Source organism: Trachypithecus francoisi, unplaced genomic scaffold (genome assembly GCF_009764315.1).
Source record: "Trachypithecus francoisi isolate TF-2019V2 unplaced genomic scaffold, Tfra_2.0 Lachesis_group7, whole genome shotgun sequence".
In the NCBI taxonomy this organism is placed as follows: Eukaryota; Metazoa; Chordata; class Mammalia; order Primates; family Cercopithecidae; genus Trachypithecus; species Trachypithecus francoisi.
In genome coordinates, this window is record NW_022681472.1 from 28338821 (window position 1) to 28482999 (window position 144179).

A 144179-nucleotide genomic window follows, 5' to 3' on the forward strand; every position below is an offset into this window, starting at 1 on the left:
TTGTCTTAAATTATTATAGTGTATTGTTAAGTAATGGGCTGAGCGCCTGTGGGAAAAAAGCTTAGTTTTTATGGAATTTCAGTATGATTCTCTGTTTATTCTAATGTCCTGAGTGCTTGGGTTGTTACAGTAATATGCATCCCATAAGTACTTACACATATTTTCATTAATAAAAAAATGGGTTAATGTTCATGCTATGAGGCCATTCATCATATGGCCCTAGCAGAGAAGTTGGCAGGGGTACCCGGATTTTTTTTTAATGTGCATATTTTATTACAGCAGTTCTCCTAATCTCATAGGATTTTGTTTGAGAAAGGACAGATTTGCCGCTGCAGGGTTTCAGTGTTTATCCAATTTTAAAACCCTGGACATGTTACAAAACAGCACATGGGCTTCCATCTGTTTGCTCTTTCTATGGATCTGTTTTTTTGAAAGGATTGAAAAGATTTATTATGCTAAAAATATATTCTATTCTATAGTTTTCAAACCAAGCTAAGATAATTCATTTTTCAAGCTATCTAAGAATGAGGATGCTATGGCCAGGCACGGTGGCTCACGCCTGTAATCCCAGCACTTTGGGAGGCTGAGGTAGGCGGATCACGAGGTAAGGAGATCGAGATCATCCTGGCTAACACGGTGAAATCCCATCTCTACTAAAAATACAAAAAATTAGCCAGGCGTGGTGGCAGGCGCCTGTAGTCCCAGCTACTTGGGAGGCTGAGGCAGGAGAATGGCGTGAACCCGGGAGGCAGAGCTTGCAGTGAGCCAAGATCGCGCCACTGCACTTCAGCCTAGGAGACAGAGCAAGACTCCGTCTCAAAAAAAAAAAAAAGAATGAGGATGCTATAATCACACGTTCTTTAATTCTGTAAACCTAGAAAGTCCTTTCTACTACTTAACTAAAAGTCCCAAAGTAAAACACACACTAGTAGTAAGACTAGTGCATTTCCCTTCTAGCACTCAAAGAAAGCTTAACACTTTTGACAGTTTGCAAATACCACCTTGTATTTCTTACTCAGCCTTATTCCAACTATCATAATAAAATATTATTAAACTCACATTGACCTGCATGCATTTATCATCTCCAGGGTAATGTTAGGCTTCTCTGCTGGGCCCTAACTTGGAGGTGCTTTTTGGATCCCTCCTCCTGTGATTCATTGTAATTTCATTTCCATTGTCATGGCTCTGACCAGAGAAGATTCTAAATATGTGCCCCCAAAGCCAAAATTTTATCTGTTGAAAAATGAAATGAAGAGTTGAGTCCGTAATTTATTTTAGATATTACTGCCTAAAACAATTCCCTAAAATTTATGGATGTTGGAGGCCTGAATTATCATTCCTGAAGACACTGTCTTACAGGACTTATGTACATGAAATACGCCACATTTAACTGAATTCAGTCATCATCCAACTTGCCACATCACTCTAGAAAAGCAGCCTAGATTACTGAAACTACTTTATCATTAAGTGGTAGATACACTGGACCCAACTGAAATCTTCAGAATGAATAGAAATCTACTAATATTGTCAGAAGGTTGTTCTTTGACACAGTGATAAGACAGCTTCCGTATAAAGCGTAGATGGGATAATAATGGGGAGGAATTAATATTTGCACAGCTGTTCATAGTTCCCAAAGAATTTTTTTAAAATATTTTCTCATAAATTATGACCACAGCTGTATAAGGAGGATCCTGTTTTTACTACCTCATAGATGGGGAAAGTGAAAATTGCAGAAATGAGGTGATATTGCTTCAGGTCACATTACTACTAAATGATGGATTGGAACTGCAGCCTGGGTTTGGTGCTCTAAATTGCACTTTTCTTTTTACCATGGTACATTCTAATATTACCCTTTAACATATTTCTCCATTTGGCTTTGTCAGCCCATTTCTAGGACTTGATCATTTGAAATTAGCCCAAAAAAAAGTGTCTGCAATTATAATGTCTTACTGATTCTTTTTATGATATGCTCGGCCTTCATAACCATCAATATATGAATACTGGGAGACAAAGTGAAAAATCGTATCCAAAATTATTATTGTCTGTGAAAATAAAAGGGTAGTAAGAAGGGGAAAAAAATGGAGGAAAAAAAAGCTGCTGCTTCAAAAAAAAAAAAAAGCCAACTAGGTATTCCATAATTGGTCGCTAAAAATTGCTACTATTTGTCAACTGAGAATATCCAGTCTTCTTCAAAATCGTATTTCTTCTGCTCTTCACTATGCCTTCAGCTTTTAGTGTAACACAGCCCACTTCATCATAATCTCCTTGCCTTCAAATGACATACTCCCACATATGTTGCTGTAACAGCAGAAATTCTTGGAGCTGAAAAATGTCTTCGTATTTTCAGAAAAAAGGGGGGGGGGGGCAGGGAGGAAGGGGAAAATAGAGTGAGAGGAGAGAAGGAGACCTCAACTTTTCTATCCAGATGGCAACCACAGCATAGGTTATCCTCATCTGTGGAAATGTGCTCACTCACCTACAGGTCCTGCTCAACCAAGAAGGACCCATTCAAAGATTCAGGGCTATTCAAAACCCATCCTGGTGCTAATTCACACTTAAAGAAGGAAACCTTGAACATCATATACTAAATAGAACAAGTCAACCACTCCTTATTCGTGTAAGAACTGCTTGTCGGGTTCTCATTACTACCCATCCCAGAAGTAACCTGTTTCATGTTTCATTTACCCTCCTAACCATAGTGCATGGTAACTTTCCATCTTTCATGATTTATGGAATGCTTTTCAGTCCATCTGTGTACTTGATCAGGCTTCTGGCTCATCAGCAGGCAGACATGCATGCCTGTCCTTCCATAGGCACACCAGAACTAATAACCAACACCTGGTATCTTGGTTTTGAATGCCATTTTAACCTCACCCAGGTAACATCTTTTATCTCTGCTTTGTGGCACTGGGTGAAAGAAAGCAATAAAACTTTGAGTGACCTGCAACTCATGCCGTTTGGAATGAGGAGGAGATTGAAATATTCTGTGGCTTCACATAAAATCCCGGGTTTACCAAAGCTTTAGCTTAAGTCTTGAGCCACTTATGTTTGAATTTTGAGCAATTTCTGTTTTGTTATCCTGCTGATATACCAATGCCATAAAATAGGAATTAATTTTAAGTACATTAGAAGCCCTCTTAACCTTCTGCTTTAACAACTCTTCAGATTGGCTTTGCGCCTCATGCCCTGGGTAGTCATGCTGACTGGGCCTCCTCCCAAACCAAAAGCTTAGGCTGCGGGCTACCCCAGGATGGTCTTGCACTTACACCCCCACAGAAAGAGCTCTGTGCTCACCAAAATCCCATTACATTCATTTACCTCACTTATACTTGTGTTATAATTATGCTATTTAAGTAAATAGTACATCTGCCAATAAAATATGAATGCCCAAAGAGAAAGAGTTGTTTCTATTGAAACTAAAATGAATGCCTTAGAAAGACATAATCGGCCGGGCGCGGTGGCTCAAGCCTGTAATCCCAGCACTTTGGGAGGCCGAGACGGGCGGATCACAAGGTCAGGAGATCGAGACCATCCTGGCGAACACGGTGAAACCCCGTTTCTACTAAAAAAATACAAAAAAAAAAAAAAACTAGCCGGGCGAGGTGGCGGGCGCCTGTAGTCCCAGCCACTCGGGAGGCTGAGGCAGGAGAATGGCGTAAACCCAGGAGGCAGAGCTTGCAGTGAGCTGAGATCCGGCCACTGCACTCCAGCCTGGGCAACAGAGCGAGACTCCGTCTCAAAAAAAAAAAAAAAAAAAAGAAAGACATAATCAAAGCAAGTTTCAAAAATCACCACCAAACCAGATATGGGTTATAAAAGATTAAGAAAAGACAATATAAACTTCTAGAAGGAATTTAGATTGTTTGCAAAGTTTTAAGCCACTTTAGGGAAAGTTAAATGGGACACTGAAGATTACACTTTATGGGTGTGATTCAATCAAACAGTGGATATGAAACATGAATTGGCAGGCATACATGCATATTTAAGAGGCCTTTGCCTATATCAAAAGGTTATCAAATGAATGTACATTTATATGTTTTCAATTAAAATAAAACATTGCAAATATGTTCATGTCAACTTTTTTGCTTTCCCAGGTTGCCAAACCAATTTTTGGCCCCAGCTATGTGGAAATACTTCATAACAAAGATATGAAATGAGAGTTCAATGCTTTGAGAAAAGGTGCAAGGAATTACACCTTATGTATTACATGACGTATTCGAAGAGACTATCCTTTATACAATCAGATCATATTATACTTAATCTTTGCCAAAAGGCTAAGAAGCAATCAGATTATATTATAAGTGGTCATTTTAGAATATTATTTTCAGTCTTTTAAGAGTCAGATTTTGAAACTATCTTCTAGTAGTACCATAAAGGCTAGGGAAAAGAATTGGGGAAAGCTTCAAACAGAAAAAGTATTCGGCTGATCCTTAAAGGCTTAAGAGAGATAGGAAAGACAGAATTTGAATCAGAAGAACTAACATGAAAATGTATTTTTTACAGGAATGTATAATATATGCTGTAGGATTGAAGGATATAATCCAAGAAAATGGTATACATGTGAGAGAAACTTGGAAGATAACATTATAAAAGGATGGCCTAGAATGTCAGCCTAAACTGGACTTTATTCCGCAAAAAAAAATGAGTTATCAAAGCATCCTAACAGGATATAATATGATCAGGGTTATATTTTCACATAATGAGGACCAATAAAAGATAATTCCCTGAATTTAGCAATTAGAAAATTACTGTTGACTCTTGGGGAATAGTTTTAGAAGGATTGGAGGCAAAAGTCTAGTTCAAGGTAATAATGAGTACATAGTAAGGGAAATTTGAGAAACAGCATAGATGTTACTTTTGAGAAGTTGCACAGTGGATGCCAGGGAAAATAGAACTAAAATTAAAGCAGTACCAGAGCCGAGGGAAGATTCTTTAAGGGTTTAGAGACCTACATTATTTGTGTCAAGAACTTTAAAGAGTCTGAGACTTAACCGGCTTCCACGCTATCAAGTTAGCATGCCGCAGTTCCACGGATGCTAGCAGAAGACGGAGCCCCTGAGTCAGAGACAAGGGACTTTATTACTGCAATAGCATTAACCAGAGGATAAGTGTTTTTCTCATGCTATTTCCCTCATGTCACCGTCCCACAGGGCAACAGAGAGAAGGCCAAGTGACACCTACATACACAGTGGGTTTCTTTATAGGAGAGAAATGCTAGATTTAGAGATCCCAAATCTTTTATGATGGACAGTAAGTGAGACAGAGAGCGAGATACTCTCTGTCTTCCAAGGCTATTTGCTATGTAAACATCCTTGGGATACTAGTCCAGAACAAAGGCAGTCATGCCTCTGCTCAAAGACAGAAAGATACGTAGGAGACCTATGGAGAACTGTTTCCCAACAGTAAGTAAAAGAAATTTGGAAGGGGAAATATTGAAGATCATAAAATATTATCAGATAATTTAATGCATAAGGTTTGACAAGGAGTTAAAAGAGCTAGAATCAAGAGCATTGAAGGTGACGTTGGTTTTGGAAAGTAGAAGGAACTGTTTCTATCTAGAAAAGGAGAGATCAAGAAAGTAATGAGTATGTTACTATATATATATATATATATATATATATTTTTTTTTTTTTTTTTTTTTTTTTTTTTGAGACGGAGTCTTGCTCTGCCACCCAGGCTGGAGTGCAGTGGCCGGGTCTCAGCTCACTGCAAGCTCCGCCTCCCGGGTTTACACCATTCTCCTGCCTCAGCCTCCCAAGTAACTGGGACTACAGGCGCCCACCACCTCGCCCGGCTAGTTTTTTGTATTTTTAAGTAGAGACAGGGTTTCACCGTATTAGCCAGGATGGTCTCGATCTCCTGACCTTGTGATCCGCCTGTCTCGGCCTCCCAAAGTGCTGGGATTACAGGCTTGAGCCACCGCGCCCGGCCCCTACAATATATTTTTAAAGAAGAAAAATAGGAAGCTTCAGGAACTTTGATCAGCATGAAGAGATGAGATCAACTGTGAAGATCTACCAGGATGGTTCAGGGCTGGGAGCTGGGAAAGGTAAGATGGAGAAGACATGAAAAATTTCCTAAAGTTTTAGATACCTACTATGAAAAATGTGACACAATGTCAAAAAGGAACAGATAAAAAGACTGCAGGAAATAGTGAGGTTCTAGCATAGGAGAGGTAGATTGTGTGACTTCATAATCAGACAGATCAGACCAGTTTTGTGACTTTGACCAGTAACTCTCTGCTCTATGAAAATTGAAAGGGGGGAATCAAATGATAGGAATGATTTAGGGTGGGAGATAGCAGAAGGCCTAGGGGGTGAGAATTCTAAACTAATAGCATCTTTAGGTGTAAAAAGAAAGTTAATCACTAAATCAAGAAGTGTGGAAAGCAAGGAGCTGTCCAGCAGAAGTGTGGCTGATAGCTGGGAGGTACAGATGTTACGGTTGCAGAGAGAGAATGCAGTTCCACAGAAGAGCAGTTCTAAATGAAAAAGGGCTACTCACCATCTTTGAATATAATTTAGAAAGTCATGTCTGAAATGTGTATAGTATTGCCTTCTTGTTTTTTTGTCACTCTGTGTGGAGCCAGGCAAATAAGGCAAATGATTTCTCCAAATAGTGCCAGTGCTAATGAATGGGGAAACGGTGGGAGGAAGGGGATAGGGTGAGTCCTTTAGTGAATATTCCTTTAGTGAGGCTCATTCCTCCTGTTCCAACAACAATTTTACCTTTGTAGAGTAACTCAGCCTATACATTGCTGAGGGGGTGGAAATTAAGCAAATGAAGCATGCATGTGGGACAGAAGCTAATCAGGACAAATTCTGACCAAAACCACTTTGTCAGAGTATTTCAGATCCTGAGGATGTTCCTGAGATTTCACATTAATGCAGAATGTAGTTGTGTTTTCAAGCATTTTAATTTCATCTACAAATAATGATGTTTATTTTAGAAAGAAATAGTATATCTCACCACCCTCAAAATTAAACTAAAACCAGCTGTAGTTTTATGGGATATGGTCTTTGCCTTATCAGAAAAGAGAAAGCAATAGATGACAGGAAGGTAACAAGCTAAGCATAAGCTCCAAGATGCCGAATGAAAGACGGAGAGTTCCCAAGGCAGAGAGTTCTGGGAATCTGTTTTCTTTATTACAACTCTGGCAGGATAACCTATAAATGAATCACCTCTATCTTTTAAGGTTGGCACTGAGAGCTATGGGAACTGGACTTGACAATAGTTACTGTACTTCAAAGTAAAAATCTGCACTTATTCTGAAGTTTTGTGTGCCAAAAGCTCCCAGATGTGTAATTTGCAAGGACCCCAGGGGTGTAAGCAAACTAGAAAGTACAAATCACACATGGCACAAGTTGAAAATTCACAATTATCTGATTAATGGGATAGTATGGAGAGCCAAACTGAGTAAATCAGATCGAAACCCTACCTCTTTCCCTTACCATTGCAAATTCACTTACAGAAAATATTCATTCATTCACACTCCCATTCACTCCTTCTGCAATCCTACTGATGCTCACTCAGGTGCTGTGCTAGCTGTGAACCTGAACAGACTTCAGAGTACACAGGCCTCAACATTCAACTTTCCCAACGTATGTCAGTCTTGCCCTTGCTGCCTTTTTCCTTGTCTTTTTGTAATAATTCATATTTACCATTTTATCCTTTACTAATTTTGGAATATAACAGCAAAATTTTCAATTAGGATGTTTTGCTCAAAGAATTCTCTAGATTTTAAGTTAAAATGTCAATGCCACATCTATTCCACTTCTGTTCACCTGCCATTGTTTCTCTTTTCTTGAATTTGCCAAGTGCCTATCACAGGATTAACAGAAACCAGTGTTTAGTAAAAGGTTCACTGCAGAGATATTACTCAAAATGTTCTCATCACAGCTATAACTTTGCCTTTGTTTTAAACTGGCTACAATTTACAAAGTAAATTTCTTTTCCAACAAGGCCATTTTCTCATCAACTTATGGTAAATGAAACAATAATTAAAATGAAAAGTCAGATACGTTTCTTTGAAAAAAGTCTCCAATAGACTGAATAGAAAATGGAAGTATTTTTCAAGACCTGTGACATGCCTTTACTGGCAACAGCAGACAGATGCTTGTTGCTAAGTCATGATGCCAGCCTGAGTTGACTCTTCTTGGAGTTTTAATGGTTTCCTAGAAATTTAACAAGATAGTGTGTTCCTTTAACAAATGGCTACCCCGTGCCAAGGAGTATGAAGTTGCTCCATATTACTTTTTATCATTGTATCTTCTTCTTCTACTTTCATTACCCAAAACGTTGTCAACAGGCTGGGCACAGTGGCTCACACTTGTAATCCCAGCCCTTTGGGAGGCAGAAGCAGGTAGATTGCCTGAGCTCAGGAGTTCGAGACCAGCCTCGGCAACATGGTGAGACCCTATCTCTACAAAAAATACAAAAAATAGCTGGGCATGGTGGCACATACCTGTAGTCCCAGCTACTTAGTGGGATGAGGCAGGAGAATCCTGGAACCCAGGAGGTCGAGACTGCAGTAAGCCATGTTCGTGCCACTACACTCCAGCCTGGGTGAAAGAGTGGGAACTTGTCTCAAAATAACAAACAAACAAAATATTATCAACAGCTTTCTCCTGTTGTGCAGGTACTTCAAATTCAAGGTGGACTTCAATAAAACACTTCCCAGTGGGTACCACCACTGAAGGTCTGAACATTTCTCCAGGTGATGGCATCTAATTCTATAAAAATGAGTTCAAGCCTACTTTTTCAATTCAATATATTTAGAATTAGACGTACTGTTCTTAGAACAAGAGAAATCTTTACTGATAACTACTATCTTGGATACTGTCTAGTGTTCTTATAATTGCCCTTTATTCATGATCAAAAGGACCACACTATGTTTGTGGGTCCTTCTCAGAGCAGCCACATCCTTCACACAACCTGGAGGTCTCCAGAGGCGCCACCTACAGTTAGAAGCTCTTGTGTCTCTGTTCATTGACTGAACTCCCATTATGTCCATGATGGCTGCTGCAGGAATTTGGGCCTTCTTGCTCTCCAGAGATTCTTCTTAGAAACCTGGATTTTTAACAATTACCAACAACTTTTCACATTAGAACCCTCTGATCCTTTACAAGTTCTTAAATTAGATAGACAGGTACCATCCTTAGATGTGCCCTGACATTTTCATTGGTCAGATTACTTCTCAATCCTCTCTGGGCTTAGGTTATTTGAGCAAAAGCTATTAATTACATACAGTGAAATCTGTTTACTTCAAAATCCCACCAATTAGGAATCCATGGTTTTTAGGAAATAAAGAAAATAAGCTTAAAATTTATTGCCTCATTAGTCAATAAAATATTGTTGAGCCAATTAATAGCATAGCAAGATCTGTTAATCCCATAATAATCAACCCCATAGCAATGAATCCATAGCAACGGGAAATGTTACAGACTTTTAAAATGAATTTTTCAGGTACTTTAAAGTACTTCCTATGCTTCCTTTTTTTAAAAAGAAAATTATTTACTAACTAATTTATTAACCAACAAAGTCTGTGAAATATGTTAGCAAAACTTAGACCTGCATGTGTATTTAAACAACACAGATACATTTCTAGAGAATTATTTATGGAGTTTTATTTACATATTCATACTGGTATTACCTTTTTATATTAATTAGGTTTTGTGCCATTAATATTATTTTTAGGAAAGTACTCATCCTTCATATTCTCTTAAAATATTCATTAACAAAATATTTTAGAGTAAATTCTATAGGTATTATAACTATTTTCTTTTTTTTTTTAATTATACTTTAAGTTCTAGGCTACACGTGAACAATGTGCAGGTTTGTTACATAGGTATACATGTGCCATGTTGGTTTGCTGCACCTATCAACTCGTCATTTCCATTAGTTATTTCTCCTAATGCTATCCTTCCCCCAGCCCCCGCCCACCAACAGGCCCCTGTGTGTGATGTTCACCTCCCTGTGTCCATGTGTTCTCATTGTTCAACTCACACCTATGAGTGAGAACATATGGTGCTTGGTTTTCTGTCCTTGTGATAGTTTGCTTAGAATGATGGTTTCCAGCTCCATCCATGTGCCTGCAAAGGACATGAACTCATCCTTTTTTTGGCTGCATAGTATTCCATGGTATATACGTGCCACATTTTCTTTATCCAGCCTATCACTGATGGGCATTTGGGTTGGTTCCAAGTCTTTGCTATTGTGAGTAGTGCTGCAATAAACATATGTGTGCATGTGTCTTCATAGTAGCATGATTTATAATCCTTTGGGTATATACCCAGTAATGGGATTGCTGCGTCAAATGGTATTTCTAGTTCTAGATCTTGATATGGTAGGTTCACATTACAATTACTGGATCTGAATTGTAACATATACAGGTCTATGTGTGCAATAAAATGGATAACATGTAAAATAAAGAAAATTTTATACACGTAGTTTTTCTGAAATTTTGGTTAAAGAATATAAAAATCCTTGATTCATATGAAATTTCTAGGTGTTTGAAGCCAATAAGTATTTGGGGTATTGAATGAGCAAGACAATCCTCTCCCCACTTTTTAATTTACTTATTGTAACTTCTTTTCTAAAATAACATTAGCCACAAATAATTTTCAAGGTAATTGAACTTATTTTCTGTGTTATTTTAGAAATTTTTACAATTTTAATTCAAAAGGTAATCTAACGTACACTATTTTAAACAATTATAATAGTAAAAATCACCCCATTAGAATAAGATGCTCATTATCAAAATACAATTATTTTCCATTTTACAATTTATTCTGCTTTTCTCATTACCAAACGTGTACCTTTTCTAGTTAAATCACGATGATGCACGTAATATTTTATGTTCTTTTCTCTGAATTCTGTAATAAATATTTTCTCTGTTTCTACATAGGCTTATTTTTAATATTAAATGATTAGTCATTATTTAAGTGGCAAAGAAGAACACAGATTTACAAGAGGCATATCTTCTGTTTTTTAGAAAATCTCAGATTCAACTTCCATTCAGCCAATATCTTTTGAACACCAATTGTATGCCTTGCCATGTAACATCACAATAAAAAGATGAATAAGACATCGTATCATCCCTGATGAAAGTATAGTTTAATAACGAAAAAGCAAAACCACACACAAAATATGTTCAATAATTCCTACAGGTACTATAGAATATGTATTTCACTCCAGGGGAGAAGGCTAGAAAAAGTAAAGAGGAGTGCCCCTTCAGCTAAACTTTGAAAGGCTTCTATTGTTTTTGTTGTTGTTGTTGAGACGGAGTCTGGCTCTGTCGCCGAGGCTGGAGTGCAGTGGCCTGATCTCGGCTCACTGCAAGCTCCGCCTTCCAGGTTCACGCCCTTCTCCTGCCTCAGCCTCCCAAGTAGCTGGGACTACAGCCGCCTGCCACCATGCCCGGCTATTTTTTTCTATTTTTTAGTAGAGATGGGGTTTCACCTTGTTAGCCAGGATGGTCTCGATCTGCCTTGGCCTCCCAAAGTGCTGGGATTACAGGCATGAGCCACTGTGCCCAATCTTTTTTTTTTTTTTTCTTTTTTTAATACTTTAAGTTCTGGGATACATGTGCAGAACGTGAAGGTCTGTTACATAGTTATATACGTGCCATGATTGTTTACTGCACTCATCAACCCGTCATCTACATTAGGTATTTCTCCTAATGGTATCCTTCCCCTAGCCCCTCACCCCGCAACAGGCACCAGTGTGTGATATTCCCCTCCCTGTATCCATGTGTTCTCATTGTTTAACTCCCACTTATGAATCAGAACATGCCATGTTTGGTTTTCTGTTCCTGTGTTACTTTGCTGAGAATGATGGTTTCCAGCTTCATCCATGTCCCTGCAAAGGACAGGAACTCATCCTTTTTTGTGGTTGCATAGTATTCCATAGTGTGTATGTGCCACATTTTCTTTATCCAGTCTATCATTGATGGGCATTTGGGTTGGTTCCAAGTCTTTGCTATTGTGAATAGTGCTGCAATAAACGTACATGTGCGTGTGTCTTTATAGTAGAATGATTTATAATCCTTCAGGTATCAATGGTATTTCTGGTTCTAGATCCTTGAGGAATCGCCACACTGTCTTCCACAATGGTTGAACTAATTTACACTCCCACTAACAGTGTAAAAGCGTTCCTATTTCTCCACATCCTCTCCAGCATCTGTTGTTTCCTGACTTTTTAATGATCGTCATTCTAACTGGCGTGAGATGGTATCTCATTGTGGTTTTAATTTGCATTTCTTTAATGACCAGTGATGATGAGCTTTTTTTCATATGTTTGTTGGCCACATAAATGTCTTCTTTTGAGAAGTGTCTGTTCATATCCTTTGCCCACTTTTTGATGGGTTTTTTTTTTTTTTCTTGTAAATTTGTTTAAGTTCCTTGTAGATTCTGGCTATTCACCCTTTCTCAGATGGATAGATTGCAAAAATTTTCTCCCATTCTGTAGGTTGCCTATTCACTCTGATGATACTTTCTTTTGCTGTACGGAAGCTCTTTAGTTTAATTAGGTCCCATTTGTCAATTTTGGTTTTTGTTGCCATTGCTTTTGGTGTTTTAGTCATGAAGTCCTTGCCCATGCCTATGTCCTGAATGGTGTTGCCTAGGTTTTCTTCTAGGGTTTATATGGTTTTAGGTCTTACGTGTAAGTCTTTAATTCATCTTGAGCTAATTTTTGTATAAGGTGTAAGGAAGGGGTCCAGTTTCTGTTTTCTGCATATGGCTATCCAGTTTTCCCAACCCCATTTATTAAATAGGGAATCTTTTCCCCATTGCTTGTTTGTGTCAGGTTTGTCAAAGATCAGATGGTTATAGATGTGTTGTGTTATTTATGAGCTCTGTTCTGTTCCATTGGTTTGTATATCTGTTTTGGTACCAATACCATGCTGTTTTGGTTACTGTAGCCCTGTAGTATAGTTTGAAGTCAGGTAGCATGATGCCTCCAGCTTTGATCTTTTTTTGGGGGGGGGGGGGGCTTAGGATTGTCTTGGCAATGCAGGCTCTGTTTTGAAATTTAAAGTAGTTTTTTTCCAATTCTATGAAGAAAGTCAATGGTAGCTTGATGAGGATAGCATTGAATCTATAAATTACTTCAGACAGCATGGCCATTTTCACAATATTGATTCTTCCTATCCATGAGCATGGAATGTTTTTCCATTTGTTTGTGTCCTCTGTTATTTCCTTGGGCAGTGGTTTGTAGTTCTCCTTGAAGAGGTCCCTCACATCCCTTATAAGTTGTATTCCTAGGTATTTTATTCTCTTTGTAGCAATTGTGAATGGGAATTCACTCATGATTTGGCTCTCTGTTTGTCTATTATTGGTGTATAGGAATACTTGTGATTTCTGCACATTGATTTTGTATCCTGAGACTTTGCTGAAGTTGCTTATCAGCTTAAGGAGATTTTGGGCTGAGACAGTGGGGTTTTCTCAATATACAATCATGTCATCTGCAAACAGAGACGATATGACTTCCTGTCTTCCTATTTGAATACCCTTTATTTCTTTGACTTGCCTGATTGCCCTAGCCAGAACTGCCAACACTATGCTGAACAGAAGTGGTGAGAGAGGGCATCCTTGTCTTGTGCCGGTTTTCAAAGGGAATGCTTCTAGCTTTTGCCCATTCAGTATGATATTAGCTGTAGGTTTATCACAAATAGCTCTTATTATTTTGAGATATGTTTCATCAATACCTAGTTTATTGAGAGTTTTTAGCATGAAAGGGTATTGAATTTTGTCAAAGGCCTTTTCTGTGTCTATTGAGATAATCATGTGGTTTTTGTCATTTGTTCTGTTTTTGTGATGGATTACATTTCTTGATTTGTGTATGTTGAACCAGGCTTGCATCCCTGGTATGAAGCCATCTTGAACATGGTGGATAAGCTTTTTGATGTGCTGTTTGATTCAGTTTGCCAATATTTTATTGAGGGTTTTCACATCAATGTTCATCAGGGATATTGCCCTGAAATTTTCTTTTTTTGTTGTGTCTTTACCAGGTTTTGGTATCAGGATGATGCCGGCCTCATAAAATGAGTTAAGGAGGATTCCCTCTTTTTCTATTGTTTATAATAGTTTCAGAAGGAATGATACCAGCTCCTCTTTGTACCTGTAGTAGAATTCAGCTGTGAATCTGCCTGGTCCTGGCCTTTGTTTGGTTGGTAGGCTATTAATTAATGCCTCAATTTCAGAGCTTGTTATTGGTCTACTCAGAGATTTGACTTCTTCCTGGCTTGGTATTGGGAGGGTGCATCTGTCCAGGAATTTATCCATTTCTTCTAGATTTTCTAGTTTATTTGTGTAGAGGTGTTTATAGTATTCTCTCATGGTAGTTTGTATTTCTGTGGGATCAGTGATGATATCCCCCTTTATCATTTTTTATTGTGTCTATTTGATTTGACTCTCTTTTCTTCTTTATTAGTCTGACTAGTGGTCTATCTATTTTGTTGATCTTTTCAAAAAGCCAGCTCCTGGATTCGTTGATTTTTTTGAAGTGATTTTTGTTTTTCTATCTCTATCAGTTCTTCTCTGATCTTAGTTTTTTTTTTTTTTTTTTTTTTTTTTTGAGACGGAGTCTCGCTCTGTCACCCAGGCTGGAGTGCAGTGGCTGGATCTCAGCTCACTGCTAGCTCCGCCTCCTGGGTTTACGCCATTCTCCTGCCTTAGCCTCCCGAGTAGCTGGGACTACAGGCGCCCAGCTAGTTTTTTTGTTTTGTTTTGTTTTGTTTTGTTTTGTTTTTTAGTAGAGATGGGGTTTCACCATGTTAGCTAGGATGGTCTCGATCTCCTGACCTCGTGATCCGCCCGTCTCGGCCTCCCAAAGTGCTGGGATTACAGGCTTGAGCCACCGCGCCCAGCCCCCGCGCCCAGCCCTTAGTTATTTCTTGACTTCTGCTAGCTTTTGAATTTATTTGCTCTTGCTTCTCTAGTTCTTTTAATTGTGATGTTAGGGTGTCAATTTTAGATCTTTCCCTCTTTCTCCTGTGGGCATTTAGTGCTATAAATTTTCCTCTAAACACTGCTTTAGCTGTGTCCCAGAGATTCCAATACATTTTGTCTTTGTTCTCATTGGTTTCAAAGAACTTATTTATTTCTGCCTTAATTTCATTAATTACGCAGTAATCATTCAGGAGCAGATTGTTCAGTTTCCATGTAATTGTGAGGTTTTGAGTGAGTTTCATAATCCTGAGTTCTAATTTGATTGCACTGTGGTCTGAGAGACTATTTATTATGATTTCCATTCTTTTGCATTTGCTGAGGAGTGTTTTACTTCCAATTATGTGATCAATTTTCGAATAAGTGTGATGGTGCTGCGAAGAATGTATATTCTGTTGAATTGGGGTGGAGACTTCTGTAGATGTCTGTTAGGTCTGCTTGGTCCAGAGCTGAGTTCAAGTACTGAATATCCTTGTTAATTTTCTGTCTCATTGATCTAATATTGACAGTAGGGTGTTAAAATCTCCCACTTTTATTGTGTGTGTCTAAGTCTCTTTGTAGGTCTCTAAGAACTTGCTTTATGAATCTGGGTGCTCCTGTATTGGATGCGTATATATTTAGGATAGTTAGCTTTTCTTGTTGCATTGATCCCTTTACCATTATATAATGCCCTTCTTCATCTTTCTGGATCTTTGTTGGTTTAATGTCTGTTTTATCAGAGACTAGGATTGCAACCCCTGCTTTTTTTTTTTTTTTTTTTTCTTGCTTTCCATTTGCTTGGTAAATATTCCTCCATCCCTTTATTTTGAGCCTATGTGTGTCTTTGAACGTGAGATGGAGGGTCTCCTGAATACAGCACACTGATGGGTCTTGACTCTTTATCCACTTTGCCACTCTGTGTCTTTTAATTGGGGCATTTAGCCCATTTACATTTAAGGTTAATATTGTTATGTGTGCATTTGATCTTGTCATTATGATGCTAGTTGGTTATTTTGCCCATTAGTTGATGCGGTTTCTTCATAGTGTCGATGGTCTTTACAATTTGGTATGTTTTTGCAGTGACTTGTACTGGTTTATCCTTTCCATATTTAGTGCTTCCTTCAGGAGCTCTTCTAAGGCAGGCCTGATGGTGCTAAAAATCTCTCAGCATTTGCTTGTCTGTAAAGGACTTTATTTCTCCTTCGCTTATGAAGCTTAGTTTGGCTGGATATGAAATTCTGGGTTGAAAATTCTTTTCTTTAAGAATGTTGAATATTGGCCCCCACTCTCTTCTGGCTTGTGAGGTTTCTGCCAAGAGATATCCTGTTAGTCTGATGGGCTTCCCTTTGTGGGTAATCCGACCTTTCTCTCTGGCTGCCCTTAACATTTTTTCCTTCATTTCAACCTTGGTGAATCTGATGATTATGTGTCTTGGGGTTTCTCTTCTCTAGGAGTATCTTTGTAGTGTTCTCTACATTTCCTGAATTTGAATGTTGGCCTGTCTTGCTAGGTTGGGCAAGTTCTCCTAGATAATATCCTGAAGAGTGTTTTCCAACTTGGTTCTATTCTCCCCATCACTTTCAGGTACACCAAATGTAGGTTTGGTCTTTTCACATAATCCCATACTTCTTGGAGGCTTTCTTCATTCCTTTTCATTTTTTTCTCTAATCTTGTCTTCATGCTTTATTTCATTAAGTTGATCTTCAATGTCTGATATCCTTTCTTCCACTTGATGGATTTGGCTATTTATACTTGTGTATGCTTCACGAAGTTCTTGCACTGTGTTTTTCAGCTCCATCAGGTCATTTATGTTCTTCTCTAAACTGGTTATTCTAGTTAGCAATTTCTCTAACCTTTTTTAAGGTTCTTAGCTTCCTTGCATTGGGTTAGAACATGCTCCGTCAGCTCAAAGGAGTTTATTATTACCCACCTTCTGAAGCCTACTTCTGTCAACTCGTCAAACTCATTCTCCATCCAGTTTTGTTCCTTGATGGCATGGAGTTGTGATCTTTTGAAGGAAAAGGGGTATTCTTTTTTGGGGGATTTTCAGCCTTTTTGTGCTGGTTTTTCCTCATCTTCTTGGATTTATCTGCCTTTGGTCTTTGATGCTGGTGACCTTTGGATGGGGTTTTTATGTGGATGTCCTTTTAGTTGATGTTGATGCTATTCCTTTCTGTTAGTTTTCCTTCTAACTGTCAGGCCCCTCTGCTGTAGGTCTGCTGGAGTTTACCAGAGATCCACTCCAGACCCCGTTTGCCTGGGTATCACCAGCAGAGGCTGCAGAACAGCAAAGATTGCTGCCTGTTCCAGCCTCCAGAAGCTTCATCCCAGGGGGGTACCCGCCAGATGCCAGCTGGAGCTCTCCTGTATGAAGTGTCTGTCAACCCCTGCTGGGAGGTGTCTCTCAGTCAGGCAGCATGGGGGTCAGGGACCCATGTGAGGAGGCAGTCTGATCCTTAGCAGAGCTAGAGCACTGTGCTGGGACATCTGCTGCTGTCTTCAGAGCTGGCAGGCAGGAATATTTAAGTCGGCTGAAGTTGTGCCCACAGCTGCCCCTTCCCCCAGGTGCTCTGTCCCAGGGAGATGGGTGTTTTATCTATAAGCCCCTGACTGGGGCTGCTGCTTTTCTTTCAGAGATGCCCTACCCAGAGAGGAGGAATCTAGAGAGGCAGTCCGGCTATAGCAGCTTTGCCAAGCTACAGGGGGCTTCGCCCAGTTCAAACTTCCAGGTGGCTTTGATTACACCATGGGGGAAAATCGCCTACTCAAGCCTCAGTAATGGCAGATGCCCCTCCCCCCACCAAGCTCAGCATCCCAGGTAGACTTCAGACTGCTGTGCTGGCAGCGAGAATCTCAAGCCAGTAGATCTTAGCTTGCTGAACTCCGTGGGGGTAGGATCCACTGGGCTGGACCACTTGGCTCCCTGACTTCAGCCACCTTTCCAGAGGAGTGAACAGTTCTGTCTTTCTGGCATTCCGGGTGCCACTGGGGTTTGAAAAAAAAAAACTCCTGCAGCTAGCTCCATGTCTGCCCAATCAGCCATCCAGTTTTGTGCTTGAAACCCGGGGCCTTGGTGGTGCAGGCACCTGAGGGAATCTGCTGGTCTGCAGGTTGCGAAGACCATGGGAAAAGTGTAGTACCTGGGCCAGAATGCACTGTTCCTCACCGCACGGCCCCTTACAGCTTCCCTTGGCTAGGGGAGGGAATTCCCCCACCCCTTGCACTTCCCAGGTGAGGTGATGCCCCACCCTGCTTCAGCTCACCCTCCATGGGCTGCACCCACTGTCTAACCAGTCCCAATGAGATGAACTGGGTAAGAAAACCTAGGCAACACCACCCAGGACATAGGCATGGGCAAGGACTTCATGACTAAAACACCAAAAGCAATGGCAACAAAAACCAAAATTGACAAATGGGATCTAATTAAACTAAAGAGCTTCTGCACAGCAAAAGAAACTACCATCACAGTGAACAGGCAACCTACAGAATGGAAGAACATTTTTACAATCTACCCATGTGACAAAGGGCTAACATACAGAATCTGCAAAGAACTTAAACAAATTTACAAAAAAATCAACCCCATCAAAAAGTGGGCAAAGGATGTGAACAGACACTTCTCAAAAGAAGACATTTATGCAGCCAACAGACACATGAAAAAATGCTTATCATCACTAGCCATCAGAGAAATGCAAATCAAAACCATAATGAGTTACCATCTCACACCAGTTAGAATGGTGATCATTAAAAAGTCAGGAAACAACAGGTGCTGGAGAGGATGTGGAGAAATAGGAACACTTTTACACTGTTGGTGGGACTGTAAACTAGTTCAATCATTGTGGAATACAGTGTGGCGATTCCTCAAGGATCTAGAACTAGAAATAGCGTTTGACCCAACAATCCCATTACTGGGTATATTCCCAAAGGATTATAAATCATGCTGCTATAAAGACACATGCACATGTATGTTTATTGCAGCACTATTCACAATAGCAAAGACTTGGAACCTACCCAAATGTCCATCAGTGATAGACTGGATTAAGAAAATGTGGCACATATACACTATGGAATACTATGCACGCAGTTGGAAATGCAGAAATCACCCACATTCTGCATTGATCTCACTGGGACCTGCAGACCGGAGCTGTTCCTATTCAGCCATCTTGCCAGCTCGAGGGCTAAGGCTCCTTTAAAATGTAAAATGATTTTATGAGTTGGGTCAGGATTCACTCAAGAAACAGAATACAAGGCCAGCTTTCTCTGAAAGAGGTTGGGGTCAGAAGCAAACTTCAATGTTCCCTTAGGAAAGCCAAGCATCCACCTGGTGCCCTTTACAACATCGCCCCCTTGTGGTCTTCCCATCTCCACTTCAACATGGGACCTCCCAGATGACCAACCTTGCAGGCTTTTCAAATCTTAACTACTAGGATTGCAAGTGCTTCTACAAACAAGCCGCTTTACATCTTCCAGCCCTTCGTTGCTACTTTAGCTATTTGGTTTCCCAGATATTCATTAACTCATTTATAAGTTCAAGTATTCTTATGTCAAGACTGTATTTTCTTTTGCATCTTTACAACCAACCAAGGATGGGAAATCACTTTAAATGTGTAAAGGATTTTAAATTTCATTTGATGGATTCATCTGTTGCTACCAACCTAGGAGGCCCTGGTTTTCTGAGACGTCATTAGAATTTCTCTATGCTCAAACTGAAGAAAATGAGAAAAAAAAGTGATCGTCCAAATAAAGTAAGGCACAAAACACCAAATATATTCGCCATAATATCCCAGATGTTCCAGGCAAATGGTTGAATCACTAGATGAATGTTTTCTACATGTAACCCAGATAGTCACCTCAGTTCCCCAACTCATTATAAATAGCCCCTCCCAGAACGATATTTGCTACAGCAGGAAAGTTAGGGTAGAACAGAAATCTCTATGGGAAGTTTATTAAATTCTCTCTCCCTAAACACTCATTCTCCTCATCATACATCACAAGCCAGGCCTGCTCTATTGCATAAAGTTTTCACTTTCTGTTATTTCATGTGTGTTTCTTCCTGCATTGCATTGTTTCTGGCATGAATCCTAAATATTAATGCTGCTTGTAGGCTGTTATTTACACCAGTGAGGCCCAATTTGCATTTGGAATATAGAAAAATAACTGCTTTCTATTTCCATTCTATCAGTCATAATAGGTCATAAAGTTAAGCCCTTAACTACAAGATTTATCTGTTTTCCAGATATGAAAGGGCTTGGAGCTTTGGCTCCAACCACCCCAGCCTTTAGTAGCTACTTGAATTATTGGCTTTGGTTCCCTCATCAGTAAAGTGGGGATTTTAGGACATACTTTACAGCAGTGTTTTTAAAACTCTCTGGTGAAGGAACAATTTCTACTTTTTCCTTTGTTTTGTTTCGTTTCAATTTGTTATAGACCAATACTTTTGTAAAGAATAATAATAAATAGATCGAGATAAACCTAGTCATGTTCTTGACTATTTGGGCAATGTCACAATTGCTGTAAAAGAAACTCTAAATGCTTATTCTCAATTCTGGTACTTTTCTTGTCTTGTATTAATGACAGTTTGCAGATGGGTCCAGTCCATGGACCACATTTTGAGTAGCATTGCCTTAGAGGACTGAGCTGTGACTTCCTATATAAAACAAGGCAAGGCATAACATATAATAGGTCTAAATAATGCTAGTTTCATTTCCTTTCTCCTAAAATTAAATATGAAATTCATTGATTAATTCATCCATCTATTTATTCAACAAATATTTATTGATAACTTATTAGGATTCAGGCACTGTTAAATGCTAGGTATATAGTAATGTAAAGAAGTCAGCTTCTACTCTCAAGGAGCTTACAAGCTATTGGAAATGTTTTCACTAGAGTATCTCAAAAAAATGAAATTAAAAATCTAACATAAAGTTATTATACTTTTAAACTTTTATATCTAATATTCTTTTTAAGTATTTTCATCATCTTAACATATAACATATATATGCTATATTAATATAGTATTAATATAAGTATATATTATTTCTTCTAAGGTCTAGCTAAGTATTTATGACTCATTTTCTTAACCACAAAAAGAGGTTTTTCCATCATCAGCCTTGTAATTTTTTTATTTTACAATATCTAAATCATAATTCCCTTTGGTTTCATCTTTTTTAATTTTTTTAAATTAACAATAATTGTACATATAGCGTACATGGTACTGTTTCAATAGATACAATATGTGATGATCAGATCAACATAATTAGCATATCCATCATCTCAAACATTATCATTTATTTGTGTTGGGATTATTCAAGATCCTCCTTATAGCTATTTGAAACTATATGTGATTGTTAACTATAGCCATCCTATAGTGTAAAGACCACTAGAACTTATTCTTCTTGTCTAGCTGTTTTCATCTTCTTTAACTGTTCCTGAGACATCGGAATGAGTTCTACTCATCTTTCTAATGCTAAGCATACATATCATATGAATATAAAACTCATTTTTCCTAAATATAAACTGTTAATCTGCCAATCATCATTTAAAATAGAGACTATAAACCAGCATTCTGCTTACTTTTTAAAAAATCTTCACTCCTTTGAAAATTTATTGACTTTTAAAGTGAGAAAGTTAAGTATCTTTATTGCTTTAGAGAAGAGCTAGCCAAATATATGCTTTAAAAGCAGGAGCTCTCCTGGTATCCATTTTCTTTTCAGTCATTCTGCAACATTGCAAGATATCTGTGTCATCCTATTGTTATTGCTGTGAAACATAAGACTTGGGAGGCAGTTTGGAATCCTTCTAAGACTTTGACTCCAAAACCTAACATCTAACAATTATGTGCATCCAGGTAATCAAAGTCTTGCCATCAAGGTACATCGAGGGTCAGTTATCTACAACACCCACCATTTGTCAAACAGAATCATGTGCGCTGTGAGAGCTGGGACCATATCTAGTCTGCCTTTGTATCCCAAACCTAGCACTGTTTTGACATCTAGTAGTGGACACTCAACAAATGTTTGTTGAGTGAATATTAAACACAATAACAGCAAATATTCAGGGATGTTTGTATATACATCTAATTTTGCATAATTAAAGGTATTTAGGATTGCTCTTGCCATTTAGATATTTGGGTGTGTGAGTGTATGTAAGTATGTGTGTGTGTGTGTTTGTAGATAGGGTCTCACTCTGTCACCCAGACTGGAGTGCTGGGGTACAATCTTGGCTCACTGCAACCTCCACCTCCCAGGTTCAAGCCATCTTCCCATATCAGCCTCCTGAGTAGCTGGAACCACAGGTGACTGCCACCATGCATAGCTAAGTTTTTGTACTTTTTGTAGAGATGGGGTTTCACCATGTTGCCCAGGCTGGCCCTGAACTCCTGGGCTTAAGTGATCCTCCTGCCTTGGACTTCTAAAGAATTGAAATTACAGGTGTGAACCACTGCACCCAGCCACCATTTACATTTAATAAATTGCAAAAAACCTCTTTACCCATGATAGCCAAATGAGTAATTATGGTGCACAACTCAGATTCTGTTTTACAGAAAGAAATTATTTGATGAAGACTTTTATGGGCTGTGGTACTCTCCACACAATCCTATAAATTCCATAATCCAGTTAGTGTGTAGAATACCAGAAGAGAAAATTTAATGGAATCGTTTTATAACCCTGGCTGAATGAGATGCAGAAAGTTAACACATGGCATACATTGGATAGGCTAATTAGTCTAACCTCTTGCCATTTATATGTGTACATGAGTGTGATTATCATATAAGACAGACTTCTATATGAGTATCAATCTTAAAAATTTCTTCTTTTATAGTCAATTTGATTGGGAATCCAATATTTGTGGCTGTGTCTAATTCAGTATTCCATAGAGCTCCTCTTATCATCCTCTAATTTATGTCTACAATGAATAACTCTCCACTGTGATTGGCACAGCATAAACCAAGGCATCCAGACACAGGCACTAAAGCATATCCCATAAAAAGAGTTGATGATCACCAAACTTCATTATCTTCCTGGAAGCTAAAGCTAATGCAGCAAAGCCTATAAAATTTACAATCAAACTGGCTCTTTCTATGGAATGAACTAGAATCTCTCTCCAAAGATGAACTACAGAAAACTCCACCTCTCCTTATTTCTGCTTCCAAGTCACTGCCTTACGTCTCAAGTACGTGTGAAACTCCTCCTGTGTGCCGAGCCTGAGGCCTGGGCACAACTGGGTGACAATGAAGTCTAGTTAGGAAAGACAAGTTGTAGCATCTGAGACAATTGGTGACAGAACAATACATGATAAAGTGACTGCACTGTACTAGTTAGCACTGTATTACATTTTCACATTCATTTTGCATTATTCTTATAATTTGGGATTCAAAATGAATTTTGATATGGATAATTTGAAATGATCTTAAATCTTTCTAAAGAATTAATTGGACATGGGTACCAGAACCAGAGCTCTCCTCCAAAAACTAAATGCAGTGTACCCTCGACTGAACTTCCATCACTTTCTCATAAGTGGCATGAACCCTTCGAGAACAGGCAAGTTGACTTCCACCCTGGACTTGTCACTGAGCATTTATTTAATCAGGTCCCACCACTCTAAACTGTCCAATGGCTCCATGTAAAAGAAGGAAGATTCCAGCACTACCATTGGGATGATTTGTTTAAGCAATGATGCTGCCACTTCTTTGGAGGGGAAAGCTGATGTTTACCTGAATTGAGCAAAGTGTTCTTTCTTCTTCCTTTTTTTTTTTTTTTTTTTTAATGTAGAAGCTGTAGAAAAAAAAAAAAAAGCATGTACAGCTGAGTTCCAGGATTTTCCCTACCGTCATTGCAGGTTCCTAATTAGATATGACAAAATCAGGTTTGTTGTGTGTAAAAGATAAAAAGGCACATAGACGCTGGGCATGGTGCCTCATGCCTATGATTCCAGCATTTTGGGAGACCAAGGGAGGTAATCACTTGAGCCCAGGAATTCAAGACCTGCCTGGGCAGCAGAGGGAGATCCTGTTTCTGGAAAGAAAAAAAAAAATCGGAAACAATTAGCCAGGCATGGTGGCGCACATCTGTAGTCCCAGCTACTCAGGAGGCTGAGGCAGGAGAATCACTTGAGCCCCGTAGGTCTGCCTGGAAAAAGAAAAGACCGTTTTGAATGTATTTCTGAGGTTTTTCTTCCCAGATATGACTTTTAGAAACAATATTATCCTCTTTTCACTATTGTACCATGTTTTTCATTACTACTTCTACTACTTTTCCACTAATCAAAAGAGAGATTTATATTGCTCATCAGCAGTTCACATATTTTATTTACTTTTTTGTTTATGCTCATACCACTATGATACAAACTACAGTTGAAATATTGCAGGCCCCATAGTTCTATTACATTAATCTTGGTTTTATAGCAGAATATATTATTAAATATTTGCGTGAGATGCAAAAGCCATCAATAGCCATATTCTACAGCGGATAATCTACAACTGAATAAGTTCAAATGTAATCATTTTTTGCACAGGTGAGATACTCCAATAGAATCTGATGGTTAATTTCTCAGTCTTATTTATGTAAAGGTATTTTATAAATGAAATGTATAACAGTGAACAAGTACTAAAAAGTTTTTAATTGCACACCATTTTAGAAGTTTAGTTTAGAAGTTTATAAAGTTGATCAGGTAACTTTTTCGGTAATGTGGATTTTTCACTTCTGGATTTCTCATACATAGAACTCAGAAAATAAATCTGTGATCATAACACTTTCTCATTAATACAATGTAATCAGTAGCATCAAAATAGTGACTGTTTGGAGAGTATTTGCACTAGCATATGGGTAATAAATTCCACCCCTTCATGTGGTAATAGCCTCTTTTTCTGGAGGGGAGAGGGAGTGAAATCATTGGTTTCTATTCAATTGTGTTGAAAAGAGCACTAGACTTGCAATCAGTAGGTTTGACTCCAAAGCACAGTTGATACTTATTTGTGTTATCGTGGACAGCCACTTGTAGCAAATACTGTAAGCTCCTCCTCCCAATCCCCTTTACCAGGTTAGTGTCCCACTCTTCAGTTGCTCAGAGTGTTGGCTCCAACGGAACAGAGCTCTTCACTTCTCTAGACATGGAAGCTCATGGAGGGTCAGAGAGGAACTGCCCAGGAAATTCAGCAGCTAGTGGCTGAGCTGACATGGCACACAAAGGCTAGTTCCCTTGCCTCCAGGTGGGACCAGCTGTGTGGTGCTGCATGCTCCAGAGCTCCCCGAAGGATCAAGCTCAATCTGACCTCCAGCCAAGACCATATTCCTTCATCTCTTTTTCCCCTTGCACCATCCTACTTTCCTCATTCCCTTTCTGCTGAAAGCACTCGTCTGACATATCATTGAACAAGAATCCCTGCCTCAGGCTCTGACTCTAGGGAACCTGACCCAGGATACCTTAACCTAATGTCTAGGCCTCAGTTTCTTTATCTGTAAAATAAGAGTAATCACTGATCCGTGGGATTATTGTGAGAATTAAGCAATGCATCATTAGGTGAAAGTGCTTTTGTAACCTGGAAAGATTTAAACAAATGTTAGCCCATCTTCAATGTTATTACTAAAACCAATGCTAATAAAGTGATTCTTGTAATTCTCTGAGAGTTAGTGTTTCCACTCCCTCAAAGTGTGCTATAAATGCCCTTTTTGGATGCATCTAAGGTGACAACCCTTTTCTCTGCACCTTCACATGACTTGAATGAAGATTTTCCGAGTTTCTTCCAAATTCTGCTTATGTTAAAATTTTAAGTATTGTTTTTCCATACAAGTAGATAGATATTTCAGCAATATTCAGCTTTCTTATCTACCCTCCTCACTATCAATGAGATATTGTTCTCTTAAAATAATAAAGAAAAAGTGACAACGACTCATCTGTAAATCTGAAACATTCCCCTCAATTAAATTAGAACCATTTAGAGCTATTTTGCTTCATATCCTATGAGGTATTTATTTACTTATTTATGGGATATTATTCATTTTTTATTTAGAGCATCTAATTGCTTCCCGGACTAGTCAAACCTAGTCAAGAAAGCTATTATGGCATTCCCTAAACTGGATCTTGCTACCTTTTAGATATTATGCATTTTTCCTAAGCAGGCAAAATAAATTAGAATGAGTAAAAGCTCACATTCTTTTTTTTTTTCTTTTTCTTTTTTTATTATACGTTAAGTTCTAGGGTACATGTGCATAACATGCAGGTTTGTTACATATGTATACTTGTGCCATGTTGGTGTGCTGCACCCATCAACTCGTCAGCACACATCAATTCATCATTTATATCAGGTATAACTCCCAATGCAATCCCTCCCACCTCCCCCCTCCCCATGATAGGCCCCGGTGTGTGATGTTCCCCTTCCCGAGTCCAAGTGATCTCATTGTTCAGTTCCCACCTATGAGTGAGAACATGCGGTGTTTGATTTTCTCTTCTTGTGATAGTTTGCTAAGAATGATGGTTTCCAGCTGCATCCATGTCCCTACAAAGGACGCAAACTCATCCTTTTTTATGGCTGCATAGTATTCCATGTGTATATGTGCCACATTTTCTTAATCCAGTCTGCCACAGTTGGACATTTGGGTTGATTCCAAGTCTTTGGTATTGTGAATAGTGCCGCAATAAACATACGTGTGCATGTGTCTTTATAGCAGCATGATTTATAATCCTTTGGGTATATACCCAGTAGTGGGATGGCTGGGTCATATGGTACATCTAGTTCTAGATCCTTGAGGAATTGCCATACTGTTTTCCATAATGGTTGAACTAGTTTACAATCCCACCAACAGTGTAAAAGTGTTCCTATTTCTCCACATCCTCTCCAACACCTGTTGTTTCCTGACTTTTGAATGATTGCCATTCTAGCTGGTGTGAGATGGTATCTCATTGTGGTTTTGATTTGCATCTCTCTGATGGCCAGTGATGATGAGCATTTTTTCATGTGTCCATTGGCTGTATGAATGTCTTCTTTTGAGAAATGTCTGTTCATATCCTTTGCCCACTTTTTGATGGGGTTGTTTGTTTGTTTTTTTTTTTTTTTTTGTATATTTGTTTGAGTTCTTTGTAGATTCTGGATATTAGCCCTTTGTCAGATGAGTAGATTGCAAAAATTTTCTCCCATTCTGTAGGTTGCCTGTTCACTCTGATGGTAGTTTCTTTTGCTGTGCAGAAACTCTTTAGTTTAATTAGATCCCATTTGTCAATTTTGGCTTTTGCTGCCATTGCTTTTGGTGTTTTAGACATGAAGTCCTTGCCCATGTCTATGTCCTGAATAGTATTACCTAGGTTTTCTTCTAGGGTTTTTATGGCATTAGGTCTAACATTTAAGTCTCTAATCCATCTTGAATTAATCTTCATATAAGGAGTAAGGAAAGGATCCAGTTTCAGCTTTCTACTGATGGCTAGCCAATTTTCCCAGCACCATTTATTAAATAGGGAATCCTTTCCCCATTTCTTGTTTCTCTCAGGTTTGTCAAAGATCAGATGGCTGTAGATGTGTGGTATTATTTCTGAGGACTCTGTTCTGTTCCATTGGTCTATATTTCTGTTTTGGTACCAGTACCATGCTGTTTTGGTTACTGTAGCCTTGTAGTATAGTTTGAAGTCAGGTAGTGTGACGACTCCAGCTTTGTCCTTTTGACTTAGGATTGTCTTGGCAATGTGGGCTCTTTTTTGGTTCCATATGAACTTTAAAGCAATTTTTTCCAATTCTGTGAAGAAAGTCATTGGTAGCTTGATGGGGATGGCATTGAATCTATAAATAACCTTGGGCAGTATGGTCATTTTCACGATATTGATTCTTCCTATCCATGAGCATGGTATGTTCTTCCATTTGTTTGTGTCCTCTTTGATTTCACTGAGCAGTGGTTTGTAGTTCTCCTTGAAGAGGTCCTTTACATCCCTTGTAAGTTGGATTCCTAGGTATTTTATTCTCTTTGGAGCAATTGTGAATGGAAGTTCATTCATGATTTGGCTCTCTGTTTGTCTGTTACTGGTGTATAAGAATGCTTGTGATTTTTGCACATGAATTTTGTATCCTGAGACTTTGCTGAAGTTGCTTATCAGCTTAAGGAGATTTTGGGCTGAGACAATGGGGTTTTCTAAATATACAATCATGTCATCTGCAAACAGGGACAATTTGACTTCTTCTTTTCCTAACTGAATACCCTTGATTTCTTTCTCTTGCCTGATTGCCCTAGCCAGAACTTCCAACACTATGTTGAATAGGAGTGGTGAGAGAGGGCATCCCTGTCTTGTGCCAGTTTTCAAAGGGAATACTTCCAGTTTTTGCCCATTCAGTATGATATTAGCTGTGGGTTTGTCATAAATAGCTCTTATTATTTTGAGGCACGTTCCATCAATACCGAATTTATTGAGTGTTTTTAGCATGAAGGGCTGTTGAATTTTGTCAAAAGCCTTTTCTGCATCTATTGAGATAATCATGTGGTTCTTGTCTTTGGTTCTGTTTATATGCTGGATTACGTTTATTGATTTGCGAATGTTGAACCAGCCTTGCATCCCAGGGATGAAGCCCACTTGATCATGGTGGATAAGCTTTTTGATGTGCTGCTGAATCCGGTTTGCCAGTATTTTATTGAGGATTTTTGCATAGATGTTCATCAGGGATATTGGTCTAAAATTCTCTTTTTTTGTTGTGTCTCTGCCAGGCTTTGGTATCAGGATGATGTTGGCCTCATAAAATGAGTTAGGGAGGATTCCCTCTTTTTCTATTGATTGGAATAGTTTGAGAAGGAATGGTGCACTCCTCCTTGTACCTCTGGTAGAATTCAGCTGTGAATCCATCTGGTCCTGGACTTTTTTTGGTTGGTAGGCTATTAATAATTGCCTCAATTTCAGAGCCTGCTATTGGTCTATTCAGGGATTCAACTTCTTCCTGGTTTAGTCTTGGAAGAGTGTAAGTGTCCAGGAAATTATCCATTTCTTCTAGATTTTCTAGTTGATTTGCGTAGAGGTGTTTATAATATTCTCTGATGGTAGTTTGTATTTCTGTGGGGTTGGTGGTGATATCCCCTTTATCATTTTTTATTGCATCTATTTGATTCCTCTCTCTTTTCTTCTTTATTAGTCTTGCTAGTGGTCTGTCAATTTTGTTGATCTTTTCAAAAAACCAACTCCTGGATTCATTGATTTTTTGGAAGGTTTTTTGTGTCCCTATCTCCTTCAGTTCTGCTCTGATCTTAGTTATTTCTTGCCTTCTGCTAAAAGCTCACATTCTTACGTACACACTGGGCATATACATCTGAGATAATACACAAGTGTCAGTTACATATTTTTTAAGTGTTAGGAAAAGACAATTTAAAATTCAGCTTTTGATGTTCATTTTTATCCTGGGGACTGTCATGTTCCATAATGCTAACACTGGGCCATACTTTTTCAGATTTTTCAAAATGCCTAGAAGAATAAAAACTCATTCATTCACTTAACAAATGTTTACCAAGTATCTGCTAAGTGCAGAACACTGTGCCAAGAATCTGGGGATACAGTGGTGAGGGTGAACATATAGGATACCTGCCTTCTTCAGGTGCAGTGTAGATAATGAGACTGACTTTAATCAAAGAATGAGCAAACGTAGCTAACTTGTGCTAGGTGCTATAAGAATAGTGAAAGTTGAGCAACTCCAAGTTATCAGAGAAATCTTCCCAAAAAAGCGATCATTAAACTGACATTGGAGAAAAAGTGGGAGGAAGTAGAGGGAGAAAGAGCATTCCAAGCAGAAATATTAGCATGTGCAAAGGCACTGTGGCAGGAGGGACATAGTCAAATATTACAGGTCAGGTTAGAAGGCCAAAGATAGTAAGACAAGCCTTTAAACTAAGAGCAATAATCCAGACCAGCTATGAACAGAATTGAAAAGGGAAGGTCACCCAGCTAAGATCCATCTCAGTCCAGTGAAAATGCATTTTGTGTCTTCTACATCAAGGGACTGTGCCCACGATAGTTCTAGGAGGCCTTCCCAGTGGGGACCCCAGCAACACCTCTCAGCACTATTGCACTCTGTCCTCCACACACCTGCCTCTGAAAAATCATCCTTCCTTAGCCCTGAATGGCTGGCTCTCACACAAAGGCTACTAAAAGCAGTGAGATCCTATCATACAGTTATATTTATTAAGTCTGAATCCATCCTCCACTGTAGCTTCCTAGGTTATATGCCTGACATGGTTATGCTTTAAACCCTCTAGCAGTTTATCCTTGCTTGTAGAATAAAATTTGGTTTTGCATGCAGAGACCTTCAAGACTGCACTCTCTCCACCCCCATCTCACGTTTTTTCCTGTATCATTACATCCAAGAAACTCCAGACAGCTTTTGATTTCAAGTTTTCAGCAAAGTTGGTGCATACCATAATGTTTCAGGCTTCTGGCCTTTCTTCTGTTTCAATGCTCAGCTCTAATAACCCCTCCTCAAGGAAGCTTTTTCTCACTTCCCATTGCCCCCACCCAAACAAATTATCTGTCCTCTGCTGACCCAATATCATCTCTCCATATTCTTTGTTATATTTTCCATATTATTAAGCTTATTCAATTATGTGTCAATCAGTAGCCCCCACTGAACTATGAGTTCCACAAAGGCAAATACACGATCTGTTTTTTTTTTTTTCTATATCTCCAAGGACTAGTAGAGCTTCTGGTAAACAAAAAAGATAATTAGACTAACTGAGCTGGTGGCGGGTGAGTTTGCCTTCCAGACCCTTTAAATCAACTGTCCAGGAATCTAGACCAGCTCTGTAAAATGGAAATACAGTTATCCCTCAGTATCTTTGGGGACTGGTTCCAGGGCCTCCCATGGATACCACAGTTGGTGGATGTTGAAGTCCTTTATATAATACGGTATAGTATTTGCGTATAACCTATGCACATCCTCCCATATACTTTAAATCATCTCTAGATTTCTGATAATACCTAATACAATGTAAATGCTCTGAAAATAGTTGTTACAGTGAATCGTTTAGAGAATAACAAGAAAAAAGTCTGTGCATATTCAGTACAAATGCAATTTTCTGAACAGTTTTAATCTATAGGTGGTTGAATGAACAGATACAGAACTCATGAATAGAAAGGGCTGACTATATAATATAATGCAAGCCACATTTTAAATTTACTAGTAGCCATATTTTAAAAGTAAAAATAAACAGGTGAAATTAACAATAACATATTTTATATAATGCCATATAGCCAACATATCATTTCAACATATAATCAATATGAAATTAATATATACATTTTTATACTAAATATCATAAATTTAGTGCATATTTTACACTTACTGCAGATGTCCATTTGAACTGGTCACCTCTGAAATTCTCAAGAGCCACATGTGGCTAGTGGCTGCCATATTGGACAGTGCAAATCTAAGATAGTTAGCATCCAGGTAAGGTCAGCAACAACAAAAAAAGATAAAACCTGAGACTAAATTGAACAGACTCAAGAGGGACCTCATTGAAAAGACCTTGAAGAAGTCAAATGATAATTTAGACTCTTATGTAATCTGATTTGGTTTTCTATGTTGATGGAATGAAATGTCTCTACTTGTTTCTACAAAATATCTGGAGATAGTTTAAGTATTGTATCATTATTACCTGATAAAATAAGTCAAATCAGTGCTTCCTTTGTTTTTTATGAATCACTGTTCTTGGTCCTAAAACCCCAGATTCATTTAAGGTAGTTGGATGCAGTAGGTTAAAGAACATTGTGAGATGATATTTTAAATTTTGGAAAATACTGTATTACAGAAGAAAAAAGCCAACAACTGGAATACTGTTGCCTAGCAACATTTCTCCTCTTGCCCCAGAATCAGCATTTTAGCTTTTCTTGATTGGTCAATTTGTTAATATCACAGAGTGAGTGAGATTCAACAAAGTATCCTGACCCCTTCCCCCACCACAGAAACATATGGAAATGCAGAAGTAAAGTATATGGGTAGAAAGACTGTAATCCTCCTTAATATGACTATTCAACCTTTGCACCTAGTTCAGGGACTGGCAGTTATTTCTTGAGAAATATAATCTTATTTCATTCATTCTTTTACTCACTTGTTCAATGAATGTTTATTGAGCATTTATTATTATATGCCAGACCTTGTGCTAGGCCCCGCAGCCATACAATCACTGTCTTTCAGGTACATGAGCCTCTTGAGGGAGTCAGACTTGAACAGTATGCACAGTGAAAGGTATGAGAGCTGTTAGAAGCAGGATGGAGCCTGGACCAGAGGTTTATTAAGGAAAAGTCATTGAGGTGAGTACTGAAAGGGAAGTAAGAGTTGACTAGTTGAATGGAAAGGGGCCAAGCATTCCAGGTAGAGGAATGAGCATATGGAAGACACAGATTTGAGACTGTGTATGGTTATGTTGGCTTCCAAAAGCTAGCCCTTCTGGGAGTGAGAAGAAGCCCATGAAGAGTGCAGGGTAGAACTTAAGGACTAAAATGGCAGTTAGTAAGGCTGGAGAAGTAGGCTGGAGGTCAAGTTCACAAAGAGCTCAAAACGATAAAATCCCAGGTGCCTACGAGATGGTTGTTTGCAATGGGTTAAAAAGAGTGGCAGAGTACCTGCCTGGAGATGGAGGTGGGTAGATGAAGTGGAAGCAATGGAGCAAGGTGGCAGACAAGAGGGGGAAGAAGAATGAAGAGTCAGAAAAAAAATAGAGAACTTCGTTAAACACAATAGATCAAAACTGCATTTGAACCAATGATCACGATGCAATAACCTTGGAAAAGCGATCCATTCATTACAAGCCTAGTATTTTCAGGCTCTGTGCATAAAATGTCTTATTTCATTCTCCCCACAACATATTTTGCAATAGAGAAACTGAAGCGCTGAGCAGGTTTGTAACTTTCCCGCGATTATTTCTTAGCAAGTGGGTGCACGGGAATATAAAATGTGATCTGTCAAGCTGCAATGTCTACACTCTTTCCACTAGGCCAACAAAAAAGGGAACCTTACTTAGCTGATGCTTAATGTTAGACCTAATACCATAAAAACCCTAGAAGAAAATCTAGGTAGTACCATTCAGGACATAGGCATGGGCAAGGACTTCATGTCTAAAACACCAAAAGCAACGGCAGCAAAAGCAAAAATTGACACATGGGATCTAATTAAACTAAAGAGCTTTTGCACAGCTAAACAAACTACCATCAGAGTGAACAGGCAACCTACAGAATGGGAAAAAATTTTTGCAACCTACTCATCTGACAAAGGGCTAATATCCAGAATCTACAAAGAACTCAAACAAATATACAAGAAAAAAACAAACAACCCCATCAAAAAGTGGGGAAAGGATATGAACAGACATTTCTCAAAAGAAGACATCCATACAGCCAACAGACACATGAAAAAATGCTCGTCATCACTCGCCATCAGAGAAATGCAAATCAAAACTACAATGAGATACCATCTCACACCAGTTAGAATGGCAATCATTAAGAAGTCAGGAAACAACAGGTGTTGGAGAGGATGTGGAGAAATAGGAACACTTTTACACTGTTGGTGGGATTGTAAACTAGTTCAACCATTATGGAAAACAGTATGGCGTTTCCTCAAGGATCTAGAACTAGATGTACCATATGACCCAGCCATCCCACTACTGGGTATATACCCAATGGATTATAAATTACTCTACTACAAAGACACATGCACACGTATGTTTATTGTGGCACTATTCACAATAGCAAAGACTTGGAATCAACCCAAATGTCCATCTGTGACAGACTGGATTAAGAAAATGTGGCACATATACACCATGGAATACTATGCAGCCATAAAAAAGGATGAGTTTGCATCCTTTGTAGGGACATGGATGCAGCTGGAAACCATCATTCTTAGCAAACTATCACAAGAAGAGAAAACCAAACACCGCATGTTCTCACTCATAGGTGGGAACTGAACAATGAGATCACTTGGACTCGGGAAGGGGAACATCACACACTGGGGCCTATCATGGGGAGGGGGGAGGAGGGAGGGATTGCATGGGGGAGTTATACATGATATAAACGTCATGCACATGTACCCTAGAACTTAAAGTATAATAAAAAAAAAAAAAAAAAGAGTAACTTTAGAGTTAAAATGGAGTTAGTCTCTGACATTAAAAGTTATATTAGAAAAGTTGTTAAACCTTATCTGCTTGGCCTTAAATGTTACAACTGAGCATTTTCTAGTTTCATCACCTTTCTACATGCACAGGTAGTCATAAGATGATGTATTTCAGTACTTTGAACTAGCAGACAGAATGGTAACACATAAAATCCACATTTATTACATTCTAGTTCAGAAAGATAACATTTTTAAAGTATAGTATTTTAAAATCATTAAAAAGTTTAACTAAATTAAATTGCTTTGATCCAATAATATTTTATGAGATTTATATAATTTTAAGATATGTCTTTAAAGGAAACCATAATCAAGTCCATTAACGGCACTATTTTAACTTTTTTAAAAAACAAGTGTGGTTTTACAAGAAAAAAAAAAATATATATATATATATATATATATGCTTAGATCAAGGAGTAACTTTGACTCTCTACTATAATGTGCAACTTAGCCATTTTCTGCTGAAATTTGTTAAGTAATTTTTTCATACCTGCATTATTTTGTGTTCAGGCACTAAGCAGTTTTCCTGCTTTGCAGAGCTAAACTGGCAGCACAAATTTACTTTTCTCCACAGCTTGACACTGTAGTCATGACCTCTCATACAATGAAGAATATCAAGAAAAGATCTGGAAATGAGGCGGGCAATACATGAAGTTTCAAGATAGTTGTCACTATAAATCTCTAATAGAACCTGCCAGCATTGCCAGTGCCCTTGCAAAGTGACTATAGAATGGGACCACCCGAAAGTACAGCTTTCACTGTTGCCTTCTCTCTTCCTCAGTATGTGTTGTCTTATACAATAAGAGTTGTTCCTCTTCCTGGTAACTTTCTCTGAATAAATGTAGTTCTCCAAGGGTAATAATGATCTCTGTTTGCTGTGCCATTTATCTCATGTAAATTAGTCTTGGCTTCAAGAATGGAGCTTCTAATTTTGTTTGCCCCCATCACAAACATAGGATTACACAAATACTAAGATGATTACTCCTGCAAAATGTCCTCATAGGTTGACCCTACAGACCTTCAGTTTTCACAATTAATGACTCCAATTTTTAAAGCATGAGTCTCAGAGAGAGGAGGACCTCTCAGTGTGAATCTGGGACACAAATGTTTGGTCTCCCCAAGCCCCTATGAGGAAGAAGAAGGATGAAGTGGTCTGCTGTGGTTATTGGCATCTCACAGATGGGGAAACATAAGGAGTTTACTTGAGATTCCTCACGTATAGCAAGCAAAATGGGGAAGTGTAATGTGGAATATTATCAAGCAGCAATATCCTATAAGTTATCAATACATTGATGCCTTTTTCAAATAACACCATTATTGAAATATAATTCACATCCCATACAATCCACCCATTTAAAAGTACAAGTCAATGGTTTTCAATGTATACAGAGGCCTGCATTCATCACCACAATCAATTTTAGAACATTTTCTTTACTCCGAGAAAGGAACTCTGTATCCCTTAGCCATCACCTCCTCATCCCACCTCTCCACTTTCCCAACCCGAGGCAAGCCACTAATCTACTTTTTGTCTCTCTAGATTTGCCTGTTCTAGGCATTTCATATATATTCACAGTACAGTATATGGTCCTCTTGGATTGGCTTCTTTCACGTCACATAATGATTTAAAGATTCGTCCATGTTGAAGGATGGATCAGCACTTCATTTCATTTTTTTTTTTTTGAGGTGGAGTTTCACTCTTGTTGCCCAGGCTAGAGTGCAATGGCATGATCTCAGCTCACCGCAACCTCTGCCTCCCGGGTTCAAGCAATTCTCCTGCCTCAGCCTCCAGAGTAACTGGGATTACAGGCATGTGCCACTATGCCCAGCTAATTTTGTGTTTTTAGTAGAGACGGGGTTTCTCCATGTTCGTCAGGCTGATCTCGAACTCCCAACCTCAGGTGATCCACCTGCCTTGGCCTCCCAAAGTGCTTGGATTACAGGCGTGAGCCACCGCACCCAGTCTTCGTTTCTTTTTATTGCAAACAATATGCCATTGCATAGATATAGGATATTTTATTTATTTATTCATTAGTTGATGGGCATTTAGGTTGTTTCCATCTTTTGGCTATTAAGGATGCTGAGGTCAACATTTATGTAAAAGTTTTTGTCTGGACATATGTTTTCATTTTCCTTCGGTATACGAGGTAGGATTGCTAGGTCATATGGTACCTTCTGTTTCACCTTTTGAGGAACCATCAGACTTTTTCCCAATGAGGCTCCATCATTTTACATTCCCACCAGTAAGTAGTGTATGAAGAGTCTCAATTTCTCCACATTCCCATCACCACTTATTATCTTTTTGTTTGTCATCCTAGTAGATATGAAATGGTATCTTATTGTGGTTTTGATTTGCATTTCCCTGATGGCTAATGATGTTGGGCGTCTTTGCATGTGCTTACTAGCCATTTGCATTAAAGTCTATTAAAAAAAAAAAGTTTCTCTGCTGACTTTTAAAAGTAACACTGTTGAATACCAGGTAATGGGCAGAGTCCTTCAAATAAACCATTGACTTTTTGGCCTTTCCTGTTTGTGCTCACATCTATAAAGCTGCAGCTCCATTTGTCTGGAGAACCAGCATCTCATAGCAAGCAGACCCTTTACTGCTATATGAGGAAATGCACTGAAAAGAAGTCATTTCTACTCCTAGCATAAGGAAATCAAGAGGCAAAATGCATTCCGCCATCCTTTTTTCAATCTGTATTTACATGGTCACAAGAACAGATGAGTATCCCTTCCGATATTTCTCAAATGCATGATTCATCTTCTTAAAGGATGAACCAAAAAGACTTTTGAAGGAAAAGTTTCTGATTTACATGGAAAATATTTACAAGTTGTTTTTATGTGTGTGTATACTGTATTATAAACCACTTCAAATCAAGAGCTGTGTCATTTCTTTAATACCACTAAAGTTCTTTACAAAATATAGAGCATACTGTAGCTACACACAAATTAGTACATTAGTAAGTGAATTATCTGGCTTAGAAGAATCCACACCTTAAGCCTCAGTAAGCTAGGAGGACACCAGAAGTTTCTTTTCTATGTACATTAATTTATATGTTCTCAAGATAGTAAGATCCATAATGAAAGTGATTTTTCTTGCTTTTCAGCTTAAGTGTCTTGTCTGAACAAAGTCCATTTATAAACGTTGAGCTCCTACACATTTGCTAATGTCCCCAGTGGAAAGAAATCAAAATGGTCAAATTCACAAATTGTGATTTCTCTGTGTATTTCCAACCTCAAAACCATTATGTCATTTATTAAAATGCAATTTTGGTAAAAATAAGAATTTGATCATATCGACACAATTTAAAAGCCAAGGAATGCTTTCTAGTTCCTCTTACTTGACAGCCTTTCAGAGGTAATTACAGCACCGTTTCCCAAGGCTGGTCTTGAGAGATAAAAGCTCACCAAAGAAGCCTGATGGTTCAAGGGTGGGCAGCAGCACCTGCTGTAAAGTACAGGCAGAAGCAAATTCCTGAGACTCAGCTGTTGAGTAGCAAGGGTTCCTTTGTGCAGCAGAATGTGCGAGGAGGCCCGAGCTGGTTTTGGCATTGACCCTTCCCGGTGGGCCACTCACCCAGCCTGCCTGCAGCCGGCCTGGACTAAATGTTCCCTGCCAAAAGGAAATTCTCAATCTGCCTGCCTGACCAGAAAAACAAAGCAAATGAAAGACTAATTCAAAAAAGTTCACTGATCTTATTAAAATTAATGATGTGCTTAAAGTTTACTTACTGTTAATTATGGTGGCCTCCTAATGTCCCATGAATCCTCTGTAAAATAGGGATAGTTTAGGTCTCCTGTGGCCTAAGACTGTCCTTATCAGAGTTGTTACCAAGGCCAGGTGCGGAGGCGCATACCTGTAATCTCAACACTCTTGGAGGCCAAGGTAGGCAGATCACTTGAAGTCAGGAGTTCAAAAGCAGCCTAGCCAATATGGTAAAACTCCATCTGTACTAAAAATACAAAAATTAGCTAGGCATGGTGGTGCACGTCTGTAGTCCCAGCTACTCTGGAGGATGAGACACGAGAATTGCGCCACTGCACTCCAGCCTAATCAACAGAGCAAGACTCTCTCTCCAAAAATCAAACAAAAAGAGTTGTTACCAACTTAAAAAATGTTTGGTTGCATCTTCATTTCATTGAGAAACACTAGCAATTTGAAACTCAAAGAAACTTGTAAAAATGGCCACCATTTTTAATTTTTGCAAGTCTAGAGACAAGGCAAATTTAATCTTTTTAGTTAGTTAAACAAATAATTAGTTTTCAGTATAAAAACAGATGTAAAGAGAAGTAAAAGTCGTGAACGCACTAGTATTTTTGCCAGCTGTGGCTATTAGTTAAAAGTGGCCACTAACTGTATAGTCCATTCCTTTCTACAATTCTTTTTGTTTTTGTTTTTGTTTTTGTTTTTGTTTTTTGAGATGGAGTCTCGCTCTGTCGCCCAGGCTGGAGTACAGTGGCCGGATCTCAGCTCACTGCAAGCTCCGCCTCCCGGGTTTACGCCATTCTCCTGCCTCAGCCTCCCGAGTAGCTGGGACTACAGGCGCCCGCCACCTCGCCCAGCTAGTTTTTTGTATTTTTTAGTAGAGACGGGGTTTCACCGTGTTAGCCAGGATGGTCTCGATCTCCTGACCTCGTGATCCGCCCTTCTCGGCCTCCCAAAGTGCTGGGATTACAGGCTTGAGCCACCGCACCCGGCCATCTACAATTCTTTTTTACACAAAACCTAAGACCTATAAAATTTTTAGTAGTTACTAAACATGAAGTTTTTTAAGATATTTATATCAAAGAGATTTTATGATGTCTAAGATCATTTTTATTGAGAATCTTTTCCTTTTCTAAATCTAGGTCATTGGATTTAACACTAAAATTATAAAGAACAGGAGTTTCAGTTTCCCCCTCTATGAAAAGGGGGATTCAATAATAGCTGGTACTCAGTAAATGAAGCTGTTGTTTTTACTGTTACTATCATTACTCAGGTCTCCACTCTTGTTCATGTTCTAGTTTGTGGGCCGGTATTGTATTTCTGTGGGACTTTCATTTTTACTTCTCCATCCCAAGGCTGTCTAGGTGGAAATGCTAATGAGCCCTTATTATATGCTAGGAGTGGTTCTGACAGCTTTACAGGTAGCTGTGGTATCTTCATAAAGACTCACAAAGGTCAGCATACACTCTTTATCTATGAGAAAACTGAAGTTTGGAGACATTAAGCCACCCAACCAAAGTTACAAAGACAGTTAAATTTAAAACCTGTGATACAAATTCAGACTTTTCTGACTTCAAAGCCCATGTTTTTTGCCCTATTGCAAGTATTCTTTTTAATTACAATATAATGTTAAGAAGTACAGTTTTATTCTCTCAAAAAACCATACAATAACTCAAAATAAGCCAATTCAGTGCTGCCTAGTAGGGAAGATCTGATTTAATTAATAAATTCTAATGGTTTAGAAGCAGCATGTCATTTGTTTCTATGTAAACAGCACTCCTACAGGGCTTGTCAGTGCTGAAAACAATTTGTCCTTTAAGTATTTTAAACATTCCCTCTGCAATCTGGTTTGCACTATTAATTTTACACTATTAAGAAAGCATTTACCAAGCAAAAATAAGCCAACACAGCTTGAGCCTATCAAAATGATAATAAATGTTGAATTCATGGGATTTGTATTAGGTTTTTGGATATTTTAGTGGATTTCAGAATTCACACCAGATTATTATGCAAAAACCCATGTCAACTAAAAAATCCTTTAAAGGAAAAGAAAAAAAACAGGCATATATTTGTATCAGCATCCCTATCAGCAGTGCTGTTGGACCTGTCTTCCCACCTGGGCCCTCACCATAGTGTCGCTATTAGTGGTCAATGATCTAAGAGTTGGTGTCTGTACACACACAGGACATTCCTTTACAGACCTCCGGCCTCTGAGACAGTAACAGAGTCCACATGGCAGCCCACCAACTTGTGAAAGTGTGACGAGGTGTATAAAAAGGGCATAGCCACTGCTGGGCATGGTGGCTCATGCCTATAATTCTAGCAGCTTAGGAGGCCAAGGCAGGCAGATAGCTTGAGCCAAAGAGTTCGAGACCAGCCTGGGCAACATGGTGAAACCTCGTCTCTACAAAAATAATTAGTCAGGTGTGGTGGCATGTGCCTATGGTCCCAGCTACTTGAGAGGCGGAGGTGGAAGGATCACTTGAGTCCAGGAGGCAGAGGTTGCAGTGAACCAAGATGGCATCACTGCACTCCAGCCTGAGTGACAGAGTGAGACACTGTCTCCAAAGAAAAAGAGGGGAGGTGGGGGAATAGTTGCTGTTTGCACACTTACCCAGGTGGCAGAGGAGGGAAAAACCACTGATTTCTCAAACCAAACTCCAAACTGCCTCATAATCGCCTCAGTTGTCTCAATTGATTCCCTAATCCTGATTCAAACCAATTGTACTTCCTGGATAGAATGACCGTGTGGTGGTCAAAGCAATGGATCAGAGCTTAAAGGACACAAAAGTCATTAAATGAGTAATAAACATCAGGTTGAAGAGTCTAGTGCCCCCGCTGTCAACCCAGAAGACAATGGTGGCCCTTTCATGTTCCTTATCAAGGAAAATATGCACTAAATGGATCTATGAAAATGCAAAATGGTTTCATTCTAAAGTCTATCTTTTATGTCTTTATGGTGGGTCATTTATTCTGAAGCTATTCTCTTTTATCCTGGTTCTTTAAAACAAAACAAAAACCAAAGCAAAAAACGTGTGAGTTTCCTTAGTAGATACCCTTCTGCCTGTGGTAGAGGAGGTATAAATAATTTATTGCATTTCCATTAAGGTCAACCTACAGTGTACATGTGTCAGAGGAGTATGAGCTCTGAGCTAATGATTAAGGATCAACATAGGTGAGGTTTCTGATGCATTCCATGAATACCGATGTGTGCTGACATGTAATTTGCCAATAGAGATATGGAAAGTAGCAGAAAGACAAAGGTGACTGCAATAGGATTCTACAGAGAGCATGTTATATAGAGTCATTCCCAGCACTTTCTCCTCTTTCCTTGCACGGCTTGATTAGCCATCTGATGTTTCTTCAAGAGCATTTGTGAAGGAATAGGAATTGCTACCGGCCAGGCTCTAATAGAGCCCTGGTTAATTAAATCTCTCAGAAGAGATTCTGTTTGGTTTTTTTTTTTTTTTTTTTTTTTGAGACGGAGTCTTGCTCTGTCGCCCAGGCTGGAGTGCAGTGGCCGGATCTCAGCTCACTGCAAGCTCCGCCTCCCGGGTTTACGCCGTTCTCCTGCCTCAGCCTCCCGAGTAGCTGGGACTACAGGCGCCCGCCGCCTCGCCCGGCTAGTTTTTGTATTTTTAGTAGAGACGGGGTTTCACCGTGTTCGCCAGGATGGTCTCGATCTCCTGACCTCGTGATCCGCCCGTCTCAGCCTCCCAAAGTGCTGGGATTACAGGCTTGAGCCACCGCGCCCGGCCTTCTGTTTGGTTTAATGAAGTGGGTGTGAGAAGGAATCAGAACCAGCATTAGATGCTTATGTGTTTGTCCTGCTGACACCTCAAATTCAAAATCTCTAACAGGATTCATCTTCTCCCCCAACCTCCTGCTGGGCCTCATTCACCTCCCACATGTCTCACCTGTGTCTCTCTCCTCTGCCTACGGCCACTCTCCTGGCAAAGGCCTTCAGTCTCTTCCCAGAATTATTGCAACAGGCTCCTGGCTGACCTCTGAGGATTATTCTGGGCCTCTCTTTCCCTTTACTTCATCCTGCTGTTAGCTGAGTTGTAGCCATAAATTAAGAATCCTTTGTCTCTGCTCAGAAATGCCTGAGGGCCCCTTGCCACTCCTGTTTTCATTCCCCATCCCTTACAATTGTCCTTTGCTTGGCTCCCAAAGGCTTGGGATTCTATTCTCTCCACCAGGACCAGATACCCCTGCTAACTGTAGAAATACTCTGCTCCAGAGCATCTAGTTCCCAGGCCTGTGCCCCAGTTTCCTGTCTGCCCCATCTTACTGTGCTTTTCCATTCTCTCTCTCTGAAACAAGTTCCCTGGAACTCCAAAACCATATTTTGTTTGGCTGATTTCATGAGAAAATGTATTTTGAATACATATAGCATAGTATTTGACACTCACTAAATAATTAACAATGGTGATGATAATCACTATTAAATCACTTAGAATAGTCCCATAATGATTGCTTAATATTAGTCTTCAGCCCTCCTTCATTGCTTACATACAAGAGCCATTCATAGAACTCTGAAATTACAAAAGCTTTACTTCTTAAAAGCTTTTGACTTGTAGAATTGCCAACACACTAAACTCTTTCATGCCTTCTATATTCTTGTCTTCCCGCTCTTTAACTCACTGCCTCTTACTTATCCTTCTGGTCTCTTCTGAATGTCACCTCCTCAGCAAAACATTCCCTGACCATCCTAAGGAGACACCCTGACCCCCATGCGCTCTAACTTCACTTTGTCCCTCTCCTTTTGGTGCTCAGTGCTACTTGTAATCATCTATTTGTTTGCAGTAATTTGTTTGTGTGATACCATCTGTCTCTCACCCTATACTATCAGGTCCACAAAGGCAGTGGCCCTGACCATATCCTAGCTCCTGGCACACGACCTGCCCCATTGTGGTCACTCCATAAATATATGTTGAATTAATGACCCGTTTCGACCCTTTGCACACTGGCATTTCAGATATTGGAAATGAGGACCACAAAGAGTTATCAGTAATGGAAAAGGCCAATGAAAACATTTGAATATACTGAGCATTCTGACTTTGGAGAAAAACAGTTCTCATTGTGAAACTTGTGCTGTGTTACTCCCAGAATACACTCCCGTTGCTCTTCCCTGACAAACCATCCTTCCCAGTTCCACTCAATACTGAGAGCATTCTACTGGAAAACAGAAATATTATTTGCTTCAAACATCGGTGGTATCTGAATTCAGTAAAGTGTCCCATAGGGCAAGTCAATGGAGCAAGCTGGGAAAATGGGAAACCGTCCCTTAAGTATGTTTGCACAGATTTGTTTCTACCTCAACTTCAATTACTCAACTTAAGTTTCTACTGAACACCTTTGCCTAACAGGTACAAGATAGGCATACACAGGATCCCCAAATTATCAAGTTTTCTACTCCAAAAGTACTTGATTTTGAGAGTTAAGCTTAAAATTCTTACTATTGCTGTTGCTCTGTTTGAACACATTTCAGAACAATCCTTTTGGGAATACACATTTGTCAAGGTAACATTCTGGAACCTCTCAGGACCCACTTGCAGGAGCATTCAGAGAAGTGGGTGTGCTTCCTACGAGCAGCCCCACAACTGCTATGGGCACTCTCATTTTATTATTTTTTAAAAGAAAATCAAAATTCTCATCTCATTTATTTTAATGCTTTAGCACAGGAAGGTAGGTGTTTGTTTTTAAAGTTAGGGACTCCCAATTAAATTCATCACAGGCTTTGAAATTAATTCAGGTGGAAGGGTCAGCCTCTCCAGGGAGGCATCCCAGAATCCCCAGTATGTGCTTGTGGCCCTTTTCTGTGCTCTCACAGCATCCTACACATCTCAGTGTTGCACACTGTCCCCAAGGACTTGCCCCTTGAGGACAGGGACTGTGTCTTTCAGCTCCGAGTCCCAAGGAATTTCTAAATCCCAAACTATATCTTGCAGTCTGCCTGGCATATAGTAGGAGTTTAATAAATAATGATAAATTAATAATTAGCCAATGACTTAGAGATATGTGAGTCAATTGTCCATCCCTTTATAACCCTCTTAATTTTCCCCTATTTTAGACATAGCTACACAAGTAACACCTAACTCATGTGTCACCAAATACCATGTTGTGAAGCATATGGCTTGACATGAGAAATTGGGTAGCTCCAGATGTGAATATTTACTTATTTATAAAAAAATGTTATTACCTATATTGTACAGTAAGTACAGTGGGCCAGAGGCGGAGTGGTGGCTCATGCCTATAAGCCGTGATCTTTGGGAGCAGAGGTGGGTGGATTGCTTAAGCCCAGGAGTTCAAGGCCAGCCTGGACAACAAAGGGAGACCCTTTCTCTACCAAAAACAAAACAAAGCAAAACAGTGGGCCAGAGATTACCTTGTTGATAATAAACAATGATTCTTGTTTAAACTTAGTCAAATGAGTGTGTGATCTATAGACCTATGTAAAAAGTAGTCCACAGTGACACAGGCTATATTTGTCATGAATATAACTAGTGAGTTGAGACATTTTTTGCTCCTGCTTGTTAAGGTTTCGAGAAGGCATGCCCTACAAATCCACTCACATTTCAGGTTAGCTATTAGCACATACTAGACATGGTATGACCTGAACCATTTATCCAGTGACAGCAGCCCTATTTCAAAGTCTTTTTTGCTTTTATGTTAGATGAAGATGACATCACTACTATCATTTTCTAGACTAGGGCAGTGGAGCAATGGCCACTTGCTGTAGGTAGATTCCAACATTACTTGGCTGTTATCTTCTTTATGGGTTTTACCTCATAAGGATGACATGAGGATTCACAGGAAAAATTGTATCTAGTTCTTTGAAATGATTGATAAACATGACAGATATTCATTTCATTGGCCAATGAAATAATAATCTACAAGCCAGTGGAGGTTGATTTTGGTTTTATTTTTTTTTTTTTTTAGAGACAAGGTTTCACTCCACTGCCCAGGCTAGAGTTCAATGGGGCAATCATATCTCACTGTAGCCTCAAACTCCTGGGCTCAAGGGATCCTCCTGCCTCAGCCTCCCAAAGTACTGGATTACAGGCATAAGCCATTGCACCCAGCCTATTCTTGCTCTTTAATCATCATACATTCATGCTTTCCAATTCTAATAAGGACCCCATTATTGGCCAGATGCAATGGCTCACGCCTGTAATCCCAGCACTTCGGGAGGCTGAGGTAGGCAGATCACAAGGTCAAGAGATTGACACCATCCTGGCCAACATGGTGAAATCCCGTCTGTACTAATAATACAAAAATTAGCTAGGTGTGGTGCCACGCTCTTGTAGTCCCAGCTACTCAGGAGGCTGAGGCAGGAGAATCACTTGAACCAAGGAGCTGGAGGTTGCAGTGAGCTGAGATCACGTCACTGCACTCCAACCCGGCAACAAAGCAAGACACCGTCTCAAAAACAAAAAGCAAAGAAAAGAAAAACAAAAAAAAAGGACCCCTTATTAAAAGCAATTCTGAAGCTTAATTGTCTATTTTAAGTGAACATTTTTATAACGCTACCTTAGTTGTCTGAGTTATAGCTCAGGCGGGAAGACATAAAATGTGTTGTTCTAAATTGATTTGTTCATAAAAGTAGAAATACTCAAAATAGAGAAAGATGGCTGAGTATCAGAAGGGCATGTTTGGGCCAAAGGTGCACATCTTTGTCCATGAAAGGCTCCAACCAGGACCCCTCCAAATCCCAATATCACCACCACCCATCACAAAGTAAACGACCCTTCAACAGGAGAGCCTCTTCCTTTTTTCCACCAAAGTCCTCATTTATCAAAATCAGAACTAAGCAGGTGACTATTAATTGGGGTCAGGATAGGAGATAGTTATTGGTAAGAGCAATTGGTGCCAGACCCCAAGAAGATGACCACTCCATACAAAGCCAGCACCAGTTCTTTCACTAACATAAAGAGGAAACACATCTAGCTCAAGAAGCTGCCCAGAGATAAGAACTGGGGTATGATTTAGTTACCTGCCTCGAGCTTAATGACAGCAACAGGTTTAAGTGGCCTTGGGAGACAAAGAGAAGTAGATGTGTGCCTCCAGACCAGCTAGAGGGGTTTGAAGGGAGAAGCGAACACAAAGAAAGCTCACAGACCCTCCTCAAGGGTTTAGATACATTAGGAAGGGGACAAGGGAATAAAGCTGCATATTTACTTTCATGGGCCTCAGGCACTTTTGCTTTTGTGGGTTCCTTCCTTTATTAAAAACATATTAAAAGAATAGGAGAAAATATTTGCAAGGCGTATACCTGATAAAGGATTAATATCCAAAATATATAAGGACTCCTACAACTCAATAGCAAAAAATAAAATAAAATAACCCAATTTTAAAATGGACAAAAGAATTAAACAGACAGTTCTCCAAAGAGAGAACACATGGCCAACAGGTATATTAAAGATGCTCTACATCACTAATCATCAGGGAAATGCAAATCAAAACCACAATGAAATATCACTTCACACCTGTCAGATTGGCTGTTATCAAAAAGACAAAAGCGTTGGCAAGGATGGGGAGCAACTGTAATCCTTGTACACTATTGGTTGAAATGTAAATTAGTATAGCCACTATAGAAAATAGTATGGAAGTTCCTCAAAAAACTTAAAGTAGAACTACCATCTGATCAGGCAGCCCCCCTTCTGAGTTTATATCCAAAAGAATTAAAATCAAGATTTCGAGGTGATATCTGCACCCTTCCCCATTCACTGCAGCATTATTCACAATAGCCAAGGCATAGAAACCACCTAAATGTCCAGCAGCAGATGAGTGGATAAAGAAAGCATGCTATATACATACAATGGAATATTACCAGCCTTAAAAAAGGGAATCTTACCATATGCAACAACCATATGGATGAACCCGGAGAGCATTATGCTAACTGAGATAAGCCAGTCACAGAAGGACAAATACTGAATGATTCCATTTTTACAAAGTTCCTAGAGTAGTCACATTCATACAGACAGAAAGTAGAATGGTGGTTGCCGGGGGCTAGAGGGAGAGTTTGGAGGAAATAAGAGAATTAAGAATGATTCATTATGAAGAGGTATTATTGTAAGATTGGTTACAAGAGCAAGGGTTATTGAGTAAGTTCAATTTGCAAGTACCTGCTGGGTGCCTGTTGCATATCAACACTGGGATGGGAAATGCTGGGGATATAAAACTACAAGTAATGTGTATCTTGCAGAAGCCTGCAATCTAAGACACTTCAATGCTGGCAAAAGTTATAGTTATGGATTATTAGTTGTGATCTCCTTCTCATGAAATTTGATATTATTTTCTAGGGATTTCTTTACAATGCTTTTCACAATTAAGTATACCAATCAAGATTTTGCTATTTTGAATGTTGGAAACTTTGTGAGGTAGGCATTCATTCATTAATTCATTCAATAAACATCTACTGAATAGCTTTTGTGTGCCAGACACTATATACTTCCTTTCTCTACATAATTTTCCAACTTCTTTGCTAATAATTCCTGTTGTATGATACTTCTAGCTATAATACATGTGTTTCTATTATTTCATTCGTTTCTTTCAGCAATCTGTGAGGTTGGCAGGGTGGATATTATTATAGACGATGAAATAAGATTCAGAAAATTAATGGTCTGGCTTGAGGTCACATAGCAAGTATTTGGTGGGGGAAATAGAACAAGAAGCCATCTATTTTGACTCCACTTCAATAATTTTTCTTTCTTTTCTTTTCTCTTTTTTTCCCCTTGAGACAAGGTCTTACTCTATCACTCAGGCTGGAGTGCAGTGGCGTGATCTTGGCTCACTGCAACCTCTGCCTTCCAGGCTCAAGTGATCCTCTCATCTCAGCCTCCTGAGTAGCTGGGACCACAGGTGCGTGGCACCACACCTGGCAAATTTTTTGTATTTTTTATAGAGACAGAGTTTTGCTGTGTTGTCCAGGCTGGTAGTTTTTCTATATGTCACAAAATTGCTATGCTTATTAAGAGCCACCATTTTGTAGTGCTTTGTCACAGGCAGTAGGTATTTTGTATACATTACCTCACTTAAATCCTCAAAATTACAACTTATAGGGAAGCCAAAACTCACATATATTACTTTGCTCAAGCTCATACATAGGCGGAAAAAAGTGACATTTAAACCCTTACGCTATACTGTTTCCCATTATGGGACACACTATTTCCTTTCAGATGAGAACATAACATGAGGAATGTTCCAGTTCTGCATTATTGAACTCAAGTTCAGTTAGAGTTAGAAGAAAAAATGACTATAATACAAGTAATATACAATAATGAATCCAGCCTGAATTATCTTTTTCTCAATGCAATTATATAATTTTAATATGTTTTTTAAAATTTATTTTTACTGCAGTAAGGACTTGAGATCTACCCTCTTAACAAAATAAGTGCATGATGCAGTATTGTTAAGTATAGGCACCACGTTGTATATAGATCTCTAGAACTTATTCATCTTATATAACTGAAACTTTATGCTCATTGAACAGCAACCCCCCATTTCTCTCTCCCTTTGTTCTCTGTGTCAGTAAAACTCTGAAATTATAAAGGACTTTGAAGGTACATTATTTAAACGAATAAATTGCCCACTGCACTTCTATTTTAAAGGTATGTTGTTACCTTTACAGCTAAAAGATGCTTGAGAAAACATATTTTGTATTATAGGAGATCTAGTAGAGTAGTGTGAACTCATATGGTCTCTTACCCAAATCAAACTTCAGAAATTCACTAGTGATTTTTGCTAGTATGAATGGCTTCCATCATGCAAGTCCATTACACCTTGGAGCATCACCATGACCAAATCTAGGAGTTTCTCATTGATGGGGTTATGCCCAGACCGTTTGTTCCCCGAAGAAGACCACCAGAGTCCAGAGTCAAAGCCAAACGGCAAGGATCTTTAATGCAAGTTCGAACTTGGTCCCTCCATTCTACAACATACAAGAGGGCCCCAAACAATGCGTGCGCTTCCTATTTATAGCTCGAGGTAAACAGGACTTGTCAGGTTACAGAGGAACAAGGCATTTCTCTAGGCTACAGCATTACAATTGGTTTACATGTTAATGTGAAGTTATGCTTTTAGCAGCCTTCTTATCGGTTCCTGTGCTTTTACAAACGGTTGTAACCTTATTGGAGCTTCCCCAGGTGTTGTTTTTCTTAATGTGTTTGTGTCGGGCAGGCATATGGGGCTCAGGAAGTTGGGACAAAATAGAGGATTGTTTGTACCGGGCCCAGGACTAAGATATGTGGCAGACACTGGTAATTAGAGCAGGACAGAGACTTTCACAACGTTTGTCCTTACAATGTCTGGAGTCTATAGATAACCTTAATCGGTTAGGTCCGGGGTCGATCTTTAACTAGGTTCAGGGCACCGCCCGGGCTGTTTGCCTGTGGACTTCATTTCTGCCTCTTAGTCTCTTCATTTGATCTCTTTCAATGGGACCAGTTCCCCATGCTCTTTTCTCAGTCTTAGAGAGGGCCCTTCCATGTCCAAGAACGATTTGTTCAAATGTGAAATCTTATACCAGCTTGTCAGCTTCACATAGCCTGTTGAATCCTTGAAGCTGTGACCATTTGCTTGTTACAACAGAGAGTGTCTTTGGAGAATAAGGATGTGGTGCATTTTGTGGAAATTGCTCCATTTGGCAGCATCTGAGTATAAATTGGCATCTCAGCAGTGCAGCTGTGATTGTAATTGACTAAAGTTCTCAGCAGAAAGAACTCTGACCATCTTTCTTAGGCAAATACCTCTGTCAGAAAAGCTTCATCCCCAGCATTTCCCGGTCAGCCTTTCAAAGTTAAATCTCACAAACTGGCTTTCTTTGATGTGGTCTTCTGCAGTTTTCTCCCTTCCCCATCAATTCTAATGTGGTGGTGGTTTGTGCATTGCAAGAGTCCCTGGATAGTTGTTTGGATGTTAATCAGCTTTAGTTCTGGGAAAAAACTTCCCCCAGAAAGAAGCCTGTAGATTTTTCTTACAAGTTGAAGAAGTTTCTGTGACTCTAATTTCTGTCCTAAAAATCACCAGTGAATTGTCACGAGTGGTACATAACAGTTAATGATAACAAGATGTTCTACAGGGAAGAGAGAACAGCTTTTCAAAATAGAAATACATCTTTCTATAAAAGAGCATGGAGTTAGAAACATGGTCTCCATTCTTTGCCTAAGCTGCTGTCATTAGGATAAAGAGTGTAAGGATCAAGAAGAAAAGTAAGTTCTAGAACAAGTCTAAAATATCCTGAGGGGTTACCTTATCTGCCTAGCACAACTTTTACATTTCTCTGTGGGGGCCAGCTGTGTCCTGCTATCCTGAATCTCCTCAAAGGATGGTGTCTCCCCTAAATAAAGACAGTGTCAGAATATTCCTCACCGAATTCCCAGTGCCTCTCCATGGCTGGCACGCAGTGGGAACTCAGTAGATGTTTATCAATGAGGTGAATTGCCTAGGCTCTGCTGTGTGCACCGATGCAGCAGCACCTATGCTTAGCACAGCACAAAGTCAGATTCTTCTCCCAGACTCCCAGCCACTTCCTTGTCCCACCATGGCACAACTGAGGGTCTCAGTGGTGACTTTTTGTCTTCAAACCCCTCATTCATTAAAATCCAAACTTGAGAGTGAGCCAGAATGGCCAGCCTCCACTGTAGTCATTTCCTCTTGTGCTGCAGAGGATTAAGGCTGCTTCATTTGTGAATGGCACACGGATTAAGGCTGCTTCATTTGTGAATGGCAAGGCAGAGCACAAATGCAAGGCCCCACCCCTTCACTGTTTAGCAGGGCCAATAGAAAAGACAGAGTCTGAGAGTTAACATGACTTTGAAACCTGGTTCAGACACATGCCATGTGGCCTTTGACTTTAAAAACAGCAATAGAAAACCTCTTTAAGTTTGGGATTTTTCATAATTAGAATAATGAAAGCAGTGTTCCTTACCCCATTAGGGTGGGATTCAGTGATGTACCTGAAAGTGCCTGGTGCAAAGTAGCTTCTCAATGAATGTTATTTGCTATCCATAAGGGCCTCTGGCAGGGCCAAGCCGACCAACAGGTGAATAGGAACCCATACTATAGGTGGTGAGAGTGTGGCAAGAGAGTAAGACATACATCATCTGGTCTTCTGTATTTGTGTGACAGCACTGGGGACAAAAAGAATGACAGACCCATGGTCTTACACAATGTAGTGGGCATGCATGCCCTGAAGAGTCTTTCCATTGAGAACAAAGGGAAATTCACATCTTGTGCTGTAAGTCACCATACAGTTCCACTGGGACTGGGCGACTTGCAGCAGGCAGCAGCATCCACCTATTAGCACATTTACCTTTCAGTGAACCAGAGCTCCTCCTGTGGACTTCAACTTCTCCCTTGTATGTAGAAATAGCATGTCCTGAAACTCATTTAGCAGATAGAGTGTTGTTTACAGTTTTGACATGATTTGGTATTCCATGAAATATAAGCAGGATTTTCCTTACTTCCGAAAGAAATATCAGTAGGCAAGTGTGGACTTGCCTTCTCCTGCTCGTTCAGATCCTCAATTTAAAATGAATTGGGATTATTTGCTCTCTTATCAGTTGGAGACTATTATTTTACTTTAGCTCGTTTTTCTTAATTTGAGTAGGACATCGTTCTATTTTTTTAAAAAAATCTTTACCATTACCAAAATTATTTTGGAAAAAGGTATAACTTTGTCCTAGGGACTTATCAGAATTAGTTGGAGATACTCTAAAAATTTTGAAGACATTGTACACTGAGGGCTGCCAGCCTTACTTTACTCCAGCCATGATGAACACTGATGAGCCAGCACCTCTATCAGGGTGTGTGAGAGAGGTGGTGAGTGGGATTCACCAACTACAGCATCTGGAGAGTCAGTGAGTCTGCTTTCCCCCTATGTCTGTATCTAGGGCCTTCTGCAGTAAAGCTAAGTGACAAGCAGGGCAAGCTTTGGAAACGCATCACAGCCCCTGCCCTGCAGTAGCTAACCAGCGAAAGCCTGGACAGGTGGACACAGACACCTCTAGGAAGGGAGTTGTTCAAAGGCAGAGCAGCAAAAGAACTGGCTGAGCCAATGAAATGTTTACATTGCAGCCGAGGCTCCTGCTCAGCTGCCGGAACCAAACAACATCTGTTGCAGTCCTACAGGGCCCAAAGGCCCTCATCACCTTCATGTCAGGAGCAGGAGGGGGGCTGGCCTGACTGTGACACCATCTGTGTGCCAGGGACTCAGGCCAAAAGGCCTGGCACTTGAGAGCTTAATTTCACTCCATCCAGTCTGCAACAAGGAAAAATCTTGGAGCAGACTAATAGCATCCTCACCCTCTCTCTCAATGACCTAGTCTGCCACAACCTCAAAACAAACACAACTGATAATGTGTTGCTTTCAACAGTCCACAGAACTTCTTTACACCAACACCCTCTGATCACAGGCTCACCTTCTCCAGCCTCAGCTGCTGCTCTGCAATCCTGGAGAATACTTGTCAAGGGAGCTGAAGAACCAGAGCTGCTGTTCTCAGAACCATGACTGCTAGCACTGTCATCTTTTTCACAAAGAAACACACGCTCCCAGCCTCGTCCTGGGCCCTTGCTGGTAGCTGAGGCTTCCTCCCAAGGACGTAGGCTTGGATGATGGATGATTATCCTGGGTGAGGAGAGAACAGGCACACCCTCAGAACAAAAAGAGGGAACCTGCATCTTCTCCTTCTCACCCTCCCCTTCGGTTACCCTGAACCCTCCCTTGCTTCTCCAGGTGCTGTCCATGGGCCAGCAACATCAGCATCACCTGGGAGCAATAGCAGCCGGGCAGCCCGGTCCACAAACACAGGATCAGAATCTACCTTTTAACAAGATCCCCCAGGTGATTCAGATGCGTGTTCAACCTTGAGAAGCCCTCGTCCAAGTCTTATATTAATGGTCAGATGTATGATCATTTTATATTAACACCAAGTGGAAGGAAATCTCTGCTCACTGCAAATCTTAAAAGATAAAGGAATTAAGGCACTCAAACATCTGTAGACAGAAAAGTACTACCAGACGTTAGATGTTAATATTGGCAATCTTATCTAAAGTCTGGCTACCTTTGCCCTGTCTGTAGCTCAGAGAGGGAAGAAGAGAAAAGAATGTTGTGCAGGCACAATCTGTGAAGCAGCAGCACCCAGACAATGGAGAGGGCATGTTTCCTCTCCCTGGCCATCCCTTCAAGCAGGGAGAGGCCCTATAGCCATAGCATCCACCTTCTGTTGCAGCCAGAAAAGAGCCAGTGAACACCACTCAGAAGTTCCCTGTCACTGAAAGGCCATTAAATTTTTACAAGATGAAAAGTACTTTTTCCAAAAATAAAACCCAGCGTTATCATTTTGGTAGGCTGGGAAAATGTACAGTTCCTTTTTATAACTGCAAATAAGAGCAGTTCTGTACCAATTCTAAATTTTTTCTTCTGATTCTGCAATCCTCTCTCCTTAGCAGGAAAAAAAAAATGTAGTGAAGCAATCAGGTGTTATTGAGACCCCCAGGGCACACCTGTGCTGACAAAGCGCTCATCAAATTCCTGAGATATCACCAGCGCCTCCACACGGGGTGGTTTTTCGGGTGAAGCAGTGCAGTGTTGTGACTCATGGGCCGCCTATACCACTCTGGCCCTCGGTTTCCCCATCTGCAGCAAGCCATTATAAAGGAACTGGAAAAACTCATGTGCCTTCAGGGGCTACCCTTGGAATGCAAGTGAGTGAGGAAGTGGGGGGAAACTGTGCAGAAAAGGGAGAGTGTACATTGAGGTCATCAAGCGGTGAGTGCCACGGCTCTTTCCAGCTCATTCAGTGGTCCTGTTTGGATTTCACAAAGCTGACATGTCAGGTCTGTGCTTTATTTTTGACCATGCCAACTGTTGACAGTTGAGAGAGAGAGAGAGAGAGAGAGAGAAAGAATGGTGTGTCTTCATTACTGCTCTGCACTTGAAGTTCCTAGCAACTGGGCCAGTAGTGAGACCCAGTCAGTCGTGGGATTCCAGCAGCTGGTGCTTTCTCTGCCAATTCTAAACAAGATGATGGTCTGCTAGCAGAAATCCTCAAGGAGCTCTAGAAATAGAATGAATAGGAGAAAGAAAAAGAAAAAAAAATCCAGAAGAGGCTTGCTTCATGTTGCTCTTGTTGTTGTTTTGTGCTACATATTATTTTAAGATATGTTCAAATTACTTGAAGCATTTAAAAATCAGGAGATTTCACATTTTTAAAAAGGAATTCAAATTTCTGGCTTCCTCTGAATTGGAAAATCTGATGACACAGCCTCATTTCCATGTGCTCACAATCAGCTAAAGTGTGGCCACTTCCCTCTTTATCTGCTTTCTCCAGGCCCTTTCTACTTCCCCTCCACTCCCCAGGCTTACACCTGCCCACGTCTGGATCCTGATTATTTACCCTCCTAGTCCCAGAAGTCATTTACGTTCTCAACGCTATTACAATCTGATGCGAAGCCAGATTCCCAGTCTCTGCAAGGCCAGATGGTTGAGAACATGGCTGGGGGAGGGTCCATTTCACTAGGTTTACAAAGCACAAAAATGTTTCTTTATCTCAGAACATCAGATTTCAAAAATAGGAAGGCGCTGAAAAGAAGATGAAACAACTATGTGGTGAAACTTAGCGGCAGTTATTTAATGGGGTGCCAGCCACCAATAAGCGTCTATTCCTGGTATAACCACAGTCTCTCTGCATAGGTTCCTGCTGTCCTCAGTTATCCACTGACCTGGCTACAAGGATGGTCTTAGTCTCTCAGCTGACTCAGTGACCCGTTGTTGCTGGATTTCTTGCTGCATTTCACTTCAGTTGTATAAAAGCACTCATTTGTTGCTGTCCCTTTACTTCAATTTATTAGGAGTTATTCCAGATCTATAGAAGAGGACTGAGAATAGCATAACCCAGCCACTTCCCAGATTTATTGGAAGCTAACACTTTGCCATATGACTCTAGGTTGTTTTTTTCTAAGGAATAAAACAGTAGTGTATAAGGATAGTTGAAGCTCCTCCCGGTATCCCTCCCCAATCCCATTCTCTTTAACTTTCCAGAGGTTAGCAGCAGCCTAAATTATCTTTTTCGTGCATTATTTTAAATATACTTTTTAGATTTAACCATTTGACAACAGGCCCATTTTGAAGCATTATGTAGTGTTCCACTGTGAAATACATTATGACTGATTTTAATATTGTCTTTTCTTGATGGACATATAAATTGTTTCTGACTTCTTGTTGTTACCAACAATACTGTGATGCATGTTCCTCCATCTGTCTCCCTACACACATGTGTACCGGTCTCTTTACACACCCAGAAGTGGAATTGCGAGTCACAAGGCAGCAGTTTTTACCTTTATTTTATTGCCGATTCTTCTCCAAAATAATTGCATTGTTTTAGCTCTTTGAGGAGCAATATATGAGAGCTTTCATTCCTCTTCCTCTTTTCTAGTACTTGGCATTGTCGAGGCTTCTAATTTGAGCCAATATGAGGATGAAATGACATATTGTCATTGTTTAAATTTTTGTTTTTTTATTTCTAGTGAGCTTGAGCATCTTTCCACGTATTTGTGGACCATGGGCATTTCTCACTCCATAGATTGCCTATTCCTTTATTTCCCCCTTTTTTTTTCCTATTGGGTTGTCTTCTTTATGTTGAGTTGTGAGCATGCTTTTCAATTCTAGTAACAATCATTTGAAGGTTATGTGGGCATCACAAGTATCTTCTCCCAGTGTGTGTGTGTTAGCCAGGGGAGGGGTGGATTGTGTATGCATGCGCACATGAGTATATGTGTTGTGGGGGCTTTTGTTTTACAGAAGTTTTGATTTTAATGGAGTCCAGTTTGTTAATACTTCGCTTTATGGCTTATGCTTTTCATGTCTTGTTTAAGAAACATCTCCCTACTTTGAGGTCATAAATATATTTTCCTGCATTATTTTCTAAAAGTTTTCAAATTTCACTTCTCACATTTAAATCATTGATCCCTCTGGAATTTGTGTATGTTGAGAAATAAGGCTTTATAATTTTCCATCTTTATTGAAGACTTTATCCTTTCCATGCTTAAATGTAATAACACCTCTTTCATATATGTATTTTCATGTATATTTGGGGTTGTTTCTAGAGCTCTCTATTCTGTTTCATTGGTCCTTTTTAATCTATCCCACACCAAGATCACATGTCTTAGTCACCAAGACCTCATAATAATGACAAGTCCCACTGTCTTTTGTATTTCAAAGTATCTTAGCTCTTTTTAACCTTTGGCTCCTCCCAATGACTTTTAAGATAAGTTTATCATGTGTCATAAGAATCTCTATTGGGATTTCAATTGGAATTACAGTTATAGATTAATATGCAATGTTGTTTTAAAAAGATATCTTTTAGCAAATTAGGAAGTTCTTATTTGTAGTTTGGTTAGGATTCTTAATCCTAAATGAACGTTGAATTTTATCAAAATTTTTGGTGTCTATTGATACGATATATGGTTTATGACATAATCTCCTTTATAGTATATTCATTAATAGATTTTAAAAATACTAAACTTTGCTTGCATTCTTAAATAAATATTCCTGGGTCATACATGCTGCTGACCTAATTGACTAATGTTTTACTTAGGAATATAATTATATTCATTAGTGAGAGTAGTCTGTAACTTTATTGTACTTTCTTGTTCGCTTTTAGCTACTAGCCAGATGAGTTAGGTAGCTCTTTTTCTATCCTCTAAAACACACTATGCAATAAAGAGATTATTTATTGCTTGAAGATTTGTGAAGCATCACATATAAAACCATATGAGTTTTATGTATTTTGGGTAAGCTTAGCCTTTTGATTTCTGATTCAGTTTCTTTAATGGTTGTTGGTATATTTAGATTCCTACCTTCTCCTTGAGTCATTTTTTAAGTCATTGTTTTCTAGGAACTTATATATTTCATATTAGTATTAAACATTGGCACAAAGGTATGCATCAAAATATATTATGGACTTTTTAAATTTCTATAGTATTAGTAGTTATATCCACTTTTTAATTTCTATATTGTTTCTATTACTGTGACTACTTCTCTATCTCTCTTCCCTCCCTCTTTCTCCTGCCCTTTTCCTTTTTCACTTAGACGTCACAAAGCTGAACTCTGAATAGAAATTTCTTCTGCTACAATTTTGAAATTATAATTTATTTTTGAGACAGTATGTAGGACTATTTCTAAATATTCATGATTTTAAGTAGAATATGCTGCCATAAAGACTGTCTCCTGGTTTTTTACTCTACTGTTTTCCAAGATATTTTTCTAATTCTGACTAAAGATATCAATGTTGCAGCGTTGAGTGCTATCCAACCCCATCCCTCAACCCCAGGACTTTTAAACTGACTGCTCTGGAAGAAAAACAAAATGAAACATGTTATTCCCTACCTTTGTATCCCACAAATTATCTTTCCCTATATCAGAAATAATTTTAATTGTTCAACCTTGTATATTTAAAGATGATGTTTAGATCAAACTCAGTTTAAAAACATATTCCTTTTTAGATATCCTGTGTACCTACTACTGTGCTTCACTTCAATGGCAGCCTGTGAGCTTCTTCACTCGCCTCCTGACCTGGGCACCCTGCAACCTCCCCCACCTCCCTGTTGCTCCGATCTGCATTGTCACCTTGTAGAATCCGTTGATTTGTTCCTCTCAAAGCCCGCATCACATTTCTGTTATCCTAAAGGCTGTTCTCTCTCAGTCTCTCTCCCTTTACCAGACACTAAAAAGAAAGCCAAGCCACACAGAAAGAGGGGGACAAAAAACATGGCATTCTTGTGACGGTCTTCTGGCTCCTAGCCAAAAGTTCTACTTAGAAAGGTTTCCTCTTTCTTTCCTAGACATTCTGTCTCCCCCAAGGAGTTAAACATAAAGCGTCTTTCTATCTGGGAAACATCAGTCCTCATCATCTACTCTCTGCTCAGAAAGAGATATTTTCTCCAAATCATGTTCCTTCAGCTACATGCACCCCTGAGCTCATTCGGCTTATCCCCACAAAGCCTAGATCTGGCCTCAACCCTATGTAATTTCCCCTGATGCTGCCCTGGCAATGGCGTTCACAGACTGCCTCAGAAAGTTTCAAGTCCAGACTCTTTCAGCCAAACAAAATAGCAGCGATTTAAACAGATCATCAGCTACTTGCATCGCAGTGGCAGCTGGCACATTGTGAACATTCAGTAAATATTAATCAATAGCTATCCAGTGGCACTGAAGAGAGACAAAGGAATAATCTGAAGGCTTAACCAAGGTCACATTAAACAATCGCTGGGCCCTAATTTTCAAGGGATGGCACATGTTCCCTCAACTAGAGAGACTCAGGCCAGGAGAATTTGCCCAATGCCAAAAGGATTTTGCTTCTGGGTGCCAAACTCTCTAGGACAAAGGATATGTTCTGTTTATGGTTGATCTGTATTAGTGAAAGGGGATAATTAAGGACACCCTAAGCCTGCTTAGTGAGAATTTTCTGTAATTGCTTTCTGAGCCATCAAGTAAGGAAGCTGAGTTAGATCCTGAGTATAGACCTTAAAATAAAACCGGAGCATTAGAAATGCTTCATTCCATCCCAGAATGGCTTATTTGTCTAATACACATGCAGTCCAACATCACACCTTGTACAGTTTTCTACATCTGAAAGTTGGTCATGAGGGCAATGGGTTTTGACTATTTAGTGATCAACCTTCCAAAAACTAAAGCAAGATGGAAAATATTACCTAAAAGCACAGAGAGAGGGAACTTTACCAAAATGCATAATAAACTTAGTACCAACCAATTATACAGGAGAAGAGCTGACATGTTTCCTGATTTTCTTGGATGGCCCAATTTCAAATAAACACTGTATGAGCTCATCAGAAGATGGGCCCAGTTTCTAGCCAGGAACAGGAAGACAGGAAGAGGGCTTCTGACCAAAAGCCACTGTATAAACTAGCTCAATGGATTTATCCTGGCCCCCTGCACGCAGGAGGAGTGACAGTTTCTCAGGAAAAGGCTTCCCTCCAAGGTAAACTGTTGTTCCCAGAGTTATTTCAAGCCTCTACTTTCCTAAGTACTTTATTTCTCTGACCTAACTAGTTATCCCTCTTGGATTTTTGTTCCTACCATTCCCAGGTGGGATCCAACCCAACCTTGTCCCAACTCTTCTCATTCAATCAACTCCAGCTCTGAAACCCCCAGATGGAAGGCAGGGCCCTACACTTTCTCTCTGCCCAGAAAGGATCTTGGAATGTGAACAGGCCTGATGGTGTGAACACACCATTGCAATCCTCTTCAGCCTATTTCCTGGCTCCCTGAAGGGTGTTACTTGGAAGATATACCCAATAAACACAGTCTGCCTTATACCACCTGTGTGTCTTGTCTCCCCAAGATTTTAAGCTCCTTAGGCAAGAGCCTTACTGCTTCAGTCAAGTGTTTGGCACATAATCATCTCCTGATAAATATTCCTTGATTGATTGCCAGTTTTGTTGTTGTTGTTGTTGTTGTTGTTGTTGTTGTTTGAGACAGGTTCTCACTCTGTCACCCAGGCTGGAGTGCAGTGGCGCAATCATAGCTCACTGCAGCCTCAACCTCCTGGCCTCAGGTGATTCTTCCACCACAGCCTCCTGAGTAGCTGGGACTACAAGCACACACCACCACACCCTGGGTTAATTTTTGTACTTTTTTCTTTTTATAGAGACAGGGTTTCACCATGTTGCTTAGGCTGGCCTCGAACTCTTGGGCTCAAGAGATCCACCCACCTCAGCCTCCCAAAGTGCTAGGATTACAGACGTTAGTCACCACACATGGCCACAGTCAGTTAATTTTCTAATCTGCCTGTAATCACAGTCATAATTATAAAAGATACTTTTAAGCAGCTATTAAAACTTTGCTTTTAGTATGTAAAATTCATGGATAAACAAGACTGAAGTAAATTTCTTAAGCCCTTGGCTCAGGCTGACTATTGCTTTTGACACAACTATACATTTTAAAATAAGAAAACATTCCATAAACATAAAGGTAAATTATACCCAGTACCTTGCCATCATTAAAGCCCGACTCGAAAAACAGCAAAATTAAGCTCCTTGTTTCTCAGTAATAAAGGCTTATGTTACAATTCCCCAATAAAGCTATGGGACATAAACTGCTGCTGCCTCTCAGTAGAGGGGAACATAAGCCAGTCTCTCTCCTTCGTAATTATTTTGTTTAGAAGGCATAGAAGAGACATATAGAAAAATAACAGTATAAAGAGTACAGGGAGAACTCATTTCTTGGAGCAGATTTTAAATGAATTAGAAATGTATTTTTGCCATCTGCTGCTGCTACTGCTCTTATGAAATTTGGGATTCACAAATTGCAGTTTGTATAACACTAACTCTGGGACTCAGAAAATCTACTGCAGGATCTGTTACCTGAAGGAAATGTTCTGGATTACTTCTGAAAGCTGCTCAGCACGGTAGAGGGCACACACTCTGAAGGACTTTCCCAACATGTGACAGGCACTACCACATGCTTCCTAGGGAGAGGGAGTGTGATAGCTGCATGGTACCAGGTATTGCACCACATTTCATGGTTGAAAAAATCCCTTTGCAACACATCACTGTTACTATTCCCAGCATCACTGGATGTAGAAATCTTCATTATACAGCTAAAAAGACATTCTTACTGAGGCTAAATAACTTATGATCCCAGGGCATTAAAGGATAAGGTAGGAATTTAAACTAGAGGCATATTTTCACACAGCCTCACTCAATGAGGAAAACAGACATTTGTTTTCATTTAATGAAAACAAAACCAAACAAAATATATCAACAGCCACGTGCGATAGCTCATTCCTGTAATGCTAGCACTTTGGGAGGCTTAGGCGGGAGGACTGCTTGCATCCAGGAGTTCAAGACCAGGTTGGGCAATATGACAAGACCCTGACTCTACAAAAAATAAAAATTTCACCAAGCATGGTGCTGCTTGCCTGTAATCCCAGCTACTCTGGAGGCTGAGGCAGAAGGATCACTTGAGCCTGGGAGGTGGAGGCTGCAGTAAGCCAAGATCTCACTACTGCACTCCAGCCTGGGCAAGAGTGAGACACTGTCTCAAAAGAAAAAAAGAACACACACACACTTCAACAATCAATAAAATGGAGTAATAAATGTAAAACTCTTGGCACCCAAATAAACTCCATTTATATATACATAGATGGAGTTTCACTCTGTTGCCCAGCTGGAGTACAGTGGCGTAATCTTGGCTCATTGCAACCTCCATGTCCTGGGTTCAAGCAATCGCCCTGCCTCTGCCTCCCAAGTAGCTGGGATTACAGGCATGTGCCAGCAAAGTGCTAGGCTTACAGGCCTGAGCCAACATGCACGGCCTTATTTTTTCATCTTTATTTCTGGGCTTGGAAAGAAAAGAGAGGGATGGAGAACATGTTCTTTAATCATCTGACAAAGGGTCTGATTCAGATTCTACAGTTCTATGGCATTCTCCGTAACAAAGTGACCGCAGATGATTCATCTACCTAAATACAAATATCTGGAAGTCATTCCATTTATTCTTCCGATAATACCAGGCACCACAACTACAAAGATGAAAAGACATGCACTGAAGGAGCTTTTCAAGTCTAGCTGAGGGTGGGGAGTGGCGGTCCCAAGGGTGTGGCAGGGGCGGAGATTGAACTCTGCTGCTTTGCAGACACAATACAAGTAAGTCTCAGCTCCGAACAAAACAACATTAAACCCCTTGTTCCTCAGTAATAGAGGCTTATACTATGCCTTCTCAGTAAGACTACAGCACATCAGCTGCAGCTACCTTCAGACAGTGCTCTTCAGACCTGTGAGGCTCAGGTCCCTTCCCCGGTCGCATCACACTGCCTCACCTGTTCCCAGCGGTCACCACAAGAATCAGCAGCATCCCCCTTATGGAGGAAGAAATAAATGTGCATAAACTTTGAATTCTTATTGCCTACAGGGGGCATTATTTTATTGAATCCTTACTACAACCCTATTTTCCAGATGAAAACACTGAGGCTCAGAGAAGTCAGGTAGTGCTAACATCAGGAAGAAGTGAAGGAGCCACCCCAGACCTCAAAGTCCATTATGTTTCAGTGGTTCCACTGCTTTTGCCCATAAGTAACTGTAAACAACGATAGACGTAGTTCTGTTACGGTCTACTTAAGTTGAGACTCTTTAGTGTAGATTGCAATTTGTGGCAGTAAACTAACAGTGGTGGCTTATTACATAAATTTCAGGACTGCCTTAGAGAATCCTAAGGAATACCAAGTGTAGTTCTCTCACGTGAGAACCTCAACGTAAACCCCATTGTCCTCAGAACCAATAAAGTTATATAAGCGAACACTGAATCCATATGATACATAGTTCAACAGCAGTAGTGGCCAAGATCGTCTCCTCTCCTTTGTTCAAATTGTGCCAGGCTACAGTGTCATTTCTAAAAATGATTGAAATAGAACACCAGTTTTGTGTTTTGTTAGAAAAACCTTAGTGGTTCTAAAACCACATGCAGCTTACATATTTTTAATGTAAAATAAGTACATTTTCTTAGCACTGTAAAGATTGTGGTCATATGTCGTCATGAGGCAGCAATGGTAGAAGCAGCCCAGATTAGAGCTGAAAATGGTAGCATTTTCCACTTCAATGTACAGTATAGTTGTGGGTTACGCAGAATGCATTCCATAAAGCTCACCACTGTCTTCAAAATTATTTTACATGCTTATGTAGCAAGACTTAGGAGGGATTAATAGCAAAAGGACATGCTTATACAATTAGGAATGGACCAGGGTCATATGAGGCAGTTCTCTGAAATGGTAACCATTCAGCTTAAATTACGAAAGAATCACATCATTTTCAATGTGGTATCAAGAAAGCCAACACCAAAAATTTAGGCACCCCGGTGTCTTGTGATCCATTTTAGCACTTAAGTACAACACCTAAACTGCAGACAGAACTTCGATGAATAAATTACTAAACGGATGACTTCATTCACTCATAGTTCATAAATCTTTGTATCATAGAACATTTTCTGAGACTTAACCAAAGCTGGTCATCATCCAGATAGTCAAGATGATGCTTCAGCCTCATCTAAAGGGATGCTTTGGCCAAAAGTATCTAGAGATTTTTTTTTCCTTTTAAATTAGAAAAATATTCCCTCAGGAATTAACACATCCCACTTTCTACCAACCATTATTCCTTAGTGTGCATAATGTAATCAAATGTCATCCTTGTGATGGATGACTGGTCACATGGAATTTTGATAGGCTCCAAGTGGAGAGGAGAGAATTTGGGAGGCTGGCAGGTGGTCACAGGTCTGAGAAGACAGAGCAGCTTGAAGGAAAGTGGGTTAAAGGATGGAGGGAAGCCGAAGATATTGTTTCGACACCCTTAGTTTTGCTCCGTTTCATCGTTAATGTGCACACAAAACAGCAGGAGAGGAAATCTGAGGTTTCTCCCTGAACTGTATTAGGTTCTTCATTTTAAACCCCTCTCCCACTGGGGATTGATTCAAAATTAGTATATTCCCCATACTGGGCTCTCACTATTTGATTCCTGAGGGGTAGTGATCTCACTACCCATGTAAGAAGGGGGAGATAACAAGGTCTGTGTGTGTGGAAGGCAGCCCCAGAGGCAGTGACCTTAGGAAGGGTTCCAAGTCATGAAATGTGGCAGGAAGGAGCTTCCAGCTGGGCCACTACCCACAGAAAGTCAAAAATGACCTCTTCAGTGAATTAAAACATCTAAGCTTACTTCATCCTTTTTTCCCATTTTTGACATGGGAAAACTGGCTCTTCTCAGTTAATCCAGTGTAATGTACTAGGCAATCCAGCACATGCCACATATTTCATGGAAATCACTTCATTGAACCCTCAGCAGCCTGAAAATTTACATACCATCCATATTTTGTAGATGAGGAAACTGAGGCTCCCAAAGTTTACACAGCTTGCTCAAAGTTTATGTCCCTGCAAAGTGGCACAACCAGAATTCAAACCCATCTATGAGACTCCCAAGCTCAAGCCCTTTTCCTTCTCCTATACTGCTTCTTATCCTAAATTCCATACCTTAATTCTTGTTTATTTTTTTCTAAATCCGCTATGAAAATTGTTACCCAGGGAAAATTTTCCACCATCCTGTAGCTCTGGACATACAGCCATTAGGTTGTAAATTAAATTATTGTTCAAATAAGTATGCAAAATTATTTTTAAAAGCAGCAAATGTGCTTAAGGAAATGGCCATGATAACATTTCACTTCGGAAACTGTGAGCTTTGCAGTGTCAGCTGATCAACCCTTGGGAATATTTAATGATTTTGTCTTGGACTACTGCACAGTGAGAAAACTTGCTTTGACCTTAGGATGATGAATATGTGTGATTTAGATCTGAGGACTGGTAAAAGAAAGGAGGTTGATGCAAGTTGATTAAAAAAAAACAGGATGGCCATGGCATGGTATGATTTGCTATTTATGAAGAGATTCTGTTTGCTTTTGTGATAGATTTATCTGATATTTATTCTGCTTAGTAAAAAAAAATCACACTCATCAGTTTGCTCTCTGGGCATGATAAATACATTTCATGTCCCAAGTCCTATTACAGTAAATTTATTATTTTTTATTTCAACATGGAGCAAAAACTATATTTTTGATTTGTTCTTTCCAACTCTATCAAATGTTTTATAACCTAGATTTTATGTATTTCTTACTTTTAGTTATTTTCTTTGCATTTCTGGGACTTCTACCTATTTTAATAAAAAAAAAACCTCTTATTTTTAGTAAGCACAATTAAGAGCTAAAATTTAACCATAATACCTTCCACAAAATAATAGCAATAAATGAACTGTGTGAAGTGTTTTTTTATGTGCATCACCATATTCAGTCTCCATGTATAGTATTTATCAAAATTAGTTGAAGCAACTAAGATTAAAACAACTCATGATTATTAACCCATCTTTTTTTGGCCACTTAGCAGATAACACAAGAAAAAATGTGGAGGCTTAGGTAGTATCTATACACACCAAAATGTCTAGCCAGTTTCTTTTTTCAATACAGATGTTTGTTGTTATCCAAACTTAAAAGCCAAATGTTTTGATGGAATTGATTTGCTACATGGCCAGTGAACAGGAATGTTCACAGAGAATAGAGCAAATTTCATGACAATGTAAAATTAGGTTTGAACCCAGGGGTGTGCCATCAAAAATGACACAATAATAAAGTCATGTGTAAATCCAGTTGTCCATTCTTTTATGCCATCCCTAACTATTGAGCCCCTACCCTCTGCCAAGCACTGTTCTGGGCACAGAGGATACAACAGTGAGCCACAGTTATACTTTCTTTGCTCTTTTGGAGTAAATTACCTAGCTACAAGAAAAATCTCAGAGTGATAAATACTATGCCAGGAATTCAAATAAGGGATTGGGGTAGGTGAATGATGAAGGTCTCACTTGAACATTTAACCTGAGATCCGAATGACAAGGAGGGGCCAGCAATGCACCAGTGTGCAGGAAGAACATTGCAGGTGTAGGGACAAACTAATGCAAAGACCATAAAGGTGGAATAATGCAAAGGCCCTAAGGGTGGAACTCAGCAGGAGGGCTGTGTAGCTGGAGATCACTGGTCAAGGTGGAGGGGGAAGGAGATGAGGTCAGAGAGGGTGGAGGCACAAGGCCACATAGGGCTTTACAGGCCAGAACAAAGAATTTGCATTTTATTCTAAATGTGAGAGGAAACCCTTGGAGGGTTTTAAGACGAGGGATGTGATTCAATTTATATATTCTTTAAGTTTTAAAAGTTTAAGTTAGAACCATAACTATGCATTAATTCTTAGAATAAAGACATTGAATTGTGTGTTGATTACGTTAGATTGCGTGACATCATATCACCTCCTGGCTTCACTTTTCCCCTTGCAGTGTGATCCACATTTGAAACCTTCATCAAACTTTCCAAGGCCTCTCTTGTGAGGTGTCCAAGGCAGCAGCATCCTTCCCAGTTCATTCTGTTTGGATGTTGACTGGTCTAAACTCCATTTCCCAATAGCTTTACATGTGATTTAAGCAGTTCTCCATCACTTTCCATAAGTTCATAAAATCCTGCCTCTTTTCAAGAATTGTAATTTCAGTTTACAATAGCTTTGCATTGCATATTCTAGACCATCTGGACATTCAGTGAGAACACAGACATGATGGGGATGGACAGACCCCAGATGGAAAGGAGGGATGTTTGAAAAGTATTGTTAAGTAATCAGGTGAGAATTTTCATGTTGTTTCCCTAGATCCCTTAAATGCAAGGACTGAGATCATAAATATTCCTGTGATCCACTGGACCCTCCCACTAAGGCTCTTAGAAAGTGGTTGGGAAAATGGACCAACAGTCATAAAACAATCAGTGAACACAACAGAGTGATACTTATTAGACATCTATAATGACAGATGTGAGAGGCAGAATGGTATTCCCCTGAAGATGTCCATATCCTATTCCCAGGACATGTCGATAGATTATGTCATATGGCAGAAAGGAATTATGATTGTGAAGGGAATTAAGGTGCTGATTAGCTGACCTTAAAATAGGGAGATTATCCTGGATTATCCAGGTGGGCCCCAGGTAATCACAAGGATGCTTGAAAGAGGGAGAGGGAGTCAGCAGAGAGCTGTAGAAAGATGGAGTTATGGAAGAAAGGCATAGAGCAATGCAGTGTTGCTGCCTTTGAAGATGGAAGAAGGGGAGCATGACCTAAGTAAGCTGGAAAGAGCAAGGAAATGGATTGTCTCCTAGAGCCTCCTAAAAGGAACACAGCCTTGTCAGGACGCCTTAGTTTTAGCTCAGTGAGATCCATGTCAGGATTTTCAGCTACAGAACTGCCAGATAATAAATCTGCACTATATAAGTCACTACGTTAATGAAAATTTGTTACAGCAGCAATAGGAAACGAATGCAGCAGAATAAAGTTCCATGTCATGGAGTAAATTAGGAAGTACAAGAGGTGAGGATGAGATAGATGAACATAAAGTCACAGGCTCAGGGTTTCATAAAAGAGGCAAATCTTTGTCCATAAAACCTGTGATAGAACACCTTACCTTCTGCAGAGAGTAAGACAAAACAAAACTCTTAATGCCTTTAAGATCAATACTCAAGACCAGCAGCCTGACTAAATTAGTACAGGGTACAGGGATGTTTTTGTTTGATTTCTGTATAAATTAAAAAATATTTGGGCTAATTAATATGACTACTGATTAGGGATAGATTTTGTTCCTAATTTTAAAAGTCTATATTTTATAACCATTTAAGTTGTCATTTACAGCTCATAAAATTTGCAGGGTATAATATCCTTGAGCCTTTATTTTTTTCAAGTTTCCAAAATACATTTCTGTAAACTTGAATCTTTGAGAGGAGTTATGATGAAGCATTATCTATACTCTGGAAGAGTTTTGTTTTGCTGAATGTTCCAGACTGAAAAAAAGTTAGCTCAGGAAATCCTCTCAAGTGGCTATTGATATTTAATAAGCTTAACTCTAATGACAAGCTTCAGCCAGTCCCTCTTCCAGAAAGTCCACAAGGTCACTGTTTATCTGTTATATAAGTTAGAGGAGGATACCATCACCTGGATTCCTTACACTGGGAATTATTGTGGATTTGGCAGTTGTCCCTCTCTAAATTTTCTCCTTCCTTCGGGCAAATGCAACATGTACCTTTCACCTTTGTTTCCACATGGCTATGAGCACAGTATCTTTCATAAAGTCAACACTCCCATTCTAATATCCAGAACCTACAAAGAACTCAAACAAATTTACAAGAAAAAAACAAACCCCATCAAAAAGTGGGCAAAGGATATGAACAGATATTTCTCAAAGGAAGATATTCATACAGCCAACAGACACATGAAAAAATGCTCGTCATCACTGGCCATCAGACAAATGCAAATCAAAACCACAATGAGATACCATCTCACACCAGTTAGAACGGCAATCATTAAAAAATCAGGAAACAACAGGTGCTGGAGAGGATGTGGAGAAATAGGAACATTTTTACACTGTTGGTGGGATTGTAAACTAGTTCAACCATTGTGGAAGACAGTGTGGTGATTCCTCAAGGATCTAGAACTAGAAATACCATATGACCTAGCCATCGCATTACTGGGCATATACCCAAAGGATTATAAATCATGCTGCTATAAAGACACATGCACACATATGTTTATTGTGGCACTATTCACAATAGCAAAGACTTGGAATCAACCCAAATGTCCATCAGTGACAGACTGGATTAAGAAAATGTGGCACATATACACCATGGAATACTATGCAGCCATAAGAAAGGATGAGTTCATGTCCTTTGTAGGGACATGGGTACAGCTGGAAACCATCATTCTCAGCAAACTTTCGCAAGAACAGAAAACCAAACACCGCATGTTCTCACTCATAGGTGGGAATTGAACAATGAGATCACTGGACATGGGAAAGGGAACATCACACACCAGGGCCTATTATGGGGAGGAGGGAGGGGGGAGGGATGGCATTGGGAGTTATAACTGATGTAAATGATGAGTTGATGGGTGCTGACGAGTTGATGGGTGCAGCACACCAACATGGCACACGTATACATATGTAACAAACTTGCACGTTGTGCACATGTACCCTAGAACTTAAAGTATAATTTAAAAAATAAAAAATAAAAAATAAAGTCAACACTAAATGATATTTCATGAATGAGTAAATGAAGCATTCAAATTATAGCAGAAAGGTTGAGCAAACTGTCCTTTTCAGATTCATAATTATGTATGAATCTTTATGCTTATGTATGAAACTACTGCATTTAAACATTTGTGCAGATATGTGTTTGTGTAAATATACAAAGGTTATACTAATATATCTAATTTTGCCAGCAGCAAATATCAGGCTTCTTAGTGCTAAATTATTAGATCAAATACACTAATTTCAATGATCCAGAAGATATTTCAAAAAAAGCGTTGCATTTAAAACTCAGAAATTCCCTTTCTCACTGTGCTTTTTCAAAATGACTGATTTTCATATACTATCTTAATTGAGGGTTCTTCTACATCTAGGCTCTGTCACTAGGGAGAAAAAGTCAAGAAATGAGTCATTCATATCTTCAAGCCTAACAAAGACATCAAAAGACATCAAAATCAGAAAATTTATTTTCACTCTCATTGTCAATATCTATTTACCCCAAAGAGCATTTTTGAATTGCTTTTTGTTGTTGTTGTTCTAGACTAGGAAATTGGAATAGCCTTATGGAAAATACAGACTAGGGTTATGCTTTTAGTTGCATAGACTTATGTAACATAAATGCATTTTCTAGGTTCTACACAATTCCAGATGGAACTTTTTTTAATATGTCATTGCAATGTAGAAAATTGCCTTGATCTTTCCTATGCATGCCCCTACAGTTTGACTGAGACCACACCTTATTAATTTTGTCTAATCCCTTACACCTAGAATACAGTGGCCACCCTACATTTTTGTTGAATTTTACTCTGTAGATAATAGAAAACTAATAAAATAATACAAAATCAAGTGAAAGCAAAAAAATTATCTAATTTACCTTTTTCATATACACAATAAAACTGAGTAATTAAGCCTCCAGATCCTAACTCATCTAGTTTAGCAGGATAGTAGAGAATATAAGAAATTACCTGAACATCAAATTCAGAAAACCAAATTTTGCCACTAAGATATTTGAAATATAAATCATCCTCAGTTTTAATTATACACCGAATATTTCAATGCCCTCTCCTTGTTTTGCATGTGTAATCTGTGTAATCATAGATCAAAATTAAGTGTTTTATTTAAGAACCTATTTAAAAGATGATAGCAGCTAATCATTTAAAATTAGTTCCATGACCAGAATGACACAGCCATGCAAAACTGAAGCTTAGGGTTTGATCCAAATTATTTACATTCTCTATTTGTCCCAAATTCATTAATTCATAACTTCTGTTTCCAGCATGCCCACGCATTTGGGCTGTTTTGATATCACCTTTGAAACACTATTGCTTGGGGAGGAGGGATGGTTGTTTTAAATGAATCCTAAATGTGGGAAATCAATAGAAATTCCCATCCATAAAAGAAATTTTCACCTTGACACTTTGTTCTTCATTTGCAATTTTGACTTCTTAGGTGCACCCTGTTCTCAGATATGGAGGGTGTGTCTTGGAGAAAACTGTCACAGACCCTCTTGGAGGGACAGAGCTACACTAGGCAGTGATGAAAGGCACACCTCTGATACCTCTAGCTTTTAATGGATTTCTTGGGCTTTCCAAAAGCAGCCCTTGAACCCTGGGAAATGGATTATCTGTCTTTTGTTTCACACTTCAAAGTCTGTTTTTTAATGGGGATTTATTTCTCTATAGAATTCAGGAGGATTTGCATATCTAACAAGGACTGATGTATTTGGAGAGAATTGAGGAGAATTTCTTTGGAACCACTGAACACCTTTAACATTGGAAAGCTGACCACTTATTTTGTCTGAAATAGTCCCTGGACTGCATTAGAGGCCAAAGCAACATTGGCTTAAACTATACTTACCAAATGTATTGAAGTCAAGCCAGGGCCCTTATCAAACCAAGCCAGAAGTTTCCCTTGCTCTTTCCTATGCCTTTCCAACTTTGTTGCACTTCCTAGAAATGTACTTTTTATTTTTTAATTTCAACTTTTATTTTAGATATAGGGGCTACACGTGCAGATTTGTTACATGCATATATTACATGATGCTGAGGTTTGGGGTATGGATTCCATCACCCAGGTAGTGAACATAGTACCCAACAGATAGTTTCTCAATCCAGTAGTCCACAGTGTCTGTTGTTTCCATTGTCCCCATCTTTATGTCCGTAAGTACCCAATGCTTAGCTCTCACTTGTGAAAATATGCTATATTTGTTTTTCCATTTGCTGCTTTATTTGGATTAGAATTATGGCCTCTGGCTACATCCATTTTGCTGCAAGAGATGCGATTTAATTTTTTATGGCTGTGTAGTATTCCATGGTGTATATGTACCATATTTTCTTTATCCAATCCACCATTGATGGGCACGTAGGCTTTATTCCTGGGGTGCAAGGCAGGTTCAACATATGCAAATCAATTACTGTGATTCACTACTTAAACAGAATTCAAAGCAAAAACCATATGATCACCTCAATAGTCACAGCAAAAGCCTTCAGTAAAACCCAATATCCCTTCATGATAAAAACCCTCAACAGATGAAGCATTAAAGGAATATACTTCAAAATAATAAGAGCCATCTATAACAAGCCCACAGCCAACAGCATACTGAATGAGCAAAAGCTGGAATCATTCCCCTTGAGGGGAATGATGGCCACTCTCACCACTCCTATTCAACATAGTACTGGAAGTCCTAGCCAAAGCAATCAAGCAAGAGAAAGAAATAAAAGTCATCCAAATAGAAAAGGAAGTCCAACTATGTCCCTTCACTGACAATATGATTTTATGTCTAGAAAACCCTAAAGACTATAGCAAAACTGATAAATGACTTTAGTAAAGTTTCAGGATATCAAATCAGTATACAAAAATCAGTAGCATTTCTATACACCAAAAACATTCAAGCTGAGAGTCAAATCAAGAACACAATCCCATTTACAATAGTCACAAAAGAATTGAAATACCTTGGAATATAGCTAACTAAAGAAGTGAAAGATCTCTACAAGGAGAACTACAAAACACTGCTGAAATAAATCAGAGATCACACAAATAAGTGGAAAAACATCCCATCCTCATAGATTGGAAAATCAGTTCATTAAAATGGCCACACTGCCCAAAGTAGTTTATAGATTCAATGATATTCCTCTCACACTACAAACAGGATTTTTCACAGAATTAGAAAAAAGTATTCTAAAATTTCATATGAAATCAAAAAACAGGCTGGGTGTAGTGGGTCATGCTTATACCCCCAGCACTTTCAGAGGCCAAGGCAGGAGGATCACTTGAATTCAGAAGTTCAAGACCAGCTTGGGCAACATAGTGAGACTCCATCTCAAAACAAAACAAAACAAAACAAAAACAGCCTGGATAGCCAAAGCAATCCTAAGCAAAAAGAACAAAGCCAGAGGCATCATGCTACGTGACTTTAAACTATACTACAAGGCTACAATAATTGAAACAGCAGGGTCTGATACAAAACCAGACACATAGACAAATGGAACAGAATAGAGATCCCAGAAATTAAGCTACATACTTATAAATATCTGACCTTGACAAAGCTGACAAAAACAAGCAATAAGGAAAGAACTCCCTATTCAATAAATGTTTCAGGGATAACTGGCTAGTCATTTGCAGAAAAATAAAACTGGACCCCAAACTGTCATCATATATATAAATTAACTCAATATGGATTAAAGATTTAAATGTAAGAATCCAGGAAATACCCCTCTCAATGTCAGCCTTGGCAAAGAATTTTTGGCTAAGTCTCCAAAAGCAATTGTGACATAAACAAAAATTGACATATGGAACTTAATTAAACTAAAGAGCTTCAGCACAGCAAAATAAACTATCAGCAGAATAAACAGACAACATACAGAGTGGGAGAAGATACCCACAAACTATGCATCTGACAAAGATCTAACACCCAGAATCTATAAGGAACTAAACAAAATCAATAAGCAAAAAACAAATAGCCCACAAAAAATGGGCAAAGGACATGAACAGGCACTTCTCAAAAGAAGACATACAAGTGTCCAACAAACATGAAGAATGTTCATCATTACTAATCATCAGAGAAATTCAAATAAAAACCACAGTGAGATACTATCTCACACCAGTCAGAGTGGATATTATTAAAAAGTCAAATATTAACCAATATTAGGAAGGCTGCAGAGAAAAAGAAACACTTATATGCCATTGGTAGGAATGTAAATTGGTTCGGCCTCTGTGGAAAGCAGTTTGAAGGTTTCTCAAAGAGCTTAAAACAGAGCTATCAATTGACCCAGCAATCTTATTACTGGGTATATACCCAAATAAATTATTCTACCAAAATACACACACACTCATAGGTTCACTGCAGCACTATTCACAATAGCAAAGATGTGGTAGCTTTTGAAACCATCATTATTTCATGATTTGGGCCATCTGCACTCCTCTACTCTGGAAGCAGTAGGCCAGAGACCCGTGGGAACACAATGAGCCAGGCAAGGAAGAATAGCAAGCTGGGATCCAGTGGGAGGCATAGACTTGCTGCAGGAGATGACTCCAACAGTACAGTGAGGAGGAGGTGGCAGACTATCTGAGGGCAGTGACAATGTTGGGCACATTTTAGCAAGTGACTGGCAAGAAACAGTAGCAGGGTTTCAAATAAAGAGACAAAACCCTGCCTTGGGATATCTAGGCACTAGTCAATATGTAAGAGTCAAAGAGCTACACATTATTCCTTTTGAAAACATAAACAAAAATGTATATAGATTCATATCTTTACCACCTTTTCTGCACCAAAAGCAATACATTATAACTTTCTTCTATACCTTGCTTTTTTCACTTAATGAATACTAAAGATCACTCCACTATAATCTATGAAGATCCTCATTTCTTTTGCACAGCTGCACAGTGCTCCATTGTGGATGTGCCATAGTTTATGGTCCTGAAAGACATTTGGGTCATTTCTAATCTTTTCTTCTTACAACAGTGCTAGAATTAATAGGCTTGTGTATGTGTTTGCCATTTTATCTTTGGGATAGATTCCTAGAAGTGGGTTTGCTGAGTCAAGGTATATGCACTTTTGCTGGATACTGCCAAACTCCCTTCTGTGGAGGCTGCACTATTTTGCATTCCCATCGGCAATGACCATCAAGTGCAGATAATTTTGTGTTGGAGAAGCAGGGTAGGAATTTGAGCTACTTTAAGCCTGGTGCTTTGTTTTCTGTTGAAGGAGAAAACAACGTCACCAGTGAATAGAGGAGATAGGTTTGAGTTGATGTCTTGAGGGGAGCAGGGAAGTTATAGCAGAAAAGGGAAGTACTCAACAAGTGAGACAGGACCATTCAGTAATGTGAAGGGCTCAGCCAAGACTCTGTATTTTGAGATTTTCGTAACATTAGTCAACATAGTAGGGCGAATTTCTTCAGCAGTGGTCCATGGACCAAGTACAGGACTTAAAAATGACAAATGGTTGGATTAATCTATGGGAAGGTGGAGGCAGCAGATAGACAAGGGGGTAATGAAATTGATGTGTTGGCAAAACGATGGGGTCTAGACTGAAAGAAGAAGGAAATGAAGCTTAAGGGGCCTAAATAGAAAAGACTGAAGGAACAAAGGACCATGATGAAGAGCCAAAGATAGATGTGGATGGAGAGTGAAGGGAAAGCCAGAGAGATATGAAGCTGTGATCAGAGGGTGGAGTTTTAGAGTTTGAGATTTCAGATCTGGAGTAGTGCCAGGTCATAGCAGGGTCCTGGTGGGGAAATGGATGTGGACAGATGAATTGGGAGATAACTGAAGTTAAGAAGGTTCAGAAACTGAAATGCTAGGGCTTTAGAAGGGTATGCTACATGGATATTGAACTCTCCTGGGGTTTGAGGTAGATTTGACTGACTATTTTATCAATGGAGGAAATGTCTATTATTTCACTCTGATAGGGCCTATTGCCTAATCTGTAGCTGAATTTCATAAAATAATTATTAAATGAACAACTGAATGAGTAATCCAATTGCTGTAGGAGGGACTTATTCAGCTTTTAGGAGATAATATGACTTAAGGATATTAGTGATATCTACTTTTAGTATTCAAGATAGTATTACTGACTTGTTCTGTGATTTTGTCTGACAGTTGACTACTAAGGAAAATTGGCATATTTCTTTCCCTGTGTCTTATTTTTCCTCCATCTGTGAGGAAATATATAGTGGAAAAATCTCTAAACAATAAGATGGGAAATCAGAAATTTGGTCCCAGATTTGCTGCTCACTACTTGTAACCTTATTCAAAGCTCTTATTTATTTATCTTCAGAAATAAGGGTGGTTTTGGATAACCTCTATTTCATTTCTAATTCTAAAATTTGGATTTCTTTGAGTATGGAATTTGAAGTAGCTCAGAAAGTAAAAATTCTAGTTGTGTTCACCCCTCTAGTCTGAAATTCTTTTTGTTTAAGATTGCTTTGAAGGCAAGCACTGAAACTCTTGAGTTGTCCCAGGAACAGATCCTGAAACAAAAATGTGAGGGCAAGTGATTTATTTGAGAGGTGATCCCGGGTAGCACTAGTAAGTGATTAGCGAAGGGAAAGAGCCTGATACCGAGTGTGTTGAGGACCAGGTCTTTACTTTGGGCGTTTGAGGTTGAGTTCTGGCAGGGACTGCTGGTAGGTGGATGTCAGAATTGACCACCCACACAAGGAAAGAAGCTGGGGCATTTGTGCTCCAACCCACGTCTGTCACTGGCTGGATAACCTAAGAATCCAACTGGCTGGACATGGTGGTGCATGCCTGTAGTCCTTGCTACTGGAGAGGCTAAGGCAGGAGGATTTCTTGAGCCCGGGAGGTCAAGGCTGCAGTGAGCTATAATTGTGCCATTGCACCCCAGCCTGGGTGACAGAGTGGACCTTATCTCAAAAATGAATGAATGAATGAATGAATGAATGAGTGAATGAATGAATGAATAAATAAATAAATAAAACTACTTAAGGGAAATTATGCCAGTTCCTGGCCAGAGAATGAGGTTCAAGTTGTTGGAAATAACCTCTCAAATATTCCAATGACTCTGAATCAAAGGTCACCTATGGAAAGATGTTCTTTCCCATGAAAGATGGACATCTTGGAAGCCAGATACCTCCATTTTTATCACGTCAGTAACATATAAATTTCTCTTTCTACCTCTTCTAGGTGGATTACCTAGGTTTTAGAAGGAAAAATATATTTCTTTATTCAAAAAAACTTAATTTTATGGAGTACTTAAATGGATAAGACACAACTCTTTACCCCTGATGAGACTCCGTGCTAAAGGGGAGATAAAACCATGGGGAAATATAAACAAATAACCACAGTCCAAAGCTGCCTTACTCCCATTTGAGTAGTATAAGTAAAAATAGACCTCTGGGTTGTTTGTTAAAGGTGTTTGAGAAGTAGAGTAATTGGAACATTTTCCTTTCTCATTTTTTATTTTTACACCATCTTTTTTCTATTTTCATCTATTTCTATTTTTATCTACATGCCTTACTCTTGTATGTAGAAGTTGGCTGTATCACCAATCACTTTCATCAGTGTGCTTACAGATAAATATAGCATTATTCAGATACATAGCTACATGATTTTTAAAGTATGTATAGATAGTTTTAGACTCTTTGAAAGTTATTCACTTTTCTGTATAATATTAACTTCACCCCATTTTTCCTCTGCACTTCGAAACAGATTTGGACATTTTGAAATTTTTTAACACAGAGAGTAGAAGGAGGGAGAGGATCAGGAAGAATAGCTAGTGGATGCTGGGACTAATACCTGGATGATGGGATGAGTTGTGCAGCAAACAACCACGGCACATGTTTACCTGTGTGACAAGTCTGCACATCCTGCACGTGTACCCCTGAATTTAAAAGTTGGAAATTTTAAAAAAGAAAAAGAACAAAAAAGAAATCATTTAACAATTAGACAAGAGAAAGAAATATACAAATTAAATTAGCTTAGGTGGTTACCTCTAAGTAGTTTTGGTGTTTAAATTTTTTTTATTTTTTAAAATGTTTTTTCATTAGTGTTCCCATAGCACCTTACATAAACATGTACTTGAAAATTTATGACTCCATATTATAATCCCTTGCTCAAATGCCTCCCCACCCCTCTCTCCCCTTACTTGCCTCCTTCCCTCCTCCATTCTTCCCTTCCTCCCTCTTTCCTTTGCACAAGAATACAGCATCCAGGAGACAGGAACCTTGTCTTATTCACTTTTGTGTTCCTTGTACCTTGTATTGGGTAGATGTATAGCTGGATGGATGGATGGATGAGAGACAGCTATAAGTGAACTCTTCCACAAGATCTGGAGAATGATGATGATCATGATGATCTTTTAACCATGAAACACCTGCTAAGTACTGACTTCACCTTCAGTGTTCCTGACTCCTATCTATCAAATGGTTATGGCCTAAGAACCAAAGTCTTTAAAAGTTTATCAAAATCTCTTAGAAGCTAAGCTTGACTTCTGAAAATGAAAGTAATTGAATACTTTTAAAGCTCACCGCAGACTGAGTGAACCAAGTGATGAAATGCACTCAGGCTGAATTAACAGTTTTATCAAGGATTCTCTCCTGTCCTTTTTGCCCCTTCAGTCTGGCCACCTAAAATATCCCCATTTCCCAGAATTCCACAGCTCTCTACTTCAGTTTAGCCATTCAGATGGAACTTAAGGAAAGGTACTTGGAAGTGTAATTGCAGAAAATAAACATGAAACTCGGAACTTTATAGAAATATTTGTGCACTAAAATTATAAGAGGGTTAGAAAGTTAAGTGAATTTTAATGGCATGAGGCAATTTTATAAGGAAGAAAGCTTTCAGTACAAGAAGAGTAATGGCACTTAAGCAGGGTGGAGAGGTCACACGGTGCAGCCGACTGCAGCCCTCTGCTGTAGGCATTTGTTTCTGGTTGTCGGAGAGCAACCAGAGTATTGCAATGTCATTGACTGTCTGTTAGGAAGTAGAGCACTTCAACTGCTGGGAGTAAGAGGCAGGCTTCCTTATAGCAAAAAGGCTTTCAGTCAGGTGCCCAGTGTATTCCAAAAGCCTGACTTTAACTCTGAACCCACCAAGAACGTTGGGAAAACTGATTTTTTGAGTCCATTCAGAACTCATGCAGTATACCATGCTCACCAAATGCCACCAGACCATCCGGAATTCATATAAGATGTTTGGGATACAGATCAAGAGTGCCCATGAATGAGTTTAGAATCCCTCAGGGTCACTGCCCATAGCAGAAACAATTTCAAGCCAAACCCATTGGATTCACCCTGAACAAGACCTTTCTCCTCTATTATCAGAAGTAAGCCAAAATTCAGTTTTCTTTCTTCTTCTCAACATTTTTGTTAAGTTGTCAAGCAGCTCTGAAGCTGCCATTTTCATTTTCAGGTGAATATCTTAGACTTTGTTTTTGTACATAAGTAAAACTGTTTGCTATATTTAAGGAAGCTTTAAGGAAGGAAGAAATAAATAGCAAAGTGAGACCCAGGCCTTGTGCCTTTTGCTCTTTTCCACTAAAAACAATTCATTTCTGATGGTTTAATTTATTTAGCCATGTATGGTTTTTAATCTAAAACTCCTATTTTAAGAAGCCAATGAATATTTTGCTTTTCAGTCCCCTGTAGATCTTGTGACTCTGGCTAGTATCAAAAACACTTCCAGAAGAGGTCTGGGTCACCTTCATTAGTCCTGGGATTAGCTCACATAAACAAGAGAATTTATAATTTAGAAAAAGTATTTGTTTCCATTTATTTTACAACCAAAGTGTTCAATGGTTTAAAAATAGTTTAAAAGATACTCGGTAAAATTTAAACTATGTGGTGAAAGAAAGCTGCTTTGGTGATTTTATGTAAAAAAATCATTTCCTCTGTTAGAGTAGAAGTTGGTTTGCAAATTAACGAGGTGGAGCCAAAATAGAGAATTGCATCGTAAGAGAGTGACTCACAATGTTTTGACTTTTTAAAATATATCTTTCCCGACAGCAAAGACTGCCTTGTCATTTGATTGCTTTCTAATTAATGTTAAATTTTCCATTATAAATATCAGAGTTTTGCCACCAGAGCTACCAGTGTCGTATTACCTGTCCTTGTAGGACGCACTGGGCAATTATGACCATGGGTGTCTATGACTACAAAGATGTATCTCCTCATATTCTAACCTTAGGTGTGGTACAATTAGTACTGCCATAGAACATTTCCATTAATAGCAGAGAAACAAATCAATGTTTATTTGCTTGGAAGTAAAAATAGGTACTTGCTGATAAGTGTGTGTTTCTTGCTACTTTTATTTATGAAGAATTAACCAACCATGAAGTATCCTTGATAAATAAAACCAAGTTGCAACCTTTAAAAACTATTTAAGGCTGGACGCGGTGGCTCACACCTGTAATGCCAGCACTTTGGGAGGCCGAGGGAGGCAGATCACGAGGTCAAGACACCAAGACCATCCTGGCCAACATGGTGAAACCTGGTCTCTACTAAAAATACAAAAATTAGCTGGGCATGGTGGTGCACACCTGTAGTTCCAGCTACTTGGGAGACTGAGGCAGGAAAACCACTTGAACCCAAGAGGCAGGGGTTGCAGTGAGTCAACATCATGCCCCTGTACTCCAGCCTGACTCCATGTCAAAAAAAAAAAAAAAACGATTTAAAAGTAGAAGGAGGAGGAGAAGGAGGAAGAAGTAGAGGAAGAGGAAGAAGAGCTGTACACTATGCAAAGCAGAAGATGGATGGAACAGAAAAAATAAACCCAAGGCTCATGGTATGCTCAGCAGAGCAGATTCTGCTTGAAGCCCCTCCCTAAAGGTTTCATGCAACCTAAAAGGAGAATTCAACCTGGAAGGAATACAGAGACATATTTGGATTCTTTAACACAAAAAAGTTTGCAAATAGAAAATCAAAGCTGTGTTTAAAAGTTTCTACAGTCGGACCATGCCAAAAGTGGGCTTGAAATCATCAGTAACTCTCTCTCTCTGCCTGTATGTCCCTATGTTTAGTCATTTAGATTCAGAGGTAGCTGAAGGTAGCCTCCCTACTGCCTGTGAGCCCAATGGACAAATTAAAAGTTTATAGCCTTAGTATACCCTGAGTATTATATAATAAGGTTTACAACCTGAATTAATAAGTTCTTACATTTAACTTCCAATTTATTTTTTCCTTTTTGAGTTAAGGAAAAAAGCTGTACACCTGTCTACAAGAACTGTCATCCTCCACGTGAACAAAGGCCATTTATCTCTTCTTATGGCACATCCTGAAAATTTCAAGCCTTTGAATCACATTGTATGCAGAGCGTGGTTAGTCTTCCTCTAAGAAAATGTCTAAACTGACTTTTTCTTGGGTATTTTTTTTTACTTTGCCTGATTCTTTCAGCAGATATTTATTGAGCTCCTCTTTTGTGCCATGCACTGGAGAGATTTTTGAACTATGAAGGAATATAAACTTTTCTCCCCATTTTATACCTAATTTAGCTCTTTCTTTTCCTTCATCTTAAGCATCAGTTCCTCACAGAAGCATCCCTGCCCTGACCTTCTAGTTTAGGTTGGTCGTGTTTATTGCATAGAACCTCAGTGTTTCCTTTAAAACTAATTTCAGTTGTAAATCAACTCATTTATTGGTTATTTTGCTAAAGTCTATCTCCCCAATATTAGAACAGGAGCCATGTCTGATTTTCTTAACCTATTTATTCCAGTACCTGGCCCACAGGAGGGCTCAGCTAATTGGTGGACTGATTAGTACTTGATGAATGAATGGGTCAATGAATGAAATATAGTTTCTTCCCTCCAAGAGCTCATAGCATAGTATAGGAAAAGAAGCATAGCTGGGCAGGGAAAGTAGGTGAGACTGGAAAGGTAAGTATGGGATAAAATTATAAACAGCCTGGCTAAGGTGTTTTCACATTATTTTGTTGCAAAGAAGATGCCAACGAGATGTGGTTTAGACAAAGGCAACAGCTGCAGAGCAGCAAGAGCACAGGAGCTGAGTCAGAGCACCTCACACATCTCTCTGCTTTAAATAACCCTTTAAAGGATTATTTCTTTCCTATAGAGTGGGGCCTGGCTTACAGAAACTCCCTGACCCAAGGAGACTTGAACCAAGGGCTGATCCAAACTTGGTTTTGACACATGTGGCAATACAGCAGAGTAACGAGTTACTATTTTTCTTCCCAGCCATTTTTCAGACAGTTTCAGCAAGATTGGAATTCCAGGTGTAGTCAAACAGACAGTCAACAGTATTTATTAAGCACTGGTCATGTACCACATCCTGGGGTTAGAAGGATTTTTTCTTTAACTGATGTGGATATGGCCACTGTCCTTGCAAACCTTAGAGACTAATGAGCCAAAAACAACAACAAATAATCCAGGGCAGCTCCATGTGGTAAGTATTCTGATAGGGAAGGCACAGAGAGCTGTGGGTTCACATGGGTGCAGCTCATGGGTCCCAGGTGACACATGGTCCCAGAGGACATGTGCTGTAAGATGTGAACCCAATGAGGAGAGTTAATCAAGGGAGAAAGTGGAAGAAGAATGCATCAGGCAAAGGGACCAAAATACGCAAAAACTCATAAACAAGAGAGAACATTGCATGTGAGAGGAAGGAAAAGGGATTCTGGAGCATGGCGTGGAGGAGAGGAGTGGCAGGAAGGCACAGGGGGCAAGAGGTGAGGGAGAACCTTTAGAGTTCAGCAGGACAAGATCACGGAGTGCCTTGTAATCCACGTCAGGAGTGCAAGATTTATGGTGATGACAATGGGAAGATTAGAGGTGATGGGAGTATTAAAGAGCTGACTGTTACAACATGGTGGATGCACTCGAGGAGCAAGAAATGGAAGGAAGGACAGTTCCAAGGTTTGGGCATGAATCTTGGGGGGTGAAATTATGGCAGTCCCACACTCAGGTAGTGGCAAAAAGGATGAAGAGTAATGAGGAGGTATGAGAGATATTTAAGAGGTCAATTTAAGAGGTCAATTGGTTAGGCTTTGGGGACTGATTGGATGATAATGGAAGGAAAAATGAGGAATCAAGGATGCTTGCATCACTGCGGGATGGTGGGACCTTCCCCTAAGCTGTGACACATGGAGGAGGAATAGATTTAGTGCCAGAGGAAAGATGGTGAATTCTATTTGAGGTATGTTTGGGTGAAAAGTACCCATGGGACATCTTAGGGGAAATATTCAGCTGCCATTTGAATAGACAGATCTGGAGCTAAGGACAGAGATCCCAATTGTCTGTGTGACTCCTCTTGTTGGTGGTCCTCGTGTGTTGGTATATACAATAGTCATAACAATGTGGACTTTCACGTCAGGGGAGACCAAGGCTCAAGTCGCTTATGAGCTGTGTGGGCTTGTACATGTTACATTGCTAAGCCTTTCTGAGCTTTAGTTTCTTTTTTATAAAAATGTGTTAATAATGTTACCTACTTCATAGGCTATTGAGAGAAATAAATGAAATCATCTTTGTAAGGCACTTAACCTCAATCAATCTTTATTGGTGGCAGTGGTGGTAGTGCTGGTGGTGGGAGTCGTGTTAGTGGGAGTAGTAATATCATCTACCCTGAAAATGTAGATTTGAGAACCACCAATGCATAGAACCATCAAAGGTGGATTTGAGAATCACCAATGCATAGATAATACCGGGAACCACTGGAGGAAATGATGATAAGAGTATAGAAAAAAACACCAATATCGAAGGGATACATAAAGCGCATACACAATGGAGATTGAGAAGTAGCCAGGAAGGTAAGAGGAAAGTGAAGAGAGTGCCATAGCATCATGGAATCCAAGGGAAGAGAGGGCTTGAAGAAACTCTACTAGAAGTGGTCAGTGGAGTAAAATTCCACCAAAGAGTCAAGAAAGGTAAAGGCTGTAAAGTGACATTGAATTCAGGGACAAGTTAGGATCAGTGATCCCTGAGACAAGCGTTTCATTAGAAGAGCAGGGATAAAAGCAAAATTATAACAGGTTGAGAGAAGTTGCCAGATATGGATCACTATTTAATATGCAAATATTTCTCATTAAAAACAGTGCAGGGCAGGAGCATAAGAACAAAGTTAAAAGCGTATTCTGACTATAGAAATTTGAGTTTGCCTCGTGCTGTGGTTTGAAGTGTAACAAAAAGACCTTCAGGGTCTGAATTTGGATACTCCATTCTAGTTCTTTATCATGCATTGTCAGACACTGCTGAAGGAAAGGGAAAATTATAATCCTAAAGTCATTTCCTATAGAGGAGACTTCTTCAATACACCATCCAGGTATAATGTATTTATTCTGTTCTCAAGGCTTTTTTAAAAAGGAATTAAACTGTATATAGCATCAGTAGCAATTTTCTGCATTACGTGTGTATTCACTTGGAGAATTCATTTTCCCATTTACAGCATTATAAGGTCTCTATCGGGCAGGAACTCTGGCAACAGTCGGCATCGCTAAATCGCATTTCAGGGTCTTCTCAATGACTTTTGTGGATTTGAAAACAGCCTTGCTTTCCCTTCACTATCAGAGAGAACACACAGATTTGGGATTGGCACTCAGGATTCATTTATCTTTGTGAGGGTATTTTACCTGATCTGTATTAGGGCCTTAATGAAATAAGCCTTAATGAAAAAATCCCTCAAATGAAATAAACTTTATTTCCTCCAAACACACGCAAGGGCACACACCATTCAAAGCCTTTGACCTGGAAATAGCATTGAACAAATAAGGAAACTGAGGCACCAAATGATTCGTTTTAGCCAAGACTGTACCATGACATCATTGATCAAACTAGAGCCAGGTCTCAAGCTGAGTACCCTTCCCATTATGGCCTTCAAGTAAAAGGCCAACACTGCCTTTTTAGCCAGGACTTTCCAGCTATCATGGTAGTCTCCAATGTTCAGCGTCATCTCAATGGGCTGACTTGCAGCAGGTGATTCTCACTGTGCCATCTCGAGTTTGAGAACCACTGCACTACTTCCTCCTTTTAAAAGGGCCATCTCTAGAACCAGACTGGCTGGGTTCAAATCCCAGCTAGGCCACTTAGTAGCTATGGACAATTTACTTAATCTCTTTGTGCCTCAGTTTCCTGTTTTGTATACTGAGAACAACAGTATCAGCTGGTAGGTAGAGGCAAGGACAACAGGAACTAACACATGTCAGGTATTTAGCACTGTTCATGGTCCTTAACCATGGTCTTTCTGTTTCCCCTTCTACAATCAAGGATAACAATGGTACCAACTTAAAATGTGGTTAAGAGTCTGGCATGAGCTGATGCAGGTAAGTGTTTAGTTGTCACTATTAAATATCTCACATCATTCAGTTTATATTGTAAACAAACTTGTTTAAAAAATCAGGCTAGCTCCTGGGCTTTGTCATCAAAAGCTGTGTGCATCTTCATGTGAGTCATTTTCCCATGATTCCTTCCCAATTTATGTCACTGTCTTCATTTCTGAAGTTGTGTTTGTAACAACCCAAAATGTGTAACCTGACTCCACATGGAAAGAGCTTTCCTGTGTTGTGGTGAGTGGAAAACCTCTCAGGTGTTCTGAAGATGACTGGCAGCTCTCCTCTTATGAAAATACATGAGGTGAATGAAATAACTAACTTCAGGAAAAAGGCCACAAGGTTTACATCCATTCCAACATTCATAGTCTTTATGAGACAATTCACAAAAAAGGTGCACATATTCCCTACAGTAACCTTAGTACATCAGTACTACTATGCAAAGTGGTAACTAGCTTTTATTCATATATATATATAATATATAATGTATAGGGTATATATGTATCCTATATATGTAAAAGACATATATAATCTATCATGTCTTGCAGTGTTCTGAGCACTTTAGATAATTTAACCTCTACAACAACTTTATCATATAGTACTAGCATTATCAGTATCCTCCTTTTATATATGAAGAAACTGAAGCACAAAGTGAGTAAGTAGCTCAAAGAAGATCAATCAGGTAATGAGAAACAGAGCCAGGATTTGGACCCAGATAGTCTGGAGCCAGAGGCTGCATACTTAACTGTTACCTATACCATCACTCAGTAATTAACACCTGAGATTATCCCAAAGAATGCTCAACCCAGGGCTTCATTTTATGGGCAAGGGAATAAATGTTTCAGAGAAAGATTTTTACCTTTGAGCAGCTTCACATACCTAGAAGTTTAGTTGTTGCTATTTTGCTCAGAAATGCACCACTGATCTGTGTGAGATAAATCTTAGCAACAAAGCTAGTTTAAGTACCAAAAGGTGAAAGGGGATTTATCTTGAAAATGCACTCCAACATTTTCGGCAACCAGGGCTGTGAAGCAAGGTCAAATTCAGAGCTAAAGTGAATTTAAGTAAAAAGATAAGTTATTTCATCTCTTCTCTATAAAGTATGCAGTTTCTAAAGTAAAGGTGCCTTTTACGTAACATCAATATTTCCAGGAGAGCCCTGGGCAATTAGGTGCAGAGCATGATCGAACAGAGACACCTACTGGTGAGAGCAACTCTCACTTCATAGATTTCTATCATAATTTATTTCAAGAATGACAGTGATCTCATTATCATTTGAAATGTATTGGATATGGACAGTATGGTTGTAAGATACAGAGTCTTCCCTTCAGGAAGTTACATTTTAGAAAGAAAATATCATATGCATTCAACTATTCATGTAATAACTCAAGCACAGGATTGCCATTCTCCCTTACAGAAATACCAAGGTACTTTTGAGGGTACTACAATAAGTAACTGTACTCGGCTGAGGCAAATACCAAGTTAGGTGCAAGGTCCCTGGAGTCCTGCATTCCTCTCATCTCAATCAACAATGTCTGTTGATTGAACACTTGCATTCCAAGGATGGATGAGACAGAGGGCCACAAGGCACTCTCAACTCAGAAGCCAGGAGCCAGGGAGCTGATCATTCTAAATCTCTCCGGTGGCCCTTGACAGGCACTTCCCAGCCAATGTGGAGTTCCAGGATCAGACCTGGTCTTATCAGATCAGATGTTTGTATCTCTTCTGGAGTATTCAGATGTTACTTTGCCAGATATGACATTTTTCAGCAAACATTTCATGAATATATAATTGTTTGAATTCTCTCCTGTGACATGTCAGTTGGTTGATGTTGAGATTGTACTTTAAATATTGTACTTTCTTAAGTTTTGACTAGGAGAAAGAGTTCAGAAAGGAGAAGTGGGGAAAAGGATGTGTCTTAGTACATTCAGGCTGCTGCAAAAAAATACCATACACTGAGTAACTTATAAATGACAGAAATTTCTTTCTCACAGTTCTTGAGGCTAGGAAGTCCAAGATCAAGACACCAGCAGATTTAGTGTCTGGCGAGGGCTCATTTCTTTGTTTGTAGATGGGACCTTTTCACTGTGTCCTCACATGTGATCTCTCCTGGGCCTCTTTTATAAGAGTTCTCATCCCACTGATGTGGGCTCCACCTTCAAGACCTAATCACCTTCCAAAGCATTCCCCCATTCTAATACAGTCACCTTGGGGGTTATGACTGCAACATATGAATTTAGTGGGGACACAAACATCCAAATCATAGAAGGACGAAGGAAAATGAAGTTCAGGAGAAAAGAAAACTGTATAGGGAGATGACAATATTACTTTTTTTGTTTGTTTGTTTTATAGTTAAAACACTTCGGATTCTCAGTTTAAACTTTCTAAACTTCCTAGCCATGTTCACTTATAATTGAAAACTCTTAATGGCTTTAGAAGGAAATAGTTCTCAGTTGGGTTGTTTGAATGCAATTGTTTATGTGGTTGGGTTTTAGTTTCTATGTGGAATTTGGAGTTAAAGTAAGACAGTCTGCATACCTGAAAGTGCAATTGAATGATACAAAAGTGATTACACCTCAGATCCAAATAGGATACTTTGATCTAAGGGGGAAGAGAGGATGAGAGAATTTAAAACAATTTAATGGACCATATACTGGTGTTGAGAATTCAGCCAACTATTGAGATACAGACTTAATATTAAAAATAAATTCATGAATATTACTGATTAGAGTTTATTCATGAAGCACCTAAGTGTAAGCATTGTGTTAGGTGTTGTAAAGTGAACAGATCACAATCAGACATATACTGACTATTGAGGAGTTGTAATCCAGCAGGAAAGATAAGATAAATGATTAACTTTTTTTTTTTTTTTTTTTTGAGATAAAGTCTCATTCTGTCATCCAGGCTGGAGGGCAGTAACATGATCTCGGCTCACTACAACCTCCACCTCCCAGGTTCAAGTGATTCTCCTGCCTCAACCTCCCGAGTAGCTGGGATTACAGGCATGCACCACCATGCCTGGCTAATTTTTTTTGGTATTTTTAGTAGAGATGGGGTTTTACTGTGTTGGTCAGGCTGGTCTCAAACTCCTGACCTTGTGATCTGCCCCAAACTCCTGACCCCATGATCGGCCTCCCAACGTGCTGGGATTACAGGCATGAGCCACCATGCCCAGCATGACTAATCTTTAAGACAATAGGAAGAAGCTGCAGGGAGAATGAAACAGATAAGGACAATGGAAAGCACCCTTCACTTTTTGAATTCCCTCTTCCTTCACATCCATTCTATCCCCAAAAAGAAAACAAGGAAGACTGGAAGCAGTTGAACCAGTTAGAAGGCTAATCCTATTGTTTGGGAATGAGAAGTTAAGTTTCTTAAATAACATGGGAGGGGGAAGGGTGTAAAGGATGAATGAATTGAATTTAGGGACTTCAATATAGAGCTTATGAAAGAAGAGTTGTACATAAACATAGATACAGACATAGAATATTAGAACTGGGGGGAAAACTTTAATTTCCAAGTGGAAAAATGAAATAAAGGCAGTACTTTTAATAGAAATAGAAAAATCTGAAAGGATTCTTTGCAGGAAGGTAGAGTAGAGAGCATCATCATGAGTTTCCCTTTTCAACTATTTGTAAGGCTAGAGGAACCAATTGATTTGTAAGTGAAAATATCACAGAAGAATTTGGAAATGTGGAACTGGTCTCAGGAGACTATTTCTAAGCCAGGAGATCCATGGAGAGGATCCAGGAGATCTTGGGAGCTCACCGATACCTTGTGCAAAATATGATATTAACTTGTTTATATTAAGGGTTAATTTTAAATCACTTTTACTCCCACATGCTTTTGGAAAAGGTTGTTTAAATATAAAAGATTATAAAGGAGATTTTGAGGCAGGATATTTCCCTGATCCCTTCATGGGCAGGACTGGGATGCACAGGCGCTGGAACTAGCCAGCCGCTTCTTTGGTGGCAGGAGCAGACTCCACTTGCTTGGTCCTGCTGTGTTCCACCCCTCACGGGAGGGGGACCACGGGTGAGATGGTGCAGGAGTCAAGGTGAGAGCTTTTAGGCACCAGCAGGAGCAAAACTCCATGGAGGCCCCACAGCAGCATCTGAGGGTGGTGTCTGCAACCCCTGAAACCCCAGAAGGAGTGCTACAGTGCTGTTTTAACTTTGCTGTCTGTGGACAGCTTAAGTATTAATAGCTCAGTATAGGTTTACTGTGACAGCCTTTTGCATCTGCACTCCTGGCACCTGAGTTCTTATCTGGCATCCAGGAGGAATGAGGTCTCATGAATGAGTTGAAGATAGTAAATGTGGGGGCTTTTATTGCTAATGAAAGTGGCTCTCAGCAGGAAGGGAAGCTAGAAAGCGGACAGAGCTGGAGGTATTCTTCCCATGAAGTTTGGCTGTCCCCAGCCAGACTTCTCTCTAAAGCTACATCATCAAGTTGTCCCTCTGAAGTCAAGCTGCTTCTCTCCAATGTCCAACCTTAGTCTCCAATGTCCAGCTGCTTCTCCTCTCTCTGTCGTCTGAGCCTGGGGTTTTTATGGGCACAGGACTGGGGGTGGGGCAGGCCATGGGTGGTTTTAGAAAAGGCAACATTCGAGCTGGAAACAGGGATATAATTTATCATTTTGGGCCACAGTATCAGGCTTTTGGGTTTGAGGGTCCCTCACAGAAGACCCACCCTCTTCTGCCCAGAATTTCCTTGCCTTCTGTCCCTATCAGTTTCTAGACATAAACAACAGTAAATCATTAATCTGAGAAGGAAATAATTTCCTTGTAAAGCTTTTTCGATGAGTACTGAAGTTGAGAAATGATTTAAAGAGTGAATAAATGAAAATAAAATAAACTCATGTACAGCAAAGAGAAACAAGGATTAAAAGGTTGAATTTAGCACCAAATAAACTTCCAGTGGAATGAGAGAGTAAATACTATAATTAGTTGACTAAAAGTAATAATTAATATGTGAGATATCACCCTTATTATAATGTTCACATTTTTTAAAAAGGCAAAAAGAGACAATATGAATAATAGAGAATTTATGCTGTTCTTAAATGAAAATATGGTTATTTTATTGAAAATTAGAAAAAATTCCAGAGTTAAAAGCCTGAGACCTAGTCAATAAATCAACTCCTTTTAAACTATTCGTAACTGGCAATTGTATGTAACATGAATAAAGCCAAGTATTTTGGTTTCAGTTCAAAGAGAATTTTTATTTTGTCAATGGTGTTGAAATTGGGAAAGGAAAAAAGATGGTTATATATAATTTAAGTGGTAAATTTTTAAAAGAATGGTGGTCCCTTATACCAAAATATATTTTTCCAGTAATATCAGCTTTACAACTAGGTATAACAGGTGAATGTTTTGTGGTATAATTTAAAAGCCCCCACTAATCAAAAAAATCTCCCTTGCCTGAAATTCTACTGATGATGATGGAATTCTATTGATGAGTCAAGATATAATCTGACTCTCATAGTGATATCAGGTTGGTAGAACAGGAGGTGAAGGCAATGGTTGCTTGGGCAGATATTTGGACAGGGAAGAGAAAGGACCCAACAAGGCGTGAAAGGTGTAGAGAGAAGGGTAAGCAGGCTGAAGGGTATCCAAGGTAAATAAAACTTGCCCCACAGTGTTTCCCAGGCTGACCAGGAATGCCAATATGCAATAGGCAATTATATTCTCATTTTCAACCTACCTAGTCATGGTTTTACAGAGAGAAAATTAGTTCCTTTCAGCCTATTCCTATTGTGAATTTTGGTGTTCTTTATTTATCTGCCAAATCTGTGGTACCTGACAATCTCCCAACCATATCATTAGGATGAGAACTTTAAAGCAAAAAGATCAAGCAACATAAAAGTTGTGTCTTCTGTAGCACTGCTAAGTCATCATCTGTCTGTGCTTTGTTCTTTTGTCTACTTAGACTTTCAGAAGCAAACACTATTTAAGCAATGAGAGAATGGGGTTGTGAGAATGACACTGGGCATATTTTTTATTATTATTATGTTAAGTCCTTTATTTATGTAGAAAGCTTAGAATTTGTTTCACTTAGCTTAATGTCTTAGGAAATAAGATAAAGAAAGCCTAAGGGTTACAGATAGCATTTGTTGGATCGCATTTGCATAAATAAAAATTTGATGGAAATAACACATTTTCAATAGGCATTTAAGATAAGTACTCAGACCTGGAAAAATTCCAAAGTTCCCCTTTTTAAGGAATTCTAAACTAGTTTATAAATAATGTGGCCAAATGAATTTTGTATATTGTATTATGTTTATATAAATGATTCAAAAGCATTAAATATTACTCCAATAGTAGGAGAAAATCGATGACTCAGTCTCTCCTGGTGCACAAAGCATTCAGCCTCCTACAGGCCATTTAATGTGGTGCAGCTGGCCAGCAGCAGCCAGGACTCATTGGGTTGCAGTTTGATGTGCTATCGTAATATAATGTGTTTAGTCATTCCCTCTGCCTGTTTTAGGAGGTCAAATTTTAGATTCCTAGCATGCAAAATCTAGCCTAGCATTTAGAAAACCTACAAGTCTGAAAGACAACACTGTGCTCAGTGACCAACTCTGCAAACAACAGCTGTGGCCACAAATAAAATACCATCTATTTGTGAGTAAATAGAATGGAAAGGGCTTTTGGGCACCCACAGGTCTTTCCCACCATATCTTCAAGCACAGCTAGCAATATTTATCAGTATTATCATCTCCAAAGGAGATATACATCTGTTTATATATGTAAATGCATGTATTTATGCATGCATATGTTACACCATAGCATTAAGGTGTTTCTGTGAGAATTTTTCACTTCTGTACGTATTTAAGCATCTTCAGCACTATACGCAGGAACAGCTCCACCTGGTTCATGGCCGAAGTGGAGTTCCCATAGCCCTGTCCACTAAGTCTTCTCCTTCTCTCAGCAGTGGCCCCACAAGGCACATCCAAAGAACCCCTAGGCTCCTGAAAACCACAGAAGGAAGTGATTCTGCCTATGGAGATTAAGAAAGACTTTTGGGAGGGTGGGGGGAATGGGTAGTTTTTAAACTGGGACTGATTCAAAATAGTTATGTACCACACAAAAGATAGGCTTCTGAACAACCACTGTTTTTTCCATCATCAGAAGAGAAGATATGTGTGGTAACCTTCAGACATGACCTGCCACCTCCCCTTTGCAGCTGATGAATATTTGAGAGACTACAGGAAATAAGGTGTGGCCACAGGCTGTGATGGAGTGACCATATGTAGGTCTACCACTGACAAACTGATTGCATTCGACCAAGTGAGGATCCCTAGCTTGAAATTACAGAAATATTTTAAACTTCTACATAAATATGAAAATGTTTAGGCTATATGTGAAAATTATCTGGACATTTGTCATAATATACTCAGTGTATTTTTATCTGTAGACTAAATATCTTGGTGGTTAAATTTTGCTTTGATAATCAAATATTATTGCAGACATATGTCTTCATCTATGAATACTATTTGTTGAATACATGCAGTGTTAGCCACTATTTAAAAGCACTTACTAGGTACTAGATATATTTAAGCTCTAATCTCAATGCTGTCACCTCTATTACCTGAAGAGTAGATGCCTCATAGCCAGGTGTGTGATAGAACTGAGATTTGAATCCAAAATGTGACCTATAAGCTAATATTGTAGCTTAAAACTATTGAATCAATTATTTTAAAATTAACTACTTAAGTTATATATAACTTAAGTCATGTAAGATCACTATATCTCAAGTCATGTAAGATGAATAAATATTTACCTAATCAAAAATTGGGTCTCTTTTCTTATTTTGAGACAAATCATATAACTGAAAAACTCACATATTTAGAAACCAATATCAATCAATAGTCTATCAATAATGTTAACTTTTCTTAAATATTGAAGGATTTCATCAGAAGTTTAAAATAATGTCCTAGCCAGACACAGTGACTTGTGCCTATAATCCCAGAACTTTGGGAGGTCAAGGCAGGCAGATTACTTGAGCCCAGGAGTTTGAGACCAGCCTGGGCAACATGGCAAAACCCCCTCTCTACAAAACGTAAACATATATATATATATGCTGGTCATAGTAGTCCCAGCTACTCAGGATGCTGAGGCTGAGGTGGGAGGACAGCTTGAGCCCAGAAGGTGGAAGTCGCAGTGACCCTTGATTATGCCACCACACTCCAGCCTGGGTAACAGAGCCAGACGCTGTCTCAAAAAATAAAGTAATAACAAAACTACTGTCCTACTATAGCACTAAAGACCAGGTGTAATCTAATATATGGCATTTTCTTATGATGAAGATTTAAGTACTAAGTAGCTTTGCTAGTGATTAATGAAAATGTATCAACCCAACTTATTCCCTAGGAAATATTATGAAGTAAACTACTTTATTTAAAACCCAAATAGCAACAGAATACAAAAGCAGTAAACCAAAGATCAGAAATACAAATGTTAGAACTAAGAAAGGACCAATAGGACCATAACACTGAAACTATACACATATAAATAAGTTGTAGGTAAGGTATACACAGGGGTATAACAGTGGATAATTTGTAGAAGTCCTAGGCTAAAGTTATGTCAAAAGAGCAAGAGTTCTGTCCCTTTTTCCAGAGTGCGGAAGGTAGCCTACCTTGTCTCTTATTGAGTGAAATTATCCAAAGTTCAGCTTGAGAAACATTGGGATCATGTGACCTTCATATGAATCATCAAAGTGTAATAATTATTATAATTTGATATAATAATTACTATTATTATCATCATTTGGGGTAGGAATATGGCTTAGTATACATATGCAAACATCAACAAACATTTTACAAAACACTATTTACCCTTATATTTTGTTTTCTACTCTCATCTGTTCTATTCTACATTTTTTTAAAAAATGCTGATTATGACTATGAAATTGATTTATAATCCACCAATGGATTGCTACCCACAATGTGAAAAAATGCTGTTCTGATGAGCCACGCATAGGTAACTATCACCATGTTTCTGCAGGACCTGCTTTGACTCGGAGCTGAATAGCAGAGAGATGAGTTGCAGTACATAGTTAAACTTACTGGTGCTTCATATATAAACATGAGTTTATCTAGACAACAGGATGAGAAATCCTCAGCACCTTTAACCTACAAACCACCACTAGAGGAAGTGTTTTAAAAATTGGTTTTTAAATTTCCTAACAACAAAGAAATTTCGTGTTGCTAACCTAACTGTTTTAATCTGTTATTTTGTAGTATTTCCTTATTTATATTTCTCCCACATCCCACTGGTGTGAGTGATTTTTACAGCTTCTGGGACCACACGTTCTAACTTGTCCTGGGCTGCTATTTAGAATGCAGGTGTTAATTACCTATTTAACAAATCATAACTATTTACTTCCAGCAGTAAATACTACTTAGTTTCTCCAAATTATATTGGTTTTCCTGCTGACTAAAGTTCCAAACCCCTCTGACTTTCCTGTCCTTTTCAAATGACATTAGATTTACTTTTGAAAGGAATGTATGAAACGGCTCTGTGAGTGTTCTTAGCTCTATCTCTCATTGAAGTCTGGACCTTCTCACTGAATAATATAACCTGGCCATATTCATTTCCTCGGGCTAAGAAAGGTACTCTCTCACAGTTCTGGAAGCTAGAAGTATAAAACCAAGGTATGGACAGGGCTGTGCTTCTTCTGAATGTGCTAGAAAATAATCCTTCCTTGTCTCTTTCTAGATTTTGGTGGTTGCTGATAGTCCTGGCTTGTAGCAATACCACTCCAACCTCTGCCTCTGTTGTTACATGGCTATCTGTCATCTGTGGGACTCTCTATGTCTCTCATGGCCTTCTTATAAGGACACTGGTCATTGGATTTAGGGCCCATCCTAATTGAATATGACCTCGTCATAACTAATGACATCTGCAAAGACCCTGTTTCCAAATAAGATCACACTCTGAGCTTTGGGATGTACAAGAATTTTGGGAAGATACTATTTGCCTTAGTCCATTCCTGCTGCTGTAACAAAATACCTTAGACTGTGTAATTTATAAACAATGGAAATTAATTTCTCAGTTCTGAAGGCTGGAAATTCTATGATGAATACTCCAGCAGATTCGGTGTCTGGTAAGGGCTCACTTTTTGCTTCAAAAATGGGGCATCATTAATGTGTCCTCACATGGTGGAAAAGGCAGACATGCTCTCTTCAGCCTCTGTTATGAGGGCACGAATTCCATTCATGAGTGTAGACCCTCTCTGTCTCAATCACTTACCAAAAAGCCCCACCTCTTAATATTATTTCATTGTGGATTAAGTGGCAACACATGAACTTTGGAGGGACATAAGCATTCAGACCATTACACTATTCAACCCAGTATGCTGATTTCCCAAAGGGATCTGTAAACCAGACCGGATCTGAAACAGGTTTCAATCAATTTAGAAGCTTATTTTGTCAAGGTTAAGGACATACCCATGGCACAGCCTCAGGAGGTCCTGATAATAGGTGCCCAAGGTGGTTGGGCTACAGCTTGGTTTTATATGTTTTAGGGAGACATAAGACTTGAATCAAACAATATATGTAGGATGTACATTGGTTTTGTCTGGAAAGGCAGGACAACTCAGGCAGTGGGTGTTGAGGTGTAGTGGGAGCTTCCAGGTCATAGGTGGATTCAAAGGTTTCCTGATTGCCAATTGGTTGAAACAGTTTGTCTAAAAACCTGGAATCAATAGGAGGGACTGTCTAGGTTAAGATAAAGGTTTGTGGAGAGGAAGGTTTTTGTTATGCAGATGAAGCCTTCAGGTAGAAGGCTTCAGAAAGAATAGTGTTTCTTATCAGACTTAAAAAGGTACCTGACTCTTAGTTAATTCTCTCCTGGATAAGGGGTTTGTGAGGGAGACCTGGAAATGGAAAGGAATTCTCTACAGAATGCAGATTTTTCCCCACAAAAGACAGCTTTGTAGGGCCATTTCAAAATATGTAAAAGAAATATATTGTGGGGTAAAATACTTAGATTTTATTTTAGGGCCTGCTATCTGTCATGTTGGTATCTTATTGCTACAGAGTCTGCTTTGTCAGTCTTAAGGTCCGCTTTAATGTTATATGCTGGTCAGCTGTTCCTGAACTCCAAAGGGTAAAGCACATAAAGAGGCATGTCCGACACCCACTTCCCATCGTGGCCTGAAATAGTTTTTCAGGTTAATTTAGGATGCCCTTAGTCAAGGAGTAGGGGGTGGTTCATTCAATTGGTTGAGGGGCTTAGAATCTTATTTTTGGTTTACAGACTATATATTTATCTCTACCAAACTTATTGAAATCAGTCAGCAACATGCACAGAATGGGCTAACTGGCAATTACATAATAAAGGAGGCACTAATGTCAAACAGGACGTAATAAGGATAAAGTTCTTCCACCCCTAACATTATATAGCAGTTAATAATTCTGCCCAAAATCTTTAGTTCATTTATTTTTAAAATGTAGTTAATTATCATTAAAAAGTGGCATTTATACAGAAATGTCTAACTTCCAAAACATCTTCACATGCATTATATAATTTCAGCACTACACCCTACTAATGTAAACATAATTGTCATGATTAGCACCAGTCTATGGATGAAGGAACAGGCTCTGTGTTTTGACTCAGGTCATGCAGTTAATTCAGGAATACAGAACCAGGATGAGGGTCAAGTCATCTGACTCAAAATCCAGCCTTCTTTCAACTACCAAATTGAATTGTGTTATGTGAAAGTGTTTAAAGCAATGGCTGTCAAGCACAGGCTGGGAAAGGAGGTCAGGGTGGAATTAGAGACCACGTCAGAATCACCTCCAAGGTTTTTTCTAGCTAACTACATCCACCCATCCCAGAACCTCTAAACAGTGTTGAAAAGCTCCAGAGCCCATAAAAATCCACTCCTGACCCCAGAACTGAGATCCACTGGTTAAAACGGTATGGGAGGGCCTCCAATTCTGATTTTTTTAAGCGGCATGCATTTATGTCTGAGGTCAGTGCCTCTCAAATTAAATGCACATATGAATCATTTGAGAATCTTGCTAAAATGCAGATTCTGATTCAGTGGGCCTGGGGTGGGGCCTGAGATTCTGCATTTCTAATCTGTTCCCAGGTGATGCTAAGATTGAAGAACCACATTTTGAATGGCAAGGTCTTATGTAGCCCTCATAGCAGAACCCTGCAGCAGATAATAGAATGTGTCTATGTGACTGCAGAAAATGTCCACATCAGACAGCTATAAAAAACAGGGCCTCTCTGCCCAATAACCACCTCCTCAGTCTCTAATAAATACAGAAGTGCTTGGGCCCATTCAAATTATGAGTCCTTGGTAGTTGCCGCCCAAACAGGCTAAATAAGACTCAATGAAAGGCCCTTGTCTGTGATACTTAGCTTCATGACAGGAAGAACACCTGTCATGCTTGCAACAGAAGATTCAGTAAGACACTACTGTTCACAGGGCTCTGGAATGCATAGCAGCCTCCCGTAATAGCAGATGTAAAGTGGATCACACAAGCTCTCTGCAGATACGGCTGGATTTGGCTCCCATCTGACTTTCCCTTGGCAGAGCCACTCCATTTCAGCATGACCCTCCATATCTTCTATTTTCTGGCATTGTGTAATGTGGTCTTAATGACGCTGACCCCAAAAGTACTTTTCAAAAGAGGTTTACTGCAGAGATTCATTAAAAGGAAAAATGATTGCATTATGGCTTTTGTTTTTACTTTCTTTCAAGCTGCTGGGACATGGTCTTTAGATATGGGGATAATGGTGGAAATAAATCCCTGCAATTCTCTGTTAATGGTGATAGATGAGATGATGAAGCCGACTAGGTGTCCAAGGAACAAAGCCAGCTTTTAATGGCACTTTAATTCTGGAAATTTAGAAGACTTCCTTGCAGAAATTGGAAGTTGGAGTGGCAGAGAAATAATTCAACAAATGAGCATGCTTTCAGGGGACAGCTAGTATAAAGGGACCCTTAAACTGGTCTTCTCCCTGTGTGCTTTCAGAATGTACACTTAAGATAACATTTTATAAAAGAAGAAAGATCTGGCAAATAATATAGTATTTCTCTCATCATTTTCTCATGTACCAATGAACTGTTGTTTAAAAGAGGAATGTTTAAATATATGGAGAAAAAGCTCAACGTCACTGATCATTAAAGAAATGCAAATCAAAACCACAATGAGAAACCAAGCTGGTGAAATTGTGGAGAAAAAGGAATGCTTTTACACTGTTGGTGCACATGTAAATTAGTTCAACCATTGTGGAAGGCAGTGTGGTGATTCCTCACAGATCTAAAAGCAGAAATACTATTTGACCCAGTAATCCTATTATGGGACTTATATGAAAAGTAAATATAAATCATTCTATTGTAAAAATACATGCACAAGTGTGTTCATTGCAGCACTATTCACAATAGCATAGACATGGAATCAACCCAAATGCCCATCAATGATGATAGACTGGATAAAGAAAATGTAGTACATATGCACCATGAAATACTATGCAGCCATAAAAAGGAATGAGATCATGTTCTTTGCAGGGACATGGATGGAGCTGGAAGCCGTTATCCTCAGCAAAGTAACTCAAGGACAAAAAACCAAACACCGCATGTTCTTGCTTATGAGTAGGAGCTGAACAATGAAAACACGTGGACACATTGCGGGAAACAACACACATTGGGGCCTGTCAGGGCTGGCGGTTGGAGGAGGGAGAGAATCAGGAAGAATAGCTAAGCGATGCTGGACTTAATACCTAGGTGATGGGTGATCTGTGCAGAAAACCACGTTTACCTATGTAACAAATCTGCACATCCTGCACATGTACCCAACAACTTAAAATAAATGTTGAAGGAAAAAGAGAGAGAAAGAAATGTTTAACTCTAAGAGAAATTTTGTAGCCTAAAGCTCTTATTAGAATACTCTTTAACATGAGGAAATATTTGTTCCAGAACACATAAACTTTATCTATCTTGCTCTCAACTTATAAAATCTAGTTAAAATGTGTTCACACTTATTATTTTCATTTTATATATCATTTCTTTTTTTTTATATCCAACTTTTATTTTAAGTTCAGGGGTACATGTGTAGGATATGCATGTTTGTTACATAGGTAAACGTATGCCATGGTGGTTTACTGCACAGATCATGCCGTCACTTAGATATTAAACCCAGCATCCATTAGCTTCTCTTAACATAAGGAAATATTATTTGGAAAGATAAATGATGATTTAAGCCAAGGATTACTTTTTCTACCTCTATAAGATAATAGTGGAGATTTGTTGGAGCTACTCAATCTTCCTGGTAAATTTTATCATAAACATGAGAAGTCCTAGATCCTTCTAGCTCCATAGCAAGCAGGGTTGAGATTCTACTTCATATATATTTGTATAATGTATCCCCTTCTTTCCCTTTGCTGCTGCCATTGCATTAAAAATTTATTGTCTTATCTTCAGCTGCACCCTGCCCACCACATCAGTCGTATCATTGCAGTCATTAATCTTTGTGAAATGCAAATCTGAGCATATCTTTGCCTTGCCTGAATTCCTTGAATGGCTTTTACACCTTACAGCAACGTCCTCAAGCTTTGGCAAGCATCAGAATCACGTGGAGAACTTGTTAAAACACAAATGGCTGGGACTTTCCCTGGAGTTTCTGATCCAGAAGGCATGGAGGGCTAGAGAATTAGCCTTTCCAGCAAGTTACCACATAAAGCCAGTGCTGCTGGCCTGATGCTGTTGTTCTGGGGACCATACCTTGAGGAAAACTGGTCTATAGAAGGAAGCCCATCAAACTCTTCATCGCTACACTGAGTGCCCTTCAGAATTTGTCCATCAATCATCCAACTCCCCAGAAATGTCTCACCCCCACTCTTTTCTTTTCTTTCTTTCTTTTTTTTTTCCTTTTGAGATGGAATCTTTCTGTGTCACTCAGGCTGGAGTATAGTGGTGTGATCTTGGCTCACTACAACCTCCACCTCCCAGGTTCAAGTGATTCTCCTGCCTCAGCCTCCTGAGTACTTGGAATTACAGGCACATGCCACGATGCCTGGCTAATTTTCTTATTTTTAGTAGAGACAGGGTTTCACTGTGTTGGTCAGGCTGGTCTTGAACCCCTGACCACAGATGACCCACCAGCCTTGGCCTACCAAAGTGCTGGGATTATAGGTGTGAGCCATCACACCAGTCCCCCACTCTTTTCTGTACCTCCACCTGCATTCAACCACACCACACTACTCACTTCTCTGAAATCAAGGCTCTCGCAATTGGTTGTGCAAGTTGTGCACTGCACAAAAGATGGAGGCACCATTCACATTATAATCTCTTGATGGGTTCTTTCTGGAATCGACCAGTTTACAGCCTATACCCTTATATGCAGCAGTCCTGAAATAATCACAAACCCCTGTGTGTCATGCCTCTTTATGGATGCCCCTAGCCACAGAAAAGTACTTGGAATTTTTTGAGCAAACCATCATCTTTTGGGCTTCAAAGCCTTTGCCCACCGTTTTCCTCAGTCTGTAATGCCCTTTATCCCTTTTCTGTGTAGAAACCTCCATGAATCCTTTAAGGCCTCCCTTGCAAAAAAAGATTTATGATTAGCATTATCCTGAGACCAAAGAAAACACTTTTCCAACAGGAAAAAGAAGAGTGTTATAGAATCTGAATAGAGCCATAAATACTCTGGTGTAAAATTCAAAACACTCCAAGTATTCAAAATCTGTTTTTTCTCCCTCAGGTTTTCATGAATTATCTTTTCAAAGAGCTAGAAAACTGATAAGGAGGAAAGTGAGGACTTCTTTTCACTTTCTTTTTTTTTTTTTTTTTTGAGACAGTCTTCCTCTATCACCCAGGCTGGAGTGCAGTGACGCAATCTCAGCTCACTACAATCTCCATCTGCTGGGTTCAAGTGGTTCTCATGCTTCAGCCTCCCAAGTAGCTGGGACTACAGGCACACGCAACCACACCTAATTTTTTTTTATTTTTTGGTAGAGACAATGTTTCACTATGTTGGCCAGGCTGGTCTTGAACTCCTCACTTCAAGTGATCTGTGCGCCTTGACCTCCCAAAGTGCTGGGATTACAGGCATGAGCCACCTCCACTTTTTTATTTTGTTCTAGATCTCCACATATCTAAGATGTTGTATGTACGTGTATGTGGTAGTTTAACAAATTATGCTTGCGAATATATATTTATTAAATGGAATATACAGCATTCTTAAGTTTACATTTTTATGATCTTTTATTACCTTCCTGTGGGGCTTTACTTTTGATTACATGGAACACATACACACACACAGTTTTATAAAAAACATATTTTAAGACATGAGACAGGTCAAGTTCACCTGGAGAAACCTCAGCTTAACTCTTTAGTAAACACTGCAAACTAGATAGTTTAGTCCTAAGGAAAAAAAGATTCAATTGTCTAGGTTTGTCATGCAAACCATTGCTTAGGTGAATGTGTTTGAAAGTGTTAAAAATGAGCACTAAATAGTTCTAGAATTGTATTTAACTGGGAGATAAATAGTTGTTTTTTTCATTCTTTCCCAATGCTGGCTAAAGGCATTTTCCAAACATATCTCCAGCATTTCTTACACTTATCACATGCTGCACTTGGCAGGATGCTTTCATGCACATGATCCAGTTTGAGCCTTAATAACCCTCTGAGGCAACGGAGGCAAGTATGAGGCACCTCATTTTGCAGATGAGAGAACTGAAGCTCAGAGAGGGACCTGGCTTGTGCATGCAGCAAGCGGAGGTAGAACCATGTGTTTGAATTGCTGGTCCTGTGCTTCTTTCCACCACAAAACGTCCATTATCTTCAAAGGACTAAAATCAACAAGCTGGTTCAATTGAGGCAGGTCTCCGGCTGCTTTACTTCCTCCCACAAACAGAAATCAATACAGCCAATGTTGGTACCTACTAATGCGAGTGCTGGGAGCCCTCTTCTGAACTCCCTGTGATCCTGCAAATGTCTGTGTCTAAGCGAAGAAATCACGTAATCATCCAAGTGATTCAAGGGGGAAAAAAAGGTTGTATCCAGAAAGAATGTCTATTCCCAGTAACTAAATGTTTAGAACATACACAGCGCAATGTTTTTCAGTCTTCTCTTTTGAATGTTTTGCTCATTATGTAACAAAATTTTACTTTGGACATTCAACTAAAATGACAGCATCAGTTGTGACTTGTCCTGGGTTTGGTTGACAGACATGACTGGAATTAGTGAAATGTTTTAGTTTAGACAGAGAATCACCAAATGTTGGAGGTTAAGTGACCTTGCAGATGACCTAATCCAAATTTCCCAAGGGTTTAACCAACATCACGCAGTTAATTGTTTGGAATCTCCACTTCCCTGGCCATATGGACACATATTTCTGTTTGCTAGAGCTGAAATAGTTCACTCCTGCCAGCTCTAGAGGTCAGTTGTTGGAGGTGAAAGGGATTAAAAACCCGAGGCAGGTGGGGCATGGTGATTTATGCCTGTAATCCCACCACTTTGAGAGGCCAAGGTGGGTGGATCAACTTGAGGCCAGGCATTTGAGACCAGCCCGGCCAACATGGTGAAACCCTATCTCTACTAAAAATACAAAAATTAGCTGGGCATGGTGGCACACACCTGTATTCCCAGCTACTTGGGAGGCTGAGGCACCAGAATCGCTTGTGCCTGGGAGATGGAGGTTGCAGTGAGCCAAGTGCCACTGCACTCCAGCCTGGGCAAGAGAGCCAGACACTGTCTCAAAAACAAACAAACAAAAAAACACCTGAGACAGTGAGATTCTAACCTGTGAATGGTTATGGTAAGCGAAGCAATACCTAAGTGTTCCTGGACCAAACCAAGGGTCAGGCTGCTTATTCTCATGGCCCAGTAATGAAATGCAGAGGAACTGAGAAAGGAGGGAGTTTATTTCTGTAACCAGGAAGAAGGCCTGGAAATTATCCCCAGACCAACTCAAAATTACAAAGTTTTCCAGAGCTTATATACATTCTAAGCTATATATCTACGTGTAAGTGTGCATTCATCTAAAGACAAAAGTGATTGACTTCTTTTAATCTATAACAAAGGCCTGAGTCCTGAAGACCTTCCTCTGAAGCCTCAGTAAATTTACCTAATCTAAATGGGTCCAGGTGCTGGGGTGGTTACCCTTGTCTCCTGCTAAATCACAGAAGTCTGGAAACTTCCTTCAGACCCCCAAAAAACTTGTTTGTGGGGGCCTGGGGAGTTTCCTTAGACCCCCAATAAGACTTCTTGAATCCTAGACAGGTCCTGTTAAGACTTCCTTCATTATCTTGTCATGCCTCACGGTCCAGGAAAGGCCTGGGCAAAACTCTTGGTGGGCTTTTGTTACATTCCAGCCTTTATATAAGGGCACTGGCTCTTTCAGCTTTTAGTATATAACTTAACCACTCAGTCAGTGCTCAAACAGTTGTTACGGAGACCTGTGTTAGTGAGACCTGGCCTGCCACATAAGTGCTATAAGAGCTTGCTATAAAGTAAATATTCATGTATTGAAGTGCATCCTCAAGCTTAAAGCAAAATTTCACATTTATTATATTTATTGTGTTAAAAAAAAGAAAACTCTACAATAAGACAATAAACTTGCATTTGGCTCATTGCACCAACACATCACCTTGGTATTTATTGAATCATTTGTCTAAAGTGATGTCTTTCTGGGAGAGCTCCAAGCTTCACAAGATGTTTAAAATAAGTCCTTCCTCTAAATTGAGAGCAAATGGGTTTTGACAAATTGAATTTCAACATGAGACAGATAATAATGCACTTCAGTAACTATGATTCTCTTTAACGTGAATGTGGAACGGCTAAGGGCTTGAATGATTAGTTTTTCCTTTAGTAACTATTTGTCTTCAAGAATGTGCCCTAAGTCCTGTTGCGCATAAGCCAAATTTCCAAGTGTTAAAGTGGTCATATTTGTTAAGCTGTGGCCAACTAGACAACAGACTACAGCAGGGCTCTACTGTGTTCCGTCATTATTTCCCAAAATTAGCTGTAGAAGTAAAGTGACCTACAGTCTAGCTCTGATTGTGGAATCAAGGACTGAAGGCACCCTCGGACCTTTCCCTTTATCCTTTGCCAAAAGGTGGAAGACAATAGAATGGATTCGTTTGCATTTCTACTTCTCTCCTCTCTTTGAAGTGATAAACATCAGTAAAATGCATTCAAAATTAACAAATGAACAGATTAGATATGGAAAATCTAGAGTATGGATTGTCAGTACAAGAAGAATGGCAGTAAGCCCAATACTTAAAATGCCCAAAGATACATTAGCAACAGTGTGACCTCCCAAAAAATATCTTGGTTCATTATGATAAGAGCACAGGAATGGATGGGATCTGACCACTGATTTTTCAGGAATATTTTAGTGGCAGAATATGGTACATGTTACCCTGCCATTGGCCTCTGAGGGTTGGCATTCAAGGTGAGCATTCCCAACTTGCCTTTAAAACCATCTGAATCTATTAGCCAGGGATTTATCTAAATCTTCTCAAGGGAGTTTCTAACTTTAGCCTTCACAGCCTCTTAGAGGAGTTAAAGAGGACCTTTATTTTTCTATTGTGATTCACTGATCCATATTTTTAAAGGAAATTCTGAAGTACTCTCAAGTAGAAAGTATTTAACCTAGTTCTAAGAAAAAAAAATGTATAAAATACTAATTAAGTTAAAGGTCCGTAAATCTTTATTTACTCTGCAACACATTCTGAAATGCATTATACTATTGTTTCACTTTATAGCAATTTAAGGAGGAAAGATGGAAGTTGGAAGAAGAGGAAGAAGAAAACAATGAAAGATGTAAAGGGGCCAGGCACAGTGGCTCTCAGCACTTTGGGAGGCTAAGGCAGGTGGATCACAAGACCAGCCCGGGCAGCAGGGCGAAACCCCGTCTTTACGAAAAATACAAAAAAAAATTAGCCAAGTGTGGTGGTGCATACCTGTAGTCCCAGCTACTCAGGTGACTGAGGTCAAGGCCAGAGGATCGCTTGAGCCTGGGAGGCAGAGGTTGCAGTGAGCCAGTGAGCCGAGATTGCACCACTGCACTCCAGCCTGCATGACACAGCAAGACCTTTCCCCCTCTCCCCGCCCCCCACCCAAAAAAAAAAAAAAATGTAAAGAGGAGAAAGGAGGAAGTGAAAGGAGAATAACCCAGAAGTGGAGAAATTTAGAGAGTAAACTAATTTTTTAACAATCTAATGTGTACTGAGCTGTGTGGCGTTAAAGTATCTAATCACTGCCCTTTGAAATGTTTACTAGATGTTCAATCTCTAAATGAAACAGTCATTGTCAGAATATTTTTCCCAGAGCTACATATAATAACTGAAACCAATGACACCTACCAAGGTCACTGGCAAAGGTCAGATGAAACCAAGCCAGACCTAAACTAGGTAAGAGAGATCTCCTTCTCCACCAAAAATTGAGTATGCTAAATACACAATTTAACTAAGCAAAGAAGCACTTCCTTTGCATTACCCTCAAATCTTCATCCTTCTGCTCGCCCCATACATCTAGAACACGGGTTTGGTGAGAAAATCCCCACTTGGGCTGTCTATGTCCTGTATGGCTTTGCAGATATTCCACATACCTGTCCTTGGCCTTTGTCCTTCCAGACTGCAGTTCTGGGTTATTTCATTTATTTAGTGATGTCTGTGTGCCACGTAATTTTTATAACCGCTGCGAAGTAGCTATAATTATTGGCTTTATTCAACAGATCTGTACTTTGAGACAGAGAGGTTAAATAACTTGCCCAAGGTCACCCAATAAGTAGTAAAGTCAGGGTCAGAGCTCTGATTGCCTGACTCTAAAACCCAGTCACTAGTCCTCTCCTTACTTCATTCTAAGCTCTTCCTCTTTTCTTCCATGTCTGACATCATGCCACCTGGAATGTCAGCCCTGCAGTGAAATCATTAGGGATGTTCTTCAAACTCTTCTTTATGAAACTTTCCTGCACTCTTTGAAGTTAGTGTGTATATCCTTTTCCACATGATGCTGGCCAGAAGTCCACACATCTGAGGACAAAGGCCATACTGACTTGGTTCTGATATCAGTGCTTGCCACATGAATAGTATCCATTCTTAGAAGAAGCATTGTTGTACTGAGTGCCATGTTCTCTCTCCAGGTGTCGGTCTGAGTTTATATTTTTAATTGTAGAATGAAATTCCTAGATATCATCAATTCTGTCTAGCTTATGTGGCATGTGAGACAATTCCCTTAACAAAGCACAAACCAGGTGGTTAAGAGAAAAAAATTACAGATAACTAAGAGAGGAGAGATAATTACTCCCCGCAAAAACTATTCCAGCCATATGTGGCCCTCATCCAAATGGTGGATGCCTATACACATGTTCCTAAGAACAATGAGCGTGGAGGGGGAATGGAATTTAAATGTGCATTAGGCTTCTAAGTGAAGTATTTGTGTTAGTTAGGGAATTTTAAGTTGTAAAATTACCTTCTTATAATCTTCTTGGAAGAACTTGGAGCATTCCATATTAGTAAAAGAATCAGCAACCCATCTGTCTCCTAGCTGCCTAAGCAACTAAGAGGATTTGCTGACTTGGACTTTTCTCTTTTCCAGATCCTGGCCATCGTGTCTATCCTGTTCATCGTGCTTTCCACCATTGCTTTGTCTCTCAACACACTGCCAGAGCTGCAGGAAACGGACGAATTTGGACAACTCAATGACAACCGCCAATTAGCACACGTGGAGGCTGTGTGTATTGCATGGTTTACCATGGAGTACCTTTTGCGATTCTTATCCTCACCAAATAAATGGAAGTTCTTCAAAGGCCCACTGAATGTCATTGATTTGCTGGCCATCTTGCCTTACTATGTCACCATTTTTCTCACGGAGTCCAACAAGAGCGTGCTACAGTTCCAAAACGTGAGGCGCGTGGTCCAGATCTTCCGAATCATGCGCATCCTCAGGATCCTGAAACTCGCCAGGCATTCGACAGGCCTGCAGTCTCTGGGTTTCACTCTTAGGCGGAGTTACAACGAACTGGGCTTGTTGATATTGTTTCTGGCCATGGGGATAATGATATTTTCCAGCCTGGTGTTTTTTGCTGAGAAGGATGAAGATGCTACCAAGTTCACCAGTATCCCTGCATCATTTTGGTGGGCCACCATCACCATGACCACTGTCGGCTATGGTGACATTTACCCTAAGACATTACTAGGGAAAATCGTGGGAGGCCTGTGCTGTATTGCTGGGGTTCTGGTTATTGCCCTTCCTATCCCAATTATTGTGAACAATTTTTCTGAGTTTTACAAGGAGCAGAAACGCCAAGAGAAAGCAATTAAAAGGAGGGAGGCTCTTGAGCGGGCCAAAAGGAATGGAAGCATCGTTTCTATGAACTTAAAAGATGCCTTCGCGCGAAGTATGGAACTGATAGATGTGGCTGTGGAGAAGGCCGGCGAGTCCGCCAACACGAAGGACTCCGCCGACGATAATCACCTGTCGCCAAGCAGGTGGAAGTGGGCCAGGAAGGCTCTGTCGGAAACAAGCTCCAACAAGTCTTTCGAGAATAAGTACCAGGAGGTTAGCCAAAAAGACTCCCACGAGCAGCTGAACAACACATCTTCCTCCAGCCCACAGCATCTGAGTGCCCAGAAACTGGAGATGCTGTACAATGAAATCACCAAGACACAGCCTCATTCTCACCCAAACACAGACTGCCAAGAAAAGCCTGAGAGGCCATCTGCATATGAAGAAGAGATTGAAATGGAAGAAGTGGTGTGTCCACAGGAGCAGCTGGCCGTGGCACAGACCGAGGTCATTGTGGACATGAAGAGCACCTCCAGCATCGACAGCTTCACCAGCTGTGCCACCGACTTCACAGAGACAGAGAGATCCCCCCTGCCGCCGCCCTCCGCCTCTCACTTGCAGATGAAGTTCCCAACAGACCTCCCAGGGACAGAAGAGCACCAAAGAGCTAGGGGCCCCCCATTTCTAACTCTATCCAGAGAGAAAGGGCCTGCTGCCAGGGATGGCATGCTGGAGTATGCCCCAGTCAACCTAACTGTGAACCTCGATGCCAGTGGCTCCCAGTGTGGGCTACATAGTCCTTTGCAGTCTGACAATGCCACCAACAGTCCTAAGAGCTCTCTAAAAGGCAGCAAGCCACTAAAGTCCAGATCCCTCAAAGTGAACTTTAAGGAAAATAGAGGCAGTGCACCACAGACCCCGCCCAGCACAGCCAGGCCACTGCCAGTCTCAACAGCTGACTTTTCGTTCACCACCCCGCAGCACATCAGTACCATCCTCTTAGAAGAAACCCCCTCCCAGGGAGACAGACCCTTGCTGGGTGCTGAGGTTTCAGCACCTTGTCAGGGACCTTCCAAAGGGCTGTCCCCCAGGTTTCCCAAGCAGAAACTGTTCTCTTTCTCTTCAAGAGAGAGGAGGAGCTTCACTGAAATAGATACTGGTGAAGACGAAGACTTCTTAGAGCTCCCAGGGGCAAGGGAGGAGAAGCAGGTGGACTCCAGCCCAAATTGCTTTGCAGATAAGCCTAGTGATGGGAGAGACCCTTTAAGAGAAGAGGGCAGTGTGGGCTCTTCCTCCCCGCAGGACACAGGTCACAACTGTAGGCAAGACATTTACCATGCTGTGAGTGAAGTCAAAAAGGACAGTCAAGAAGGGTGCAAGATGGAAAACCACTTGTTTGCCCCAGAAATTCATTCCAACCCAGGAGACACAGGTTATTGTCCCACACGTGAAACCAGCATGTGACTAGTTACAAAAGCAATAAATTAAAAAAAAAACAAACAAAAAAACTTGTTTCTTAAAAATGAGGTTAATAATGCCTGTGAACTAAAAAAAATGGGAAGCCTTCCCCAAAAAAAGTGCATAAAATGTTATTTTTGCATGGCATGAACAGTTTAGCTTAAATACTGTTTAAATAAAGAGTCAAGACTGAATTTTGTAACAAACCAACAAAAATGACTGAAGAACAGTGAACAAATAAAAAGAGCTCTATTAGGAACCAGTATTCTGCAATGTCTGACATTTTTGATCCTTTCATTTCAAATTGTAGGCCGATTTTTCAAGTCTTAACATTTACGTTACAATGAAGCTTAGAATTTTCATATGAAAGGATGAAATGTCATTGCATGCATTCATAATTGTGAGGAATAAGGTACTGTGAGCTTGCAAAATGCATAACTTTGTAAATAATGGGGCCTGGATGCGAAAGTGTCATGAACACACGGAAACAAGTTTCTGAGACACAGGTATTTCCTCCACAGCTACTGCCTGGAGGAGCTGTACAGACTTCCTGTTGCAAAATTGCAACCTCTCCTTAAACCATCTTGCATATCCTGCTTTGAGTTATAAAGCTCTTATAAGTACATTTGTTTAAAGGAATACAGTATTTTTTATTTATTTGTGATATAATTCATAGGCTGCATTTTACTTTTTTGCTTCTGCTTAGTTGTGGCATTTGTGGTTCATTTATAAATCATAGACATGGGCAAGATTTAATGACCAGATATCAAAATACTTGAAATGTTGCCAATAAGTTATATATCATGCCACAGCCAATTACAGGAATGCATTTTTTAAAAACCTGAAATTATTTAAAAGGTTATATCATGCAATTAAATGTTTTAATGGCAGTCTATATCTGGAAATTAGTTCTTTTAAGAAATGCATTTTGGCCACCTAAAGATGACTGTATTTTCCACTTGTATCCAATATAACATAACCTTTTCTAACTAAAGTTCTAAAAATAGAAAACAGATATGCCAAAATGGAAATTCCAAAAAGTGACTTGACAAACTAAAAGCAGAGTCATTTAAGTGAGATTGCCACCGCCACTCATAGAGTTGGCTGGGAAATGAGTTGCTACGAAAAGAGCCCAGGCGTGGTAACAGGTCACCCTATATTTCTCAACATGGGATGTGAGGTGAGGGGACACTGCAATGTGTGGGAGGAAGTTGTTCCTTTTGCTGGATATGAATTACAGAACCCAGAGCACAGATGGTAGTCACACCATCCTACAATTACAGCAACTAGAAACACCCCCTTGCATTTCCAACCTTTTCAGGGGGTAATTGGGACTCTCTTTGTTCAAAATGACTTTCAGAGTTTTTTACTGGGAACGGTGAAATCCAGAGCAGTGAAGGCACTGACCAGAGATTGCCCTGTTGGTGAAGTCTGTGCTAGAACCCAGCTCATCTTAATTCACGTTGCTTCACAGGAATCAAGGCTCTGGTCCAAATTTGCAATCACCAGATGTGTGATTCTAGGCAAACCTGTACAATCTCTCTTGGTCTCAGTTTTGCCCCAGTAAAAATCAAGACAAAATTATTTCCAAGGTCCCATAAGACTTTAATATGATTCCTTGGTCTCCCAGGAAGGTCTAGATTTTGCCTCAGCCTAATGCACTTTGTACACATCTGTGTGTGTGTGTGTGCGTGTGTGTAAAATTCAGGGAAATAGGAAGATGCTGGGCCAAATTTCAAGCACAATTTATTGTTTAAAGAAAAATTCTAAATTTTATTTTATTTTTAAAAGGAAAAAATAGCCCAAATATTTAGACTCTTATTTAAGACTTTAAAGAAAAACCTTTCTTCATTAACAGAATCTGGTCATTATATCTCAGATAAGAAAACAAGTTTTGATCTTAGTTGAAACACAAGCAGACCTACTGCTAAAAGTAACTTTAAACATTTCTTTTTTCACTGTGCTTAGAATTTCTTAGTGATTTTCATGTTTGTTTCAAAACATAACCTTTAAGAGTTTATGGTCATTAATCGTTGATATTTACATTACTCATACTTATTTCAGTGTCTAAAGCTAAATATTGATCAATTTTGTAAATAGAGTGTTTGAATTTTCTATCTATAGTTTTTCAAGGTCAAACAGGTATATCTGCTGTTGGATGAATAGCAAATAATTTATGAAAATCATTTTATTTACATAGCCTCATAAAGCAATTATTTTCAAACGTCTCTTATTGATGACTCTCAACTCTTTTTATTCATCTTTCTGTATAAGTGGACTTGTCTTAATGCGCTAAGAGTTGACTGATGCCCACCTTTCCTATGTCTGTTAGGCCTTCTGCTGAGAACACTGCTCCAGAATGTTTAATATTAGAAAGCTTGCCTAGTCAAAGAATCCTAGACATTCCTCCCTAGAAGCATCCTCCCCAAAATCTTTTTTCTCTTCATTCTAAGGTACTTTTTTAAGTTTTAGAGAATTTTCTAGTACAACCCATGGAAAGCTCATCCTTCCATTTTTCTTAGTTCCTCTGAGCCAAAAGTCTTCAGCTGGGGAAAAAAGAAAATGCTCCTCTAAAAAGCATCTTTGACTTCGGTGTTTCACAAGGAGGCAGTGTGGGGACTGAAGGCTCCCAGAATGCACTTGTGTAGCACTTCCTAAGCCTTTTCCATGAACTGCACATAACGCAGAGAATAAACATGTGTGCCTGGAATGGTCTGGGAATGTCCCAAGCACAGAGTTCTTTTGAAGTCTTATGTTTTACACTAAAAATTCATGTAAATGCTGCATTTTACTTCATAATTTTATATATTCCATATGTTTAAATATTTTAAAAATAATGTTTTATATTATTTACCAACTAGTAAAATGGATACTTGTATAACTTTAAATACGTCTTTTGTACCCCCTGGAAAAATAGATCCCCAGTTTAAGATGCACTGCATGAATGACAGGAACAGAGACTGGTTCCCTGAGGGCCACTGGAGGTTTCTGCTGCTGAGAGCGCTCACCCCTTGTTACAAGTGAGAATTATCTGAATGACTACAAAATAACTCAGTTCCACATGTGGCTAATTTGATCTAATTTGATTCTTCTGACTCTTAACAACCAGCACAAATTGCCACAATATTGTTTGAGGTCAAAGATTGAGTCCAATCCTACGAGGATAGAAATGGGTGCATCAACGTGTGTCCTGAGTCAGACCACACACACAAGGATGATATGCTAAGTGGGTCCCTGGAATTGACTTGATTCATCTCTAAACATTTTTACTAGAAATTTCTCTACTGTGACACAATCAGCTGCTTTGAAGCAAGCATTTGATCAAGTATTATCCTGATATAACTAGATTTGGTAACAAGGAGAATATGTGCCAAGTGTCTTCCCATTAATTTCTTCTCAAAACAGTCTTACTCTCCTATAGACACTGGCCTAGGACAGTCAACAATTCAACTATTTTCTCTTGAAATTTGAATAGCAAAAAAAAAAGCCATATGTATATAGAGTACTTATAGTTTCTTATCCCATAACAGCCTTTTGAATAATCAGTAAAGGACCAGCAGGGTTATACATTTTGCTCAATTTCACACCCATCCCTGGTGAATAGAACTTGGCCTCATCCACGTCGTCTGGCTTCAAGTCTGGCATTCCAATATACTATAGGAAAGTATGTTTAGTTAGGCTTGAATTTTTTTTCTAATAATATCAAAAATATGTAAATAAAACTGGAGGTGTATTTATAGTCACACAGTTTGTTTAAAGCAACAGTAGATGATGCCAAATGGTAAAAACATGAGAGAACTGGCATTGACCATCTTTTGCATATATGTTTCCCAATTTGGAATTTTGACCGTAAGATATACATTCCTTGGTTAAATAATTCATTGTTCATGATATCACATGACATACTCATTAAGCAGAGGGTGGCAGAAGACACTTAATCTGGAATAAAAGCAAATAGAACTTTAGAAATACTTCTAAGTTCAAAAATATTGTCTAATTAAATTTGATAATCATTTCACTGTTCATTCATTCAAATACTAGTTGAGCATCCCTGTATGGTGTTAGGGTACAACCCCTGGCTTCATGGAGCTTACTGCCTGGCCCACTTAAAACCAAGCTGAGGATTTGGGTTACTGAAAAGTGTCTTTTCTGAGGATGGAAAAACCATTCAATTATCAAGCCAGGGAAGCACGCAACAGAAACAAATGAAATGATTTTCCAAAGAACTGTTTTCCTAAAAAGTAGATGGATGGCATAGTCTAATCTGTAATTATTTTAGAATCGCAGTTTAGATTTCACACTTGAAATAAGAAATTGTTCCTCTGACTGAGTGAGGTTATGTGTTGTCTTTCCTTATTATCTGATACAATGAGAAATAAATTTTTATTAGATATATTGCTTGTCAAAATAGCTAATTATAGTCTGTAACAAATCACTAGAGCAAAATTTAATACTAGTGGAAAAGTCTGTTTAAAAGTTTATGTTTTAATAGTGTGTTTGATGGTTATATTATTAAAAGCAAAGCATTTTAATGCTTTTTCTTCCTATTAACTATCGGCAACATTTTAGGGATCTATCATTAATCATTGCTTAGTCCTCTAAATTTCTAAATGAAAGATTTTTAAAATTCAATATTTAAAAACTACTTAGTTTGACTCAAGGTATTTATTCTCTAGATCCATATGGATTTTGCCACTGCACTGCCCTCCCCCAAAACAGAACAAAAAAAGAAAAAAAAAAAAGAAGAAGAAAAAAAGAAGGAAAGTAAAAAAAGCCCATCCCTACTACGAAAGAGGAAAGGTCCCAACTCCAAAATCTTGGTGAACACCTCATATTATTCAGTTTAGTATTTATTGTGATGTAGTGACATAAATGCTATCCTTTAGTGGTTTCAATGACCATTTCTTCTACTTGCCTTTTTAAAACAGCCTAACTTAATTGTATAAATCCTTATTTACCATAATCTCTTCCTTATTAAGTCTAAAAGGATTTTAACCTGTAAATACACATATAAATAAAGGGAAGTGGGGGATTGTCTTTAATAATAAGGTCACCCAAGGCCAGCCAAAGATACAAGTACAGAAAAAAAGAAGAAAGACTAAGAAAAATGTAAGTAAATTTAAATATGTTTTTAAGCAGAGAAATTTATATTAGGTATAGGCATGCACTTGCATAAAATTTAGACTAAATACTTATTATTTATAGGAAATTTAGAATTCAGGCCATAATTCCAATTCTACTTTCTCTCCTGAAGAAATTATTTCTTATCATCTGACAGATATTTCCAGATTGCTGTTGATGAAATGTTTTATTCAACAATTATGTATTGAGGGTCTCCTATGTGCCCAAAATTAACTTAGGTACAGTTCATTCCCTCAAGTCGACAGTCTAGCAGAGGTTTCATATTTAAGAGTTTATATTCCCAAGTAAAATCCAATTCCAGTGGATTGTAGTGAGCTAATAATAGTATGACAGTAGATTTGAGTTTGTTGTTGGAGAATGTCTATAACTCCCTTTTATTTTCCTTCAGACTCAGTTATTTTTTTCCATTCTCTAATCTAGAATCTGAATTTCCACCACATAGGGTTTCTAAACACCCATGCTTAAAATTGCAGTAGCTGTCTGAAATCTAGTGACAATGTATTTGAATGAAGACATTTCCCACTTCAGCAGAATAGGATTCTAGCCAAAAATGACTTTGAAAATGATCATTTTTATACTCCCATAACTGTTCTGTTTGATTTTTTTAAATCCTAGGCTGTATGCTGAGCTAGATGCCACCCCAAGCTGCTGATTTTATGAAAGCCGAACGCCCATCTGAGCAATGTTTATCTTCCCTCCACGGTGGGCAATGCTGGCCAACAATATGGCTACATAGTTTTTTCTTTAACTATTTTTGCTCCATTTCAACCTAAAACGGACTTAGGATGGTATACCAAACACTTAAAATAGACTTTCAAAATCAAAACGCAGGGAAACTGACACGGAATAGTGAGGACAGAGCAGAGTGGAAAGATACAGGTTCAGAGAGGATGTCAGGGGCGCTCCGCCGTCCGGCTTGTTATTCCCTGTGTCGAGTGCCCTCTACTGGTCAGTCTGAGATAAGGTGGAATTGTACAGGCCAAGAAAGGATGCCTTAACCAGGACTTGAAAACCACCTTCAGTCACCTGCATGTAGCCAAAACCTCAGTTCCAACCTAGGCATTGATTTTTCAGTGATTACATCTCAGGTTTTTTTTTCTTTTTCCAAAATATTTGATAAAACTCTTGCTACCCTTTGCACAGCACTTTCAGAGTATTCCTACCTCCAAAATCAAAACAAAATCACAAGTGTAGCTGAATGTTTAGCAGTGACCTAGTCTACACTTGGGATACACAGTAAATGCTCTTTTGACCTTTCTGCCATTAGTGGGAAGCAAGATAAGAACTCAAAATGGTGGGTTTAAAAAAAAATTCATGGGTCTGTAATGATAAGGCTATTTGGGTTGACTCACTCCAAAACCCAGTTTCCATTCTACTTGAAGATTACAAGTAGAGCCTGAAATACCCCTGAATTGACTCTTGAAAAAAAAGGTGGTTTTAAACTCCTCATAGACATCTGTGTGTGCTGACCAGAAATTCTACTACAGCCAGATTTCTGGCCCATCCTTAAAGCAAGATGTTTCTGACATTCTTATTTGTGTATGGGTTAGGCTATGTTTTCAACCTGTAAATTATACTCACATCATAATGTTTAATGACAGTTAGGAAGATTTTTGTAACACACATACGCAGAAAGAAACATGTATTGCTATTACCCAAATTACGTATCCAACAAAATGTTATCACTAAAATTAATTAATAAAAATGTACATATTCTATGAAAATCTCACTAAAGAATTGGCAAAATTTTTCCTATTAATATTTAGCTCAAAACCAAAGAGAAGAGAAAAAGAAAAACCTGCAACTTACAAAACACTTACAAAAACTAGTGTGTGACACTATCTTGTCACACAATAGCCAAGTTTCAAACTTATGCAATTTTAAAGAGGTATGACATTAAACCATAAAAAATTCAGTGAATGCATAAAGAAGGTTTATTAAGCAAATATGAGGTACCATTAAACACACTGAAGCATTTTTAATAACCTTTAATTTAACTATATAGTGGCTATGTTTGCTTTTAGCACCTTGATTTCAATCTGAAGTCTTTCTCTCTGATATTGTTACTTGTGTGTTTGCTTACTTGATTTGTTTTGTTTGGAGAAGTGAAGGTAGGTGGGAGAAAGTATTTAAAAAAGAATATTATTGGGCAACTTATTAACATTACCTAGTGTACCTGGAGTACAATAGAAACCATTTGTAGACATGCGTCGGCCATCACACTCTCTTCCCCCTTTTTGTCAAGTTTTACCATTCTGGTTTGGAAACAGATCTTGTGATCAAATTTCAGATCCTGCTAATTAAGATTTTTCATTCCTCTCCTGTCTGCAGTACCCTCAGCAATCCTTCCCTAGGATTTCCCTGAGCAGAGTATATCAGGTATCAAGTCAAAGGGAAGACCAAATGAGCCATTAGCAATCACAACTTGAAGCCCAAAGACAAGAGCAACAGGAGGATGTCCCAGCAGTCAGAAAACATAGTGAGGCCTAAGGACAAAGGAACTGTCTCTATGCAGTATAATAATGTGATTTGACCAACAAAACAAAAACATAGTGTTTTCCCCCATGATGAACAAAAAAATATGTACAGTATGTTTTAAACCTCTATTAAGTTCTTTAACTTCAAAGGTAAATAACTGACTGGTGAGAAAGGTGGTCCCTAATTCACTAGTTTATCACAAGGATTTAGGCATCATCCTAAATGCAAACCCTCCATTTAATTTGTGTGTGTAACAGGTTGCTCATGTGCCTGTTTTCAGGGCAGTATACAAAAACGAAAATACCAATATTACCCTTTTTATTATTTTATTTTATTTTATTTTTTATTTTTTTTTTTTTTTTATTTTTTATTTTTGAGATGTTGCCCAGGCTGGAGTGCAGTGGCACAATCTCAGCTCACTACAACCTCCACCTCCCGGGTTCAAGCGATTCTCCTGCGTCAGCCTCCCGAGTAGCTGGGACTACAGGCACGTGCCACCACACCTAGCTGATTTTTTGTATTTTTAGTAGAGACAGGATTTCACCATGTTAGCCAGGATGGTCTCTGTCTCCTGACCTTGTGATCCGCCCACCTCAGCCTCCCAACTTTTATCATTTTCAATGGAATAAACACTTCAATCAGGGAAAACTGATATTGCTCTGGTAGTTTTTATATGGTTTTAGGCCAAAACTGCAACGGCAATTTAAGCAAAACTTTAGCAAAAGATTCTAGGCGTAGAGAGAAAGCCATATTGACAATATGCACTTTGCTATACATCCAATTATAAATAATTTGCATTTGGATTCTTTTTTTATATATTCTTTCATGTAAAAATCTTTTTAAGTGATCATTTGAAATTAATATTTTTTATTTTCTTATAAATACAGATTTTTTAAAAAAATAGCGTAAACAAGGTGATATACAGTAAAGCACCTAGCATAATGCCTGACAAATAGGAGGTATAGATTTTCTTTTCTAAAAGTATTCCAAAAGAAAGTATTCAATCCACATTAGTATGCTAATGACTTAATCTTCTAAAATTCTTCTGTGGCTTCCTAAACAGTCAAAATTTTACGTGTATATGTGAGTATAACTCACTGTTATATAAAGAGGGCATTTTATTTGCTAAATTATACATATTATAGATATGTATAATTACATATATTATACATGTCATATATTATATTATATAAATTATGCATATACACCCCATGTGGCTTTAAAAATACATTGACATTATTTGGACAAACAGCATTCTATTAAAACTAGGTAGTGCATTACTTTTATATCATTGCCTTAACTTTTTAATGTTTAATAGACAAATACAAATTTCTCCTTAAGGAAGAAATTCCTTGTCCACTTCTACAATTATTTTTTATTTTTTTTAATAGAGATAGGATCTTGCTATGTTGCCCAGGCTGGTCTTGAACTCTTGGCCTCAAGCAATCCTCATGCCTCAGCCTACCAAAGTGCTGGGATTACAGGTGTGAGCCACCACACCCAGCCCTTAAAATTATTAGGACTTCAAATGTACTATCTATTTGAGGAGTCTTTTACAGCCTCCTTGTTACCACATATTTGAATATATTTAGTCGTTATGTGAATATTCAACAAACTGGTCCATCTTTCTGATTTAAATGTTTGTACACCTAAGGATGTATTTCATAAAATAGTTCATAACCAGTTTGGCTCTAGATTTACTATAATTGGCTATCTGCTGGAATAAACTATAAAATGAGAATAAAAGCTTTTGGTGTCAAATTTTTTTCTTCATTAAATTTTGTTTTGATTTTCTAGTCTAAATTGCCATCTGTATAGATTTCATCAGAGATGATTTTTTTACTTTTTAAATGTCAATCTCATTGATCAAGAAAGGTAACAGAGAGGGAGGCTCATTTTCTATTCTGATTTGTTTAAAATGCCAGGTCATATACATTTAGATAGGGCCCTTATTTTCTACGAGAGCAGTGGAGCTGGGTGATGACCAAGGACTACATATAATGCAGCAAGCATGCTATACAGTCCTTACACTGTCTAAATGCATCTACTCAACCAAAGCAGACAGGCACTATGGAATGAGGAGGGTGCAGCCAACACTAATACTAAAGACGGCTAACTTGGAAATTCTTGCATTGAAACTGCAAAGGAATTTCCAGATACACTAAAAATTCACGTTTAGAGTATCTGCTAGCCATCATCAGTAAAAGGAAAATAATACCTTGATTTTAATGAGGTTTTATTGTTTGGTTGGTTTTCGGGTGGTTATTTGGGGTATTTTATTGGTTTGGTTGGTTTGTTGAGGGTTTTTTTGCTTATTTGTTTTATGAAAACTTTAGTATAACACACTACTTAGTTTGGACTTGAAATCAACTTATGATGCTTTTAAAAAATCCATGTTCTAAATCATAATTGCATGACAGTTTAGATCTTATTACTATTTAGTTGTAGCCTAACAAATACTGTATTCCTCTGTTTTCTCAGAAAAAAAAATAAAGTTCCTAGTTTATGAAATAGTATTCAGATAAAGCCTTATGCTGCCCACCAGCCCACTAAATGTATTAAATACCTGTCTCTATGTAGCTTATGTAAAAACTCAATGTGGACTGTCCCGTGTCTGCTGCATTTAAAAGCTCATCGTGATTCTATCATCTTGCTATGCCAATGCCTTATGTTATGGTGTCATGTATATAGGCCATGGTACAAAAGTGACTGTCAACTACTTACTCAACATCTAGTCAGAAAAGGTCTGAGGCCGTGCAATAACGCTTTTAGTCAAACTGGCTCACTGTTGGAATCATTTACGTCTATGTGTTCTTTACCATAAATACTGAAATAGTATTTTTTAACTGTCTTTTCAGGCTTGTAATAAATATCTCTGTGTCATATCTACATAGTCAAAATACATTGAGTAATTCAGTTTAAAAGTGTTGCCTACTAACAAACTAAAGAGAAATATCTACTGATTTTCCCATGGAATTGCTTATTTTCCATTGCCAATGTAGACCTGCCTCACGTGGTGTCTTTCACCACTATCATGTGTAAAATAAAGGGAGGCTATTGTGGTGAATTTCTACCTGTCTGAAATTAGCTCTTTCACTGGTCAAAGGATGTACATACCTCAGAAGTGACCTGTTTACCAAGGTCCAGTATTCAAAAGTGTATGTCTACAAAATTAACATATGTAGACTTTCAAAGGCCAGCATTGGTAGGGAGGAGAAAGGAAATGATGGAAAGATGGAAGGAAGGAAGGGTGATGAGGAGATGAAGGGAGAGGAAGGAGAAAGAAAAGAAAAGAAAAAAGCTAATAGAGGAAGGCAAATCTCTAAATGAGTTAAATAAGGCTTAAATGAAGTTTATATGGTTTATTCTCTAAAAGTTGATTGGCATGGAGGAGGTCGTATGTGTTTGTGTGTATGCACGTGAGCATGTCTAAAAGTCAGGAGGGGGAGCCTGAATTATCTACTGCTTTTTTGGTTAACTAGTCCTATTTTTAAATCTTTGTCTAACTTCCAAAACTTATTAATCCAACATGTAGTACTGAAATTATAAGATTATTGTTAAACTCAGGACAGCTCTGTGGAGATTCACAAAGTAATTTTATGAAAACTTACGAGAAAGTTGTTCAGTACTGTTACTAATTAACGCGCACAAAAAAAAAACTTATTGGGAATAATTATGGGTGATTTCCCTGCAAAGCAAATTAATATACAAGTTATTCTTTTTTCTCAAGTTGTAGAGGTTTTGATTGTTTTTATTAAGTCTCTAACATCTCCCAGGTTTAAAAATACCAAAACTATTTTTTAAACTTAAGGAATAGAGTATCAGAAATTAAACATTAAATTAATAGTTCTTAAAGTTATTATATATATGGTAAGTAAAATAATTTCCTATTTCTAAGTTATACATGGTATTAGATTTCTAGGTACAGTGGCATGAAGCATCATTGACTTTTATTAACTTCAGTGTTTTAGAGAGTTTTCATACTAATCTATGAATGCTCTGAATGCTGCAGGGAAAAAGAAGCACAATCAGTATTTCATTTTTTTATGAATTCTCAATTGAGTTATCCTATCCTGTCCACACACGTAATAGCATTAGCATTTCATCTTATGCCATGTTGAAATACTTTTAATACAAACTCTCGATAGAAGCTTAAGCATAAGTGGTTAAATCTTGTCTAGTCTCATTCACCTGCCTCAACATGCTTTCTTTCATTCTATTTGCATACAAAATGTTCTTATTTCAGTTTTGTAGAAGGATATGAGTTAGCATACTCGTGTTTGTTCAGCTGTCCATCCTGCATCGTTACTACAATGCCTTTCTCTGCCATTTAATGGTGTTTGTATCAATGTTCCCATATCTGCTCCATAAAAAGGAAATGTGATTTCGTATTAATAGTTTTGTTGATCAACTCAGTATTTCTGCACCAATCAGCATAACTATATGCATGTAGTAGTCTGTACAATTGTTCAACATCAAAATACTTGTTTACTTTATGTCAAAATGTCTATAAAATTGCTGGCATTGTTCTCCATTTCAGTCTGGTAGAATAAGCGAGATAGAAAATAAATGTGTAAATGAATCATCGTGTCATTTCGCTTCTCTGCATGAAGCCACTTTAACGTGAAGCATGGCACACATGCCTGCCACCCAACAACCCATAGTTTCTTGACACCTCATTACTGACTCTCTAGGCAGGCAGCTTTTGGAGGAAGTGTAGAATAAAATGACCAAATTTGGAAAAATAAATAAAAGTTCAAAGAAAAGAAAGACAGTACTCTCCTTTTCAAATGAATCCCTTTACACAGCCAACAGATGTATCATTTGGTTTATATTTTTTAAAAGTTCAGCACAAACCACTTGTTGAAATTCTGGGGTGAGATCATCAAAAAGCTTAAAGATAGTTTTGAGGTAGTCTTTCTCTGCCATTTCCTGACAGTCCTTGTTGGGTAAATCAAGTCTTAATCCCTAGGGCCAGCTCGATGGGTGTGCGACTTGTGCAGATGCATGGAAGTGCAGACATTTAAAAGGAACCCACACTTAATTTAATGCCCTATTGCCATCATCTTGAAGTTCTTCATAGTTTTAGAATGATGGACCCTGTATTTTTATTTTGCATTAGGCCCCACAAATTATATGGCCAGTCCTGCCTGATCAGTGAGGTAATGATAAGACTTCTCATTGATTCGGTCTCCTCAAGACAAGAGGTTAACAGATAGTGAGGAAAGAGGCTTATTTATTTAACAAAGTCTTTTTTTTTTTTTTTTTGAGACAAGGTTTAGCTCTGTCACCCAGGCTAGATAGAGTGCCGTGGTGCAATCACAGCTCATTGCAGTCTCGACCTCCTGGGCCTAAGCAATCCTCCCACCTCACTCTCCCGAGTAGCTAGGACTACAGGCGCATGCCACCACACCTGGCTGATTTTTTGTTTTTGTTTATGTTTTTGATTTGCTTGGTAGAGACAGGGTTTTGCCAAGTTGCTCAGACTGGTCTCAAACTTCTGGGCTCAAGCAATCTGCCTACCTTGGCCTCCCAAGGTGCTGGGATTACAGGCGTGATCTACCACACCTGGCCCAAAAAACTCTGATATAGCACTTACAATGTGCCAAGTCCTATACGTTCATTTGTTCATTCATTCTTCTTAATACTAGTACTATTTTCATCCCCATTTTATAGAAGAGGAAGTCAAGGTACAGAGAAGTTACATAGCATGCCCAACGTTACACAGCTAGTAATGCCAGGATTTGAACCCAGGCATCCTGGCTATAGAATTTTGGGCACTTGACCATTGAAGCTGTGCTAGCTCTTGCTTTGCTGTGATGCCTTTTCATCAAAAAAAATTTATCATGGCCGGGCGCGGTGGCTCAAGCCTGTAATCCCAGCACTTTGGGAGGCCGAGACGGGCGGATCACGAGGTCAGGAGATCGAGACCATCCTGGCTAACACTGTGAAACCCCGTCTCTACTAAAAAATACAAAAAACTAGCCGGGCGACGCGGCGGGCGCCTATAGTCCCAGCTACTCGGGAGGCTGAGGCAGGAGAATGGCGTGAACCCGGAAGGCGGAGCTTGCAGTGAGCTGAGATCCGGCCACTGCACTCCAGCCCGGGCGACAGAGCGAGACTCCGTCTCAAAAAAAGAAAAAAAAAAAAAAAATTTATCATTTTGTTTGTTAACAGAGCACTGCGGCTATACATTACATTCTTTACCTTGAAGACCTTTGCATAATACTATAAAAATTTTAAGGATGACTCCTTCTGAAAAATTGCAGTTCTCCACAGCAACTGTTCCCCACTCCTGTTGCCAAAGACACTTGCCTGAGTTGACAAGAGATGTCTATAAATATTGAGTAAAATATTGCCAGTGTATCTGTGCCCCAACATGGATGTGAGTGCAGAATGCCTGGTCTCTCTAAGTCAACTCTTACACCGATGACATAGAGGGGAGAAGTGACAAGGAGAAGGGGCTGCTTGTGGGCTCGATGACACATTCCTCCATTTGCTCCCTCTGCCTTTCTGGTTCAGATATCACCATGCAGCTTCCTGAAATTAGAAGGGCCAGAATGCATGAACAATTGACACTCTGGTGTCATTTCGTTTAAAAGAGGAAGAAGCACATAAAAGATGCATTTTGATGGACATAAGAGGTTGGCACTGGTAATGCAGGGTAACTTGGTCCCGTATTCTGAGAATTAGACAAGAAGCAGTGTGCTCCATGCTCATTCAGTCTGCAGGAGCCCTTCTACTTTGGGCCAATGCTCAAGGTCAGAGCCATAGATGAGGAAAGGATACTTAAAATGTCTGCCTTACCCACACCATTCAGGCTTGACTGCACCCCACCACCTCCCCCAGGAGAAGCTGTTCCAGTCAAAAGCTTGGTAGGATTCTTTGGTCATCCCAGAGGGCAGGCAGTCTTCAGGGGAAAGGCACTCTGTCCACATAAGGAAATATAAATCCTCTCCCACTTTGGTTTCTCCCTTCTATTCACCATGCTCATCTCCTGATTCCTTCCTTTTGAAAGATCAGGAGAAACAGACTAACTGAAAATAACTAGGAGAAGTTGGGGAGGAGTCATCTACTCGTAGAATCCATCTGAACTAAGAAAAATGGAATTAAAACAGATCTTCCCTCTGTTGACCTGGCTGAATGTGAAATTCCCATCCCAAAGCATGGTCCCTTCTCTCTGCTCCAGTCGCCCTCTTCACCCTCTTCCCTCAGCCCTAGAAAAACAAATCCTACAGTGCACAATTTGGGCCACAAAAAAGATTAAGGTGGGAGGGGGAATAAGAGCATGGCATCTACTCTAAGAGAACTAAAAAAAGAAATTTTTTCTTCCTTTTCCACCTTCTTCCATATTCAATCTCATGTAAACAGATGGGTTTAACAGTGTGACTCAGACGGCTGCAGAATAGCAGAGAAAACGCTGGAGCCAAAACTGAGCATATTCAGCCCCAGGGTTTTCATTTCTCAGCCCTTAGGACTCCTCTGGCAGTCTTCTAAGAACTAAAGTTTATCCAAGTCCCCCACCAACGACTTTAGAGCACCACTGGCAAAGTGGTCAATGACTCTGATCAGGGCTAAATGTTGCATGAATGTCTCTGATTGGTTGGAACATGGTGACAGCTCACATGACTTTGAACATTATTATTCTTCACGTAAGAAACCAGTGTGATACCAGGAAGTGTCAGTGCAGAGCGTGAAATGGCCAAACTCATCACAATATTCAAGGTTGTCACAAAACACAGGGTTTACTTCTGGCCTCTATAACTCACAAATACCCTGGATGAACTTTAAGCATCTCCAGAAGAGAGTCACGGTGGCCCCTCTGCCAAATTGAAGAAAGCAGCAAAGGGGAAACAGAGAAGGTGGACCTGAGAAATAGCAATATGTTCAAGAACAAATTTTTTTTAAGTATATCACCAGACTAGGTGACAGGAATATCAGTCATACAATAACTTATGTTTTCTTGAGTGATTTTTTAAAGGTAGTCAACATTCAATTATTCAACACACATTTTGTTTTTCTTTGTTAGACACCATGCTAAATACTAGGGACACAAGACTAATAAGATGAGGTCCCTCCCCTCAAAGAGCTTACAGTCATCATTGCAGGGATGGCAGACAGTTGATGCAATGTGGCCATTCCTTTCCTGCCAGCTTCCCTCACTCATGTCGGGCATTAATCATGTGTTCCTTGCCACTGACCCAGGATGTAACCTCAGGATACAACACCCAAATCAACCACTACCAGGCAGTCAGAGCTGCTAATCCCAAAACTATTCAGTGTTTTTTCTATCACCAGATAGACAAAAAATGTGATGTCTCCCTCCACAATATTACAATCATTACTATTACGGCAGTTAACTTTCTTTGAAAGCCCATTATATGCCAGACACTGTTCTAAGAGCTTTGTAGGCACCCCTATCTCTTTCAATCCTGTGTCTCTAAGTGGTTGGTTAACAGAAATCTTACATGGTCCTCACTGAAGTCTCATTTAAAGGAAATGGGAATAAACTCCAGTCTGAGGAAATTAGATGTCCTTCAGACAAATTTTCCACAAGTGATGGATGTTTCACATTAGCGATAACGAGAGAGCTGGTGAGATCTTCTTCCCAGGATGTCTTCAGAATTAGGATAGATTCTCTCCCAGCTGTAATGAGAAGTGCAAACCTGTCGGAATGAAGAAGGACAAACCAGATGACCTTTCTGTGTTCTTTTCATTTCCAGGATTTTATAATTTGTGGTGCTCCAGAATCAAATTTATGTTTTGCTAAAGTCTATGGTAAATTGCATTCATTAAATTGTCTCCATATCCACTTAGCACAGATGACAAATCAGTAATGGGGGGAGACAAGCAATTTACAATAATATATTTTTAAACCTCTGTTGGTTGAATATCTACATTTTTGTGCTGAAGCACAAATCTTGCTTACAGAATTACTCTCAAATGTATCTCAACCAAATGCTAGACGTGATGCAAAGGTTAAGGCCCGAAAACTCAAGCAAACGAATTACTGTAAGTTGTGTGAATAAATTAATTTGTGCTGAAATACCTTATGTTAGGATGAGTGTAATTTCATGAACATACATTACTGGTAGACACAAACTGATTCTGAAAACCCAATGATTTAAAGAAGAAATAAAAACAATGAAAAACATTAGACAATATTTTTCTATTTTAAGAATTCAATTTTCTCTGGCCAGAATTCATAAAAAAAAAATTTTATGTTGCATCTGATTTCAACAAGAAATTGCCTTATATTGCTTATAATAAAGTCATTTCCCAAAGAAACTAGAGCTTTAAATTAGAAAATACCATTTTGTCTTTCAGCTTTAAATAATGGCATTCTAACATTCATATTCCATCACATAGGACCATCTGGTTTTATCTATTCTTAAACCCATTGTCTGTAGGGTAAAGTCTAATCTATGGTCCCTAACCCCAATATTACCCAGAATAAAGACAACATAGACCTTCTCTTTTTTTTTTTTTTTTTTTTTCTGAACCTCGGTCTGTCACTCAGGCTGGAGTGCAGTGGCGCAATCTCAGCTTGCTGCAACCTCTGCCTCCTGGGTTCAAGCCATTCTCCTACTTCAGCTTCCTTAGTAGCTGGGATTACAGGTGTGCCACCATGCCTGGCCAATTTTTGTATTTTTAGTAGAGATGGGGTTTCACCGTGTTGGCCAGGCTGGTCTCAAACTCCTGACCTCTGGTGATCTGCCCACCTTGGCCTTCCAAAGTACTGGGATTATAGCTATAAGCCACTGTGCCCGGCCAACACAGACCTTTTCAAACAAACTAGAATTCCAATTTCCAGTGACTAACTTAGGGAAATAACAAAGCACATGCCAGGGCAATGAATGGAAACAAAAGCACACAAGAAAAAGGAGAAACTGGAAAAGCAATTTACAAATTACCAAGATTATTATCAAATCAGGAAACACAAAGAAAAGACATGAAGGTGTCTGTCTTTTTGTTCCTTTATTTTCCTTTTGCACATTTTGGAAAAGCCACAAGGGAAGAGAAAGTCTAGCATATCATGAGCCCTAAGCATTGCCTCCCTTTAGAGACCTCATCCAGATACCAGAGGTCTGCCACCATCAATTGGATGCTTCTCCTTCAAGGGTGCGAGCCTTTCTGTGGCCCCATGGATGGTGATCACATCACTGGGTGTGGTGCAAAGAGAGGGATGGAGGACCTGGGGCAGTCAGAAAGAGCATCACAAAGGCAACTCCAGTGCACCTCACCAGAGAAATTTGTCACTGTTGAAGGCAGGAGCCAAGCCATAGTGAACACTCAACTCCTGGCCATCCTAGCCATGTTGCGCTCTATCGCATCCTCTGCTTTATTTTCCCTCATAGCTTATCATACTGTGAAATCTTCTTTTTCACTGCTTGTTTTTTGTTTTGCTTTGTTTGAGGGTTGTTGTTGTTGTGGTGGTTGTTGTTGTTGTTGTTGTTTCCGAGACAAGGTCTCCCTCTATTGCCCAGGCTGGAGTACAGTGGTATGATTACAGCTCACTGCAGCTTCAACTTCCCAGGCTCAAGCGATCTGCCTGCCTCAGCCTCCCAAGTAGCTGGGACGACAGGCACACATGACTGTGCCCGGCTAATTTATTATATGTGATATTTTGTAGAGACAGGGTCTCAGTGTGTGGCCCAGGCTAGTCTTGAACTCCTGGGCTCAAGTGATCCTCCCACTTCAGCCCACCAAACTGCTGGGATTACAGGCATGAGCCACCACACTTGGCCTCCTACTCTGATATTTTCTTATGTTTATTTATTTGCTTTATTTATTTGTAGTTTGTTTTCTACTCCCACTACCTCATCCAATCAGAATAAGCAGTTATGCAGCAGAGCCTAGTCAGCCTGTTCATCTCCATAGTTCTAGCACCGGAATAGTGCCCAATAAATATTTATTAAATGAAAAAGTGGGCAAATGAGGGTAGAAAAATGAAAAGGAGATACTGATATCCCAAAAAGATGAAAGCAGGAATAGATCCAATGAAGTCAAGGGAAATGCATCCTGTTGCATGCAATAAATATACAAAACTTTATCAATTTTTTAAAATGTAATTAAGAAAAAGAAAATGAATAGCATGGATGCATCTCAAAAACATTATGCTAAATAGAAAAGCTTTACACACACACATACACACACATACAGACACACTCACACACACACACACACAGAGAGAGAGAGAACCGGGACATCCCTTGTTAGGAGGTACATGAGAGGAATTACGTCTTAAAGCATACCAGGCTGAGCTCCTTACACTATGCAAGGTCTTGTGGGAAAAACAAAGGAGAAATAGAAGCAATCTCTGCCCTCAAGGAAGCTATATCCTGTAAATTACTATCTATAAATAGAGACAAAGAAAAATAAATGCCAGGACCAAAGTGCAAGCAGAGTACAGTAGCATAGCGGAGGATGTAGAAATGAGGTGTGGAGACCTCAGAGGGGTTCACCAAGGAAGCAACATACATGTTGAAGCGCTTTGGGGAGCTTAAAAAGGAAAGGGCACCATGATTAAAAATAAGAAAGTGCCCAGTGTGTTCCAGAAGCAGCAAATACTTCACAGAATGCATAAAGATACTGTATTAGTCAGGGTTATCCAGAGGTAGGACCAGCAGGATAGATAAAGACATAGAGTCGACATATGAGAGGGGATTTATTAGAATTGGCTCATGCTGTCAGGGAGCTGAGAAATCTCACAACAGGCTGTCTGCAAACTGGAGCCCTTGGGATACTCATAACCTGGCTCAGTCCAAATCCAAAAGCCCCAGCAACAGGGATGCCAGTGATATAATTCTCAGTCTGAGGCCAAAAGCCTGAGACCCTGGAGGGAGTGGTGGGGATGCTGATGTGAGACTTGGGGTCCAAAGCCTGAAGAACCTAGAGTTCTGATGTCCAAGGACAGAAGAAGAGAGAGGAAATATCCCAGCTCCAGAAGAGAGACAGGAAATCACCTCTCTTCTGCCTGTTCTTTCAGGCCCCCAGTTGATTGGATGGTGCCAGCTCACACTGACAGGGGATATTCCCCACTCAGTCCACCAACTCACATGCCAGTCTCCTCTGGAAACACCCTCACAGGGATACGCAGAAGTAATGCCTTACCAGTTCTCTAGATTTTCCTTAATTCCATCAAGTTGACACCTAAAATTAACCATTACAAGTATAGAGTGGCTTGAGGTTATAGGACCTTGAAAGTTATGCTAAGGAATTCCACCTTTACACAGTAAAGAATGAGATTTCTTGAGGAAGAGACTGTCATAGGAAGCGAATAGGGCATTCAAGCAAACGGGACAAACTTGACAGGGGGAAAAAGTTACCGAGCACTTACTTGTCATGCAGTACAAAATATGCTAGGAGCTTGACGTGCCTAATCTTATATAATAGTCACAAGGGTACATGAGTAAGGAAGGCACTCCGCTACGCATTTTATAGTATAGAAATTGAAGCTTAGAAACTGAGTTTTTGGAAGCAAGAACACTATTTTAACAATTTAGATACGAAATAATGAGGGTCTGAACTAGGACAGAATAAGGCCCAAGAGTAATGAAAAGAATGAATGGTGTTTTAGAGCATTGGCATTTTACATGCATTGTGCTCCATTATTTCCATTAGCACACTTTGTATTACAAGTGACCAAAAAAAAAGCTCACATTTGCTTAAATAATAAAAGGAACTTATTGGCTCAAGAGCTGAAAACTCCAGTGCCAGTAATAATTTCAAGTGTGGCCTGTTCGGCCACCCAAACTATGACACCAGTGACCCAAATGCAGTCGGTCCCACTGCTCTACCACCTTGGGGGTCAGAGTTATCTGCAATCACCTCGTGGTGCTTTGGCAGCTCTAAGCTCTCCCCTCCTCACTAAACACAGCTGCCTCAGTTTCTGGATTCCTATAACATTGTGGCTCTCTTTAAGAAAAAGAATATGAAAAACAAAATCAGATATAAAGGAAAATAACTTTTAGAATGCAAAAAGAAATCATACGAAACTACAAATTTTAAAAGCTGACAAGGCTGGGTGCAGTGGCTCATGCCTGAATCCCAGCACTTTGGGATGTCAAATCAGGCAGATAGCTTGAGCTCAGGAGTTTGCGACTAGCCTGGGCAACATGGCAAAACCCCATCTCTACTAAAAATACAAATAATTAGCCAGGCATGGTGGTGTGCACCTTTAGTCCCAGCTACTTGGGAAGCTGAGGTGGGAGAATCACCTGAGCCTAGGAGGTCAATGCTGAAGTGAGTCAAGATCATGTCTCTGCACTCCAGCCTGGGCAGCCCTCAAAAAAAAAAAAAAAAAAAAAAAAAAAAAAAAAAACCAAACATTGACAAATACCAAAATATTACATGACAAAATTAGCATCATACTTTATTAGTAGTAGTAATACTAACTACTAGTAGTTAACTTCCTGATACAAGTCTAGAATATTTTCTTTCTACATTTTTGGCTAAAATAACTTTGAACACTTCTTCATATTACGATTTTGTGACATTTCCTATGGAGAATTATAATTCAATTTTTCCTCTATTGTGGTGGATGAATATTTTTATTATTATTTCCAGTTTATAAAAGGGTTTTACCCCCTACTGTTTTACAACTAGTTTTCGGCAGTACCGTTTCTGCCACTTCCTCCAGAGCTTCCTGCTTAGGTTATGCTCTGTATGAAAGTTCAGTCATTAGATCTTGCTGGTCATGGCCTCCCCTGTTCAGTCCTGAAGGAGCTGGCCCCAGTCCAACCTGCTTTTGGTTCCCACACATAGACCTGAGCAGGGAGTAGAGCAGCCTTTTGTTCAGTCACTTCTCTTCGTGTCAAAGACGGGATCTGGATGCTTCATGAAGTCAAGCAGGGACTGAGTGAATGAGGTCTGTTGCTAGACTCAGGGCCACCACCAGGTCTGTAGTAATGCTGTGAAACACTCCCCAAAATCTTAGTGGCTAAAATTACAAACATATATTTTTTCACTCGCACGTTCACAGGTGAAATGGGATGGCTATGACTTGGGAGTGGGTCTAGATTTGGACTGGCTCCCCATCTCATTCTGGAATGCATGGCTACCAAGGGCTTGTCATTCCCATGGTGGATGGCAGAAGTGAAAGAGGGTAGCCAAACCATGCAAGTGTATGTAAAACCTCAGATTGGACATTATATTTGCTCAATTACCACGGGTGAAGGCAAGTCATATGACCAAGCCAAAAGTCAGTTGAGAAGGTAGGTATACTTTGCCCAGGTGGATCATGGCAAAAGCAGAGAGAGAAGGAAGAATCATGAACCAAAATCATCATCCACCAGCCTCTTTGTCACAAATGATTCCTTTGTATCCAGGAAGGAAAATACCCTCACCCCTCACCAAGACACACCAAAAGTCTCATCTAATCATTGCATCAGGTCCATAATCTCATGAATGTACATCAGGTCCAACTGCAGCTCTACTTGATCTGAAGGCCTACGAACTGCCAAGCAAGTTATCTGCCCCAGCACATCCATCATATAGTGGCAGAACAGGGATGGAATAACTGCATTAAACACTGCCATTCAAAAAGGATAAGAAGACCGGGTGTGGTGGCACATGCCTGTAATCCCAACACTTTGGGAAGCTGAGGTGGGTGGATTGCTCAAGCCCAGGAGTTCAAGACCAGCCTGGGCAACATGATGAAACCCCATCCTTTGAAAAAATACAAAAATTAGCCAGGCATAGTGGCATGTACCTGTAGTCCCAGCTATTTAGGAGACTGAGGTGGGAGGATTGCTTGAGCCCCAAAGGCAGAGGTTGCAGTGAGCAGAGATCATGCCACTACACCCCAGTCTGGGCAACAGAGTGAGACCCTATCTAAAAAAAAAAAAAGAAAAAACAAAAAGGAGAAGTATGGTAGGCATATAGGCATATAGCAATTGCCAGTCTGAAAATTTCAAAAATCTTTTGGGTAATGTTTGCACATTTTCTCTACTCTAGGAAAAGGATATATTATTTGACGAGGGCCTGGCTCTGCTCCATAAACATCGCTCTCTACAGCTCTCCAATCTACTGTGCTCCATGACTCTTGGCTCCCCTCTTTGAGAAGTCTTTGTTTTCCATTTCCTCAGTCATATCTGAAGAGAGTATTGGAGAATATGATCTTTTTGGTAGTTTGGACAACTTCCTTAGCCCACGTTATGATGCAGAAAATTTGGAGTCCAAAGGTCTTTTATAAAAAACTAGTTATATTGGCTAGGCACAATGGCTCACGCCTGTAATCCCAGCAGTTTGCAAGGCTGAGGCAGATAGATCACTTGAGGTCAGGAGTTTGAGACCAGCCTAGCCAACATGGTGAAATCTCGTCTCTACCAAAAATACAAAAATTAGCCAGGCATGTTGGCACATGACCATAGTCCCATAGTCCCATAGTCCCAGCTACTTGGGAGGCTGAGGCAGGAGGATTGCTTGAACCTGGGAGGCAGAGGCTGCAATAAGCTGAGATCGTGCCACTACACTCCAGCCTGAGCGACAGAGCAAAACTCCATCTAAAAAAAAAAAAAAGTTTTATTGAGGTATAATGTGTAGACATACAATCCACCCATTTAAAGTATAAATTTTTTTCTGATATTGGCATAGCTACTGCAGTTTTCTTATGGCTGTTATTTGCAGGATATGTCTTTTTCCATCCTTTACTTTCAACCTATTTGTGCCTGTGCCTCCAAACTGTATTTCTTGTAGACAGCATGTAGTTGGTCGTAAGGAAGCAGTTCACACGCACATAATAAAGAATTCCCAAGGGCCTAGAAAGTGCTCAACCTCACTCAAGTCGAATACAAATTAAAGCAACAATGAGATATTTTTCTCCCATTAGAATAGCAAGGATTTGTTTTAAATAACAACATAAAGTGTTTGGACCTTGTGTAGGAAACTTGCATTCTCATACACTATGGGAATGCAAACTGGTACAATTTCTTTGGAGAAAAATTTAACAATGTCTATTAACAGTTTAAAATTTTATTTGCCCTAGCAATTTATCTTTAGGGGTTTATCTTTAAAAAAAATATTCCCACACGGCCGGGCGCGGTGGCTCAAGCCTGTAATCCCAGCACTTTGGGAGGCCGAGACGGGCGGATCACGAGGTCAGGAGATCAAGACCATCCTGGCTAACACGGTGAAACCCCGTCTCTACTAAAAATACAAAAACTAGCCGGGCGAGGTGGCGGGCGCCTGTAGTCCAGCTACTCGGGAGGCTGAGGCAGGAGAATGGCGTAAACCTGGGAGACGGAGCTTGCAGTGAGCTGAGATCCGGCCACTGCACTCCAGTCCGGCGACAGAGCGAGACTCCGCCTCAAAAAAAAAAAAAAAAAAAAAAATATTCCCACACAAGAAGATATGCATACAAGAATATTCACCGCAATCTATTAAAAGAACAATAGTAAAGAAACTTAAAAGTCAATTAATCGGAAGTGGTTACACTAAGAACAGAAAATGGATTTCCATGAAGCTGTTAATAATAAGAAGAAGAAGAAGAAGAAGATAGATCAGTACCTCCAAGACAGTTTCTTACATGAAAAAAAAAAATGGTAATCATGGCTGCCTTTGGGACAGAAGCCAGCCTAAACATTGAGGGCTGGGTTGAGGAGGAGATTTAATACTTTTTGCTATAAATTTTTTCTACTATTTGGATTTTTTTCACATGCTTGTATTTTTTTTTCCAAATTAAAAAATCACAGACTGGGCATAGTGGCTCACACCTGTAATCCCAGCACTTTGGGAGGCTGAGGTGGGTGGATCACCTGAGGTCAGGAGTTCGAGACCAGCCTGGCCAACATGGCGAAACCCCATCTCTACTAAAAATACAAAAATTAGCCGGGCGTGGTGGTGGCATGCCTGTAATCCCAACTACTCTGGAGACTGAGGCAGGAGAATCACTTGAAGCCAGGAGGCAGAGTTTGCAGTAAGCGAGATTGTGACACTGCACTCTAGCCTGGGCGACAGAGTGAGACTGAAAAAGAAAAATAAATGAAACAAAAAGCCAGGCCAAGCACAAGCGTTCACACCTGTCATCCCAGCACTTTGGGAGTGAAGAGAACAAAGATTACCTGTTAGCCATCAGGCAGACCATCAAGCAGACCATCCAGAGTCAAAACTTATCTGAGGAATTCAGAAGTAATTAGACTTTCCTATTGTCTAAAGTATCTGGTACCAGGCTTCTTTCCCAAAAATTTGTAAGTAACTAGAATTTCTATACATCTCCAGAATGCATGCATGTTGAAACTCATTATTCAATCTTTGGTCAAGTCACCAAAATGTCTACAAATGTAACCATTTATCATGATCTATGTGACTAATATGATCCAAATTACCCTTACATTCCCGCTTTAAGGTTCATAAATACCCCTAAGGAAAAATCCACCATGGCAGTGAGCTCAGTCCCCTTTTACTGAAGCACCCACTACACTCTTCTGCAGTGTTCTATCTCATGACACTTTCCTTTTCCTTTCCTTTCCTATACTGTTGTCAGTAAATTCTTCTTATTACCCATGAGCCAATCACTTTCTGTTGCTGGGGCTCTCACACTTTGCCTGGCAGGGAGGCCAAAATGGGAGGATCCTTGAGCCCAGGAGTTCGAGACCAGCCTGAGCAACATAGTGAGACCCATCTCTATAAAAAAGCAGAAAATTAGTCTGGTGCAGTGGCATGCACCTGTGGTCCCAGCTACTTGGGAGGCTGAGACAGGAAGATCACCTGAGCCTGGGAGGTTGAACCTACAGTGAGCCGTTAGTGTGCTACTGCATTCCAGCCTGGGTAACAGAGTGAGACCCTGTCTCAAAAAAACAAAAAGTTTAAGACAAGAAAAAAATTGATCGTAGCAGTCAAGTGGGAAAGGCCACAGCTGGAGTGCAAGGGTGTGGGTGCCAAGGCCCTTGGATCCCTGAAGCTTCACGGAAAATCACTGACTACCCATGACAAATTGATTAATAGGAGAAAAGACATAGAAATGTATTTAACATGTTTACACAGGAGTTTTCAGAATGAAGACCCAACCCGCAGTGGGGTACAGAAGCTTATGTACCATCTTGAGGTTATGTCTTGAGGTTAAAGTAGGCTTTAGTGGCAAGATAGGTTGCAGGAGGGAGAAAGAAAGAGGGTTGGCTAGCACAGGTGGCCTTGTTATGTAGATGAAGCCTCACAAGAGAGAATATATGATAATATTTCTTTCACATCCTTAAGGTGTCAAACTCAATTCATCTTGCCTAGATCCAGACAAGAGAAGGCCTAGCTACATTAACAGAGTTTCTCTACAGACGCAAATTTCCTCCACAAAAAAAAGCTTTGCAGGGTCACTTCAGTCTGTTGGCCCTGTGGCAGTCATCTCAAAACATGCCCAAGAAATACATTTGGGGGTAAAATATTCTGACTTCCTTCAAGAGATCATCTAAACTCAAGAAATGCAAGAATGGAGGTGAGGGTGGAGCGTCTGGGCTCATCTTCCCTTTTCTTTCATCCTGATCACAGCCCACCCTGCTACTTACCACTGTTTTAGAGTCAGAGAATAAGCCTCGGGGAAATATCTCCAAACTAAGATGAGTGGCAGCGAAAGGTAGGGTGACAGACTGTGCCATGCTGGCGTGGACCCTGACGGTGCACAATCCCAGTGGCTGCTTCCTCCTTCCCACTGACCTGCCTGCTGAGAATTTTCTGCTTCCAAAGGCACATCCCGTGAACATTTTGAGGGAACCTTATACTTCCTTTTAAACTTGCTTGAATTTGCCATGGGCAGTTCACAGATACTGAGGCACTGAAAGAAATTTCCCAAACAGCCTAAAAATTCTTTGTGGAAATGGAAAACTTGCTCTCACTGAACAAGTAATCAACCATTATTCTCCAAAGAGCCATTTCCTCTTTGTAAGCACCAAAGTCCACTTCATTCCCAGTTTCATAAATGTAACTCTTTTAAAAATGAGCTGCCATCACAATGACCACTCCACCATTACAGATGAAAGCAGCAAAGTAGGAAATAAGGGACCTAGCAGTAGTGGGATAATACCCTTGGCTCTGAGAAATTGTCTACATTGCGTTTTAGGCTGCAGTTCTGTAGATGGGCCAAGGAATTCCAGACTCAAAGTATTATTATTAATAGTTTAAGCATCAACAGAAAAAGCAGGCCGATTTAAATTTGCTGGGGGAAAAAAATTGCTTTAACAAGATTAAAGCACATTCTTTATCCAGATGAACCAAGATGTAAAAAGTTAAAATGAAAACAGCTGCCATTTTTGCAAAAGATAAAAGCAATACAACATAGAGTCATAGAGTATAATTACAGAAAAGATCTGGAGCAATCTTTGTAATCATCCAACAGAGTCTTCCTGGCAGCTGCACAGACAAAACCAGTGTATTTGAGACTATGGTACCACAGTAAAGAAAGAGTTAAATTAATGTGAGACTGGTCACACAGAAGCCAGGGTTATTCCTCAAACCAGCCCCCCAGAAGGCGTTTAGATTAGCCTTCTAATCTAAAGGATGGTCTGGTGGGGAGTGGACCGGGGAATGGCTGCTGCTGATTGGTTAGGGATGCAATCATAGGGGTGTGGAAAACCGTTCTTGTGTACTGAGCCTGCCTTTGGGTGGGGGCTACAAGAGCAGTTGAGTCATGAGTCATGAGTCTGAGTGGAGTTATTCTGAAAAACATCTCAAAAGACCAGCCTTAGGTTCTACAATAGTGATGTTATCTACAGGGGTATTTGGTGAAGTTACAAATCCTGTGACCTCCTGACCAACAACGGGCTATTGTTTATGCCTACATCTTAGCAGAATTTAGACCCCTCTCATATCCTAAACTTGGAGCCTTTCATTATGTTTACAAAATGTTGGGCAGGGCTGTTATCACCCTTGCTTTACAGTTAAACTATAAGCTAAATTCCTCCCATGGTTAGCTTGGCCTATGCCCAGTAAAGGGCAAGGACAGCTGGTCTGTGAGGCCAGAAGCAGGATGGAGTCAGCCATGTTGGATTTTTCTCATTGTCATAATCTTTGCAAAGGCAGTTTCATTAGCTAGTCTCCATTAAAAGCAGGCAGTAATGGTTTTTAATCTTTTTTGGGGTCAGAACCGTCCTTTAGAATATAGTAAAAATGTAGCTGTTTAAAAATACAGGTCCTATTACCACCAACCCCACAGAAATACAAACTACCATCAGAGAATACTGTAAACACCTCTATGCAAATCAACTAGAAAATCTAGAAGAAATGGATAATTTCCTGGACACTTACACTCTCCCAAGACTAAACCAGGAAGAAGTTGAATCCCTGATAGACCAATAGCAGGCTCTGAAATTGAGGCAATAATTAATAGTCTACCAACCAAAAAAAGTCCAGGACCAGACGGATTCACAGCCGAATTCTACCAGAGGTACAAGGAAGAGTTGGTACCATTCCTTCTGAAATTATTCCAATCAATAGAAAAAAAAAGGAATCCTCCCTAACTCATTTTACGAGGCCAACATCATCCTGATACCAAAGCCTGACAGTGATACAACAAAAAAAGAGAATTTTAGACCAATATCCCTGATCAACATCGATGCAAAAATCCTCAATAAAATACTGGCAAACCAAATCCAGCAGCACATCAAAAAGCTCATCCAACATGATCAAGTGGGCTTCATCCCTGGGATGCAAGGCTGGTTCAACATTTGCAAATCAATAAACATAATCCAGCATATAAGCAGAACCAAAGACAAAAACCACATGATTATCTCAATAGATGCAGAAAAGGCCTTTGACAAAATTCAATGGCCCTTCATGCTAAAAACTCTCAATAAATTCAGTATTGATGGAACGTATCTCAAAATAATCAGAGCTATTTATGACAAACCCACAGCCAATATCATATTGAATGGGCAAAAACTGGAAGCATTCCCTTTGAAAACTGGCACAAGACAGGGATGCCCTCTCTCCCCACTCCTATTCAACAGAGTGTTGGAAGTTCTGGCTAGGGCAATCAGGCAAGAGAAAGAAATAAAGGGTATTGGCTGGGCGCGGTGGCTCAAGCCTGTAATCCCAGCACCTTGGGAGGCCGAGGCAGGCGGATCACGAGGTCAGGAGATCGAGACCATCCTGGCTAATACGGTGAAACCCCGTCTCTACTAAAAAAAAAAAAATACAAAAAACTAGCCGGGTGCGGTGGCGGGCGCCTGTAGTCCCAGCTACTCCAGAGGCTGAGGCAGGAGAATGGCAGGAACCTGGGAGGCAGAGCTTGCAGTGAGCTGAGATCTGGCCACTGCACTGCAGCCTGGGCAACAGAGCGAGACTCCGTCTCAAAAAAAATAAATAAATAAATAAGAAAATAAAAAAATAAAGGGTATTCAGTTAGGAAAAGAAGAAGTCAAATTGTCCCTGTTTGCAGATGACATGATTGTATATTTAGAAAACCCCATTGTCTCAGCCCAAAATCTCCTTAAGCTGATAAGCAACTTCAGCAAAGTCTCAGGATACAAAATTAATGTGCAAAAATCACAAGCATTCTTATACACCAGTAACAGACAAACAGAGAGCCAAATCATGAATGAACTCCCATTCACAATAGCTTCAAAGAGAACAAAATACCTAGGAATCCAACTTACAAGGGATGTAAAGGACCTCTTTAAGGAGAACTACAAACCACTGCTCAGTGAAATAAAAGAGGATACAAACAAATGGAAGAACATACCACGCTCATGGATAGGAAGAATCAATATTGTGAAAATGACCATACTGCCCAAGGTAATTTATAGATTCAATGCCATCCCCATTAAGCTACCAATGACTTTCTTCACAGAATTGGAAAAAAACTACTTTAAAGTTCATATGGAACCAAAAAAGACCCCGCATTGCCAAGACAATCCTAAGCCAAAAGAACAAAGCTAGAGGCACCATGCTACCTGACTTCAAACTATACTACAAGGCTACAGTAACCAAAACAGCATGGTACTGATACCAAAACAGGGATATAGACCAATAGATCAGAACAGAGCCCTCAGAAGTAATACCACACAGCTACAGCCATCTGATCTTTGACAAACCTGACAAAAACAAGAAATGGGGAAAGGATTCCCTATTTAATAAATGGTGCTGGGAAAATTGGCTAGCCATCAGTAGAAAGCTGAAACTGGATCTTTACCTTACTCCTTATACGAAAATTAATTCAAGATGGATTAGAGACTTAAATGTTAGACCTAATACCATAAAAACCCTAGAAGAAAACCTAGGTAATACCATTCAGGACATAGACATGGGCAAGGACTTCATGTCTAAAACACCAAAAGCAACGGCAACAAAAGCCAAAATTGACAAATGGGATCTAATTAAACTAAAGAGCTTCTGCACAGCAAAAGAAACTACCATCAGAGTGAATAGGCAACCTACAGAATAGGAGAAAATTTTTGCAATCTACTCATCTGACAAAGGGCTAGTATCCAGAACCTATAAAGAACTCAATCAAATTTACAAGAAAAGAACAAACAACCCCATCAAAAAGTGGGCAAAGGATATGAACAGACACTTCTCAAAAGAAGACATTCATACAGCCAACAGACACATGAAAAAATGCTCATCACTGGCCATCAGAGAAATGCAAATCAAAACCACAACGAGATACCATCTCACACCAATTAGAATGGCAATCATTAAAAAATCAGGAAAAGGCCAGGCGCGGTGGCTCAAGCCTGTAATCCCAGCACTTTGGGAGGCCGAGACGGGCGGATCACGAGGTCAGGAGATCAAGACCATCCTGGCGAACACGCTGAAACCCCGTCTCTACTAAAAAATACAAAAAAAAATACTAGCTGGGTGAGGTGGCAGGCGCCTGTAGTCCCAGCTACTCGGGAGGCTGAGGCAGGAGAATGGCGTGAACCCGTGAGGTGGAGCTTGCAGTGAGCTGAGATCCAGCCACTGCACTCCAGCCTGGGTGACAGAGCGAGACTCCATCTCAAAAAAAAAAAAAAAAAAAAAAAAAAATCAGGAAACAACAGGTGCTGGAGAGGATGTGGAGAAATAGGAACCCTTTTACACTGTTGATGGGACTGTAAACTAGTTCAACCATTGTGGAAAACAGTGTGGCGATTCCTCAAGGATCTAGAACTAGAAATACCATTTGACCCAGCCATCCCATTACTGGGGATATACCCAAAGGATTATAAGTCATGCTGCTATAAAGACACATGCATACATATGTTTATTGCGGCACTATTCACGATAGCAAAGACTTGGAATCAACCCAAATGTCCATCACTGACAGACTGGATTAAGAAAATGTGGCACATATACACCATGGAATACTATGCAGCCATAAAAAAGGATAAGTTCGTGTCCTTTGTAGGGACATGGATGCAGCTGGAAAACATCATTCTCAGCAAACTATCGCAAGAACAGAAAACCAAATACCGCATGTTCTCTCTTGTAGGTGGGAATTGAACAATGAGATCACTTGGACACAGGAAGGGGATCACCACACACCGGGTCCTATTGTGGGGAGCTGGGGGGGAAGGTTAGCATTAGAAGATATACCTAATGTAAATGACGAGTTAATGGGTGCAGCACACCAACGTGGCACATGTATACATATGTAACAAACCTGCACATTGTGCACATGTACCTTAGAACTTAAAGTATAATAAAAAAAAAAAAAAGAAAAAAAAATACAGGTCCAAGAGTTAGATGGCCTGAGTTCATACCTGTCTACCATTTATTACCTTTGTACCTTGGGCAACTAACTTAACCCTTGCAAAGCTCAGTTTTCCTGTCTATAAAATGGAAATAAAAATAGTGACTGTTTAATAGGGTTGTTGTGAGAGCCAAATAAGATAACCCACATATAGAGCTTACAACAGTGCCTGGCACTTACAAAGCACTTAGTAAGTGTTATCTATGACTAACCCTATATGGCTTCCAGTATCCAAAAACACAGGGATGTCTGGCTTTAGACAGGGCTGGATTCAGTGGCTCAAATAATGTTCTTGTATCTCCTCTGCTTTCTCTGTGTTGGCTCCATTCTCAGGCAGGCTTTCCCCAATAGGAGTGTTCTCTTTGAAACACAAATAAAAAAGCATATCTCCTTAATATTCACAGATTTGAGTCTCATTGTTTCGACGTCATGCCCAAACCTGAACAAATCACTGTGCTCAGAGGAATGCAAAGCTCTGATTGCAAAGCTGATGTCACTGAGTGCTGGGAAGATCATCCCCACCCAAGCACATACAGGGACAGACAGAATGGAAGGGTGGTGTTTCCCTGAGAAAAATTGGGATGTCATCCTTCGTACGACAAGACAGAATGGAAGCTGGGCAGGGAAAACAACAGACAATTACCTTTTCCAAGATTAATAACCTCTGTTTTAGTCAAGCACCTTTTCAATTGTCAGGGAAATTGGAAAGATGCCACGATTTTTTCCTTTGTCCATTCAATACTTAACAGTTCTAAATGTAAAATATTATTCTTTTGCCTACGAACCTTTTTTTTTTCTTTTGAGGTGGAGTCTTGATCTGTCGCCCAGGCTGGAGTGCAGTGACGTGATCTCAGCTCACTGCAAGCTCTGCCTCCCGGGTTCACGCCATTCTCCCACCTCAGCTTCCCAAGTAGCTGGGACTGCAGGCGCCCGCCACCTCGCCCGGCTATTTTGTACTTTTAGTAGAGACGGTTTCACCGTGTTAGCCAGGATGGTCTTGATCTCCTGACCTCGTGATCCACCCACCTCAGTCTCCCAAAGTGCTGGGATTACAGGCGTGAGCCACCGCACCTGGCCAAACCTTTAAGAGGAATTAAAACTCTCTTTCTCTAAGACTCTAGAGTCATTTTCAAAAGAAAACTTGTTTTTACCATGTTTTGATTCTGTGGTATTCGGTTTTTGGAATCTTGGTTACTTTGTAAAAATGAGAGGGTTATCTTGGATCAGCTCTAAAGTCCCATGCAAACATCTGTGATTTCTAAGAACAATAGCAATGACTCAATGAAAATTTTGCTTGTTAGCATCAATTCCATGTGCTCTAGAAAAGTCTTTCTTTTATCTGGGCCAGTTCTTCAGAGCTCCTCTCTGGAGTGGATTGATTTCCGAGGATATACACTGGATCCACAGTGCCTGGTCCATGTCATGCCTCAGTTCATTACAGCTGTGTGACTTTGGACAAGCTGCATAACCTTTCTGAAAATTAGTTTCTTTATCTGCAAAATGAAGGTAATAACAGACCTTACCTCATAGAGCTATGTGAGCATTAAATAATTTAATACATGAAAGTATATGGCCCTGTGTTAATGAAGGTGTTAGTGTAACTGCAGGACCAGCCCAAACTGGGCATACTCTGTGCATAACACAACATTGAGTTACCTTGTAGGTATAACAGAACAAAAACTGCAAGTCATGTGACCCAGGCATGTGCAATAGAAAAAGCTTTGACTTCTAACAATACCTGGAACCAAGAGTGCCTCTCCAAGGAACCAAGTAGACAGAGACATGACCAGAACCTGAACATCAGAACCCTTCAGAAGTGAGGGGTCCATTGGCCCAGAAGATCTGGGACTGAAATCTACCTCAACATATCTTACTGTTAATGGTCAAATCTAAAGCCCTCCAATCAGACTCTGCAAAGCCCACATTCCTAAATCATTTCCCTTGACCTCTGACTCCTTAAAATTTGTCCCAAACCCCAAACCCCAAACCTGGAGATGAAATCAAGCTGTACCTCCTGACTCCTTGCTATATGGCCTCAAAATAAAGCCTTTCTTTTCTCAAAAGCTAGTGCCTTAGTATTGGCTTCCAGGCACATCAGGCAGTAAGTCCATTTGCTCGGTATGATAACATTAGCTATTACTAAGAAAGCAACATCACCACAAGTGAAGAAACACAGTGGGCCCCCAACAGCACACTGAATTTTTTCATTTAAAATTTCCATCTTGGCTGGGCACAGTGGCTCACAGCTGTAATCCTAGCACTTTGGAAGGCTAAGCCGGGAGGATTACTTGAGGCCAGGAGTTCAAGATCAGCCTGGGCAAGATAACAAGAATCTGACTCTATTTTTTAAAAAATTAAAAATTAAAAATTTAATCTCTCTTTCCAAAGATCCTTACCCTTCCAAAAATAAGGACATTAGTTTTCTTTTCTTTCAGTTTTTGAAATATGTATTTGAAAATAATCAGTTAAGTAAATGCTTCAAATGAAGACTCTCTAGCCCAAGTTATACTCAAAGTAGAAAAAATGAACTATTAAAGACCGTTCTCTTCAGGCAGTTCTCCAAGTTACCGAACTTGGACTTGACATACCCATTCTGCTATGGCTTCTGGCACAACTGGCTCTAACAGGTCCAGCTACATAATGGAAATCCTGCCATCTCACATAAAGGTTTAACTGATTCACATTATGGTCAAATAGACAAACCTCCAAGTCCTAGAACCAAACAATATGTAGTACATTTTACATTGTAACCCAGCACATACATAAATATACAAAACCACGTACATATTAATATCAAGATTCATAAAAATTTGATGACACAATATATAACTTTACCATGTAAGACTGATTTTTCTTTTTTTCTTTTTTTTTTCTTGAGACTGAGTCTCACCCTGTGGCCCAGGCTGGAGTGCAATGGCATGATCTTGGCTCACTGCAACATCCACCTCCCGAATTCAAGCAATTCTCCTGCCTCAGCCTCCTGAGTAGCTGGAACTACAGGCACGCACCACCATGTCTGGCTAATTTTTGTACTTTCAGTAGAGACGGGGTTTCTCCATGTTGACCAGGCTGGTCTCGAACTCTTGACCTCAGGTGATCCACCCGTCTCAGCCTTCCAAAGTGCTGAGATTATAGGTTTGAACTACCATGCCCAGCCAAGACTGCTTTTTCTATACTATTTTATTTCATGTTCTACAAAATTTTAGACACCCACTAAATTTATTTCAAGATCTGCTAATAAGTAGTATGATAAAGTTTAAAACAGCCTTAGAGCCTCAGTTGGTACATTAAGGAACTTAATAAGAAAATAAGCAACAGGGAAACTGAAAGCTAAATAAATAGTTTTAGTTATTTTGAATTTTTTACTAACCGGGATCTTCTCCAGTTTCCCTCCAGCCGGAAACAATTGCGTCCTTCTCAGAAGTCTCATAGACTTTTTTCCCAAATCAGTCAAATTTATTCCCCAGCTCTGCTGTAAACTCCTGGGAATACAGATACTGCATTTTATGTGTTAACTGAGACATGAGAGAAAGAGCTCTGAATTTAAGTAGGAGAATCTAGGTTTGAAGTCAGTTCTGCCATTTGGAAGCTGAGTGATTTTGGGTAGGTCACGCAGTATCACAGAGCCCCATTTTTCTCATCTGTGAATTCAGGATAATAATAGTCACAAAAAGTCAGGTAGAACTTTCAGTTTCAGGTCCAATGGGTAAAGAGCTTGTATGTCATCATTCCCATTCTCAAAACAAGAAAAAAGTGGAACAAACTGAAAATTAATGACTTTTCTTGGACCCATCAGAGAATTGAGGTCACAGAGCAAACTGCTACCCCCAAATCTGGAGACAGCTGAATGCAGACAATCCCAGCCAATATCTACTGACCTGGAGCAGAAACCACTGGAGTCATAAAGTGGTAGGAACACTTATATGGAGGCTGAATGGACTAGAATGAGAGTGAGAAACTCCTGTGGGCCATAGTCTTGGGTGAACCCACACACTTTCATGGGCTTTATCTTCAAGAACTCCAACAGGTTCTCACATTGAAGAACCAAGAAAGATCCCCCCATATCTCTGGCGGTGGGAAGTGGACTATAACCATTTTGAAATTCACTGAGTACTCCAGAGCATTCCCCAAAATGAAGGTCAAATCTCTAGCAAAAAGCCTTTAACAGAGCCTTACCCCATCTACAGAAAAGGCATTTATCCAACTCTACTCCCTCTAGTCTTACTGTATCACCTAAGACAGAAGAAAAAAAGCTGAAAAATATTTGCAAAGGGCACAATCTAGGGAACACAAGACCAGTAAAAGGCTAAGATTAATTATATGGTTATAGAATGTTTCCCCTCCCTCACACTTCACCACCACCTCAGCAAACCTCCAGTATAATAACAATGGATTGCTGCTGAAAGAGCTGCAAGGCTTAGACTCTAGATAAGGAGGAGTTCTTAGGGAAGTTCAAAGACAATAAAGAAGACCACAAAAAGAACACTAGAGTAATTTGAAGCGTCTGGCTTCTGCAACTGTAGCAAACATTAAACACAGCTCAACTCCTAGCCAAATTAACATTAAACCTCACACTAAAGGTCTTTTACCTCATTTCCTATTAACGAATACCTCATACCCTAATTTCAGGGGAAAAAAAAATTTAACGCATGCTAAAAAGCAAGAAAAAGCAAAGTCTAAAGAGAAAAAGCATGATGGGAACCAGCATCAGATATGACACAGATTTTGTAATTACCAGACAGAAAATTTTAAATAACTATAATTAATACATTAAGAGCTCTGCTGGAAAAAGTAGACAACATGTAAACACAAACGGGTAATGTAAGCAGAGAGATGGAAATTCTGAAAAAGATTAAGAAATGCTAGGAGTCAAAAACACTGCAAGAGATATGTAGAATACTTGCGATAGGTTAATTGGCAGACCGGACACAGCTGAAGAAAGACTCTGTGAGTTCAAAACTATGACCACAGAAACTTTTCAAATGGAAAGGCAGAGAGATAGAAAGAAACAAAACTGAAATCCATGAAGTGAAATCCAATTTGGAAAGATATAGCTCGGAATACCAGGAGAAAAGAGAACAAAGCAGAACAAAGCAGGAGAAAAGAGAACAAAGCAGAACAAAGCAGAAGAAATATTTGATAGCAGAAGAAATATTTGATAGATAGTACTCGGAATACCAGGAGAAAAGAGAACAAAGCAGAAGAAATATTTGAAGTAATAATGGCTGATAATTTTCCAAAATTCATGGCAGACACCAAATCACAGATCCAGAAATCTCAGCAAACACCAAGCAGGATAAATATCAAAAAATCTACATGTAGGCATATCATATTCAAAGTGGAAAAAGCAAAGATCAGGAGAAAATCAGGAAATAAGCCAGAGAAAAAGAACATGTTACCTATAAAAGAATAATGATAAAAATTACAGAGCCGGGCAAGGTGGCTCAGGCTTGTACTCTGAGCACTTTGAGAGGCCAAGGTGAGCAGATCACTTGAGTCTAGGAGTTGGAGACCAGCCTGGGTAGCACAGTGAAACCTCATCTCTACTGAAAATCAAAAAAT

At 39.5% G+C, this 144179-nt stretch overlaps 1 protein-coding gene across 1 annotated transcript; it reads left to right on the top strand.

The window, feature by feature from the left end:
• The first annotated feature begins 42685 nt into the window (after window positions 1-42685).
• On the top strand, window positions 42686-107348 carry LOC117079635 (potassium voltage-gated channel subfamily B member 2-like). Its single transcript, XM_033203660.1, has 4 exons — window positions 42686-42754; window positions 42854-43035; window positions 43114-43267; window positions 105191-107348. The coding sequence occupies exons 1-4, from the start codon at window positions 42686-42688 to the stop codon at window positions 107342-107344; spliced, it is 2559 nt and encodes an 852-aa protein (XP_033059551.1). The 3' UTR covers window positions 107345-107348.
• The last annotated feature ends 36831 nt before the right edge of the window (window positions 107349-144179 follow it).

Excerpts from the sequence above, each read along its gene's own strand:
- LOC117079635 (XM_033203660.1), top strand. The coding sequence starts at position 42,686 with ATGACCCGTTTCGACCCTTTGCACACTGGCATTTCAGATATTGGAAAT. Across the intron at positions 42,755-42,853 it reads AGGACCACAAAGAGTTATCA|AATACACTCCCGTTGCTCTT; the intron begins GTAATGGAAAAG and ends TGTTACTCCCAG. Across the intron at positions 43,036-43,113 it reads AATGGGAAACCGTCCCTTAA|GTACAAGATAGGCATACACA; the intron begins GTATGTTTGCAC and ends TTTGCCTAACAG.